The sequence below is a fragment of the Hypomesus nipponensis genome, chromosome 26, assembly GCF_054491055.1.
Source record: "Hypomesus nipponensis isolate SF chromosome 26, ASM5449105v1, whole genome shotgun sequence".
Lineage (NCBI taxonomy): Eukaryota > Metazoa > Chordata > Actinopteri > Osmeriformes > Osmeridae > Hypomesus > Hypomesus nipponensis.
This window is the reverse complement of record NC_140386.1, coordinates 2,845,993-2,971,335: the sequence shown is the minus strand read 5'-3', so window position 1 is coordinate 2,971,335 and position 125,343 is coordinate 2,845,993. Positions and strand designations below refer to the sequence as shown.

General features: G+C 41.3%; 3 protein-coding genes, 3 long non-coding RNA genes and 1 pseudogene across 8 annotated transcripts; 2 read left to right on the top strand and 5 right to left on the bottom strand.

Moving 5' to 3' along the window:
* Positions 1 to 362: 362 nt before the first annotated feature.
* On the bottom strand, positions 363 to 1,748 carry LOC146221014 (uncharacterized). Its single transcript, XR_014750800.1, has 5 exons — positions 1,440 to 1,748; positions 1,258 to 1,328; positions 832 to 1,020; positions 643 to 745; positions 363 to 459 (listed from the first exon to the last, which is right to left on the bottom strand). It is a non-coding gene; the product is annotated as an uncharacterized LOC146221014 (long non-coding RNA).
* A 9,256-nt stretch (positions 1,749 to 11,004) lies between these two features.
* On the bottom strand, positions 11,005 to 18,326 carry smim12 (small integral membrane protein 12). Of its 2 annotated transcripts, XR_014750727.1 has the most exons (3): positions 17,917 to 18,326; positions 16,936 to 17,321; positions 11,005 to 11,130 (listed from the first exon to the last, which is right to left on the bottom strand). XR_014750727.1 is itself a non-coding variant. In XM_084692266.1 (2 exons), the coding sequence occupies exon 2, from the start codon at positions 17,300 to 17,302 to the stop codon at positions 17,024 to 17,026; it is 279 nt and encodes a 92-aa protein (XP_084548392.1). In that variant the 5' UTR covers positions 17,303 to 17,321; positions 17,917 to 18,321; the 3' UTR covers positions 16,303 to 17,023. The 2 variants fall into 2 exon arrangements, 1 of the variants encoding a protein (XP_084548392.1); XM_084692266.1 differs by lacking the exon at positions 11,005 to 11,130 and having other exon boundaries at positions 16,303 to 17,321; positions 17,917 to 18,321.
* A 4,051-nt stretch (positions 18,327 to 22,377) lies between these two features.
* LOC146221012 (uncharacterized) lies at positions 22,378 to 24,779 on the top strand. Its single transcript, XR_014750772.1, has 2 exons — positions 22,378 to 23,651; positions 23,765 to 24,779. It is a non-coding gene; the product is annotated as an uncharacterized LOC146221012 (long non-coding RNA).
* A 12,093-nt stretch (positions 24,780 to 36,872) lies between these two features.
* pigx (phosphatidylinositol glycan anchor biosynthesis, class X) lies at positions 36,873 to 68,283 on the bottom strand. Of its 2 annotated transcripts, none has more exons than XM_084692889.1 (6): positions 68,140 to 68,283; positions 57,405 to 57,486; positions 39,860 to 39,998; positions 39,545 to 39,749; positions 39,293 to 39,393; positions 36,873 to 38,961 (listed from the first exon to the last, which is right to left on the bottom strand). In XM_084692889.1, the coding sequence occupies exons 1-6, from the start codon at positions 68,198 to 68,200 to the stop codon at positions 38,824 to 38,826; spliced, it is 726 nt and encodes a 241-aa protein (XP_084549015.1). In that variant the 5' UTR covers positions 68,201 to 68,283; the 3' UTR covers positions 36,873 to 38,823. The 2 variants fall into 2 exon arrangements, with proteins under 2 accessions (XP_084549015.1, XP_084549016.1); XM_084692890.1 differs by lacking the exon at positions 68,140 to 68,283 and adding an exon at positions 44,602 to 44,701 and having other exon boundaries at positions 57,405 to 57,489.
* Positions 68,284 to 86,445: 18,162 nt separating this feature from the next.
* LOC146221010 (uncharacterized) lies at positions 86,446 to 92,147 on the top strand. The gene is made up of 4 exons (XR_014750728.1): positions 86,446 to 90,542; positions 90,751 to 90,904; positions 91,001 to 91,119; positions 91,358 to 92,147. It is a non-coding gene; the product is annotated as an uncharacterized LOC146221010 (long non-coding RNA).
* Positions 92,148 to 92,203: 56 nt separating this feature from the next.
* LOC146221009 (uncharacterized) lies at positions 92,204 to 94,566 on the bottom strand. Its single transcript, XM_084692268.1, has 2 exons — positions 93,513 to 94,566; positions 92,204 to 93,284 (listed from the first exon to the last, which is right to left on the bottom strand). The coding sequence occupies exons 1-2, from the start codon at positions 93,635 to 93,637 to the stop codon at positions 92,456 to 92,458; spliced, it is 954 nt and encodes a 317-aa protein (XP_084548394.1). The 5' UTR covers positions 93,638 to 94,566; the 3' UTR covers positions 92,204 to 92,455.
* A 23,984-nt stretch (positions 94,567 to 118,550) lies between these two features.
* Positions 118,551 to 125,343, bottom strand: part of LOC146221008 (uncharacterized) — a 7,743-nt pseudogene continuing 950 nt past the window's right edge.

Below are 125,343 nucleotides of genomic sequence, written 5' to 3'. Positions count from 1 at the left end.
GAACGCACGTTGGAGAGAAATATCCCCGGTAACGCTGTACGTGCCCCACGCCGACATAGTCGCACCAGTGCACCGGCTCGTTTGCCTCTTCTACGGCGCTTCGCTGCTAGGACAAAGCCGAGGGTGGCTTTGACTATAATTCCCACTAATTCTGCCACTGGAAGCAGAAAAGTGGGAAATAAATCCACAGGAGTTGTAGTCCTGATGTTTAGAAGTTCTTCTCTTGTTAGAGAACCCCGGAAATCTTGGCAGAACACTGAATTACACTGAGTTCTTGTATAATAGGCTACATAGCCAACTTCAGGAGGACTATGTTTGTGTGGTGTGTAGCCTAACTGAAGCAAATCATAAACAAGGCAGGATTTCCATGTAACATTCAGTCATTTTATTTCAAACAAAGTGCCAAACAGTGAATGAACATCTTCTGCCAGTCCCCGCTACAGGTCCTGTCTGTTGGCCCTGACAATGAAGCACAAAATAAGTTAGTGTCCTATCAACATAATTGCACGTATGAAAGGGGCTATACAAGTCATAATCATCATCTAGAATAATATACATCATCAAAAAATATTATAGGATTCTAGTTTTTGGTCACATAGCCATGTGAAAGGTTGGATTGGGAAGCTGCAACCATTCATTCACCTGGCTTGTTTTGAATGGGCTGCCGGGGCGTGTTTGAGTGTCTACGCTGTGAGGAGCTCCACAGCCTTTTCTCCTAGTCCTGTCTTCCACTTCATCACAGCATCTGCAATTAGAAGTCATGAACTTATTGTTAGCACCAATTTGAACGCTGCGTGTAAGCCATAGTTCACAGCATCTCAAAACACTTACCACACTTTCGGAACTCCAGCACCTTAAGGCGCTCCTCAAGGTCTTGGAGTTCAGCCTGTGTTTGGGCCACCTGTAGGTCCATCACTGGCACCTCTTTAGCGTGTTTGCCCTGTCGTCGCCTGAATAGGAGAGTCTCAAGCTGGTTCTACTCCAATGTCTCCATCTTCTGGACCATAACCTGTAATGTGTCTGTCAGTAAAGACAAGTAAAACAAGTTTACAAGAGTTAACATGATTGGCATACACTGTGGTTCTTCTAGATTAGCTGTAACATTGATGTAAATAACACATGTTACCTTGAATGGTTGTATACAAAGCATTAGTAAGACAACATTTGTTGTTTCGACAAATATGTATCCCGCTGCCACGATCAGAACAACTTAAGTATGCCTTTGCTTAGCTTTGAGTGTCTTATATTTGCACTTGCCTGGCTGCCAGCTGTTTTCCTGGACCACATATGGGTTCTCCTCCACCAGACCAGAGTTGACACCTAGGGGTCTGGTGATGCAAAAGTTTTCAGTCATGCTTTTGCTTCAAAACGTAGCCTTTAGGGTTGCCATGGTTCATACAATTATTGTCACTGTTAAAAATGGTCATTCATTACTTTACCATAATTTCCCAGGGACACAGTGCTAGGCCGTGTGATGGTGGTAGGATACTCTGTACAGAAATGAAAGTGGAATGTAGTTTAAGTACATAGTATTAGCATTTTTTTTTTAATATAAAAGGATCAGCATCGCACGTGTGATCGTTCGAAAGCAGGGCCCCACAGCGTAGCGTCGCACATGTGTGATTCTGAACATTACAACCAACTATTTTCCGATAGACAAACAATGTGACAAACGCTATAGTATGGCTTCAAAATGTACAATTAGTAGGCTAACAAGTAACACTAGCAGGTAGCAGAGCATTGCTACGAGTATTATGCTAGGTTGCTAGGTAACGGAAGCTAATTAAAGCTACCTAGCTGCCGTTTAGGAAAAGACTCACTGTGGAAGCGTCGAAAATATTTAGAACTCACGCATCTTAAGCTTAAAACGAATAAACTTATCCAAAAACAGATGTCATGTACAAATTGGAAGAATTAGTGACATGATACTTTTATAGACGCCATTGCTGTGCATTGCCATGACCGACTGATCAAAACGTGACCAGCCACGCGCTAGCTCCACAGCCTTTGAAAATCTAGGGCTGAATAAACTATTTTCAGACAAGGTTTTTTCTAACAGTTCTGAACGTTTATTTTCTAGCCTAGAAAACTAGGCTAATAAGAGAAGACTAACTTTGTATGCCAACGAACAACTACAATTAATTTGAAGACTATAAACCAGCAGACTTATGGTTATAATACATGTGCTCTCTAGCTAGCTACAGTAAAAATGTTGCTTACGTTAAACACTAGACATAGGCCTACAGTCTAACTAACTGCATTTAGAATCTAACAAGCTATAGACTATTATTAGTTTGTAAACATTTGTAATGCGGAAAAGTGGAAAAGATGGCCTTCATAACGGGCCAGAGGATTACACGGATTATACAAACAGTTTAATTTAAAAATACCAAAAAGGTTGTGGAGCACAGCCTCTGAGAAAGCAATTCCCCATTGATCTGTCACATCAGAATTTTGATTAGACTGCATTGTTGGGCGGCAGCCATGTCTTCACTTCATGTCACAAAGTTAATCATTTTACAGTTTTACAGTCAATTCTACATCTAAAAAGTCGAGCAGGGCAGCTTTCAAGAGATATGGGAATTCTGCTTTTAACCAGCTGATCCGATTATTTTTGTGATTTGTGTAAACTGGAAATTTGAGTGAGACTGCGACCCTGTTACACTGTTTTGACTTAAGCCTCAGTCAGACTCGGGTCGCACACTGGCAGTGTGCACAATGTTGTATTTCACTCCATTCTACACCAGAAACGTCATGCTTTTTGTAGATACGAGCCTGCTGAAGATAGCCAGCATCTCTGATTTCTTTAACCAAGAAATTCATCATTTGCCTGAAAAAAGTAACCTCTGTTAGCCAGGCTAGTTTTGCCCATTTCACTTGTCAGGCTATTTAAAGGTCTGGGTGGACAGGTGACTTATGTGAAACGTAAATGTATTTGTCCAAATGACAAGTGCCTCAAAAAGTTAATGTCAAGCCCTGCAATCCAGTGTCCAGAGATATATAATTACCTGATCGAGGTAATTACAATATACCCGGGAGAAGTTCGTCTTTTGCCACTGACATGCGCAGTTGAGCCTGCTTCACGTTGTGTGACGTAGGGTGATAATTGGTCTATGTCTTACGATAAACTTTGAACTAAAGCTGGCTGTATAAAATACTACAATTAACAATTGATAAGAGGTCCACTAATGGTTGAAATATGAAAAAAAAACTGTAATTTGATCAATTTACCAGCTAACTTGTTTCGGAAACACTTATTAATGGAGTTGAACGTTGGAAAATACAACGTTTGAAAATACAATGTTTGGAACTAAAGGTGGCATGTGACATGCTTTACATCCGCATTCTTCGCAAACAACAGAAGTCTATGGAAGTGTCGCAACTCTTTTTTTATAGGGCTCTGTCCCCCACTTGTCCTGATGCATGTTGGGTCCCCATGTAAGTCTATGGTTGGGTCAAGCGGTCACATGGAGTTGAAACAAAGTTATGTCCAACATATTTTTTGAAAAGAAGAATGGATTTAAAAACACAGTTCTTACAGTTGGTGATTCAAATGCCTACAATGAGGATTAATAACAGGCGGCTCATACAGCGGCTTCAGAAGAAGAAGAAAAGACTGCTAGCTAGGAGAATGAGATTTGTGATCGTGACATGAAGATGACAAGACGATGGGACAGAACCGATGGCTTTGAATGGTGAGTCGTGGCACATTTAGACGTGGCAGCCATCTGACCCAGGGTTCTTCAATCCTGGTCCTTGAGGAACGCTGTCCTGCATGTTTTAGATGGTTCCAGGGCCGGATCCAGGGGGGGGCTGGGGTGGGCTGCGCCCCCCCCCAGATTTCGGTCGCGCCCCCCCCCCCCAAGCTCCTTCTGACTTCATCCAAAATGGTTACATGTTGAAGCTATGAAAAAGTCTGTTAGTGCTTTCAGTAATATGCTTCTTATTTTTTACCAGTGATTGTCTGGTTGATAATGGGCAACGTAGGTTAGAGCTCCGCATCCACGTTTACCGATAATAGTGAAATCAACCTCGAATCTCTTGCCACTCGTTATTGAAGTTATTGTATATCGGTCTTTTGTGGAGGGCTTTTGATGAATAATAAAGTGTAGCATTGGTGTTTAATGTGAGACCCTGGAATTTTATACTTCTGTTTCAGCTGTAATCTTTATTTGAGATACACGGGTTAAAGACGTAAACAGTGGTCGCTTCTTTTAGCTTCGTTAGCCATCGATTGTTGCGTGCGTGTTTGTACCTACAAAGAAAAACCTTTTATCATGCATTGATTTCTGATCCCCAAACCATCTACTACTGCCCCTGCGACAAGGGATATTAAACTCATACTCCAGAGCAGGCAGAGCGTGCTGGTCCTAGTGGAATCACTTCCCTGTCTTTCGGTACCAACGTTACCACTGCTGGGTGAAGGCGAGCATGGTTTGAGTCCAATGCAGCCTGTTCTGCAAACATACCCCATGCGCATTTCGCTCTCAAACTTGGTAAGAATACTCAGTCAAGCTACATGCATGTTTCTGCTTCCCCTGTCGACAACTTGGAGCCAGAAATGATAAAGACATCACCTTCATAGACAAAGTTTTTACCAATTGGAAAACGGCAGCGGTTTGTTTTACATAGAGCTCAAAAAACAATTTTGCGCTCAAATGAGTGCCCAAAAATTTCGCTCGCGCGCACTGTGAAGGATCCTGTCCAGAATCTGATCGAACCAAGGATATGTCGTGGGTTTGGGTTAAGCCCCGAATGTGTATAACATCTGGCTCCGTGCCTGATTAACACTCGGATCGTTAAGCAGACTCAAAAATAAAAAAATAATGGTTATATTATAAGAATTATACGACCCCCTTCCATAATCATAATGTCCCCCCAGAAATGTTCACTGCCCCCGCAGTCAAAGCAGGCTGCATCCAGCCCTGGATGGTTCCCTGCTCAAGCACACCTGTTTCAAATGAATGGGTTGTTATCAAGCTCTGTGGAAACCGGGTGTTGACCCTTTATTTGAATCAGGTGTGCTGGAGCAGGGAAACATCTAAAACATGCGTGACAACAGCCCTCGAGGACCAGAATTGGAGAACCCTGCTGTAGGCCTATATGAACACCATTATTTTTGTCTGGCCTATACATTACAGAGTGACCTAAATCTTATTTAGTCGCGATTTAGTCTAAGTTATTGTCATGAAATAGACTCAATTCACTATTATGGAACCATCCCCAGTCAAAAAATCACATTGGGAATGTGAACAAGGCTGAATGAGGCACAGGTTTGAAACTAAGCCAAGTGAAAAGTTACATTAACTAAGCTTGGTTAAGTGAAACTATTAATTCCAGTGTTTCCCACAGATTAGAAAGCAATTTGTGGTGGTGGGTCGCCCCGTTTCTGCTGGGGGGGGGGGGGGGGGGGTATTCATTAATAATTTGTTACACAGAACTTTATTATATTAAATATGATTAATCAAAAATGATTTACCCGCCCAACCCAAAATTCAAACATTTAACACCCTATACAAAATTCACACCCCATTTAAGTCCTATCTGCCAGAAACGGAAGAATAGAAATGAGTTCCCTTATCCTGAGACCTCCTTTCTTACCTGCCTGTTTCTACATCTGTTTGTCAACCTCACCTGTTGCTTCAGCTGGCTCTCTCACAGCGGCATGTTGGATGCTGTCCTCCTCTCCTATTCATCCTTCAATGCCTAACAAATCTATCTCCTTCTCTCCATGACCATTTCTTTCTGCTTGAGGAGCACTGGTTGAAGCCGGGGCTAAGAGTTGCCAGCTATAGGTATATGCAGGTAGCAACTAGGGTGACCAGACGCCCGGATTTCGGCCGGACAGCCCGGTTTTCCAGCCTTTTGTCCGGACCGCTTTCGCGTGTCCGTCTTTTCGGCCTTTTGTCCTCCTTTTTGACCCTTCCTGCCCACCATCGCAATTTAGCAGTCGCGCGGGCTCCAGAAAGTGCCAATTATTCAGTAGGCTTTCAGATGCCGAAGAGAAAGACCTCCTTTCAACCATACGTGGAGTTCAGAACTCCCCTTTGTCAGTAACAGCAGCAAGGACCAATTCCATGCCTTCTGTAAACTCTGTCATATTGACATAGACGTGAGTAGTAAGGGGAAAGGGGCTGTAGAGCGGCATGCCGCTACAGGGCCGTTGCTAGGAATTCTGGGCCCCCTGAAAGAATATTGGTGTGGCTCCCCCACCCCGATAGCCGCAGGAACATATTTTATCGGGGGGGCAGGGATGGACTGGGAGTAAAAATAGGCCCTGGACTTTGATCCAGACCAGCCCACCAGAACCGGCCGTACATGCCACCACAGCTGCCCTGCTAATGCATGCAAAAAAAATGTTATGTGATGCTCGTTCGGGAGTTAGATCCTTAATGCGCGCTGTGCGCAAGCCACATTTTTGGGCCTTAATTTGAGCACAAAATAGTTGAGCTTTATCAAAAATAAACGATAAACTTTTCAGTTGGCAAAACCTTGTCTCGTGAAGATGATATATTTTTTTCTCAATTTTTCAACACAACTTTTTTTATTAGACTATATGTATTATAATTTTTTCTTTATTTTTCTTTTCTCTATGTTCTTGACAGTGCCTGACGCACTTTTGTAATGTCAGCTTTGTCAGGCAATTATTTTACACTGCTGACCACACGTAACGTTAAACGTTAGTGTCATTCGGTTAATGCAAAAATGTTAGTAGCTGGCTGAGCGCTTGCTCCTAACATTAGTCACTCCAACATCGTAACGTTGGACGAGGCAAGCTATTCGATTTCTCTTGAACTACAGACTGTGCAGCTAGCTAAACACTCTCACATTTCTTCAAAAACAAATCGCTAATGTTCTGGGCCCTTGATGTGCTTCTGGCCTCTTTTCTTCCTCTCCACTCTTTTTTTGGCGTCCCGATTTATGTTTCTGTTTTGGCATTGTCAGTTCTCTGTTGATAACCAGCCGGCTGCTGCTGCAGTTCGTGAGCTATAACGTTACGCGCACATTTTCAAAAGAGGAGCAAACCATGGACCGAACATTTTTTTTTAAAGAAGGGTGTTATTGCTCGGAAAATATAAACTTTTTTTTCATGTTTTGCTTGATTTTGTGGCTTTGTTTAAACTCTGATGCATTAGTATGAGTCATAGTTAGCCATACTCATAATAATTTAGCTATAGAAAGGGAAGCCTAGATAATAGGCTACTGTTTCCTAAAAAGATCACCTTTCCCCCCTAAACGACGGCCTTGCCCTTAACCTCAGGGTTGGGGAGTAATGGATTACAAGTAATCGGATTACAAAATAATTGTAACTGTAATCCGTTACGTTACTGGGAATCTTTTTTTAATCAGATTACAGACACTTTTGAAAAATATTGATGATTACTTCGAGCTACTTTTATATTTGGGGAAGTCGATTTTCTTTTGACTGTGACGTTTCTTGTTAAAACTTTGATCAACAAAAACGCAATCGCAATGTTGTAGCAACAAACTGCATTTTTCACCTTGCGTTTCAACAACCAATTTGTTTTCACGGAAGAAAAAGGCAAAAAAATGATAGTACAATGCAAGTTATGTTTGCCTAGGGTGAAGTTACTGTCGCACTTCCAACTTGAAGAAGCATTTAGGTAAGCTTATGGCTAAATTGGCAGCAGGTATACACGTGTACCAGTTACCTAAAAGTTGTTGTCCTTCACAATTAGCAAACACATGTTAAATAGGGTTAGCTAGATGGCTAGTCAGCTGCTAGCCCCTTATTAAACCAATTAGTTAGCTAACTAATTAACTTCTTAAACATTGTTAAGTACAAAAAATATTAATTGCGGTGAAAGCACACGGCAGACGTGTCTGCTCTTATCCAGAGCAGGCGCTCTTATGCAGAGCGTCTCCTATTCTAGTTGAATGACTAAATGAAAGGTATGCTGTATCTTGGCAGAGACTATGTTAGCTGTTCAGCTATCCAATTTAGATTCATTATTTGCTTGGCACGTTTCAGTCCTAGCAACAACCACACATTAGCTAACTACTAGTATGATCACTGCTCTTTTGCTTTCATCATAAATTGACCGTTTTTAATAAATGCCTAGTAGAAAACAATCAAATACGGAGTTTGTGATAAGACTTGCTGTGAAGTATGTGTGCTGTACATTTTCATTAGAAAAGGAGTCACTACCATATAGCTACCAGTTAAGATAGCTAAGATGGCATCAGTCTTCAAACTGATGCCATTTTCCAATATCTTCATAAGTAAAAATGTTGAATTTGGTCAGGGTGGTTGATAGAATTAGCTTGTTAGGGACTGTAGTTTTGTGTAAGGATAATATCTAGCTCCTTTATTGACACAAATTGGTGACCGTTCTATTTATTTTGTAGTGCTACTGTATGTCCTACTGCAACAGTTTCTGGGGTGCAACATCATTTGTTCTTTGATTTAGGCATATTCCAGGTTATGTAAACAAACTTCAACTGGTTATAAACTAGGTTTTGAAAATAATCCAAAAGTAATGGAATGTAATCAGATCACGTTACTGAGTCTGGGTAATCCAAAAGTTACGTTACTGATTACAATTGTGAATGGGTAACTAGTAACTGTAACGGATTACATTTAAAAAGTAACCTACCCAACCCTGCTTAACCTTAACCTAGCTACTACTCCTGGCCTTAAACTAATCCTAACCTCAACCGTCGTTGTGATGCCTAAACTCAACCGGGCCTTCCAGGCTGCAGCCTTAAGGTGCCAGTATGGTACTCAGACTCCGTTACGGATGGGCGGGCCGCCGGATAGGACGGATTAATTAGAATTTCTGTTGCCTTTATGGTTCTCCGAAGGCTGGGGGTGCTGAAAACAACTCACCGCCAGAACAGTCGGTGGAGAAGCGTTTTTTTGTCGAAAACACATTGCTTTGTTGCGTCTTTGTAAGTTAGAAATCGTCGTTGTTTACCTCCCACCTCTCATCACACGTGTGACCCTCCTACCAGCTGTCACTAGTCAGACGATACGATATAGACAAGGCTCTGGTTTTGTGAATTCATTTCTGTGTATAATCCAATGTGAAAAATGATCAAAACAAAAAGACTGATATTATTGGAAACAAAAAGATCCATACAAACTGTATGTACAGTCAAAACTACAATGTACTACTCTAGGTCACTAAACTGTGACAGTCAGTGCACAGACAACAAACTCACGTTTCTGAATTCGCTAGAGTAGAGCATAAACTAGCTCACAATAAACTTTCTCTCCAAGCAGTTCTCATCACAGACGTCTTTCAAGAGGACGACCTTAGAGAAAACGCCTTTCTGTCGAAGTCGTCAGCGTCGTCGTCGAGTGTTTATGTACCTTCTCCCTTTCCTCACACACAGTGAACGATGGCAGCTAACAGACAAAGACTGTTGATGAAAATGATGTAGTAGCGGACCAATCACGGCCAAGGGGTATCCGTCGCTGTACAGCACGGCATGACGGATCGACAGGAATTTCAACGGTGCATGGAAGAGCTCTCCGAGGGCCCCGCAGACGACGGAGAGGGCGTTCCAGGGCGTTCCATCTATGTGTAGGCCCTTCCCATGTGTCCGTAATCGTGAAGTACGGAGTACCATATAACGGTCTTTAGAATGGATTTTTAGTTTGTAGTCTAGCAAAAAAAAAAAAGTACACCAAAGTAGGAAGGAGAAATTGCGGCCCAGACAAGCTTTTATTTTGAAAAGTAGAAGCATGAAACGGGAGGGCATGAGGCGGGAGGCTGCAGCCATATACTCCAGTATATGTCTGTGGTCAGAAATACAACTCTTTTGGCAGTTTCAAAAACGGTGCGTGTCTGTTTGGGTGCCACGGTGATGGCGCAGCTGTGATCGCTAATGAGCTGGGCAGAGAGAATAACAAACATTTACCTAGCATCCACACCTCAAACAAGTTAACCTAGACGCAAAACTTTATGTCCAATCAAAAAAATGAGGATACTTTCTGAGACCCAAGACTCTGCCGAAACCAGAGATGTCTTTTATATATCTGTGCGGTCAGAAATAGACTCTACAGGCAGTTGAAAAAACGTCTACTTTCGAATTTCTTTGACAAATTTTACCCATCTCTCCATTGACGTTAATGAGAGAATTTGAAAGGCTGCTCTCGCTTCAAGGTTCATAGCCAGGGCCGGCCCAAGCACATTTGGCACTCTAGACGAGCTTCACTCTTGGCGCCCCCGCCAGAGTCAGAGTAAGAGTCTTAGGTCTTAAGTCTTAAGAGTCTTAGGACGCATTAACACTGACCAAGATTATACTTACATTTAGAGACAATTAGTTATGCCAACTTCTCCTTTTTTTGGTAAAATGTTCGCTCCATTTCCTGTTTCCTATCTGTGATCCAGGGGGCGTGACGGATTTGGACATCCCAATCTGCCGGTATCAGGATCACTCTGATCCAATCCGGCAAAATTTTGAAATACCGTGATGGATCAGGTTGATCCGTGGTTGACGACAGGGGGATTTGGTTATCCGGATCATTTAGATCTGGATTACAAGTTTTGAAATACTGGCCCCAGGGGCCGGTATTTCAAAATGATCCCACAGGATTAATCCTCCTGGATTGGATTAAATCCTGATCAGATCCTAAAAACCGGTATTTCAAAGCAAATCTGATCCTGAAGATTCAGATTCAGATTCGGGAATCCAATCCTGCCTTTGATCCGGATAAAAGACTGCTGTTAAGTATTTCAAATTTTTTGTGGGAAATCTGGATCAGTTTGATCCTAAAAATCAGGATTACCCTGATCCCACCTCAGAGGTGGATTTGAGGGAGATTACATGTAACGGTTTGAACAGCCTGAGTGTAACTTCTCCCAAAAGTTCTTTGTTTGATACAGATATAGCTCAGTTTCACTGCTGTTTGATCAATATTTATTTTCTTTGCACATTCCTTTCTTTTTCAGCAAACACCGTGAAAATGAATGCCTTATTTAATTTAACAGTTTTTTGTTAAGTTATACCCACTGATAAAGGCCTCCACTGAAAATCAGTCAAATGTATTTATTAACATGCATTCAGTACACACACTTAATTTTCATAGCCAAAGCTCAAAAGGTTATGCCACTTGGAGCAGGTCTGTGTTAACTGGCTGTCTTCTCTTTCCACAAACATCTGTAAAGAAAAACAAATATCAAGGTTTTAGGGCTGTCCCTTTTGTTGACAACTGTTTCCTAAAAAGATATGTACAACACATTTAAAAATCTACAACAAGTTTTGTTGGTGGCCATGATGTTGTGGCCCTCCTCCCCACGGAGTTCGGGAACAGTTTGATTTTCCAGCTACGGCAGCTAGCTCTGTTACAGTAGTGGTGAAGGAATTGGCTAAGGCGAACGCTAGCGATTGGTTATGGTAGATCAGAGTGGCTCTTGGCAGATCCAATAGTTTTAAAGTACCCGCCTACAAGGAAGTCAACATTTGTCAATGGAGCTAGGCCAGACTCTCTGTACAAATGAAATGTACGAGAGTCTGGTACGGACCAGGCAAGGAGTTCATGGCCTTATGGCCAGATCTATATACATATTTAGTATCCAATGGCATTGCGAGGCAATACAATAAGACCCAATGGCCATGTCAATGTGGTCTTTCAAATTTGTTTTGCAAATGTGTTTTTTGGAGAGCTAAAGGGGACGTTGCAATATTACAACTAGGGGTCTTACAGGGTTATGGGTCTAGTGGATGCAGGAGTCCTGATAGAAGTAGAAAGCTCCTGTAATACACCCATCTTTCCAATAAAGAAGCCACACCCTAATGTTTATCAGTTGGTACATGATCTGCGGGCTATTAACTCCACTGGAGACTTTCCAAACGCGATTGTTCTTGATCCACACATATTACTTTACAACATTCCGCAAGGCACAAAATGGTAAACAGTTGTTGACCAGTGCTCTGCATTTTTTATGTTTCAGTACATCCAGACTCACAATACCTGTTTGCTTTCACCTTTAAAGGTAAACACAGTACTTAAACCCTATTACCCCAGGGATTCCTGGAATAAATCAAATCAGCACCTTTGTGAGCCCTTACTAGGGCTGCAGGGCAGACAAGTAATGCTGCTACATGGATACATGGATCGAAGAGGTGGAGGGAGCTTTTTTTGGCTCTCAAAAGTGACATGCCCCCGCCCTTGGCAATCCCAATTACTCAAAACCATTTAATCTATATGTTGCAGAACAATCTGGATATACTACTGCTGTATTGTTACAGGACACGCCCATGGGGAAACAACCGTAGCCTATTACAGTACATAACTAGATAACTTAGAGGCAGGACTTCCACCCTGCTATCAGGGACTGCCAACTGCTGTTTTTGCTTTCAAAAAAGCATCATCACTGACAATGGGACATCCAGTAACTTTCTGCCCATCCCATCAACGATATGCCTTAATCACAAACCCACATTTTGGCTGATGGTAAGTTAAACTGGGTACAGACCTCACCACCGACACTAATGGTAATGCGCCCAAGTTCCAACCGCCTGAGTACTAAACTGAAGACGGTTACACCTGGAGATTGGGTCTACTTAAAGGTGACAATCCCAACCGGCTGAATGACCAACAACCCAGACTGCTGGCAGAGACCCATCTCCACCAGCCCCACTGGTCAAAGCCCGGTGTGGCCACCCCCTTTCAGTTCACCAGGACCATCACACCAGATCCAGCGGCTCGATGACCCAGGAACCACCAGGCTATGATCCAATGACCAACCATCACCTCCAGGAGTCCATACCATGGAAGTTGAAGCAGAGGATTCAATGGGAGGAGAATCACAGATGGAGTCTTCCCTGTCTTCCCAAGGAGCCAAACATTCGACAGGCATGGCTGCTGTTCCCTTACAAAAAATAAGTATATTAAAGTATACTGTAAGTATACCAAAATATGGATAGTACACTTCACTTTTGATATACTTTTAAGAAGTATGCTCAGAAAATAGGTAACTTTTAATATACTTTTAAGAAGTATGCTTAGAAACAGATAATGGTATACATGTCTTCTGGAGTAGGATGTATGTTTTCTATTATTATAAAGCAAAAGCAGTCAAAATCATTTTAAAGTACATTACAGGTTACATTTTTTAGATCCATCTCATTCCAATTATTCATGTCTATGAAAATCTATTATGCATTGCACATTGAATCTTTTTTTGTTACTGAAGCTGTAACCTTAATTACTGCCCAAACATTCTGAAGCCCTATACTCTTATACTAATAATTATCATTTGGAGTATTAATGAAAAAAAAAAAGAAAAAGCTACTTGAGAATTTGAAGGTTATACTGTCAAACTGACTGAAGAACAAATAACAATGTGAAATAATGAAGATAGTGTGGCTCATTGGCTAGTCAATTCCCATGATGCAAGGCGGTAAATAGTGTAAAAAATTGCTGACAAGTTTGCCGTTTGTTCAAAATACAAATGTATCTTCATGAATTTCGTTTTTTAAATGTGTCTGCTTAGAATGTAGTGTTTTTTTGCGTTGTAATTGCCATTGTTGTGCTGGTTTACCATTGTAACCATGAGTTAAATGACTGATTACGTTTCATGACAAGAGCTGGATTCATCAATTGTTGATGTCTATGTAGTAAGTAGCATCCTCCAGAATCTACAGTGTGACTTTGTGAGGGCCCCCGTTCTCGCCATGTGACGCAAAATCTTATCTGAGGCGTCTGAGGGTCCCCTAAACATTTAAATTTATTAGTAAGTCATGGTGAAATTAAATTTATTACGTTTACTTCTTGAGGTACTTACATTAATTGAAAATGCACTGGAAAGTATTGCAAAATATACTTTGAGGCTCTTTAAGAAGTATACTTCATGAACTGAAAGTGCGCTACACAAGTTACTTTAGAGTATTCCAAGGTATACTTTTAAGTACATTAGGAAGTATACTTTATGAACTGAAAGTGCACTACACAGGTTACTTCAGAATATTCCAAAGTATACTTTGAAGTACTTTAGGAAGTATACTTGATGAACTGAAAGTGTACTACACAGGCTACTTTACAGTATTCAAAAGTAAACCTTGAAATACACTATAAGTGTACTTTAAAGTGTACTAAATGACCTAAAAAGTGGGCCAATTCAGTTGTAGAAAAAACATCACACTGTTGTTATTATGAAGATGGAAAATGATTATGGATTATATGATTGAAAATGAACCTCTTGATCACCTTTTTTACTTTTATATGCTATATTACTGAAAACGAAATGCAAAGTTGTTGACTGATTAGTATTGCCATTAATATGTAAAAGATATCAAGCCCCAAGTGCAAATCTAGATAATTAGGGGCTGGGTGTGAGAGAAGGCTGTGTGTATAGGCTTCTTCCATAAAAAAACTACAAGGCCCGCTATCATGAGGCAAATGTACAGCCCTATGCCAAGGAACCCAGTGCACCTGGCCTTCAAGGTCGGAGCAGGCCTACAAAAAATAGCAACTGTAATCTGAAGCCCCTAGAGTAAGAGACCAATGGTGTGGGAAATGCATAATGCATCTGTGACAAACAATATTGTACCAATAGCAAAATTACTGAAGTGATAAGGTTTTGATATATAAGAGGAATGTCCAGAGAAATATTTCAGTCTGCTCCTGGGAAGACACATGTTGGATACTCTGTCCAATAAACCTTTGCATCAAACTCTAAGTTCCAGTGTGCCTGTTTGGATTTAGGATCTAGCCCTACATGACACTGAGAATCATTCTTCAATTTGATACTTGATCAAAAAACTTACGTAGTACATATTCTTCCACTTCAAAGTGGAATGGAACTAGTCAGTAATATCCTGTTTACTTCAGTGCCACACATGACATGACAGTGCTTATATTTCAGCCAAAAACAGGTCAAACTGACTTAAATCAACTGTACTTCATCCTATCCACATACTACTGACCAGATTTTGGCATCACAATCCGTTTTGGAGACTTTCAGTTTTTTGTTGCCATAAAGTGCTTTTCACCTCCTGAATAGCATTTTCAATGCACTTGTATTGTTTTGTTTGAAACTTCTGGGTGAATGGTTTCCCATCGACTATGACTATTCTGACAAGTTAATCTTGGTGGTTTATACATGGAAAAAGGGTTTTGGCATTGAAAATGTGCGTTACTAGTCAGTAATATCATGTTTACTTCAGTGCCACACATGACATGATAGCGCTTATAAACTCCCCCAAAAAAGTTTGGAAACATTATTTAGGTCGATTATTACTCCGCTTCAATAATACCAATTGGTATTGTATTTAATATTGTTGGAAAGCCTGATTAGTCACCTTTACAACGAGGTACAACTTGTAAGGATTGTACATTCATGGAATGAGCAACACAGCTAACAGTGTGGGTAGTGACCCAAAAAATTTGCCAAAATCTCCTGCAATATTCTTCTGTTGGTATTCACTCTCGTTTAGAGTTGGTTGGTGGATTGGATGATTGCTCTCTCCCACAGTAATAAGGAAAAAACACATATTGGCCATTTTTACACTTTCCATACGCAGCCACAACAAATTGGCAACTCCTCCTTATGCTGGTCACCAACTTGGTCACACACCGCTGTGGGATGACATCCCATTCCTCAACCAGGATTTGTCGCAAGTCAGCCAACATGTTTGTGTTGGTCACTCTGGCATGTACAGCACGCCCAAGCTGATCCCACTTGAAGCTCAAAACGAGAGTGAAAACCAACAGAAGAATATTGCAGGGGAGTTTGGCAAAAAAATTGGGCCGCTACCCACACAGTTAGCTGTGTTGCTCATTCCATGAATGCACGATCCTTACAAGTTGTACCTCGTAAAGGTGACTAATCAGGCTTTCCAACACTATAAAATACAATACCAATTGGTATCATTGAAGGGGAGGAATAATCGACCGAAATAAAATTTCCTAACTTTTTTTGAGGAGTTTAAATCAGCCTAAAACAACTCAAATCAACCGTACTTCATCCTATCCACATACTACTGACAAGAATTTGGCTTCAGTTTTGGAGACTTTCAGTTTTTTATTCACCTTAGCCTATGTAAGTAATTGTGATGTCATAAACAAAGTAGGCTTTTTTGCCCTGGCTAATTGTTAAGCACATTGGTTATTGGTTGTTTTCAAATTTGCTATAGAAATCTATTTGACTTGACTAAATTCAAGGAATAATTAGTCCAAGCATTTGTTAAATTCATGTGATAAGATAAATATTACCACTGCACAGTATTTAATATACAGACAGGTGTTGGTGTTAGGTGGAGAAATTAAACCTGTTCAACTGACAGTTGATATTATTGGGCTGAAACAAATGACAGCCTGGAGAAATGTCTCTATAACATGTTTATTAGAGTATGATTTATTGTAGGGTAAAATACAAATATTTGACAATGTGTGCAATTTCCAAACAAAAGTATCAGATGAGGCATCTTCATCCAGGCCTACCACGGTAGCCTGGTACCTGTCACAGCATGACTTTCTAAAATGAAAGCATACTAAGTAAATACATACACCAATATGACTGAAAGCAAAGACAAGTTAGTTTGTGTACCTCACGGAAGCACAGAAACTCACGTTTTGATCCCAGCCACCAAAAAAGAAAAATGCAACAACAACAAAAAAAGACGAGAGCATCCTTTCTCTATTATGTGCACTGATTGGAACACATTCTAACTCAGGGTCTCCCTCATTCTTTCTTTATTATCTGCCAATAACCTCAGGAATTGTGTCTCCAAAGAAATCAACCACCATTCACTTTTCTATAAAATGCTGATCTTCTTGAAATATACTTTATTTCTGTCACTCTATGAAACAACCACACGAGAAAGATGACTTTATATTTGCAATCTTATGTGCGTATTGAAAGTTCAGACCAGGCAAACTGATCAAAACCGACTAGTCACAAGTTTGAGTGCCCAAGGACTTCAGCTGAGTCAGAAAGAAAGTCTTCCATATTGTCACACCTAATCAAAAACGCAGAATTCCTTCCCCACTGAACCAGAGCTACATGGTTGGGGTTGGGGGAGATTCAGGTCCTCTGCCCAGGAACGGTTAGCTCTTCTCGGGTCGGTTTCTCTCAAGTGCTGCCCTGGGGGTGAACTCCAGTTTCTCCTTCAGGCTGAGGACCTGGGTACTATCGTGACCAGCCTGCTCCTCCAGCTTCCTTTCCTCCCTCAGCTCCACAATGCTCTTCTCCTCCCCGGGTCTGGGAGTGGGGGTCCCTCTGATGAACCACTCCAGATGGTAGCCCACAGCCCCCACCACAAAGGCTACAGGAAAAGTTATGTAAGGAGCATATGTCCGCATGGCTGTCCATACTACTGGCCACATGACTGCAGTGCTGGAAGGGCTGCAGGCCACGAGAGAAACAACAATAATACAATGTTTTAGTGTTTTTGTTTTGTGAGTAGCATAATGTAAAATGTGTTATCTTATTAGAAAAACACAAAAAACTGGCTTTGATCATACATTTCAGACTTCAAATAGTTCATATATGACTGGGTAGAGTAGGACACCTGACATTCAGCCATAAGCTAGCAGCTAACATGAACTGGCTAATAATATGAGACTTGCACTCAACCTAGAAAATACTCGCAAAAGTTGGCGTTTAGACAAAAGCCAGACAGTTCTACAGTATACTGGTTACCTGAGAGCAATAAGCGCAACCCATTCGCCTGCAACATTAACAAGCTAGACGTTGAAAATACCCATTCCCTGACAGTACCAGCAAGGGTAATTAAGACTATTGGGGGACGAGTTGTCGTTAGCTTAGCCAATAGCTAGCATGCTATCATCAGCCAGGTAGTAATGCCGTTTTTTTAAACTAATAATTCAAGTTCCAAGTTATTTGCTGCAATGGCATCTATTGAAAAGTACTGTTAACGTAATGTAATGTCATTGGTATTGATAACGAATACTGATGGATACAATTACAGCGTACTCACCTTTAAAAACATGCAGTGGTGGCTTGGTACCAAAGAGTATAGAAGACAAGAGGCGAAGCTAAACAGAACGTCCGATTGCAACATCTGCGCCCAGCAGCGGTCATACAAATCCGCCATTTTGGACTGTGAATCCTACGGTGGCCCACGGTTGCACAACACAACATGTGTATTCGACATGGACTGCGGCTGCATGAAACGACCGGCGAGGGTAGCCGCTTGCAGTCGGGGAGGAGTTGAAAACGGCTCTGTGAAGTCGGACATTTCAGTTTCTCGTGGTTTGCTGCGTTGACGTCAGTCACGGCCGATTAAGCTGTTTGCTTACTTTACTTTATTTATAATTAGGCTAGTAGTCTTTCTGTTAGGGTGCTTTCACACCTATTAGTCCGTTTGCTTGGTCCGAATCAGTGGATGAGTTGCTACTTTGTTGCATTTTTCATTACGTCCGGTTAGTGTTCACACGGTCCTGTTTTAAGCGAACCAACGTTTGAAAAAAACTATGACACGCGGTCATACAGGTTGTTAATCTATTGGACAGAAAATGTGTGAGGGAAAATCACTTCCTTGTCACAAACAACAATGGAGCAACAGCAGCGTATTGCGATCGATTTAATTGTTATTTGGTGTTGCACGACCACGTTTTTTGGGTTGCTCGTTGGTCTTTTACTCAGGATTATATCCAGGTTATCAAACCATGGGAATGATATGTTTTCGTCTGACGAGCTACCACTTTTCCATAGAACATCACGCACTTTTAGCTGTCTAAGTTTGTAACTTTCAACCAACATTGGTCCACTGTGCAATAATGGTGCTTTATTTTAGTACCTAGGCCTATATCACTAAATAATTTAAATACCTCGCTACTCTGTCTCCACAAGAATCTCTGCAATATGATCATCAGACCATATTTGCCGTTCCTTCACTTCATCATTGCCCCACGCTTTCCCTCAACTAATTTCGCTGCTAATGAACGGCTGTCTCCGCCAAGTGTAAATTCCTTTTTCAACCCACAATGCACTACATTTAGGTTTGCTTCCTGGAATAGGTCAATATTAAGTCCAATTACGTTCACACCTAAACCGAACCGAACCATGGTTCACTTGGAACCGGACCGAGTCCCATCTTTTTAGGGGGACCATGGTTCGGTTGTTTGGTCCGCACTAGAGTTCGAATGCGTGTTCTCACCTCTCCAAACAAACCGTACTTTCAGAGAAAACGGACCATGGTCCGATTGAAACGGACCAAACATGTCAGGTGTGAAAGCACCCTGAGGCGGAGTAAAACCTTTCTTCAATAATTTTTAAATTCAATTAAACAGTTTGGTCCGGATTTTAGCATTGGCGACACTGAAGGTGTCACAATAATTACAAAACGCGTCAAAGTTGTGGTGTGAGTCTGGCCAATCATGAAATAGCTTTGTCACTCGAACCCGTGCAGTTGCTCTTGAGAAAATGCGCTCGGCGACACAGCAGGTAGTTCTGGAATTGATCTCACGGTACTTTGATGGTGACATCACAGTGACCTATCTTCGGCGCGGTCTCAAGTCGGACAAAAAGTCTAACCAGAATTCACTGTTTCAAGTCAGCCTTCTGAAGTCGGCTGCAGCTGCATGAAGTCAGTCAATGTCGAACGCAAGAGAAGCAAACACAAGTTGAAAACACATTAACACACAACACAACAACATTAACATAAATGAAACATTTATAAAAACTCTGCATTTCAAAAAACAATAAACTACTTACAACACTACAACATTAAGTGACAACACAACAGCATTGGTTCACACCACCAACATCAGCCGAGAACACAACTGCATTAGCCGAGAACACAGCAGCATTAGCCGAGAACACTGCAGCATTAGCCGAGAACACAGCAGCATTAGCTGAGAACACCGCAGCATTAGCCTAAAACACAACAACATTTGCAGAAACGGCTAAGGCCGTGTTCACACGACTTATTTTTTAAAGAAGTGCTGCCTTCAGCGCCTTTTGAGCGCCTTTTGCCTTTTCAGAAAAGAGCCAGGTGACGTCAAGTGGCTTTCTGGTGAGAATTCTGTAACCTGAACGGGAAACATACATTCTAGCAATACATTATTATCCGTTATTTTCCGTTGGTTACTTATTGACAGCTAGCTACCATGGCGAATAAAATGCAATTACTTGCTTTAGCTTTTGAGGAACCATAGCTTCGTAACTAAGGTATAAGGTTATTAGGGAAGGTACACTTATACATACTCTCCTCATCCTGATTGGTCAGCTGTCAGAAAGGCGCTTGACGTCACCCAACGCTTTTCTAAAAAGTTGAGAAAATTTAACTCAAACAGGCGTCGGGTGCTGTGCTTTTTTGACGTTTTTAAAAGGCGGCCGCTTTTTAAAAAGGCTTTTAAATTTAAAAAAATCAAATCGATAATCTGATAGCTTTGCAGCAAATATTTAGGTATGAGGTACGTGTTTTGGGTGTGACTTGTCCGCTGTGTAGTTTGAAATGGATTTGTTGCATGGATTTCCCTACATATTGTTTTAACTGCTGATTTTGGATAGGGAGAAGTTCAACTGAAAACGTTCTATTCCTGTTTCCACAGGTCCCTGTTTCCATTCTGTATAGCGTTGCTTGAAACATGGAGAAGTGTAGCCCCAGCTAGAAATTGTACATTCCAAGAACATTCCCAGAACGTTCCCGTTGGTGTAAAGGACGTCGCCTCATAACGTTCCCAGAACATCCCATATTGGTCTCAATGTGAAGTTCTTAAAGGGTAGGAGGATGTTATTTCGGGACCTTTCAGGACGTTCTGGGAACGTTTAGGGAACCATTATAGGACCTTTCCTCTGTATCAATGCTAACCTTTGCAGAACCTATTAGTGACATATCAAACCTTCAGGGGACCAACCTATAATGTATTTTCGGTCCTTATCCCGTTACCTGAACCACTATTGGAAAAATATTGCTTCATCTTTATAGAAAATAAACACGTATAGGCTACATCAACTTTGATAGAAATATAAGGAGACCACCATGGGCCATTAACAGTACTGTAGCTACTTGATTCAACCTGGATTTTCGTGTGTGGGTATTAAAATCAAGAGACACAAATCAAGTTAATGATCTTTTATTATCTGACTGGATGTTGATGCCATCAAGCTCTTAAAAGAACTCCAACACAGAAAAGAGAGAACAATGGAACAGAGAAACAGAGAAAGTTTTGCCTACAGTTCCGCGTCTTCATTGGTCTTGGCCGCCCTCCGACTGCCAAAATTAGAAGAAAAAAATTCAGACATCACTGTTAAACAGAGTCTATTAGCCTATCTGTATGTATGCCTAGTTGGGTGTGCTTTGCCTTCGGCAAGGGCACAACCATTGTTATCTCAAATATATGTTATTGGGGTGTGCTTGCCTTCGACGAGCACAAATTATTGTTATCGCACATATATATTTATTTATTATTAGTGTTAGTCTAGATGGAAACAGGGGTCCACGCGCACCCCCCGGCTTTTTTTATGCCACCTGATTTTAAAAAATCCTTAGTGTTTATTTTCAGAATCTGCCAGGTACCAAGCTGAAAATGTCGCAAAGGCTTCATTTGTAACCCTTTGCTGCATCCGACCGGAACCCGAAAAACCAAAAAGTGATGTAGAAAGTGGCATAACATTTGAAGTAAATAACATATAGAGACAAATTAACAAATTTCTCATAAAATTCTGACCCCAGGAATTTAATGGAATGGTTATTTTTGACATTTGACAACATATTGACCCTATTTCCGGACAAAAATAGCAAAAAATTGCCAAAGATGTGTAAAAGATCAACTATGTTTTTGTTTTCTCAAGCGCATAGGGTGATTTTGTTTTCACAACTTGTTATTTCTTTATCATTCAAGTGGCTATTTTAAATTGGGTATCAAGCTGAAATAATGTCCAAAATGCTTTATTTTTAACCCTTTGCACCAAACCGGAAAAATCAAAATATGATACAAAGTGTCATACCTTTTGATGCTAACAACTTACAGAGACAAATTGACAAATTTTTCTATACAATTCTGACCCAGGGAAATTGTTATTTGTTATATTTTACAATATCTTGACCATCTAGGGTCAAAAACAACTAAAAAAGCTCATTTGACAATGTTTTTATTATACTAATAGCAGCCTGAAATGGGGTTTATTTGAACATTTTACTGCACCTATCCTGAACCTGAAAATTAAAATAGCTGTACTTTTGAAGTAAACAAAACAGAGCAAATTGACTTTAAAAAAACAACTACAAAAAAACTGAAAGAAGGAATTCCAAAAAGGTCCAAAAATTGACTGAGCATCAACTGCCAGTTTTGGAATGTTGGGGCTTTGCAGTTGGCAGTTGGTACCTGAAGATCACCATGTCCCACTGCTCTCTCTTTTGGAACTATTTCAGTAAGTATTTGAAACTATAATAACATACCTTTGTAGTCATAACTTAGACATTTTTCAACAGTTTTACAATAATAACAGGCTTTTGGAAATAAAATGTGTATCCTTTACTAGCGGTGTTGGTAGCTAGCTAAAGTTTGGTTTTTATTTTCAGGCTCAATACTTCATACATACTTACCATGGGGAAAACCAAATATTTTAACACAGCTGAAGTGCCTCCAAAGAGGATACGTTCCCTAACATGTATTTTACATGTCTCAACTCTTTCTGAGTATGGTAATTTGACACATGCAAGGGGGGGCCAAGCGAGAAGCTATCATATCTACACAGTATCCGAGATATGAGACTCTGCAAAGCAGCCAGTTCAACATATCGCATGATGGATATTTGTGAACCGATTCCATTAACATTAGAGGACCTGCCTTTGGATATAATTGGCTATCACCAAAACTGCTATTAAAGCTTTACAGGGAAAATAGATCGTTTACAAGTGTCAAAGGCTTGTAAATCTGATTTTTTGAACCTAGGGCACAGGAATTAAAGAAAGAGGCTCTTTATCGCAAGGTGCAGGGCAAGGACCTTTTTGCAATGGAAGCTAAGTATCATCTATCATGCAGAAACAACTTCGACACAGTACCAAACCCATGAGCATGGAAGGGAGAGGGCAGAAAAGGCAGAAGACAACATTGACAGCCTGCAGGCCCAGAAGATAGCAGCACATAACAAGTCGTATTGTGTGGTAAAGGATTACATTCTTAGGAATGTGATTGAAGGCAAAGACATTGTCCAGCTAAGATCCATGTGCAACTTGTACATAAAGACATTTGAAATTCAAGGCTTTCCTAATCCTGAATACCGCAGTGAGAAATTGGCAAGACGGTTACAAGGAGACAAAGACATATCTCATGAACTCTCATTCTCCAAGGTGCAACATCGTGGGTGTATTGAGTCAAACCTCATAAACAACTTTAGCATTACTGTAGATGAAGCAGTTGGATGTGCGTACAAACTTGGAACAGCTAACCAACTTCAAGAAGCAGAACTCACCCTCCATTCTCACATTATGAAGGCATTCAAAGAGTCGAAGGAGCTACCATGGCCCCCGACAGCACAGGAGCTAGATGCTGTGAAGATGGACGTGCTTCTTCCAGAGCATCTTGTACAATTTCTGAGTTCAGTGGTGACTGGGACACTTGATGACAAAAAGTGCGAGAAGACACGAGGCTGGTGTATTCGATTACACAAGATGTGTGTCGAGCAGCAACTAACAGCAAGTGGAAACTCCCAAAGCACATCCTCCTATGTGCCACACTTCGACTCCTCTATTGAAGCAAACAGGTGAGTTCTAAGTTAATTTACTGCTTATGAAGTCCTATATTGTCAATGCTGAACTCTTTTTGTTACAGGTATTTGATTTTGATATTTACTAAAGCATTTTTCTGTCTTTGTAGCTCACAACCATCCTTTCACGACTAGGACACTCAGAAACATATGACTTCAGTATGGAACTTGAGACAGCAATGGCCAAGGCTTTTGATGACATTTCCACCCAGCTGACCCCTCAAATCATCACCGGCGAAGGAAACACTGTTTTTCACAGCGAGTGGGACAACCTGAACAGAATCACAACCAATGTTCATGGCTCAAATGTTGTAAACAGCGCCGGGGGATCATGATTCAAGAGGTGAAGGAGAGCCATATGAGCACCAAGAAGAGGACCCTTCCTCTCTATGACGGGTCATCCAAGATGAGAAGCCTTAAGATAACGCCTCCCGAAACGCTCCCAGAGCTGGCATTCAAAAGAGCTGGCCCCAAATTTCCCAACAATGCCAACTTTACCCCTCCTGCTGACAACCAAGTCATATGATGCCTCAATTTTTCAGTACAATACCCATCTCCTCTGCAGATGGTTAAGCAGCCAGGGCAAGCAGCAGGTGCCTGGATTTGGTGGTTTCATTGCAAGCACAGGAAAAGTGCCTCCTAGAAATCTACTAATGACTTTTACATCACCATTAACCAGCCCATTACAGACAATGCAGTAGTGTATGAGATACTCAAGAGGTCTGAGGCAGCAATGGAGGAGGTTGGACAGCCATACACAATCAACACGTTTGACCTGGGCATGAAGGAATGTCCTACAGCAGCGGTCCCCAACCCCCGGGCCGCGGACCAGTACCGGTCCGTGGGTCATTTGGTACCGGTCCGCAGAGAAAGAATAAATAATTACATGATTTCAGTTTTATAAAAAATAAAAATAAATGTATTTTTCATGCACCTTAAATATTTGTTTTTGTGTTGCGTCTTATTTTGAAGGCATGTTTAAATATTACCATAGCGACCAGAGAGTGTTTGGGGCAGAGCGGGGCAGAGCCGCAGAGACATGGACATAATAAGGGCAGAGAGGATTCATGTTATGTTGTTGGCACGATGTTACGAGGCCGCTGCTAATAAAGTTGCATAAGAGTACACAGTGGATTCACGTTTATTATTGTATTTAGAAAATGCCACCGTTTGTATGCCGGTCGTATCATTTTATTTTATGTATTTATGCGCCACGCCTTAAAGGCCGGTCCGTGAAAATATTGCAACATTAAACCGGTCCGTGGCGCAAAAAAGGTTGGGGACCGCTGTCCTACAGTATGGAAGTAAGGGCCATCTGGGCAAAACAGGCATGTTCTGGCTCTCCATGATGGATCATGCAAGGCTGGTCTTCATGATGGATTTTGCAGTGAAAACCAACAACTTTGAGCTCTTCCACCACTGCAATGGTGCTATGGCAGATCTCTTCTTTGCATACAATAGCCACAACTACTCCAGGTAATCTCTGCAATCATTCCCTTAATATAAAAATATTCCCTATATATTCCCTTAATATAAAAATAAGTAAGTGGGAGCTCATCTGAAGTATAAACTTTATTTATTATTCATTTCCTACAGGTACCTGACCTGGTTTGAGGCCTGTCTAACAAACATTGACCTCTCTCATCCTGGTGCTCTTGATAACATCAAGCATGGAGCCAGTATCAGTTGCAAGATCTCTGATCCCAGGGGCTCTCGCAGCAGTGGACAAGACCATGGAGGAGACATTCATGAAGTTTGCAAAGTCTTCAGGTATGTCAATGTGTGAACACAAACATAATCACCTATATGCTAGGGCTGGGCGATATGGGTAAAAAAAAATCGATATAGATATTTATATTTACATTCGATAACGATAATTAAATGATAGACCACAGATCTGTAGTAGCTAAATAAGTCTCCTCCTCAACTTTTTCCCTACACTCAGCATAAGGTTTAGGCAGAGCAGTGTGAGAGAAATGTTTGCGGCCAGGGAGCACGTACCTGGGGTCAAGTAACTTAAGCTTTTTAAAACCTTGCTTTTTATCAATACCTTGGCGCAAACTTGGCTTTACTGAGAAGTATATCATTGATGGTCCAAATACCCGGAAGCCCTATGACTTTAAGTCATTCCTTGGTAATGAACTTAACAAGAAGCAGCTATGTGACCTGCTCCTCAAGGTCTGGGGAAGCAATGAGGCAGCATCCCGGATTGAGAAGAGTATGAAAGCAGTGGTGTGTGTTAACGGGAAATCCTATGACCTAACATCAACAAATGGAAAGGTAAGTTGACAGAAGTCTTGAGCAATCACCCTATACACAATCCTTTGAAATAAATATTTAGGTTCTACAATGATATGTAAACCAAATGGCTCTGGAATTATGAATTCTAGATAAAATTCTACATAAAATAAAAACGATCTAGCTAGATTATGTACACTTTAAGGTCAATGTACATACCTTGTTTGGCCAATTTGGTCGATACTGTAGATAAGAAAAAGTCTAACCGTTTTATGGAGAGCCATATCGCGCTAGCTCGATTATAAGAGAAAGACAAACATTTACCTAGCATCCACACCTCAAACAAGTTAACCTAGACGCAAAACTGTACGTCCAATCCAAAAAATAAGGATATTTTCCGAGACCCAACCCAGATAGCATTTGCACTTGTGCCGCATCCGTTTGAAAGCTGCCTGATCCGGTTGTAATGCACATATGGTTTAGGCTGACAATCCAGATCTTAACCGGATGATGCTACAACCATTGGGTCTTACCGGTTTTGGGCCATACACGTATGACGGGCCTAAGCCGAACGCGCCAAAACCCTGAGGAATACCTACAATGGCTGGTTTGGCCCTGACCTGGCCCTGACATGTATTGCGGTCGACATCCTTCGAGCCCGCCAAAATCTTAGTTGGAATGGTACAAATTAAAATATGGGGTCGGAAATGTTTTAAAATATTAACAGTAATGATTCGAGTATACATTTTCAACACTTGCCAGCATATGTGACTTTAATACACCGCTAGAATTAATGAAAAAGGAATAGTGTGTCGTGCTAAAATATCTACAAATTTCTTTGTAAATTGGTCCAGTCCATTGTACATAAAACGCAAGCGTGTGCCTCGTTTGTCCTCAACGGATTGCAAGCTATATTCTGCGTGTGGTAAGTGTTTTTTGTAGGTTAGTTAGCTACTTGAATAAGGTCAGTGTTGACTGCAAAGCTAGCTACAGTTGATATAACCAGATATTTCGGCTATAACTTATTATCTTATTAAATACCATCGTTATTTTGTGTGTTGGTGATGCTAGCAAGCTAGCTAATATGTAGGCTGTAACTAGCTAGCTAGCTAACGTTACAGTAGTTCACTTTCCAGCTAAAGCTATTGCTTCAGTTTTGCGCTCAAAACCAGCATAGTTTATTTTAGGAAGACGACACCCATTAATCTCTGTCTATCCATAGTTTTAGCAGGATGTTATCAAGTAGTTACAGTTCCTAAAAAAATTAAGTAAGATTGGATTATTACCATGCCAGTCTTTAAATTGGAAAGGTAAGATAGCTCTAACATTGTAGGCATTCTGTGTGGCTTTAGTCGCACAGTAACTAACTAGCTAGCGTCACTGTGTCCAATCCCGACCGCTGTAAACTACTATTGTCCAAACCCGAACGGGGTTTGGACACCCAGTTTCCGGTCTTTTTGCCACCATTTTTGCTGAGTTATGCTCTCACGTGCCTTTTGCGGCTTTGCCGCCGCCTTTGATCAGTTCTAAACCGTTTTGAAAATGGAAAATCCATGCAACACCTTTGTGAAGCGTTGTCTGAAGATCATCTGTGCCAAATTTAGTAAACATTGGACAAAATTTGGGGCCTGCAAAAGGTTTTTACACTTTTCCATGAAATCCAAAATGGCGGCTGCGTCAATTCAGTTATTATGAAATATTATCAATGGTCAAGCTTGATATCTCACAAGACATCAAGAGACAAATAAATTACTTCATTAAGGTAAAAACTTCAACAGTTATTAGCCAAAACACGTTTATGCTTCCGGCCATGCCCCCTTTTAGTCACATGACACCATTTTTGGAGGAAATCCTCAGAATTAAGTTTTGAGTAGGCGTACCAACTTTGGTGTCACTGCCTCAAAGAATTGCTGAGATAAGACTTCACTTCACGCTTCACTGAGGGATATTACTGTGGAAACCCTGTTGATGACACAGACATCCTCTCTTGCACATCCAAGCAATGCTAACAAAAGCGCTTCCACATGTCATGTATGAAGCTGAGCAGGGTGCCAAAGAGTTGGAAGTGTGTAGAATGCAAAAAGCAAACAAACAAGAAATGAAGTTGGTATCCAGATGCTTATAAATTAATTAAGTGATGTATTGAGTTGATATTACAGTTGTGTGTAGAATGCAAAAAGCAAACAAACAAGAAATTAAGTTGGTATCCAGATACTTATAAATGAATGAATTGATGTATTGATATTACAGTTGTAAGTGTGTAGAATGCTAAAAGCAAACAAACAAACAAGAAATAAAGTACATTTTTATGAGTTATTACATTCTTTTTTTTCCTTTTCTTTGTCATTGTATGTTGTATTGTCTGTAAATGTGTTTTTAGTCATGTGACATACATTTGATCCATACATCCACAAATGGAAAATAAACAAATAATGATTAACAATTGCAATAGTAGTTGGTCATTGAAGTTCAGAGTTCACACAAATACAAAAGAGGCAATATGTACATTAAAATTGACAAGGAAAGCAATTGTACCACCTCTCTACTCTGTAGGGCAACAGATGGGCAAATGTTACAAAGAGCACAGCAGACTGTTACCATTTTGTCAATGGAGACCTGTCCTTGTGCGTTGGCTTGGCAGAGGGACAGAGGGATGGTGGTCTGAAGAATAGTGTACTTATTCCTCACCAGGCCAATGACTCGCTTGACATGGATCCTGACGGCTGCGAGTCCCCTAGTTGCCTCTAGCTCCAATGGATGCATTTGTTGCTTGCCTTTGGCCACTCGTATTTTCAACTGAGCACAATACAGACCCACTGTCTCTTTCACATTGAAGCCTCTATCAGCTCCTGGTGACAATTTATCAAGAAAGCCACAATTTTCCATTATGTGCTTGTCACTTGTGCAACCACCCCATCCTTTTGACACATGAGATATACACCTTGTGGTGTTATTGAGATCAGGTATTTTGCAGTGTTGTGGGTGCTTATACTGTGAGTATGTCTGTGCACGGAATCTGAGTTTACTTGGCTTTTCTATAAATATTTCGAAACAGTCAATGATGGAGGTGCAGTTCTTACAGTTATTAATGAAACACATTGGGAGACTATTTAGAATTTATTCTTTTGGTGGCCATAAGATTAGATCTGATAATCTGAAAAACATTACATCTAATGTGCTATTGAACACTCTGGTGACAATTGACTTGGATATTTTTTTAAAGTAAGCAAAAAAGTAAAGCGGCACATTAAGCCTCAGTCTCATTAATGTTAGGATCAAACATTGGAATGGGGAGATTGATTGTCCAACTTTAAGATATTCTGATAGAAAATTAAACACAACCATTAATTTGGCGAAGGATGGAAGACCTTTGAGTTCCAGCACCATGGTGTCATTATCCCTGAATGCCTCTGACCGGGCCCTTATATCACGGACCTCGGCTCGGAGCCGAGCACACTCACTTTCCAGTGCTGACATCGTAGCCTGGCAGGATGGATTCACGCATGGTTCTACGATGCCAGGGCCTGTGTCTGAGTTTGAGTCGTTGTGGTCAGTGTGATGGTAGGTGGAAGTAGTGACCTCAAGTAAATATCTCCCTTTTAGAACCTATGTAGGTTGCAATAAGGGACAGATAAGGAAAAGGGGAGGTTTTAAATGACTGGGTTTAGTCCAATAATGAGTTCCTTTTAACTGCTTGGATAGCACTAAGCAAATGATGGCTGATAAATCTGTTCATGAAGTACACAGGTTAAACAAAGGGACTTGCATAAGTAGACTGTCTCAGCGTAAAATGTCTAAGCTAACTAATTTCAGGATTTGTCGTCGTCGTTGTCGTCATCTGCCGCTTGTCCGGGGATCGGGTCGCGGGGGCAACGACCTAAGCAGGGAGGCCCAGGCTTCCCTCTCCCCGGCCACTTCCACCACCTCTTCCTGGGGGACCCCGAGGCGTTCCCAGGCCAGCCGAGTAACATAGTCCCTCCAGCGTGTCCTGGGTCTTCCGCGGGGCCTCTTCCCAGTGGGACGTGCCCGGAACACCTCACCAGGGAGGCGTCCAGGAGGCATCCTAATCAGATGCCCGAGCCACCTCAGCTGGCTCCTCTCGACGCGGAGGAGCAGCGGTTCTACTCTGAGCCTCTCCCGGATGACCGAGCTTCTCACCCTATCTCTAAGGGAGAGCCCGGACACCCTGCGGAGAAAGCTCATTTCGGCCGCTTGTATTCGCGATCTCGTTCTTTCAGTCACTACCCATAGTTCGTGACCATATTTGAGGGTAGGAACGTAGATTGACTGGTAAATAGAGAGCTTTGCCTTTCGACTCAGCTCCTTCACCACGACGGACCGATGCAGAGCCCGCATCACTGCGGACGCCGCACCGATCCGCCTGTCGACCTCGCGCTCCATTCTTCCCTCACTCGTGAACAAGACCCCGAGATACTTGAACTCCTCCACTTGGTTCAGGATCTCCTCCCCGACCCGGAGATGGCACTCCACCCTTTTCCGATCGATAACCATGGCCTCAGATTTGGAGGTGCTGATTCGCATCCCAGCCGCTTCACATTCGGATGCGAACCGCTCCAGTGAGAACTGAAGGTCACGGCCCGATGAAGCCAACAGGACCACATCATCTGCGAAAAGCAGCGACCCGATCCTGAGGTCACCAAACCAGACCCCCTCTACACCCTGGCTGCGCCTAAAAATCCTGTCCATATAGGTAATGAACAGAATCGGTGACATAGGGCAGCCCTGGCGGAGTCCAACCCTCACCGGAAACAAGTTCGACTTACTACCGGCAATGCGGACCAAACTCTGGCACCGGTCGCACAGGGACCGGACAGCCCCGATCAGGGAATCCGGTACCCCGTACTCTCGGAGCACCCCCCACATGAGCCCCCGAGGGACACGGTCGAACGCCTTTTCCAAATCCACAAAACATGTGTAGACTGGTTGGGCGAACTCCCATGTACCGTCCAGGACTACGCGGAGGGTATAGAGCTGGTCCACTGTTCCACGGCCAGGACGAAAACCACATTGCTCCTCCTGAATCCGAGGTTCGACAATCCGGCGGACCCTCCTCTCCAGGACCCCTGAATAGACTTTCCCAGGGAGGCTGAGGAGTGTGATCCCCCTAAAGTTGGAGCACACCCTCCGGTCCCCCTTTTTAAAGAGGGGAACCACCACCCCGGTCTGCCAGTCCAGAGGCACTGTCCCCGATGTCCACGCGATGTTGCAGAGTCGTGTCAACCAAGACAGCCCTACAACATCCAGAGCCTTAAGGAACTCCGAGCGGACCTCGTCCACCCCAGGGGCCCTGCCACCGCGGAGCTTTTCAACCACCTCGGCGACCTCGGCCCCAGAGATAGAAGGGCCCCCCCCGATGTCCCCAGACTCTGCCTCCACGTCGGAAAGCGTGTTGGTGGAATTAAGGAGGTCTTCAAAGTATTCCTTCCACCGATCCAGGACGTCCCCCGTCGAAGTCAGCAGCGCACCGTCCCCACCGTATACAGTGTTGACAGAGCACTGCTTCCCCCTCCTGAGTCGCCGGATGGTGGTCCAGAACCTTTTTGAAGCTGTTCGGAAGTCATTCTCCATGGCCTCGCCGAACTCCTCCCATGCCCGGGTTTTTGCCTCCGCGACCGCCAAAGCCGTGTTCCGCTTGGCCTGCCGGTACACATCAGCTGCCTCAGGAGTCCTACCAGCCAATAAAGCCCGATAGGCCTCCTTCTTCAGCTTGACGGCATCCCTCACCTCCGGAGTCCACCACCGGGTCCGAGGGTTACCGCCGCGACATGCACCGACCGCCTTGCGGCCGCAGCTCCGGTCAGCCGCTTCAACGATGGAGGCCCAGAACATGGCCCATTCGGACTCAATGTCCCCGCCCCCCCCCCGAGACATGATCGAAGCTCTCCCGGAGGTGGGAGTTGAAGCTCCTTCTGACAGAGGGTTCCGCCAGCCGTTCCCAGCAGACCCTCACATTACGTTTGGGCCTGCCAGGCCTGACCGGCGTCCTCCCCCACCATCGGAGCCAACTCACCACCAGGTGGTGATCAGTTGACAGCTCCGCCCCTCTCCTCACCCGAGTGTCCAAGACATGCGGCCTCAAGTCCGACGACACGACTACGAAGTCGATCATCGAACTGAGACCTCGGGTGTCCTGGTGCCAGGTGCACATATGGACACCCTTATGCTTGAACATAGTGTTCGTTATGTACAAGCCGTGTTTAGCACAGAAGTCCAACAACAGAACACCACTCGGGTTCAGATCGGGGGGGCCGTTCCTCCCAATCACGCCCCTCCAGGTCTCACTGTCATTGCCCACATGAGCATTGAAGTCCCCCAGGAGGACGAGGGAATCCCCGGGAGGAGCGCTTTCCAGCACCCCCTCCAGAGACTCCAAAAAGGGTGGGTACTCTGAGCTGCCGTTTGGTGCATAAGCACAAACGACAGTGAGGACCCGTCCCCCCACCCGAAGGCGGAGGGAGGCTACCCTCTCATCCACCGGGGTGAACCCCAATGTACAGGCACCTAACCGAGGGGAAACAAGTATTCCCACCCCAGCTCGACGCCTCTCACCAAGGGCAACTCCAGAGTGGAAGAGAGTCCAGCCCCTCTCAAGGAGACTGGTTCCGGAGCCTGTGCTGTGCGTCGAGGCGAGGCCGACTATATCTAGCCGGAAACTCTCTACCTCGCGCACCAGCTCAGGCTCCTGTCCCGCCAGCGAGGTGACGTTCCACGTCCCTAAAGCTAGCTTCTACAGCCGAGGATCGGACCGCCAAGGCCCCCGCCTTTGGCCGCCGCCCGTCTCACACTGCACCCGACCCCCATGACCCCTCCTGCGGATGGTGAGCCCACTGGAAGAGGGTCCCACGTTCGGCTGTGCCGAATCAGGATTCAGGATTTGTGTTTATGTGAAATATAGGTTTAAAGGAGAACCGAACACATTTTTCGTAAATCTTGATCGCTAGCTATAAATATGCGAATACTGTACATAAGGCAGCTACAGTTAGTAGCCAATACAGCTAGTAGCCAATACAGCTAGCAGCTAATACAACGTGATGTTTACAAAACGGGTGAAACTGTTGATATATTGATATAGTCAATCAAGTTCTGTAAGTGTTCTCTTGGTTCTCCAAACGTACTGTAATGTTAAAACGCTAGCTCTTGTTGTTAGCCGTTGAGGCAAAGGCTTACCTGACACAAAGTGTTCATTGCATAGTAAGGTGTTAGAATGGGCATAGTGGGTGTCCAATGATCTCTTCGAATGGCAGCTAACCACTTCTTTCTTCTTTCCTTTTCTTTTGGTATTACATAAAATAGCAGTCCGGGGTTTCTCTTTCGGCTGTCGTTGCGGCCAACTGCACAACATATTGCAGGCATTTCTAACGGCTGAGTTGTTACAAAAGATGGCGGCGCAAAGCTACAGTGACGTCATGTGAATCAAATGAATGGAGTTATGGCGGCCCACTTGTTTTAGCGCGTAAACTTGCTTATATATTTTAGGTTTACGGCTCAGAACAAGATGGAATAGAATCAGAGTGTAAGTAGCTAATGTGAATCGCGTATGGTTACATATAAAACAATTCTGGTGTCTTGAATTGGACAGCGTTAGCTAGCTAACTTCAACTTTGCAGTCAAAACCATTTCAAGACACTGGAGTGGTTTTCAACGTCAAACAAACTACTTGATTAGCTAGAGCTAACATTCAGTAGTTATGGCACAAGTTAGCTAGCTCTACATACATAGCTTCCTTAAAAACAAACTGTAAATTGTTACTCAGTTTTTTTGTTTAATGAAACAGTAGCATGACGTAGCTTATGTAAATCAAGTATTGTTTAACATATTTAAGTTAGCTAAACGATCAAAACAATTCTGGTTCAATTATCTGTTCACTTATGATAATTTGATTAAATACGAACTTTTAGACTATTTGTTTTGTTTTATTGAAATCATAGTGCAATTTTGTCAAGCCCAACTACTGTAGGTGTCTTATGATAAAGCCAGCACATTAATAAAACTTCAAAAAAATGTTAGGTTAAAAGCAAGTGGATTCGATCTGTCAGCTAAACGAAATCTGCAGCCTACTGTCTTAAAAATTAACCATATAATTTGTGTAGGCCATATAGGCTACGGCCTGAGTATGCTGAGGAATCTGTCCCTGCAGGATGCAGAAAAGGTCTTCATCTCTGTAATGTACACAATGCCATACAACTTTATAATCTACTATTAATACCTTTATTATCAACCACTTAATTAACGCTAATTAATGTACACTATTTTGTTAGGGTAACTGATATTTATGCTTACCCAGAAGTAATATGGTCTGTACTATTTCAGTGAAGTGGAGGAGTTGGATAGGGGGATATCTAAACAATTGCGCACTGAATTCACTGCGCACTGACCATTCAACTAGTAAGTAGTGCTGTCACCGACTTCAAAATATGGGGTTTGAATATTAAAAGGTCAGGAAGAGTCAAATATCCATAATGTTTTTTTATATTTGTTTTTCTTGCTTCTATCTCTCATTGAAGGATGAAGTTGTATGGAGGTCTAGATGGAGTGATATGGAGGGGATGGAGTGATATGGAGGGGTGATTGTTTATTTTGAATAATTGTCAAACAATGATAATGTATATCTTGAATCTGCCCTGAGAGTCAACCTTGTGTCTTGCCTCTCTAACATTACACATTTGTGGTTGAGATTGAGTGACTGCAAAAGCCAAAGCGAATAGAATAGAACTTCACTTTTCCAGAACTTTGTGGTGTCAGACACATCCAAAATGTAGCATGCACTCAGGCATGTGCAGTATTTACAGGAATATGAAAGATGATCTGATCCACTGATGTGATCAATGTTTTGAGTCATGTCCAATACAAAACATCATCAAGCATGCCCATCCACATAGAAGGAAGCATCCTCATGCAGCCCATCCACCATAGAGGTTTACCAGCAGCAGCAGAGAAGGGAGCGGTGGATCATCCGCAGCACCACTATCCCACATTACTCAAAGAAAATGTTCTTTGTGTGATAATGACATTAAATAAATTAAAGTATAACAGATTAGAGTTAAACTTGTATTTCTTCAGATAACTTTGATATTTATGTATAATAGAGCATAAAATAATTAAACAAATCATAGAATACGTACATTACAAGTTTTTTCACAGAACCCTGTGTGTGTGTGGAATTTAACTATCTTCAGTATGAATCAAGGATTTACTTATTTAGTAGTTGTATTCCCAACAGATGTGGTTACATTCTGTTAAAGGCACTACAGATATTCCACAAACACAAGCCTAGCATGTGGAGGACAAGATCAGGACTCTGGGCTGGCCATTTAATAATTTAAATAACTTATTTTAAATTAACTGCTTTACCCGTTTGCAGTGTGACAAAGGGCATTGTCTTGCATAATATTGCGGTCTGATTGGGAGATCCTTGCAGGTAAGGAACCACATATTGTTGAAAGATGTTCTGATAAACATTTGCATTCACCCTGCCATGTAGCTGTATAAGAAGAACTAGGGCTGCAACTAACGATTATTTTAATAATCGATTAATCTGTCAATTCTTTTTCGATTAATCGATGAATCGGATAAAATAACAAAACCTAAAAAGCATAAATTTCCAACCTTTTATTCAAAACCAAAACCGACAGTGCAAATCCACAGTGCAAAAAATGTTCAGAATATGCAAAAAAGAGGCACACAATTTTGAAAACGTTATTAATATTAGCGTGGATTTAATCCTATTTTCCAAGATGATCAATTTATTTGAGTTTGGTTTAAAACTTTATTGAAAATTGAAAGGTTGTGGGAGTATGCCAGACTTATTAGAATAATCTGGTGTATATTTAAGATTTTTTGACACCATTTTGAAAAAGGTTAAGATTTGTGAGGGAGGATTAAGTTATTTTCAAAGATTAATGATTTTCTACCATTTTATTTGAAACGTAATTGAAAAAGTAAAGGCTGTGGAAGTATACCAGACATTGTTAAGATACTCTGGTGTCTGTTTGAGGTTTTATATTCCTAAAAATATGATAAAAGTCTACATTTTTCAAAATGGTATGGGTTGTTTTCACCCGGTCCCTAACGCGGTGCTGCAAAGTAGCGTCTTCCAAAGGTGAGACGAATGTCGAATATGAAACTAACTTCACCTCGGTCAATTAACACACTGTTTCAATGTATTGAGTGTGAAATGCTCCCACACCTTGGATGACTTGGGTTGTACTGATTTATCTGCCTCCGCCATGTGTTTCAGAACCACGTTACTCAACAACGTCTCTCCGATGGCCTTTCCTCTACCTCCGCTCCGCGCTCAACTAAAAAAATAAAAATAAAATGCATCTCTGCGACATACTGAGTGGCGTAATAATCGCGCGACACAACAAATCAATAATTCAAGTCGTTGCCGACGCTTTTAATGATCGATTTTAATCGATTTGTTGTTGCAGCCCTAAGAGGAACTGAACTCCTGCTGCAGAAAACATACCCCAATCCACAATGACACTTTCTCCTCCTCTCACTGACTTCTTTACACAGTCTTTCCCCAGTCTAATGCCAAACATAATGTTTCCCATCTGACCCAAATACATTAAACTTGCTCCCATCACTAAAGTGAACTTTGGACCGGTTCTCTTCTTTCCACACAACATGCTCCTCAGCAAAAGCTAGTCTAGCCCTTTGATTCATTCTGCTGATGGTTGGACACTGCGGTGTGGGCTTTCAGTCCGAATTCTCTAAAACGACAAGACACTATATGCCGAGACAGATCCTTATCTTGAACTGGAGTTGACCTGGCATTGAACTAGTAAGCAATTCCAGATGCAGTGTTGAACCAATTCCCCATTGACACTCTCCACATTATTCTGTCCTCTTGTGCATTTGTCTTGCATGGACGACCAGCCTTTTTGTGGAACTTGAATGAATTAGTGTCATTATAAAGCTGCAATATTCAAAAAATTGTGTTGATTACAAAACTGGTCAATTTGGGATGGTTCAAAGATTTTATTATAAAAAAATAAAAACTCTACAGGGCTTACACTTTCGCATGGCACTGATGTTGCTGGCATATGTAGGTAGATTTCAAATAGATTTGGGTACATTTTTGTCTCATGATCCAATAGCCTCACTCTCTCTCTGTCAATATCTCTCACACTAAGTCAATCTATCCATTTGTCTACTATTTATATCTAGCTCTGTCAATCTATCTGTGTCTCTGGCTCTGTCAATGAATATATTCTCAATGTCTGTAAATATGTCTCCTCTATAACACACAAAAATTCTGATGCATTTGAAATAAATGCCTGTTTGTCTCAGAACCTATTAGACTGTAGGATGCTGTAAATGCATTCAAAATTAAGGAATACAATCATGCCAAATCAAATGGATCAATACAATTTGGACAGTATGTTACAGAACAAGAAAATTACAAACAACTCTAAGAAGTGTAGTTCAAAGTTCTACAAAACAAAATATTATACACGTACAGTTTTGCTATTTCCCAATATCCCATGGCTTCATGGAGTTTTATTGGGTGTGCTTGCACAACCATTGTTCTCTCACATATATATTATTATTTTTTATTTTTATTTTTTTTGCCCACCTAAGGATCAGTCAATATTTGGACTACATAGACAACATTGGTGTCAAAAGTTTTGTCTTGGTAAAGATTGAATTGCCTGTATTTTATATACGTTCAGTGTCACGGTTTAAGTTGAAATTACGTTTTTATTACGAAAAATGCCTTTTGTTGCCAAAGGGAATCAGTGCAAGCCTAACGTCACAATGTCAGCACACGTTAGCAACGACGCATAAATACAACGTGCATCAATGTAGTACAACGGGACTTAGGAATGGTTTGCTGGTCCCAATGTTAGTTTCCTCAAGGATCACAATGACTCTTGCTTAGAGACTTGTTGCTCTTGTTGGTTAGTGGTAACTGATTTAAATTGTTGAACTCGCTGTGAAATATTTTTTGAACAGCTCTCTGTTGCTTGCTTTTCTACAGGTACACTTGCACTTATAGCGATTCATGTTGTTTAATTGTAACTTGTTTAACTACATGCTCTTATGGTTCTTCCCTTTGGCACTTATTTTGGTTGTTCACAATATGTGCTTCATGTCTTGGCTACCTGCAACGTTTTTGGGGGTGGCCAAAAACAACAATCTTGTTGTTATTATCAGTGACCTATGCACTTTGTAAAGCTCTCTCTTGGAAGTAGCTTTGGATAAAAACATCTGCTAAATGAATACATGTAAATGTAATGTAAATGTAGTAAGACTGTTGCGCACAGTACTGGCAACATCAAATGTTCGTATTTGACATTGTTACTGACAATGTTACAAACTGTTTTTTGGGGGCATATTTTCAGTTAGCAGATGGTAGTGTTTCAATCGCGATTCCATCTACCTAATAATACTGCCTGTGACAGAAGCTACTCTAAGTAACGTTGTTACTTAGAATAGCTTGTTTCAAGGGGGTTCAGCTTGTTTCAAAGGTGGTTCTTAATGAATAAATGCGATATGAGTGGGCTAAATGCTTGAAAATATCACTACTGTAGAAGGGAAAAACTTAAGGTGACGTTTAAGTCATATAGGTTAGGTTCATTCCACATTTACATTTAGTCATTTAGCAGACGCCTGTATCCAGAGCAACTTTCACTTACAGTAAGTACAGGGACATGGCCACACTTCACACTTTGTATTTTGAATTGTACATGAGCAGCAACTAATGTAGGCTATGATTTTAAATCTATGCAATCTTCATAAATAATAAGTAGGCATTTTAATATAAAATATACAGAAATATCCCTTGTAAAAATAGCAGTTAATAAAAGGACCCATCTGCAACCGATGCAAGCAAGCACACCATACAATTTCCCTAGAAATTGTAACTTCTCTAGTTTTATTTTCTAATAGACATTAACAATTACTAACATTGACCATCCTTCAAAATTCTTCTTGAAAGAACTACACAACATAGCAGTGTGACAAGCAGAGTTCCTGCACACACAGGGTTCACCACAGACTCATCCCCAAGTGGCATCTCCAGAGTTACATGTCTGTGCTCCTAGAGCAGAGAAACATTTGGTGGTGAGTGAGAGCGGCACAGCATATGGGATCTAAACATGTATTCAATGCCTTAGTCTATTTAGAGTTAGGGTTAGTGGCCTAATCTACTGTACTGAAGGTACAGGTGAATACTTCCCCCACTGATAATTTAAAAAAGCAGTAATTTCATAAGAAGGGGAAAAGACACCAATACACTTGCTAAAACATTAACTAAATCTCTTTTCTGGCAGTTTGTGAAAGAAGCCAAACTCAACTTTGAACAATATAATGTAATGAACTTATAAGGCTGACTGATAATTATACATTCTGATTCAACTTGATTCTGATACCTGCAAATTCTGAATGTTGAGCCACTGGCACATGCTTATATTGACAGATGTGCATGGTGCATCCACAATGTTGTGAGGTGGAAGAAGATGGACTGGTATACCTTAGAGAGAGAAAAAAATAGTTCTATATGTTTATAATATAAGTAAACACACTGCTTTGGACGTGATGCAGTCCAACGCAGTTTACACAAAATAATATATTCTTCATTCAAGATTGGTAAATTTAAGAAAACTGAATACAAGACAACGCACAATTGTCAGCTTTGAACATCAGCTTTGGAAATTCAATTTGGACCAACTGAAAATTCTCCTCAGTAAGAGAGGGCTTGTGATAGCGCCCATGGATCAGGATGGGGAATTTGAGCTTCTTGCCAACCAGAGACATATACACAAGTGCAGTGAATCCTGAAGACATGTGAGCAGGAGTTTCTACATCAATTGCTGAATCCAGCAGCACCTATCAAAACAGAGTAGTAAAATATTAATTTGGTAATGTGCCTTGCAATTACCACAACACTTAACACAAAGCTCTGCATTTGTGTTAAGTACAATATGCTATCAAATTACCTGTAAATTTAGGTCTTCTTTCTGAGGTGCAAGTTGGTATGGATCAATGTAGAGTCCACTAGGAAATCTGTAGGACAGCAATATTCTGAGATTCTGATTTGGTGCCTCAGGACTAAACTCAACAGTGGTAACCAGCTCCCTGAAACAAACCAAGGACAGTCATGTTAAATCTCCATTTTGATTGTCACAGCAGTTGTCTGTATGAACATGGTCGTGGCCAGCTATAAGGTCACCGAGGTCTGGAATAGGTTTGAATGGAAAACAAAATTGGTGCTAGATAACGGTATAATCATGCAGAAAAGTGCCAGACAATATTCCTTGCGTTCTCAGGACTTCTTTATGCTCGCTGTCCAAAATGCCAGAACGGAAATGGGAAAAAGGGCTTTTATGTATTGTGCACCCTAATCATGGAATATGTTGCAGAATTATGGAAACGAAGCCACCGCTTCTTGTTTTATTTGAAGACAAATCAGGAGGTTTAATATACATTGTTGTATATTATTTTGTATATTTAGGAGATTTATTATATTTTAGCTTATCATAGATGTAATCTTTGTTATGCCAGGTTGCTTTGCGTTGTCTTGTCCTAAGAATTTCAGTGCCCGCAATGATGTTGGTGACACAGGGATTTCTGGAATTATAGATAGTGCAGTGCCCATGATGCAACTGGTGATGACATTTCTTCTCAATGGTTTTGGTACCTATATTTCACAGATCACAATTCTCTGTCATCTCTGAAGTATTTGTTAAACCTCCACATCTATTCTAGTCAAGTTGCCAATGCTGTGGTAACCTACATTATTTGACAGTTGGTTAGCCTTGGCCAAAAATGATGCGTTCTATTGTCCACCCTACCTTAGGATCATAAAATGGACACCTGCAAAATATTAACTTTGAAGAGTGCCCGGTTCTCCAACTATATCAGTGCGTGTCCACTGCAGCGACGCGAATCAAATCAAATCAAATCAAATTTATTTGTATAGCCCTTTTTACACGCAAGCATGTCACAGAATCGCTTGCCATCGCTTGCCTTCCCACAGTTCACCACGCTCGGGGGCGTTTCAAACAGATTAATGTAGAATGTGCTTCTCTAAAGTCACTGTTGTAGTTGTCATGGCCAAGTGTGCAGACTTGGGTTTACGTAGTTGCAACATCGATCAAAATACAACTTGTTTACAAAATATAAAACTGTTTAATACTGTAGAAATACACGTTGACATGTGTAAAAAAACGTTTTACTATATTCCTCAATTTCTGCTAATCTGCCGATATGATAGGGAGTTCCAGCCCGGCTAGCTAACTAGTTAGGACAGAACGAAGTTACGTAATGTGACTAAACTGAATTTGAAAGGACAAGCACCCACAACTTCGGCAAACCTTGCGCCATGCGTTGTTTTTTTGTATTAACATCTCTGTACGAATACAGATATGTATCGTACAGGACTGGGTAAGCAGCCACACAAACGATTAGTTTCTCCTCCAGCTTGAAACCTAGAAAGCTAGAAATGTTTACCATGGTTTCTACGTTACGAGAAACAAGAAAACACTCTGATTGGCCATCGCTAGCGAAAATCGCTCCTCATTGGCATAAAGTTGAGAAAATCTCAACTCGAATCGCTTGAATCGCGTCGCGTCGCTACCCACAATGCACCACGCAAGCGATTCGCCTGGCTCCATAGAAAATGAATGGAAAACATGTTGTCGCTCGCATTGCGTCGCTGCAGTGGACACGCACTGTAAGACCAGACTTGCTGTGGACCAATCAGATTGATGGGGCTGTGACGCGGAGAGGAAGCCAAGCTGCAGCGATTTTCTTTCTTCATTATTTTTTATTATTTGATTCAGAAATACTTAACCAAACAACATCAATCCCAGCACTGCACTCCGTTGGGTTATTAAGAGACTTCGAGGTCATCCGTCATCATTCTGCTGGACCTTTCTGCAGCATTTTAGACGGTTAACCATCAAATCCTGCTCGCCAGACTCTGAGATGGGCATCACTGGCACAGCACTTCAGTGGATCTCATCCTACCTGTCAGGAAGATCCTACCAGGTCTCCTAGGGAGGCAAAGTGTCAGGCCCCTGCCAGCTCTCCGCTGGTGTCCCACAGGGCTCCGTCCTTGGACCCCTCCTCTTCTCCCTGTACACCACCTTGCTTGGACCAATATTCACCTCCAACGGCTTCTCCTACCACTGCTACACTGACGACACGCAGCTGTACATGTCATTCCCCCCGACTGATCCGGGGATCTCAGCTAGAATCGAGGCCTGCCTCACAGACATCTCCACCTGGATGACCAAGCACCACCTCCAGCTGAACCTCGCCAAAACGGAACTCCTCATCATCCCGGCCAAACCCTCCATCTCCCACGATCTCTCAATCACCCTGGGATCTGCGACAGTGACCCCTTCATCCTCTGCCAGGAACCTCGGGGTGACCATGGATGACGAGCTCTCCCTCACAGCCAACATTGCTGCGGTCTCCCGGTCGTGTAGATTCACCCTCTACAACATACGGAAGATCAGGAGATACCTGTCTGAGCATTCCACCCAGCTCCTAGTCCAAGCAATTGTCCTCTCAAAGTTGGACTACTGCCACTAGCTGCTTGCTAGTCTCCCAGCATGCGCAACCCGTCCTCTCCAGAGGATTCAGAACGCGGCAGCCCGCCTGTTCTTCAATCTACCCAGACGCTCCCATGTTACCCTGCTCCTCATCTCCCTCCACTGGCTTCCCATCACGGCCCGTATCAGATTCAAGACCCTGGTACTGACCTTCCAAGCTGTGAACAGGTCCCAACACAAGCTCTTCTCCTGTCTGGCCCCCCAATGGTGGAATCAACTCCCCACCTTCATCAGAGACACTGAGGAACTCATGTACTAGCGCTTTTGCACCCACTTCAGGCGTATTTGTTTCGCAATTTGCGCGTAAAAGCATGGTGAGGTATGTACAAACATGCCGCACTGAGGGAAAAGCGCAGACTGCCTGTCGCGGGAACTAAAAATAGCAAATTGCACTTTTCCGAGTCATGCATATGCATTCACGGGAGAGTCGAGGGGAAAGTGGGAGTTCCCATAAAGAGATGGGAAGAGATGCGTTAAGTGTGCCTAATTATGTATTATGCGGTATGTACAGAAAACGCCCGTGAAAGCGTGCTTCCATTTTGCAGTGAAAATTACCTGCCTTTTAAAAGTCTATGTTGACATAGACTTAGCTAACGTTAGCTACAGCTTGATGAATTGAGTAATTGAACACAGGAGGAGAGAAAGCAGCGTTAGCCAGCTAGCTAAAGCTCCGGTGGAAAATTCCAAATGAACTTATGCAGCCGTTAGTGCCGCTTACACACAACAGTGACACTGACTGATCGAAAGCTAATTAGAGACAATATAAAGATGGAAAACCAGGCTAAGAAACGTAAACCTAATTACCTTCACTAGACAATGTTTTACCAATTGGACAAACGGCTATGTTGGTTTGTTACAAGCTCCAAAAACCGATTATGGTGGGCCGGTCTGGATCAAAGTCCAGGGCCTATTTTTACTCCCAGTCCGTCCCTGCCGTTCTATCAATAAGTAGACCTTCCAACCTGTATGCAATTTGTGTCGCGGATACGCCTTTTGACTTCAAAGTATGCTGGTACTTGTATTGGCTGTCAATCATGATGGAAGAGTATAGACAAGTTAAGTTAAAGCATGTCCACCATCTCTTGTGGGGGTTATGCATTAAGCCATTTGTGGTGCCCTTACCACATTGTGCCTCGTATACTGTAAATGTTAGACCCAGTGACAGGCTGGCATGAAATGGCTTGCATAATACTTAGTAAGGAGGCCATAATAATTTTTGACTCATGGCTTAAGTTCTTATGGGGGCATGCACCCGGACCCCCTTAGAGGGGTCATATCCTTCTCACCTTTTTCACCCCTGACCCGTTTTCATGCGTGCAAGGTTCATGTTGTTTAATTGTATCTTGTTTAACTACATGCTCTTATGGTTCTTCCCTTTGGGACTTGTTTCGTTTTCACAATGTATGCTCATGTTTTGGTTACCCGCAATGTTTGGGGCTATCTCGTTGTTATGATCAGTGACCTATGCACTTTTGTTACGCTCTCTTTTGGAAGTTGCTTTGGATAAAAGCGTCTGCTAAATGCATAAATGTAAATGTAAGAGGACGTATGCAGAATATTAACTTTGCAGAGAGTCCGGTTCTTTAATTGAGCTTGGGAAACTAAACCCATTCTAATTTACATTACATTTATGCATAAATACCAGAAAAATACCAGACGCTTTCATCCAAAGCGACTTCCAAGATAATTTTACACACACATGTGTGTACACACAATTTGTACAGACACACACAATGTATGTCATTATTAGAGAGATATACAGATACATACAAGACAGATACAACACTTATCATCCCTTTGTGAGGTAATAGCCGATATGTGTCTGTTTGTCAATTCCACCACTCGCCCTGAACCTGCGCAGCGTGACAACTACACCATTTACCCCTAAACTCCCATTTTAATTGGCCTTCCTCATGTGCCATATCTGGAAGTTAGCGGATAACACGGCAAAACAAACAGAACATCAACAGCTCACTCAACACAAAACACTACAACAGTACAGACATTACATCAATAAAGTTCACCAAGTGTAACCTTACTGTGCGTATGAGTGTGTGTACTTGTAAATGGCTGCACTGCAAGAATGGAAATGTAGGTGGCGTGTATGTTAGCGTATTCACCTTATCCGCCCCGCCCACTTTATCATCTTTTTGTACTTCCGTTGTAATGGCACCGGGCATATCATTCAATTCAAAGGAGAACTGCCGAGAAGTCCCGCTGCTAAAATATTAAATAATTAGGTGGATTTGTGCCAGATGTGCTATGTTCGTGTGCTACAACAAGTCAACAAAACACCCTTTCACTGGATGGCTTCAAAACGACTTTTAAGTGTTTATATAATTCGTTTGCCGGTCAGAAGGTTGCCCTGCGCTCTGCTGTGCTGCGATAAGGCGTTACATTAGCCACAGACATAAGATGTTCTAACAATTTCACTGCCGGGCATATGCATTTGCTATACCTTGTTTGGAAGCTACGGTCCTCTAGAATTCAGTCATGTGATTAATTTTACAGTCAGTACATGTATTTGAGATTCCCCCGCAAAACCGACCAGCTAACATTGATAGCAGTAGAACTTTAGCTTCTTGTTTATCTACTTGAGGCCCTAGTTTTTACATCAGGTCTCTGCTATTAGCCATAAACTGCAAATGTATTAGTGACAAATTACACAAATTGTGCTGTAATAATATATAGTAACAACTTTTTCATTGAGGGTCTTTGGTACAAGCTTTATACAACGTGTTAAAACTTACATGAAGTAGGGTGTGCACTAGTCATCTTCCCTCCTATCTAATGGCAATTAGAATGACGCATCTATCAAATAATTTGATAGCTGTGTTGTTTCAAAAGCTTTACATTACTTTTAGATGCACTGCACTAGTTGTTTAGCTCACAGCCCTGCCCATACATCTGGCTATAATTGTGTATCTACTAATATCATAAATTGAGAACACTAAAACATACTAAAATATAGCTAGTTTTCCTCTTATTACACACTTTATGTTGCCAAGGCCGGATTAAGACAATGGGCTTGAGGGGCTATAGCCCTGGGCCTCGCCACCAGGGGGCCTCAGTTTGCCCGATGTCGAGTGAGTTAACGGCACCGCGCATAACATTAGAAAAATTGAGAGTGAAAACAAAAATAATGCGCGAATATGTCCGGTCAACGAAAGCATAACAGTGGGGCCAAAAAAGACAATTCCAAGCTCTTAAACATGAGTGTGTCAGAATTACTGAAGAGGACTCCAAAATTGACAAATATATGGAGTGCTGCAACAAATTCGCCGGCTAGTCAGCCTGCTGCTGCTGCTACCTCTCCCAAAACTGACCCACCAACTGCCATGACTAGCCAGTCTGCTACCAGTACAATCTCTGCTGACACAACTGATGTTGATGGAGAAGAGCCAGGTACTAGTTCACAATCACAAAGTGTGCAGAGATGAACCAGAGGACCTAGGTATCGCTGATTCCGAGGCAGTGGCAGAAATATCTAGAGATGTTGCATGTTGGGGAAAAGTGAGGAGGTTCGGTCCTACTGGGTTGGGAAAGGAGTTATGGCACCCACACTGTGTCAGAATAAAGATGCAGATTTTTCTGCTTCGGAAAGGATGTACAAAAATCTGAAACGATGTCTAAGCAAAACATTGTTCACCCGCACAATGTGAAATGGAGAAAACGTTCCAAGAGAATGGCTCGTGTACTCCCCGTCCACTGGGAATGTGTATAGTTTTTTTTGTAAACTATTTGGCGATGGATCATCCGCTTTCACTCATTCTGGTTATTCAGACTGGAAGCATTCTGTTGACCGGGTGGAGATGCATGAAGCAGGCCAGTTGCACCAAAATGCCACGCTCACTTGGCTAGCGCGCACACAGGTGCGTGGGATAGATGCAGAGCTGCTGGATCAATTCAGGGATGAAGCTAGTTACTGGCGAGAAGTACTGAGGAGAATTGTGGCAGTAATAACGTTTTTGTCAGAACGTGGCCTTGCATTCCGTGGAGACAATTAAATATTAGGCTCTGTCCACAATGGCAATTACTTGGGAGTCTTGGAATTATTGAGCAAGTTTGACCCTTTTCTTGATGAACACTAAAAAAAATATGTGAATAAAGGCAGAGGGACAACCTCATATCCGTCTTCCACTATCTACGAAGAATTCATAAGTCTAATGGGTCAGTGGGTTCAAGCAGAAATAATTGTTCAGCTGCAGAAAGCCAAGTACTTTTCTTTGATTGTCGACTCCACACCCGATTTAAATCACATAGACCAGCTAACATTTGTGGTACGTTATGTTTCACAGGAGGGCAAAGTCTTAGAGCGATTTTTAATATTTCTGCCAATATTTAGCCATACAGGCGAGTCCCTTTTTGACTCAGTTACAAATGTGCTACAGGACATGCATGTCGACATCAAAAGTTGCAGGGGACAGTGCTTTGACAATGCGTCTAATATGTCAGGTGCTTACAAGGGATTGAGGGCTCATATTCAGGAAAGAAGCCCCCTTGCTGATTGGATTACATGTGCGGCCCACTTCCTGAACTTTGTTGGGGTGTGTAGTGTGGATTCTTGCAATGACGCCACAATTTTTTTTAGGCTAATTCAATCAATTTTCAACTTTTTCTCAGCCTCGCCTGGCCGCTGGGAAATATTAACGAATGGGCTTGAGTCCAACGAGAATAAACGCATTGAGACAGTGAAGGGACTTTCATACACGAGATGGTCGGCACATGCACGGGCTACAAAAGCTCTTTGTTTAAATTACAGAAATATTCACGGTACTTTAATGCAGATAGCTGGAGATTCCAGTCAGAAATATGGTGCGCACGACGAGGCGAGATCCCTGGCCCAAAAAATTGATCAATGTGAGACAGCATTCCTAACCATCATATGGGATACTATACTGCAAAGATTTCAAACCACAAGCATGGCCCTGCAGACAGTGGATTTGGACCGAGTTACTGCTGTGGAATTGCTTCACTTGCTAATAGACTTTGTGTCCAATTTGCGCTCCCAGTCCAAACACCTGGAATCCAAAGCCAGATCACTGTCATTATCGCAAGAGTACAGAACGATTTGACCTGTTAAGCGCACCACCCGAGCCGATGACTCCAACGAACCTGACCATGTCAATGCGCGCGAGGACAAATTTTGTGTGGAGACATTCTTTGTGATAATAGACAAACTTATAAATGCATTACAACAGAGGCATGCAGTCTATAAAGAAACCTGCAAATACTTTGGATTTCTTACTTGACTTGAAAAACTCCCCCTCAGTGAAATTCGTGAACAAAGTGTCAGATTGCAGACCAAATACAACGCAGATCTAGCGGATGACTTTCCCGATGAACTAGCACAATTTGTGAATTTCTCCCGAGTTGCTCTTACTGACCCAACAACACCAAGAAACCTACTTACATTAATACGGGAGAGGCATCTCCAAAGTGTTTTACCAAATGTGGACATAGCGCTGAGGATTTACCTTACATTGCCCGTTAGTAATGCCAGTGGGGAGAGGTCATTCTCCAAATTAGGAATTATTAAGCATAGACTGAGGACATCAATGTGTGAGGAAAGACTGAACAATTTGACTTTAATGTCAATAGAGCATGACGTACTGCGCCAACTAGACTTTGAAGAGCTCATTGACGAGTTTTCAATAAGAGCAGAAAACGGGCCTTTTAATATCACTGATGTGATAATGGTGATGGTGTGAAGCAGGTGATAGCATGTTTGTATGTAAGCTAATTCAAATGCTTTCCACCCTAGAGATGTTGCACTGTATCTGACTGTCTGCCTTCTTGTTTCTGGGTTTTGAGTAACATAATGGTCATTCCCTGGCTATTTAGCCATGTTTTTGCTTTTGAATAAATGGAAATATGTATACATTTACATTATTGGTTTATTATTGTCTACAGTCTTGCCTACTACACACATACATTTTGTCCTTGGCTTTAAACTGATCATATTTATAGAGTGGCTCTGTGGACTTTAAAGCACTGATGTCAGTGCACCTGGCGTTGGTGGGTTTGTGTCATGAAGTGCGTCGGGGCGATATAGGGGCTTCTTCCTTGTAATTAGCCTCAGGCCTCAAAATGTCTTAATCCGGCCCTGGGTGCAGCTATGATTGCTAACGTTATGAGGGCAGAGGATAACAGAATTTTAGCTAGAATCCACACCTCAAACAAGTTAACCTAGACGCAAAACTATACGTCCAATCCAAAAATAAGGATATTTTCCGACACCCAAGACTCTACCAAAACTAGAAATGTCCTTTATATGTCTGTGCGGTCAGAAATACGACTCTACCGGCAGTTTTTGCCTTTTCTGATGAATTTGTCACCAGATTTGCATTGGACTCTATGGGGCGAGAGTTGGACTTTGTCTCGCTTTTTTGGGGCTCTGAACAAATGTGTAAGTCTTTTGGATTCCACAGACAACTGTCTACGACCAGCACAAAATTAGCTATCTATTGATCCAAAAAACGAAGCATGAAGAGCGAAAATTGTGGCAATGCTGGCAAACTAGAAATATGTTTTCAACAACATCTGAAGCTCCCCTCTAAGCAATTCAGTCTGCACTCTAGGCTTACTCGTACACACCCATGTAAATCTCAGAAACGGTTTGAAAAAGTCATGAAACATTATCAGTGATATTGAAAAAAGTTGAATAGATATCAAAAAGCTGAATTATTTAAAATAGTTTATGGTTTTGTCAACATTTTAAAGTTTAAATTGTGGCTCTAGCTGAAAGATTGAGGAAGAAGAAGGATTTGGAAGTTGAAGAAGTTTTAAGCAGTTAGAGAGGATTTGAAAGAAAACTGCATTGGAAATTCTGAAGCAGCATTCCAACAATAACACTACATGAAAAATTGGTTGTATGTCCGTGTACTATGGCTGCTTGCTGCCCTCTGCTGACGAGCATTAGACGTTTGTGCAACGTTTCCAATTGGAAGGTTGGGATTTTGGGTGGGTTGGTATGATGCCCTATGTCTTTTTTGTTGTAGTTTTTTTTTGTTGCTCCCTTCTTTCCCTCCCCACTACACCATGGTCCAATACTTATGGCAGGGCTGGGCACCGTTCTCATTGACAGATTCCTAGGGTATTACAAATGACAAATGCTAATATACACAATGATAATATACACCAGGCGGTTTAAATGGCCATCTTCTTAAAGTAGTTACCTGGAACGTGCGCATAGGAGGGCAAATTAAATGCTCCAAAGTTGTCTTTCCGCAGGAGACACATCTACGGATAGATGATCATATGAAACTTTGAAATCCTTGGGTTAGATTAATTAATTCAAATTTTAATAGCAAATCCAGAGGCACTGCCATTTTAATACATAAGCGAATCACATCATTCACCACAACACTTGAGATGTGGCTGCAGCGAGTGAAAGATGGAAATGTGGACTAATTTGAGAACCTGAAATTATTCATTGAAGAGAACAAACTGCAGAACACAGTGATCTCATGCATGGAAGCACACATCTCTGCCCTTCAGAAACATTTCCAGAAATATTTCCTGATGCAGGATCACAAAGAATATGACAGAATCCGTGACGCCTTCAGTGCAACACCACCTGCCGACTTCAGCACATCGGAGGAGGAACAGTTAATTGATGTCACCTCTGATTCAACAATCACTGCGTTTACATGGATTCGAATTACTGGCTTATTTGGACTGAAATAGAATGATCCGTTTCTTGTTAACACCTTTTTCGAATAATTGCTGTCCGACTACAATCCGATTGACACCCCGAGATAACTCGATCCGAGTCGGTTGATAATTTGGACATTGCATGCTTGTAAACGGTGAATTGGACTATGAACTGGACTTTGCCTCTTTGCGTATGCTTGAGATCCCGCCGCCCTCCCTCCCAGGTCGTGACCTGGAAGTCGAAAAAGACGATAAGTTGTCACTGCCGGGAGCCGGCCCGGCAGAAACAAACAAACAACGCGAGCAAATAGTGCCAATAGCGCCGTTTGCATTCCAGTACTGCTTTTGTCATCATGCATGAAATGTAGAGGGACATAGCTTCACCTTGCTCTCCATTCGCAGTCTTTCTCGAAATGTTGATGTTGTTGTTGTTGGTAGTGGTGAAGAGGTCAAGCGGAAAGGGCTGTATCCCCACTAGTTGTAATGAAAACAGCGCCACGTATCGTACTGGGATATGACAATGATTCGGTTTATTGATTTGGTTTATTGATCCGGTTTATTCACTGCCATATATATTCGGATAATAGCAGTTGCCCCAAAAATTTGCATTTTCTGAATAAAGCTAGAATCAAATTGATACCATCATGTAAACGCAGTGAATGAGGCTTCAGTTTCAGTCAAAGATACTGGCTGCATTTTGAATTGGAGTGGAGAAAGTTTACCCACTGCTAGGTAAGAGAGTCCTGGCCATACTTCTTCCTTTTGCCACATCCTACCGATGAGAGATAGTTTTTTTTGCTGTGGCCTCAATCAAGACAAAATACAGATCAAAGCTGGACATTGAAAATTAACTCAGAGTGGCAATCTCAAACCTGCAACCCAGATTTGAGAAGATCTGCAGCATGAAGCAGGCCCACACCAGTCACTGTAAATATGTGAGGATTAAAGGTGTCAATTTTGCACAACAAACCTTTAGGTTTTCGTTTTTTTATTTTTTTCAGGGAGTTGGTCATGTTTTAAAACCCATTTTTGCAGACAGACATTTTTTTTAAATTAATTGATAGCAATGTTGAGCACTGTTACACTGAACATAATTACACAGTTAAGATGCTTAAAAACAGTTACAGGTTTGTATGAATTACAATGAGTGAAATAAACTGCAAAGGAGTCTGAAAACAAAATATGTGTATGTGTGTCCTGTTGTGTCCCATGTGCGAAAATGTTCTTATGTACCAAAGAGGGGCCCAGCAGAGAAAGTCTGGGAACCACTGGGCTAAAGGAACTCTTGAGTGACTCGGAGATTAACTTGCGATGGTAGGTGTGTTTTTTTTGCTAGTCAGGCCCGTGACAGAGCCCTTTGTCACAGACATATACGGATTGTGGCGGGGTTGCGATGCAAGCGGCTGGTCAGTTTCAAGACAATTATAGACATTGCATGCGCAGTCTTGGACGATGCAGTCTTGGACATGGCCTTGAGAAAGACAGCAAATTATGAAGTAACGTCATAACTGGAGTTGGGTGATAGATCTGAGCAAACATTCTTGGATTTGACTTTCTTTCCTATATAGCCTACCTAATGCAAAGCATCTTAATAAGTAATTGCAGGGCCAGTCTGATACATTTTTTGTCAAGGGCTTTTGGGTCGATGAATGAATGTATCCATTAAGAGAAGCACAGTAATGCTAGCTAGCTATCTAAATAGCTAACAACATTAACATTTTTTGGCACTGGACCCACCGGGCCAGTGGGTTTTAAACTTACTGGCCCCAAGACAATTTTTACTGGCCCACCCTCAAAATTGTAATTTATATTTATTATTCTGTTAACATGTTTAACCATTTATTAAACACATCCTGGATATAAAAAGAACAAAAATGAAATCACATTTCTAGTGATAATAAAAAGATAATAGTCTGCAAAACAATTGACTTTTAACCTCAAACGTGTCGTGCTCTCTCTTCCCTGCTGACAGCCATCTCTCTGCACAATTGAAACCTCTGGTCCGTCAAGGCTAATATATAAAAGCTTCCATAGCATTTCATCAGTATGATACTAAGTACCCAAGTCGACACCATTCTTCCGCTGCAGTTCAATAGCCTGGGGGAATGAGGCGAACGGCTGGCCCGTCTTAATTACGTGATATGCCGTTATTATAAGTCGTGCAATAACACGATGGGCATCTACATTGAAATTCCTGACCAGCCTCGTCAACGGACTGGAAGATGGATTGTCAACCATCTGCTTGGCTGTCATGCAAACCAGGTGCTGTCATCTACTGCTAGCATGGCTGGTCAGGTATTGTTTTCGAAAATTGTCGGTGCCTCTGTAAAATGTAAAAATATCCACTTTTGCTCTAGACCGGAACATACGACAAACGACAGTGCATCTTCGTTCCATAAAAAAAGTTGCTTCCGTTTGAGCTCGTAGCTGTACTTTGCTGCCATCTTCACGTTATAGTCTTGTGCCTTGTTAAAAAATGTATCGAGATTAGAGAATTACAATTTGACAACCACTCGTCACTCCTCAACTCTTGATTTGCCAACTGCGCCCCACGAGCTGCAAAGTTATTTATGCATTTAGCAGATAGCATATGAAGGATGTTAACTTTTACAATGCACATTTTTTTTTCAATCAATAATTTGCAGTGGCCTGATCGGGCCAGTGAGTTGCTAGTTTAACTGTCCTGACGTTACTTTTTACTGGCCCCGGGCCATCGAGCCATCGATATTGTTGAGCCCTGTTTACTGAAGTCGGGTGCATGTATGATAAGGATGCACCGAAGTGAAAATGATTGTCCCAAGCTGAACAAAATGAAACACTTGGCCAAAGACCAAATACCGAATGCGGTTTTTGTATATGTTTTGCCATTGCATGAGTAGCCAAAATGTGTTTTTTCTTTTTGTCTTGCTTTTCAAAGAAGAAAAAAAATTCAAAACAAAAATGTCTAAATATGTAGTTAAAATATTTACATTCCAGCAGACACCAGTGTTTCCACTATGTTGATTTTTCCGTGGCGGCCCGCCACGGCTACATTTTTGCCGTCACGGTATCAAAAATAGGGCTGTACAACATTTTAGGCCGTCTATCAGCAGTGATTGTTAGAAAGCGTATCGGAGGATAGCACGGAGATTGCGTGTGTGCGTCCTTGAGAACTGTAGAGCTAAGTCGCATAACTTATGTTGTTAATTAAATGCTGTTATTGTATTAGTCTATAGTTCTTGCTAATTTAAATTAAGTTAACTGGTGATTTGTTGTTTGTAGGCTATTCTTCCCCTGCTAGCGAAATTGCACATGTCGATTCGATAGTGATTGCTGCCCTTGCTCACATTTGTATTCTCGGTGCATTATTATGCTGAAGTGGTTTTAATTAATAAATAGTGGGTATATTGTTATTATTTGCTACAGAATGCTTAGCCTATGAAGATCAAATGAAGCAGTGTACATGCTTCTGAGTGGCCTACCTTAATCTATAGGCTAGGTTACTGACCATTTACAATAAGTTGTTACGTAAATTATTAATGGGCAGCATTTATGCCATTTAGAACATACTTTATGACTGTAAGGTGTAGTTAAGTAGCCTAACTTCCTTTAGGGGAAATAGGACAAAAAATAAGTGCAATATTACATTAACTATTAAACTATTACATTAACCTGCTCCGAAATATAGGGTTTGGGCTAGCATTTTGTTTCGGCCGGGGGGGGGGGCTGGTCGGACAGACCTGAAACACTGAGACACTATACCAACAAAGCGCAATATAACTTAAAATAAATACATTTGTAAAACAAAATACTCTTATGTGGCAATTTTTGAGTCCCCTTCCTTGAAAATATCCTATATTAGGCCTATGACTGCTGAAAGAATGTAACATACTCTGTATGCACAGAAAAGCCTACTTCTTGCAAATGTTCTCAAAAAACATTTGCATTGGCTAGGCGGCTGGTTGTAAATAAAACAGCCGCCATGCATGCAGTGCTAAAGCCTGAGTGAACGTGTAGTAAAGTCAACAAGACAAGAGGACACTGCCTGTCCAAAACGTAAAACTAACTTGACCATAGGGGTGGGCGATATAGCCAAAATCTTCTATCACAGTATGAGTAATTTTATATCACGGTTAGGGGTGAAAGTAGTTTTTATTTATTGGTGGTACTATGATACAGGTTTAATGCACGCGCCGAAAATTTCACTTAGCCTTTTTATTTATTATTTATTTATTTATTTACTGTATTATAGTCTACTTATCAAGCATTTACTAGGACTTCTTATCACTCTAGTATCACTGTTTAACCCACCTGTATTTGTTTTTGATGAGGGTCAGGCAGTCAGGTACAGCACATGCGAGTGCCCAATCGGCAGAGACAAGTGTCATCATATGGCAGCTTTGTTGATTTGGGCAGAAAAAAATGTGTCCCGCAGCCCGCTCCCGCTAGAATGACAGTTGAATGTCACTTGTTTTTTTAAACTCCGATCTATTTAAACAACATGGGACACAGCACTGCGGCATGTTTAGACGAAGTCTCTGTCTAACGGACTAACAAACATATTTCTGCTAGCCTGCCTGCTGCAAAATTACACCAAGACAAGTAGAGCTATTTTATCCAGTGTAATTTATCACTTCGCGCCATCTTGTTTTTTATTATCCTCCTCTTCCTTCATCTTCTTCCTTTTTTGGCTTCCTGAAGCACAATTCCGTTTCATGATGACTGCCGACCGACGAGGTTTTGTATTTTGCCAGCAGCACAGATCATGAGAGGGGCCCCTTGAGGGGGATCCCGATAACAGTGTCATTGCGCTTTACTGCATTGATTATCAAAGGGGCGCTCACAGTTTGTCGTTGCATTTTATTCATAACCAGTCGTTGTCTTGGGGCCCCAAGCCAGCTCGGCGCTTGTTTTGCTTGCCTTGTCGCAACGGGCCTGTGCGTTTGTCGTAATTTCTTCCCGGTACGGCGTATCGGCTAGTACCGGCTTACTTTCACCACTGCGGTTAAGGTATATAACTGATTAGTAATTGTTCTGTACATTAAATTAAGAAATTGTACAAAATAACCATACCGTACTTCATCATCGCACTCGATTATTTATTACAAACAAAAACAACTGCCTCACATGAGACAACACTTGAGTTAAAAACAAGACTCAAAAAGTTACGAGTACGAGCGTTAAGATTGGCTGATACGCAGTCATGCCATCCGCGTGGTGACCTACTCACAGCTCAATGCGGATCCGTAATGCCCTCCGACGCAAATTTCGAAATGAGCGAAAGCAATCAGTCTGAGTTTTACTATCCATATAACTTGGGTTTCGGCGTATCAACCTCGTTAAAGCTCGGTCCATACGTTAAAGCCTCAATTTGATATTTCCCGGCATGACCTCACTCTCAGTTAGTAAGTAGTTAGCCTTCACTAGTCATCCTCGATCAAGAATGCTAGCAACGCCACCAGTGTAATTTTACAACAATAATTTTACAGCACGAGACATAACTTGAACAAATCGAATTTGTTACCTGCAGAATGGGCCCTGAAATATATAATTAATTAGCATCGGCATGAATGTGGTCCGCTTAGACAAAATACACTCCACATCGAAAATTCCGTCAGACCAACTCAAATGTGCTTCAAGGTCAAACGAAAATAGCAAATCAAATAAAAGTTCAACTACAATTCTAAATATCGCAAGAATGCGATTTATATGATGGCTTGTATACAATACAACAACCAGACATTTAATTGACACATGTAATACAAAAATATAGTATAAGAGTATACCGCTGTTGAAACGGTATAGCCAAATCTCTCCCGGTAGACACATTTCTACAGTCGCGCGGTATATACCGCCCAGCCCTACTTGACCACCCAGCTAACACATGAATTGCGGCAACGTTGCCAGTAGGTGCTCAGTTGGTAACCCGCAACGTTACCTTCTGGCAACGTTGTGGCAACGTTATTAAGGGAATGTTGCCAGTTGGTCCCATGGACAACGTTGCTACGACGTCGTACTTTGGTCGGCTGGTTACGTTATGTTGAGACCTGTGGGCAACGTTGCCGCGACGTCGTCCCTTGGTCGGCTGGTAACGTCATTTTTAGGTCCGTGGGCAACGTTGCCGCGACGTCGTCCCTTGGTCGGCTGGTAACGTCATTTTTAGGTCCGTGGGCAACATGTGTTGATAGGACACTAACTTATTTTGTGCTTCATTGTCAGGGCCAACAGACAGGACCTGTAGCGGGGACTGGCAGAAGATGTTCATTCACTGTTTCATTCACTGTATTCACTGGCACTTTGTTTGAAATGAAATGACTGAATGTTACATGGAAATGCTGCCTTGTTTATGATTAGCTTGAGTTAGGCAACACACCACACAAACATAGTCCTCCTGAAGTTGGCTATGTAGCCTATTATACAAGAACAAGTAGCATTTGGGGCAAATGAGGTCTGCATATGAACCGCCCTAATATACGCAAAAGAATTGAGAAATATAGGTTAGTAATTAACGTCGCAGTTACGGACTGGCAACGTCGGAAAATTACGTTGCTAGGAGGTTGCGGTTACGGACTGGCAACGTCGGAAAATAACGTTGCTAGGAGGTCGCGGTTACGGACTGGCAACGTCACAAAACAACGTTGCAAGGAGGTCGCGGTTACCGACTGGCAACGTCGGATAATAACGTTGCGACGACGTCGCGGTTACGGACTGGCAACGTCGGAAAGTTACGTTGCTAGGAGGTTGCGGTTACGGACTGGCAACGTCACAAGATGACGTTGCGGCAACCTACTGGCGCCCCACAGATGCACGGTCCCGCAACGTCGCCAAAGACGTTGCGGCAACGTCGCCAAAGACGTTGCGGCAACGTCGCCAAAGACGTTGCGGCAACGTCGCCAAAGACGTTGCGGCAACGTATGTTTGGTCAACGAGTGACGTTGCGGCAACGTAAGGGCAACGTAACTGTGTTAGCTGGGCACGTTAATTTTTCCATCTTTCACAGACACTTTGAAATGCTTCCTCACTGTTGACATATTTGCTGCATTTATAAAGCATGTGCGCCTCACTGGTTGCTATTTGATTGATATTTTGGAACTCACACATTTTACCCTGTGTGAGTTAATTGGTCTAACATGTAAGACCAATTAAGAGAATGGTCTTACTCTAACATGTAAGACCATTCTCTTAATTGTCTTTTTTTTTCTTGCTGAAACAAACCATGGAGAAATCAAGATAGATTATTCAAAACTACCACAAATAGATACTGTTCAAGCTATCAAGCTATATTTACCTGTGAAATCCACTTTTCTTGATATTCATTGAAACAAATGCATGCTTCAGCACTTGACTGGACAAACCACAATTGTTCTCGTCTGCAAAAAAGAGAAATATTGTAAAGCAAAAAAGGTGTGATGTTACAGTGAAAGTGATTACTGGTTGTTGAATAACATAAAAACAAGAAAATGTATGTTTATGCAGGGTTTGGCTTACAAATGTAGTTTATTTTGGTCATTTAACTGCAGTTCTTTTTTTCTTTTTTTTCCCCGTCTTAATCACAAGGGTATTATGATTGTAGAGTTAATCAGGGATGCCGTCACTTACACCGGAGATCAAGTTTTTGACAAGATGCTACTTGGCCACAGGGAAAGTGCCTCTATGTAGCTCAGACAAACTAGGTACAGTGGTGTACCAGTATGTGAACCCCTTGGAATTAACTGATTTTCTACAGTAATTTGCCATACAAATGTGATCTGATCCTCATCACACACAACAATAAACAAACACAATGTGCCTAAGCTGATAACATACAAACAATACGCATTTCCCATGTCTTTACTAAACACACCCATTCAACATTCACAGTGCTGGACGAAAAAGTAGGTGAACCTGAAGACTTATTACTTCAATAAAAGATCATTGGAGTCAGTAGCTTGCACACTTGGAGGATATTTATTTTAAAAAGTAGAATGACTTCCACTCAGGCTTTGGCCATGCTTTTGAGTCTTGATGAGGCCGAGTCTGATGGAGGAGCAGGTTCACAGAGTGACGTCTCCTGGTCTCTTGAAAGTTCATCTGATACTGGCTCTGAGAGTGATTCAGAGATAATTCCCCGTAGTAAAAAAGTATGCACCTGCTCTTTCCTTCTGCTTATGTTCAAAGTACGTTAGGCTGATAAGTTTCTTGGCTATAAATAGGTTTATATTACCCGAATAAGATTGATATTTCATTAAATAAAACAATTTTAAACTAATACACAGTCGGGTAGAAACAGAGGAAGAAGACAAAGTCAAAATACCATGAGAAAAGCTCCTAGCTCCATACAGCACGCCAAGCGCAACACTGAAGTTGCTCTTACTGCTTTTCTGTGTTTGGTTGATGATATGTTGAAGCACATTAGGGACTGCACCGCTGCTGAGGCTCACAGTCAAGGAGAACAGCTCATGGGATATGGCAGTTGATGAGCTACAGGCCTTCATTGCTGTAGTTTACATTTGTGGTGCGCGAGGTGGAAAAAGCATGGACTTGGTAAGCTTTTGGACGGCTGTGTGTGGCTGTGCATTTTTCAAGAACAATGTCCCAAAACAGGGTTCTTGCAGGTTTCACCAAGTCAAATTTAAGACCTTTTTAAGACATTTTAAGACCATAAAGATTGAAATTTAAGACCTACACAACGCATTACCCCAATAATATTTAAATCAAAAGACATTCTGAAAAAAACATGTAATTTCTATGAATGGAATTCATTAAAAAAAAGCATAAGTTTAATTTACAGATAAAGCAATCACAGTAACTGAATTGAATATTTTTGGGGCAAAGTTTGCAGCGAGCCTCGTACCTGGAGCTAGGTAGGCTACTGCTTGTAACCAACCGTGGAAATTGCTGTGATCTAGCCATAGGTGCGTTCGACTTTATGCAGCGCCGGCGTCGTCTGCAGTAGGGATGGGCGTGGTTAATCGAATATCCGGATATCCTAAAGTAGGTTAGTATTCGAATGCTTTTTTCGAATACTTATGAGCTTAGTTTAATATTTTTTTTAAACGCTGCGTTGTGTTGAGAATTCTAATAGTTGTGACGTTAGAAAGAATGAAAAGCATCAAAAAGGGTAGGCTACATGACCCTGCGTTCTGCTGCGAGTGTCCTTTCATTTCATTTGGCGCTACAAGAAGCATAGTGTACTGGCTAAGCAGTAGCCTACCTTGCAGCAACCTCAGTTCCTGCAGTCTATTCTACGCCGGCCTAAATCGACTCCGTACTCGCCTCTCCCCTGAGCATGTTTATATGCTCATTTTACTGAATAAAAATGCATATGGATAATGTTTTTGTGGCTTTTTTATTAACCAGCAGCCACGTAGAGCTAGCATAATCGGCTATGTTTGCATTGTGTGGTGGCGCACCGAGGATTCCGGTTCCAAGTTTATATCCAAGTTAATATGCAATATTTCTCCATGTGTCTTTCGTTTTTATCGAGAATAGCCTACCCAATGTGTTAAATGTCTTCCAAAGTATTTCACGTTTTAATTTCACATAGTAATAAACTCAGCGCTATTCCGCCAATTTAAGAGCCTATACGTCTGGTGATGCAGCGTTTTTTCAAGTTCATTGTCTTTTCGTCATGTTGATGAAATGATCTTTCATTTGTTTTCTTTATTCAACCCTTATTTAATATAATATCTTAATAGTCCAAATTATTGCCGGAATGTGTTGTGGTTCATGTGTTGACAGTATGCTTTGCGCCATGTCAGGCTAATGACATAACGGAACCGCATTAATAAAAATTGATTATCCGGTTATTCGAAAATAATTTCGGATACTATTCGAATAGTGAAATCAGTTCAAATCTCCATCCCTAGTCTGCAGCCGGCTGCGGCGCTGCATGAAGTCGGTGCATGTCGAACGCAACTCATGTCTCGTTGAAAGTAAACTTTCCCATTTTCCATACGTAGCCAAATTTGAACAAACTCTGAGGAAGCGCAGACGTATTTTGCATGCAGGTATTGCAGTTATCACGGGATTTGTAGTTTTATCACCGCGTGCGTACCAACACCAATAGGCTATCCTCCAGAAAGAAATACAATGGGCAGCGTTCTGCTGGTTTTGTTTGTAGCAAAGACTCGCTTTGTAGGCTACGACTCAATACTATTTTTCTACCTTGTAACAACTTTCTGCAGCCTGCGTTTCTGGAAATTAACAAGGGTAAAACCTTTTTAAGACCTGACTAAATGAAATTTAAGACCTCGGATGAAAATATTGACGTTTTTAAGACTTTTTAAGGCCTTAAATTTAAAGTTCAGAATTTAAGACTTTTTAAGACCCCGCGGGAACCCTGATTCCAGGCAATCATGCGATTCAACAAAAAGGAGACCAGACAGATATAAAGATGACCGACGCTTCTCCACCTCCTCTCACTGTACAAAATATCCCAGATACGGGTGCTGCCACGGGACACTGCGCAGTAGTGATTGGGTGGTGGAGTCGCGGTATCAAGGTCCCACACATACACTCGCCCGACCCAATAACTTTTTACATAGCCTGGCTACGCAAATGTTAGAGCTAATTGTCTTTCCCACTGGTTGTACTGGGACTGAAGACTGTTGTTAAAATAAGGTAAATACAACAAGAAAGTAACACATCTTAATTTCAACTGTCAATCATGACATCTCACCCCCTTTTTATATCATCAAACTAATTAAAAACTAGAGAGGGTACAATTTCTGGGGAAATTGTAAGGCGTGCTTGCTTGCGTCGGTTGAAGGTGGGTCCGTCCCCTTAAAGGTGTCATTGATTGCAGAACCAAATGTACCTTGTCACAGTTGAATAATGACACTTCAGTGGGTAAAATGGACATACAGTGAACCTCAAAGTCCATTGACACCTCTTTACTATGTAAATCTCACAATTAAAAAATTTAGCTGTAAAACAGTCGGTTTTGAAAACCTCCACCTCTTTTGGCTCTGGTCTGTACCTTTATCACAACCCAAAATGTGCTGCTCTGTGTACTTCCACAGAATTACAAAGAAGAATGTTTTTCTAGCATATTGAAAATGGACTACGGTGGTAAATGCATTGTTCCAGACTGTACAGGGAATGCTGACACTTTTCAGTCTTCCTAAGGAACCAAACACTCGACAGGCTGTGATGTTTGTCTATGAGAAGATCCCTGTGCAGTTCGACCCTCAATTACACATTTGCTCGAATCATTTCACCGAGGACAGTTTTTAATTAAATGAAAAGAGGTGCTGTTCCAACCGTATGCTCATCACAAACGCAAGCTGTAAGTATGATTTTGTCGCTAACAGTTAGCCTATTTGCAATGCTAACGTCTCCTGTATCTAGCATAGGTAGAATGCTAAATACTAGGGATGGGCATAATTAATCGACGATCGATTATCGATCATTAAGAATTTTGTTGATGACATTATTTGTTCATCGATAAAACTAATGCGTGTTCTGATGCGTAGGGTGAGTCTTGAAGGAATGCAATGGATTTCGCTATGTGGCAGCAATTAAACATTTTACCAAACAAAGCCAATGTTTGGAAAAAAACATCACAGGCCTACTCAGTTACCGGTGAGTTTCCATGTACTTCAAAAGTATTTCATGTATTTCAATGAGGTCACGGCAAAGTGTAACGTGAGACAATTTTTACTTAAAAATTACTTTGTTCACTGCCAACACTGCAAAGCTGAGTATAAATACAACTCCTCCACGACTCAAATGATGTACCACTTGAAGAACGTACATCCGACCCTGGTTAATGGTGGTGCATCCTGCTCTCGGTGTTAGCACGGAGGAGCTGCGATGCACAACGAGCAGAGAAAATTATCCAACGGATCTGCAAGTCCATCGAGATGGATATGCTACCCTTAAGTATCGTTGAGGGCAAAGGTTTTTATGAAGCTTTGTTAATTAGTCGGAAAAAAATGAGGGTCTTTGAGCACCGGCTTCTAGCTGTCGGCTCCGCTTCTAGGAGTTACAGAAATATTTGTTATTCTTGTAATAGCTACAGATCTCAATGCGGAAACACACTGTGTTTTTTCTATTTTCACTGCATTTTAATATAGCCTGTAAATAGTGAATTTTAATATAACGATTTTAATGATTAATCGGAAATCGATCGTTAATTCTCATTACGATCGATTAAGACAATTTAATCGAATGCCCATCCCTACTAAATACGTTTCTAAACACATTGCTCAACATACCTTACTTAGCAAATTACTCTAGCTAGACTAGCTGTAGTCAGCATTAGAAGGGAAGCTTACGAAAAAATAGCCAGAAAACAAATAGCAGATTAGCTATTTTATTTGAAAGAACAGGAGAAAGGCAGGTGCTAGATACAGGATACGTTAGCATTGCTAATAACTGTTACTGACAAAATCATACTACAGCTTGCGGTTGTGATGAACATAAGATCGGAACACACCTCTTTTCAGCTACAGCTTCATAGCAAATCCTGCTTTACATTGTCCAAGGTTTTCAAAACCGTCCTTGGTGAAATGGTTCATGCAAATGTGTCAAGGGTCGAACTACACGGGGATCTTCTCCGATACAGTATAGACAAACATCATGCCCGTCCAGTGAATGTTAGCTTGACTCTAGCTCATCTGCTTTTTATTAACGCTGATTTGCAAGGAATGCAAGAACAGCTAGATAGCAAAAACACCTAGACTGTAGGCATGTAAACTAGTTTAGCTTGTTAACGCAAGAGCATAGGTAGAATGTGTGATGATTTAGCCAAGTTTATTGGCAATGGGGCTAACGTTATTTCATGTTTCTGACTGTGTTTCATTCAAATAAATAACCTGTGTTGTCGAGTAAATCTACAATTCAAGATGCATGTTTGTCCAGATCTATTTTTCAGCAAGATAGCTAGAGCTAACTGAAGTTGAGTTGAATCACAATACTTTGTTTGCTAAGCTGTAGTGCTAACGTTACCCACCTAAGGCGATCCCGTTTGCTTCAACAACAGAAGTGGAAACAACTAACGTAAGCATTTCAAATGATATCTAGTCAATCTGTTGAAAACAGTGTTGTGTAGACACAATAGATTTTTGTGTACATTTTTAAGTCTCCACCTTCATTGTTTCAGTGAGTGCTGTTGGCTGTGTTGCGTCTTTGCGCCGCAGCTTCACTCGTTGTAAACCAACCAATCGCACAGCTCATCTACATATTCATGAGCATACCATAAAAGGAGAAAACATTGCGTATTTTCCCGGGACAATTTCACAGGAAGCATCAGGGGCATAGAACAACACCCGGGCTATTTTCAGCCCAACCAATGTTACACACCCTATACGGAGACCTTAAGGAACAGTGTGAAATAACCCCAAAACCCAGTCAATGACCCCTTTAAAAATATGGTGAAAGTGCTTACCGTATTTTTCAGAAAATAGGCCGCATTTTCTATAGGCTGCACCCCACCAGAATGGGAGCTTTGTGTTTGTAAATCGGAGTACAGGCCGCACTGGAATATAGGCCGCACTTTAAACGGGAACAACGATACCGTAGCGCCGGCTAGCGTTGAGCGGTACAATGCTCATGACTGTTTATTTACCCAGAAACACTTTCCCATTGGACAGCTTGGATAGCCATCTAACTAGACAACATTCAGAATCAGGGTGAACACTAATTATCTACACTACAGACCATAGCATTACACATATCAAACACTTTGGTTTTTGGATAGTATGTCCAGAAATAAAGACAAGTCACTCATTTAGTGGCAAAATCCACATGTCCACAACATTATTTCAGATATAGTATAAGTTTAGTTAGCTTGCAAATCCTAAACAGTGTTTCCCCTAGGATTTTTTTTTGCAGTGGGGGCAGGTCTGTCCGACCCCCCCCCCCTCCCCCTCGGTCGAAATAAAGTTCTAACCCTATATTTTGAAATAGGTTAATGTAATAGTCTAATAACAAATGTAATATTGCATATATTTTTGTCCTATTTTCCGTAAAGCAATACAGTTAGGCTACTTAAAGTATGTTGTAAATTGAAAAAATATGCTGCCAATTAATAATTGACGTAACAACTTATTGTAAATGGTCAGTAGCCTAGCCAATCGATCAAGGTACTCGAAAGCATGTACACTGTTGGCTTCATTTGATCTTGATAGGCTAAGCATTCTGTAGCAAATAATAACAACACACTATTAATTAAAACTACTTCAGCATAATAATGCACCTAAAATACAAACGTGAGCAAGGGCAGCAATTGCTATCGAATCAACAGGCATGCAATTATGCTAGCAGGGGAAGAATACAAACAACGAAAATCACCAGTTAACTTACATTTGCAATAACTGTAGACTAATACAATAACAGGCTTTAATGAACTGAAAACATAAGTTATACGACTAACAGTTTTCAAGGACGCACACACGCAATCTCAACTGCGCTGTGAAGCGCGTGTCCTTGCTAACAATCACTGCTGATAGACGGCCTAAAATCTTGTACAGCCCTATTTCTGATACCGTGGCGGCAGAAATGTAGCTGTGGCGGGCCGCCACGACAAAATCAACATAGGGGAAACACTGCTGAGTGTTACCAGCCTTGTAGGTTACTTTTGTATGTGACATGGGTTTGTTTGACGGTTGTCTTAGCAACCTTGGCCCAGGGAATGTATGCGAGTTCGCTAATGAGCAAGTAGACACAGTTTTTGCCCTGTCGATGTATGACTTTACTATTTAGGTTACTGTACACAGTACGTTGTCCGAGTTACCATTTAGTAACTTACGGTTACAAGTAATAAAAGCCGGTTTGCATTAAAAGGCTACTTTGGAGTAGGGCTGGGCAAAAAAAAATTAAGTAATGACTTCCCTCAATAAAAATATTGTAACATTAATTAATTTTCAATAATATCGATAATGTTGATAGAGAATAATTAGGAACAGCAGCCCATTTAATTTCTGTGATGCAGCAGGAAGTTGCGGAGAAATGGTAGCCTACGCTCATAAAAATATACTGATCACCTCGAGTTGAGTAGCTAATGTTAACCGCGGAAAATAAGTCTCATTGCCGAAAACAGTGTCAGCGATAGTCATGGCGAGGGAGCAACTTTCAATGAAGAAATTATTGATAAAAAGGGTTTGTCTTCTACAGTTATTTGGAAGTGGTTTGGCTTTTTGAAATCCGACAAAGAGCAGAGCAATGTTCGGTGCAAATTGTGTAGTGAACATACAGGTGGCATTTCTGGTAATACGGCAAACTGCAAATTAGGACTTCTCTACAGGTCTACAAACGCCTTTGTAAGCAGAGATTTGTTAAAACGTTTGTTAACCGAGACCGTCCATATTTGGTTTCTTATTCACTTTATTCCACCCTGCCCACTTTTTTAATCTTTTTGCACTTCAGTAGTATTGGCACTTCCGGTTTACTGGGGATATCATTCAATTCAATGGAGAACTGCCAAGAAGTCCTGCTGCTAAAATATTAAATAATTAGGTGGATTTGTGCCAGATGTGCAACAAGTCAACAAAACACCCTTTCACTGGATGGCTTGAAAACAACTTTTAAGTGTTTATATAATTTGTTTGCCGGTCAGATTGCTGCCCTGCAATAAGGCGTTACATTAGCCACAAACATAAGATGTTTTAACTATTTCACTGCAGGGCATATGCATTTGCTATACCTTGTTTGAAAGCTTAGGTCCTCTAGAATTCGTGCTATTAATTTTACAGTCAGTACATGTATTTGAGATTCCCCGCAAAACCGACCAGCTAACATTGTCACCAGTAGAACGTTAGCTTCTTGTTTATCTACTTGAGGCTTTTACATCAGGTCTCTGCTATTAGCCATGAACTGCAAATGTATGAGATACACACTTTATGTTGCAAGTTATACGAGCAGACAAAAGGAAACTTCTGTGTTTTTTTTTATTCAGCGCCTTAAGCCAGGGACGCAGATCCTCAACTTTGGTTGGAGATCGGTGCAAAGTAAATGTCGGCCCACAACACTCGGACCTCTCCTTTCCACAATGTTTCCCACACATAGACTAATTTGTGGCAGTACGCCACAGAATCAAAACCGGCCGCCACATATTGCGTTTCGTAACAATATTCAGGTTAAAACACACAGCGTATTTGTTCAGCTGCATTTCCTTTCCCTGGTCTCCCTCCATCTCTCTGTCACTCACGCGTCTTTCTCACATACGCACACAGTCACAACGTTAGCAACGATCCATACCTACGCCGTTCTAGTAAGACTGACTACTACATCAGCGAGCATTCAGCATTAGTGCCATAGCTAAAGGTCTAGGAAAGTTGAGGCAACTTTTTGCTAGGTACCTACGAACATGTCTTAGTCGAAGGTTCCCCTTCGTTCTTTTGGTGAGAAGTCTCAGGAGCTAGCTACTTACCCGGCGTCATGGAGCCGACCAGTTAAATAGTTATTTAGCAGTAGCGTTGCTACCTGCATATGCAGAAATAATAATTTTAGTTTGTTGTTGTTGATTTTGTAAAGGTATGAATAATTTTGGATTCATATTTAATATAATAAAGTTCTGTGTAACAAATTAATAACAAAGGAATTATTTTGATCCCCCCCTCGGTCTGACATGCAACCGTAACACCACCACCCCCCCCCCCCCTGTCCCCGCCAGAAAAAACGTTATAATCTGTGGGAAACACGGTTCCATGGTCAAAACAATAATAATATAATACAGGGTCTGATTCTGTTTTATCCAGCTGTTATGGCAGCCACGAACTGTTATGCTGTAAGTGTTTGGTTCCTTATGAAGACTCTGAAAAGTGTCAGCATTCCCTGTACAGCCTGGAACACTGCATTTACAACCGTAGTCCATTTTCAATATCCTTGAAAAACGTTCTTTGTAATTCCGTGCCCAACTGACGTCAGTTCGGTGGCTTTTTAAAAACCTACTGTTTTACAGCTACATTTTTTAATTGTGAGATTTGCATTGGAAACAGGTGACAATGACTTTGAGGTTCACTGTATGTCCATTTTACCCACTGAACTGTCGTTATTCAACTGTGACAAGGTAAATTCGGTTTCGCAGTCAATGACCCCTTTAGAAGATCAAGTATTTTTTTCCGCAGGGTCAGGCCTCAGAAACAACAGGAGCAGACTCAGGGGCATCTCCTTCACAAGTCGGCCATGAAGGAGCTTTTAGAGGAGACCTTTGCCGCCGAGGACACAGGCAAGACATTTACCATCGAAAAGGAGGTGGCATCCGACAATGCAGCAAGCGGTATTCCAGTGGATGGTGATCCAATGGCATGGTGGAAAAGCAATTGTAATTGTAATTTCTTCACATTGGCATAATAGCAAGACACTACTTGGATTTTTTGGAAGAACATTTAATAAGCTCAGGTCTGCTCTGCGTTTCTTTTTCATATGACAGACACAACTGAGTATGTTATCTTTGATTTAAACATTGTATTTAAATACCGAAAGGGTCCTTGTGTTAAATGTTAATAAATAAATTATGTGGACACTAACAACTGAGTATTTAAGATTTTATTTTAAGATTTTATTTTAACATTGAAAAGTTTCTTGTGATAAGTGATAATAAATCAATGCAAACAAAAGTTAAGTGCCTTTTTTCTGATTAAAACAATTATTTTGATCCGTCAAACGTGACTCAGAAACTGTGATCCAATCCGAACCGTGAGTTTTGTGATCCGTTGCACCACGACCTACGAATCATGAGAAATGGCAAGTACGTTCTTAGCGTTCTTCTAAACAGACTTTTTTCTATGGTTGTCACATAACTCACTACGTTGCTACATCTAAACTTTTGTTGGCCGTTTACGACTACGTCGTGGCAACGTAATATGGTTAGTGCTAACTGGGTTTGCACAATTTTGGTATCAGAATCATGAACTACTAATATTATTCATCGCAGTCCTCCAATGGCGGATTTTGTAGATTGTAGATTTTTAGGAGTCAATTGTTAGAGCAAGTTAGGCTAGGTATCAAAAGGGGCTAGTTATAGTTACAGTAGGCTAGTATGTTTCGATTGCATGCTGCAATATCCTTTACGTTTCATAGCTATAGCTATACTTTACCTGATTTTGTTGATCCATAAAAAAACAATAAATAAACACAGATAAGCAGCACGGGATACATCTGAACAATCCTTCTCTCAGGAATACACAGGAGAGTACTGTGAAGCTAGCACCAAACATGATTTTAGGATTTTCAAAATAAAGGTCCCATCTAATCGTCATCTCTTCACTGCCAGGAATCTGTTTCTACAAATTAGAATGGGTTTAGTTTCCCCACGATCAACTCAAGATAAAAAAAAAAAACTATTTAATCCAGACGCTACATGGTTATTGGTTACAAATTATGAATTACTAACTCAAATGTCAATTTTTGATTCGATTTTTTGTAATGATTGTGGACAATTAAGTTGGCCCACATTTACATTTAGTCATTTAGCTACACTCTACTCCAGAGTGATTTACAGTAAGTACAGGGACATTCCCCCATATGGAGGATTATAGGGGCCAAAACTAAATAAATAAATATTATAACACAAAGCTTAAATAAATGACTAATTATATAATGTAATGCCTAATTGACAGACAAAATATATAAATTACAAATTAAATGAGACACTAAATATATAAATGTTACATGTATTTGTGTGTGTATATATAGATTTACGTTTTAATGTGTTCACATTTATTTATTTATACTTACATTTATTTATTTATACTTACATTTATCCATGGTGTAACTTTGTGCAGCAAAATAAATCCGTCGTCCCCCGTCACCAAGTCAGGGGGCGTGTTAAAGCCTCTGATTGGTGAATGAACAGTATTACACACCAGGCAGACTCCACCAGTTGATCAAGCTCTCTTCAATCTAGAGGGATCTTCTATCGCCTCACTCTACAGCTGCTAGGGGTGTGCGACACTGCACGATGTGGTATAGATCCGATACCAAGGAGTAAATACAGGGCCAGTATTGCCAATACCAATACCTTTGGCTTAGAAAAGCAGTTTATCTACTTTCGTGTCGGGGAAAGCAATGCCTCATAATTGATTAAGTGAATGCATCATCAATATGAATATTTGAATGAACATTTAAAATGTTTCCTTTAATTAATTGTTCATGATTATGATCATAATAAAACACCGGACAACGAGTTTTGTCAAAAATACTGTTAATGTGTGCCGCTGAGTCGTGTTATGCACTACACGGCAACAACTCAGCCTAGCAGGGGAGGGGCAAAGTGAGTTTGAGCGAAGTTAGACGGTGTTTGCACAACCACTATGATGTAAAGGGAGTTGTGTACTCAGTGTGGAATGAAACTTAAGTATCGATCTTATCACTCTATCAATCAGGCTATTGATACCAACGTTGGTATCGATAGTTGCCGGGTTTCCCAACCCGGCCACTGTCGGTCTTGAGATCGACTTGCCCACCCTTATGCTGTATCATCTCGCTGAGGATCGTGAACACATTTTCATTGATGTCTGTGTCAGTTAGGGCCAATATCATTCCTATAATTTCAGCAAAGCTCTCAATATGATGTAAAAAATAAGTGAATTGGCAGGTGCCTCCATCTCTTCAGCTACCGCCAACATTTCGACCACTGTAGCATTCAATATTTCATTCATTGAATGCGCACAAGGTGCTGCCATCTTGGAATAGTCAAAAGCAGTCGATTCAAGTTGAACCACCAATCAGAGGCTTGAACCCGCCCCCTGACTTGGTGACGTTGGACGACGGATTTATTTTGCTGCAGCAAGTTACACCGTGGATAAATGTAAGGATAAATAAATAAATGTAAGGATAAATAAATAAATGTAAGGATAAATAAATAAATGTAAGGATAAATAAATAAATGTGAACACATTAAAACGTAAATATATTTATATACACACAAATACATGTAACATTTATATATTTAGTGTCTCATTTAATTTGTAATTTATATTTTTTGTCTGTCAATTAGGCATTACATTATATAATTGGTCATTTATTTAAGCTTTGTGTTATAATATTTATTTATTTAGTTTTGGCCCCTATAATCCTCCATACCCCCGAGGCAAGTAGGGTGAAGTGCCTTGCCCAAGGACACAACGTCATTTTGCACGGCCGAGAATCGAACCAACAACTTTCTGATTAATAGTCCGACTCAGCCATCTGAGCAGTAAAAAGCTCATTTTATGCTACAGCATTTTGCAGTTGGGAAGAGTAATTAAAACTAGAAAAGGTATATTCCCTGAAGAAAATTTGTGTGTTTGCTGAAAGCAGTTGAAAAGATGAATAGTGAACTTTTTAAACGTTTTAAAAAGAGATATGTGCAATAAACAATGTGAGAGTATGTTGTGAAAGTATGTAGGTGAGAAAAAGCATTTAATAACGTCACGATAGAAAAATATCTATGCATTGCAATATTTTCTTACTGTTGAAAAAGGAGTGATGAAAAGAGTATCTTATTTACTTTCATAATTCTAAAAGCATTAAAAGTATTAAAGATTAAAAGATTAAGAAACAGAAAAAAATTAGAAGTGTTTCTAGTTGTAGTTTGAAAAATGTAAAATATAGTGATGTTAAAAGTATAAAGCAGACGGTGACCTCATCAAAAACAGGTTTTATTTGTTTACATTTAGAAAACAATTTTGTGAATCGTCAATTTTGAAATAATTAACACAGTTCAGTCTAAAGTTTAGAGTATTTCAAGGTATACTTTTAAGTACTTTAGGAAGTATATAGGGATGGGCGTGGTTAATCGAATATCCGGATATCCTAAAGTAAGTTAGTATTCGAATACTTATGAGCGTAGTTTGATTTAAAAAAAATGTTTTATTGAAAAACCGTCGCGTCGTGTTGTGAATTCTAATAGTTGTGACGTTAGAAAATGATGAAAACCATCAAAAAAGGTAGGCTACGCCTGTGTTCTGCTGCGAGACTCCTTTCATTTCATTTGGTGCTACAAGAAGCATAGTGTCCTGGCTAAGCAGTACCTCGCAGCAACCTCAGTTCCTGCAGTCTTTTCTACGCCGGCCTGCTCGTAAATCGACTCCGTACTCGCCTCTCCCCTGAGCATGTTTACATGTTAATTCTCCTGAATAAAAATGCGTATGGCTAATGCAGTTGTGGCTTATTTATTTTCTTACCAGTAGCCATGTAGAGCTAGCGTAATCGGCTGTTTATGTTTGCATTGTGTGGTGGCGCACCGTATCCTATAGGATTCCGTTTCCAAGTTAATATCCAAGTTAATATGCAATATTTCTCCGTGTGTCTTTCGTTTTTATGGTGGATAGCCTACCCAATGTGTTTAATTTAGTCCAATGTAGCCTACTTTTTATTTCACATAATAATAGGCTAATCGCTTTTCCACCAAATTAAGAGCCTAAGTCTGAAGACGCAGCGTTTTTTCAAGTTCATTGTCTTTTCGTCTAGTAATAAATTGATCTTTCATTTGTTTTCTTTATTCAACCCTTATTTAATCTAATAGTTTAACAGTCCCAATTATTGCCAGAATGTGTGGTGGTTCATGTGTTTACTGTATGCTTTGCGTCACGTCAGGCTAATTACATAACGGAACCACATTAACAAAATAGATTATCCGGATATTCGAAAATAATTTCGGATACTATTTGAATAGTGAAATCAGTTCAAATCTCCATCCCTAGAAGTATACTTGATGAACTGAAAGTGTACTATACAGGCTAATTTACAGTATTCGAAAGTAAACCTTGAAATACACTATAAGTGTACTTTAAAGTGTACTAAATGACCTAAAAAGTGGGCCAATTCAGTTTACTTAGTACAAAAATAGCATATAAAATATAGCTGCAAGCAGCAATGCAGGTTCCTCCGCAAAATGGCAAAATATTATAAACATGTACACTGCAGAAGATCGAGACTTGGACAACAAGAGAGCACAACGACTTCATGTTTGACCAAATACAATTCCAGACTCTCAGTCAATGCACAACTAACTAAAGTCATGTGGGCAACTGGGCAAGGGCAGCGTTCATATTCAGCTCCTTGCAATAATAGCCTGTAGCAGTTTAACAGCCGACTCTCTGGTCCCATTAAACTACACAACATACACAATCAGGGTGACCAACAAGATTACATTAACTAACCAACAATAACATTACAAACATATAATTGAACGAACACAACAAATGAAATCCCTCGCAAGGCTGTTGTAACCAAACTATTTTCCACAAGTCTTTGCGTTTTTGGACATGCCGCACTGCATGCTGGGTACCCAAGGGATCTGACGCTGATTATCTAGCAGTGCTCCGACTGCGTGATATGAGTATTAGTTTTTTGTCAGCTTTGGGACAAATGTTAAGAAACGGTTGACATTTCAAGGTTAAATTGCATGAAATTGTGCATGGTATTTCAGAATGATGTCTGCCTGTTTAACTAAACAAGTGATCAAAATTATTCCAGGCCAAAAGACTGTGCTTGGATTCAAACCTGTGACCTTATGCTTTGCAGTACAATGTTTCAACCCATTGAGCTACCTGCAAGGCTAAGAAATGATGGTCAGTTTCTGTATCAAAAAATGAAGCCGTTTCTCCTGCAGCATGGATTGTTCGATTCGGCCCAAGTTTAAACAGCTGTAATTCAATGATCTTTTGACATATCAAGGTGAAATTGCGCATGATACTTCAGAACGATGTCATCCTGTTTAACTAAACAGGTATTCAAATTCAAGACGGGCTAAACAAGACTGTGGCAGGATTCAATCCTACGACCTTATGCTTTGCAGGTTGCCGTCCTAGCCCAGTGAGCTAATCTCAGTGTTGAGCATTGTCAAGTTCAGTTACTGTCTAAAAAAGTAAGCTGTTTCTCCTGGGGTAAGCGAAAGTTGAAACAGCTCTAATTCAATCATATTTTGACATACCAAGGTAAAATTGTGTACGGTACGTCAGAGTGATGTCACCTTAAAGCCTATTAGGTTTGAAAAACCATAATTGAAAATGACATTTGATTTAGTAACACAAACATATTGAGTTAATGTGGAAATTTACATAAATACACCCCTTTCAGCCATTTTGTACTTGATTTAATTGCCTTAAGTAACATTTTTCAATACGTCAATGATACATATATGTACCAAATTCCAAGTCAATTAGACCTTTGGTTCAAGTGAAGAGGAATTTTGAATGTTTTCCCAAATTATCACTGTACAGGAAAATCCATCATGAAGGACCTTATGGGTCCTTGAGGCTGTTTTGTTCCTCATGAAAAGTGAGGCATGCACACCAAGTTTCAGAAGAATTGGAGCAATGGGGTGGAAATGCAACCACTCTGAAGATTGGACATTTGGGCGTCGCCTGTGGCGCCCCCTATGGTCTGGTGTGGGCCAGTCTGTGTTTGGGCCGTAGTTGTGGCATGTTGTATCAATATGCCAAATTTCTAAACTTTTTACCAATGTGTTCATGAGATAAATTACAAGAATAATAATAAATATAACTGCAAGCAGCGATGCGGGTTCCTCCTCAAAATGGCAAAATATACAAATTTACAATGTAGAAGCAAAACAATTTCATGTTTAGCCAACAACAATAGGCTGGATGGGGATTTGAACTCATGAGCGTAAAGTTACAAGTCAGTCTCTCTATCCTCTCTGCTACACACCAACTGTTGGGAACCATGAGTGATGTCTGAGAAGTCTTGTGCAGTTGTCCCATGTTGGCAACAAATCAAACTAAACCTACTATATTCAACTATGTTGGTTAAACAGTACTAACTAGTTTATTTACTGTGTTAATTAAATGCACTCCACGGCTACAAGCTAGCTAACGCTATACAAAAGTCATTAACTTAATCATGCAAGCCCAGGTAACGAAACAATTGAGACCCAGTCCCTTTCGACTACAATACCTCTGCTGTTAAGACCGTTTAAGAAATATTGCAACAGGCTACAGTCTGAATCACGGATATAACTCTATGACATAAGTTACAATCAGGGGGTTAATTGGGGTTTGATATATCGGGGGGCTCTGTGGTTTCTGGGTTTCGATGGCACATGTGTATGCAAAGCGTACTAAACAGGTATCCTACTCAGTTTAATGACTAACGCAGACTACCTAACTCACTACCCTTCGAATAAATTTGTATAGCACTACTATGTGCCTTTTTCAATTATATCTTTAACATATGAAACGTTGAGATTGTATCATCTTGCGGAAAAAACATGAAAAACTGAACCTAACAACAGCTAGGCTAGGCTAGCTCATAACGTTCAGTTCTCGTTCTCGCCAAACAACGGTTAGGGTCTACTGAAATTACCAAACTTAACTTTACGCTAGTAGCCTAACAAACTCATTCACTGTTGACTATATATATATATAATATATTTAAGTTGTATGAATAATTTGTGATAACTTACTTTGATTTAGTAGTTGCTTCTCTTAGATGCTTGTTTGCCTTCGTACCTCGTGGCAGAAAATAACCGGAAATGACCAGGCTTCACACCTGTTTTTTTCACTTAATGATTTAATCATAGACATTATTTATTATGTCTATGGATTTAATGGCCAGACATAGTAAAACAACAAAACTTTATTATTCATCAAATGCATACATTACATTTTTATTTGGCATGTGGCAGCATAGTAAGAAAAAAGGCAGTAAACACATAACTGACAGCAGACAAGCCTATATTACCAAGGGTTATACTACTACTACTACTACTACTACTACTACTACTACTACTACTACTACCACTACCACTACCACTACCACTACCACTACCACTACCTCTTCTTCTTCTTCTTCTTCTTCTTCTTCTTCTTCTTCTTCTTCTTCTTCTTCTACTACTACTACTACTACATAGTAAATGGCAAACCAAAAGGGTAGACAAGCAACAAGTGAAATCAACGATCAATTGTGAAATCATGACTTTTATAGTTGTTAATTATGAAAGGCAATTCACCTTTGTATTAACTATAAAATAAACAATTAAACTAAACATTCAAGTAAATTGCATACCTTTGAAAAGACTGACTTATTGTCTGTTCTAAACAAGAAATGTTAATCTTTCCATCAATCAAGCTGTTGTAGTGAATATATATAATTTAGTGACTTTCTAGAAAGTTTCTGAGAAAACGGTAGCCTTGTGTTTTGATATTTGTGCTAATAATATGAACAAGACACTGATGTGTGCAGGTGGCTACAGCTGTATCTCCATGTATAAAAAGCCTGTCTCTGGAGAATGTTTCATCAGATGCCGACAGACTACCCAATGTACGCTGTGTGTGTCAGGTCCTTTCTGCAAAAAGCTATATTCAATAAATACTTACTACATTCTATCAGCTTTGGGTGTATTCATTCTCAACGGTCCACCGCAATTGTCAATACCCCTGAGCCATAGCAACCACCATGTAAAAGGAAAACTTGCCAGTTAAATGAAAAAAGAGCCAGATTTAGCTATTGTGTAGGAATCCCCTCAGAATGAAACATTACCGTTACTGTTTTGACTATACAGCTAGTCATACCGTGGTGTACCTGGACACCTGTTTAACTAAATACATAATCAGTATCACAAATATTTGAGGCAATGTGGACATTTACATAAATACACCCCTTTCAGCCATTTTGTATTGTACTGTCCGTCTCTGGAGGCCTGGCAGGCAGTGGCAAGCAGAGTCTGCAGGCAGGCAGAGGCAAACAGAGCCTGCAGGCAGGCAGAGCAGGCCAGCTGGATGAAGCCATCCTGGGGTTAGGGCTGAAGAGAAGCTGTCCAGCTAGAGAGAGGTCGTCCAGCAAGGGGTCTGTGTTGCTCACAGCATCCTCTGTTGCATCTTGATAGATAGATATTTATTTGTCATTGTGACAGGAAATTAAAGTGCTTCCAGTCAGTGCAACATTCATTGGCCTAAAAATGTATAAAAGGATAAAATTACTAAAGTACAAAAATTACTAAAATAAACAACAATAACTAATAAATCAGAATAAATATACCTGAGACAGTACCATAAACAATACACCCATGTCATACATCCACAGTCATCACACAAAACATGACATTGTGCACATTATTTTTTGGCAGCATTGACAGTGGTTATTGCAGTTGGATAAAAACTGTTTGAGTCTGTTTGTCCTTACCTTGATTGATCTGTACCGTCTGCCTGACGGCAACACTTCAAGCAGGGAGTGCCCAGGATGTGAAGTGTCTTTTATGATGTTCTGGGCTCTTTTGAGACAACGGGATCTGTGTAGGTCTCCCAGTGCGGGGAGAGGGCAGCCAACAATCTTTTGAGCGGTGTTGATGACCCTCTGGAGCATTTTCCTCTGAGCCACTGTACAGCTGGTATACCAAATGCCTATGCAGTATGTGAGTATACTTTCAATGGAGGCTCGGTAAAAGAACACCAGCAGTCTTTGTGTGATGTTACTCCTCAATTCCTGAGTATTCTCAGGAAGGACAGTCTCTGCTGGGCCTTTTTCAGCAGCTCAGAGGTGTCAACACTCCAGGATAGGCTGTCCTGTATGTGGACCCCCAGGAAGCGAAAGTCTGCCACCCTCTCCACACTGATCCGGCTGATGGTCAATGGTGTGATCTCCTCTAGTCGATCTCCTGTAGTCTATGAGTTATTTTGTCTTTGCAGTGTTCAGGAGAAGGTGGTTGGCCGTGCTCCAATTCGACAGCCGCTCCACTTCTTCTCTGTAGGCGGGCTCATCCCCCCCAGAGATAAACCCCGCCACTGTGGTGTAATCTGCAAACTTTACAATGGTGTTACTGTGATGGACAGATGTGCAGTCGTGTGTTTAAAGGAAGTAGAGCAGGGGACTGAGCACACAGCCCCGGGGGGAGCCAGTGCTACGGCTAAGGGCTGTGGATGTGTGATGGCCCACTCTGACTGTCTGCGGCCAGAGAGGAAGCCCCTAACCCTAACCACCTGCATGTGGTATAAGGGAGCCCGAGGTCCCCCAGCTTAATCACTAGCTTGTGTGGGAGGATGGTGTTGAATGCAGAGCTGTAATCCACAAAGAGCATTCGCACATAGCTCCCCTGCTGCTCCAGGTGTGACAGAGCGGCATGGAGTGCTGCCGCCACTGCGTCTCCTGCCGCCACTGCGTCTCCTGTGGATCTGTTCGCTCTGTAGGCAAACTGGTGGGGGTGAAGGCTGCGGGGCATCCTCTGTTACACTCCGTATTTTTTGTTGAGCAGGCCTCTGCATGACCCTCCAGACCTGTAAAAGTGTAGAAAAGATCCATGTCAGTTGTGAAAAATGTAGCTTTTTACATCTACACTTGACATAAACTACAGTTTTGACTGTGAAATGCAATGGCATTATTTGAACTTAAATCCAAATATGTTGAACTGATGGAGACCCGGCTATGCAAAGTCACTCCAAACATTTGGCTCGATTCCAGGCTCTGGCAAGAGTATTTAGCTCTAAACTGGTCAATATACACATCTGACCAAAGACCAACTCGCCCTTTGCCTGTAAACAGTGATTCTGACTGTCAGAGACCTTAAAATACGCTGACCGAGTGAACAAGCCTGGCTAACGTAGGTCGCTTTCTCAGGAAAATGACAAATGAAATAGCCAGTATATAGGATCTTTCAAAACAAGCCTATCTTCAGCAGACTCTTGTCTACAAAAATAAGCCCTCCCTGACGTTTTAGGACTAGAATTGAGTGAACTACAATATCATTTACACACTGCCAGTGAGGGAGCGAGCTGAGTCTGTCACTGAGGCTAAGTCAAAACAATGTACACCCGGGGACGCAGTCTCACTCCACTTGCAAGTTTTCCACAAATCACAAAAATAATCGGAGCATCTGGCTACAAGCACAATTCTTACATCTCCTAAAGACTTCCCTCCTCGAGGTTTGGTAACAAACACATTTTTGGTGTCGACCAAACTGTAAAATGGTGAACTTATGAACATGACGCGACCAAAACATGGCTGCCGCCTAAGCCTTTGCGGTCTCCCTGGCGCATAGGCTTATTACAAAGACTTTCTCGACCCAAATCAAAATTCTGAGCCGACAGGTCTGTGGGGAATTGCTTGTTCTCCTGTAAGCTGCCCTCCTCTACTGTTTTGATGAATTTGCCGAGATGCTACATGTTTCAGTAATAACTCAGAGGGATAAAGCTAGCTACTTTTCGAGTTCGGTTTTCTGTCACTTCAAACTCACGATCTAAAGGTCTCAAGTGCTCAAACCTTCAACATAATTCAAGAGTAGTGTACTTTCACGAACCCAATCATTGATTCTAGCTTAAAATGTGTAAAAATAGGACTTACCGAACGTGGCTGCCTCCAACAAGGCTTTCAGGTGATTCCAGTTGATAACAACAATGGCCGCCAAAAAATAATTTATATTCGTAACGGCGAGCTGCAATTGGAAGCGAAATGAGGGTGAGGGTGGGGCTTGGTCAGCACACCATTTCCAGAAAGGATGTGTGTGCGTCTCGCCAAGCTCGTGCACGTGTCAGTAGGTTGACCACCTGTTCCTCTTTGCGCTGTATAGCACAGCATTTTCAATATGCGACGTGCGGAACAAGCGGTGAAAATGCTGTGCAACACAACGCAAAGTAGTCACCCTAGTGTCAAGGGTCAGGATGAGTCTGTGAGAATTTGGAGCGCGCGCACTGTGGAGCAATTCAATTGAATTCAATCATATATTGACATAACAAAGTGAAATTGTTTATGGTACTAGAGATTGATGACGTCTTGAACCCTATTAGGTTTGAAAAACAATTAGTCAAAATTATATTTGATTTATTAACAAAAAAAATATTGAGGCAATTTGGACATTTACATAAATACACTTCTTTCAGCCATTTTGTATTGCATGTCTTATTCAATCTGTTACAAATTTCAAGTTGATTGGATCTATGGTTCAGGAGGAGAAGGGTTTTGAAGGTTGTACCAAATTTGGACAGTACAGCAAAATCTATCATGGCGGGTCTTATGGGTTCTTGAGGCTTTTTTGTTCCCCATGAGAAATAAGGCATGTATACCAATTTTTAGGCATTTTGGAATAATGGGGCGCTGGGGAAATCACGTAGACTTTGGGCGTGTTTTATAGCGCCACCTATGGGAGCACATGGGCCACTAGCCGTGTGTGAGTAGTGAGGGACCTGTTGTATCATTGGGCCAAATTGTAAAAAATCGGGTACAGGACTTTTTGAGCTGTTGGGCCATTTAGCAGAGAAATATAATAATAATAGGAATACTAACAAAAACAATAGGTTTCCTCCTTCCGGAGGAACCCTAATAATAATAACACCAACAATTACAATAGGGTCCTCCTGACGGAGGAACCCTAATAAGTACACTGCTAGTATACTTTAAGTAACATTATAATAGTATCCTTTTTATACTAAGTGTACTTACAAAATAAACTTGAAGTATACTTCTTTTTTGTAAGGGTAAAGCTTGTACCAAAGACCCTTGATGAAAACGTTGTTACTATTTATTATTACAGTACAATTTGTCACTCATACATTTGCAGTTTTTGGCTAATAGCAGAGACCTGATGTAAAAACTAGAGCCTCAAGTAGATAAACAAGAAGCTACGTTCTACTGCTGACAATGCTAGCTGGTCGGTTTTGCGGCGGAATCTCAAATACATGTACTGACTGAAAAATTAATCACACGACTGAATTCTAGAGGACCTATGCTTTCAAACAAAGTATAGCAAATGCATCTGCCCTGCAGTGAAATTGTTAGAACATCTTATGTTTGTGGCTAATGTAATGCCTGCCCAGTTTATCAAACGCCAACTGTGCCAAAACGTCTAAATTGTCGTTTGTGTACAGACGTTACATTTTAACCTAAAAAGTTGACGTTTGTACATGGCCGTTTTTAACGTCTGTTCACGTTTGGACCATCTATGCTTCCATGCTATTGTGTCTGCACTAGGCTGTACGTAGTCCTACTGTGATCATGTGGGCTCTTACGTAGTTATCATTTACAGGGCTCTCAAGTGTCACGCATTGAGCGTGACAGTCACTCATTTCGGTCTTTTGTCATACCCTCCCGCCACACATTGTATTTCTCACGCAGAAAAAAAATATTTATAATTGATTTTATATGCCGCAGCACCCAAACAAAATTCCTCTGGCAGGAATCAAGCCCGTCTCTTCTGGAGTTCGAGTCGAGCCTGCCACTTATCAGACAATAAAAATAAATAAAGGGTCTATACAATAGCCAAACGGAAAATAGCACCATTGTATCTGGGTAAGATTTAATGCAACAACCAATGGAAAAAAAGCATTTTCGTGATTCTGCTACAACGTCTTCCGAAAGTTTTGTTCACATACAAAGCAAACCACTGGAGCTCGAGCATCACTTTCAGCACAGTCCTGATCTCCTGTTTTAATGTTACAACAAATTCTCTACTTGTTTGACACAAATGATGACAACTTGACTGCTGTTAGAAAATGTTTCCCAGATATTTATCATCAGTTTTTCATGAGAGTCTTAACCAACAGTTTTACAGCCTGTTCACTGACGACACCTGCTCAGAACAAGTAGTTCATAGATGTCGCCGGTGTGTATCGGTGAAACTCACTCCTCAGGTATGTAACAGGCCACCCGCATCGACAGATTACTAACTTTTCGTTGGCATAGTTGGTAGTGGTGGCGCTTGGGATGTCAGAGGTGGCAGGTCCGAACACAGTGCGGGACAAACATGGGCCCAATACCTCTGACGAAGCTTGCAATACTTCGTCTGTTACATGTAATAGGCCTAATCATAATTAAGGCCTAGTCATAATAAGAAATCGTGTGCCGCCCCCCGACAGTGCCCTCAAAACGAGCACCGCTACTACCTGGCTGCGACAAACTAAAACAAAACTGCTGCACAGCAAGCAGGGGTGCCTGCAGTTGCCTGAAGGGGGCGCCAATATGCCAATTCCCCACAAACTGAAATGATCGATAAGAGAAAACCGTGCAGAGATTTTTTTTTTTTATGCTCGTGCGCCCCCCACGTGACATGAAAAAATGCCGCCACGGGCGGCTGCCCGGTCTGCCCGTGCCTAAAACCGCCGCTGTTATTAAGTTATTGAGAGACACCAAGAAATCGTGTGGAGCTAAGCCTCCATGCGGCTGCATCCATGCTAGCATCCTAGCTCAATGCTTGCAGAAGAATAGATGGTGAGCCTTCCCAGCGAGTAACCACACTGAACAGAATCCTTTTACATCGAAGGAAAGCTTTTCTGACACAAGCATAAATCATTTTGTCCAACGAACGGTAGGACTGACAGAAACCTTCATTACTTCAAATCAGAAGTTCGTATGAACGTTTTGTGGTTGTATATACATATACAAAACTGTCAAGGCGGACTTTATACGATGATGGACAGATGACCAACAGTAACGTAATCAACCACGTCACCAAAGAGCACTTGGGTTGAATTTGTTTTCAACAAACAACATATTACATTGCTCTGATTGGTTGTAGGTATATCCCAGAGGTCGGCAACCTGCGGCTCTAGAGCCGCATGCGGCTCTTTAGCGCCGCCCTACGCGCTAAAGCTCCCTGGAGCTTTTTAAAAATATGAAAATTCTAAAAGATGGTGTTAACATTTTTATTTATTTTTTTACCTCTTAACCCGTTAATTAGTAGCGTCACGTATATGTGATCGTTCGAAAGCGGGCCCCACAGAGTACCGTCACACATATGTGATTCTGAACATTCCAACCGACTATTTTCCGATAGACAAAAACTATATGACAAACGCTATAGTATGGCTCCAAAATTTACAATTAGGAGGCTAACAAGTAACACTAGCAGGTAGTAGCATTGCTACGAGTATTATGCTAGGTTGCTAGGTAACGGAAGCTAACTAAAGCTAGCTAGCTTTCGTTTTGAAAAAATAACTCACTCTGCTGGCAGCGTCTGTAATATTTAGAACTCACTCCTCTAAAGGTTAAGGAGTAGCGTCACAGATATGTGATCGTTCGAAAGCGGGCCCCACAGAGTACAGTCACACGTGTGATTCTGAACATTCCAACCTACCATTTTCCGATAGACAAAAACTATAGGACATTTCAGCCTGACGTCACAACAACAAATGTCTTACTTCCGGGTGGATAACGTTGATCTCGGCTAGCGATAGTTAACCTGCTTAACAAGCCATTGAACCCAACAGGATTTTCCATGTCATTTAATCACAAACACATAATGATTATTATGATTTTAACGTTTCATGATTATGCTTGTGAACTGAAAAACGAGACGTTCCAGATGTGAATAACGGTAATATTGTAGCTAACGTGTATCAAACTCGTAGTGACTGAGATCGCTAGCTACTGCTGTCGCTACAATATCCAACTTATCGATTAAAGATTTTCTGGACTGCGTGAGCTTTCTAGCTATCTGTCTGGACAAAATAATTTTCCTTCGGGGGTTAATAAAGTACCTATCTATCTTATTGACTATGGAAACTATCATATTGCTTCAAATTTTACAATGAGGAGGCTAACAAGTAACACGAGCAGGAAGTAGCATTGCTACGAGTGTTATGCTAGGTAACGGAAGCTAGCTAGCTTTTTTTATGATGCTCATTATGTATTTGTAGCCCACTTACAGGGCTGCCAACTCTCACGCATTGGCCGTGAGACACATGCATTTCAACCATTTCACATGCCCTCACGCCACACCTTGTATATCCAGGGTTTTTCCTGGGTCAAAATGGGTCTTCGGTGCTCAAAAAAATTTATACATATATGTATATATATATATTCTTTGTTTTCTTTTTTTCTAATCAATGTATTTATTCCCAGATGTTTTATATCCCCCCCCCCCACACACACACATATGTTTGTTCTATTTCCCCTAAATCAATAAAGTTAAGCTACTTAAAGATACCTTACACTCATAAAGTATGTTCTAAATGGCATTGTAATTGTCACAATTACATTATATAAATGTATCATTTGTTTTGAACGTTTGTCATTATTTAGAATTTCATCTTTTGCGTTCAGTATTATTTAGTGACTATTTAGAATGAGTAAAGTGCTTTTATTTTGAAGTCTCCGCACAAGGCCTTGTGGGAAGCTTGTGCGTGGGAGAATCAACAGCAAAGAGATGTTAGCTAGAAAAACTTATATTCCCTTTTTCAGGCATACAGCGAGGTATGTTTCTAGTTTGAGTGTATTTACTTGGTATACGTTACTTACATGTCATTGTATGTTCATGTAATGTTACATCTAATGTGTCTTTATTTTCATGTACTCTGTGCTTAGTTTTCACGGTGGATTCGGTGAATAAACCTGTAGCAAGGAAACCGCTTGTGTGAATGCTTGAGGGAATAATAGGCATAAATGCTGCCAATTAATAATTGACATAATAACTTATTGTAAAAGGTCAGTAGCCTAGCCCATTGATTAAGGTAGGCCACTCTGAAGCATTTACACTGCTTGCTTCATTTGATCTTGATAGGCTAAGCATTCAGTAGCAAATATGAACAATAAACCCACTTTTCATTAATGAAAACTACTTCAGCATAATAATGCACCTAAAATACAAACCTGAGCAAGGGCAGCAATCGCTATGAATCAACAGACATGTGCAATTTAACAAACAACAATAATCACCAGTTAACTTGATTTAAATTTGCAAGAACTATAGACGTATACAATAACAGGCTTAAATGAACTTACAACATAAGTTATACGACTTACAGTTCTCAAGGACGCACACATGCAATCTCAACTGCGGTGTGAAGCGCGCGTCCGTGCAATTCTCCGACATGCACTCTAACAATCACTGCTGATAGACGGCTTAACATTTTGTACAGCCTGATTTCTGATACCGTGGCGGCAGAAATTTTGCCATAGAAGAAACACTGCACTATATATGATCATTCTAGGTTAAGAATACCAATGGAGGCTGCATTGGAAATCGTAAATCAAACTTTTGTCAGCATTTTGAGTGGATATTTCATTAGAATTTGTACAGTTGTATTCGTGCACATCGGGCTGTACCTCGCAGCGGAACGACAGTTTAGTGGCCACTGTCCATTCGCGCACCTCACAGTTGCGTATTGATCAGACAAGAAGACACGCTTAACTCGATTACTATTGATCAAAACAGAACGAGGGTTTGGCTGTAGCCTACTTGAAACATACTATTGAGAACATATTCGGTGACATGCATTGCACGCATGATTTCTAAAACTTTGTACAGCCTGGTTTCTGATACCGTGGCGACAGAAATTTTTGGCATAGAGGAAACACTGCACTATATATTGGCCGCGTTTCGCAGATTCGATCGTTCTTAAGGATTTAAGAAGGCTCTTTAGAAGGGTTCGGCAAAAAGGAGCGCTAAGATAGGGCTGTTTCCCAGACGCGTTCTTAACTGCCTTCTTAAAATCCCGCCAAAGAAGCTTCTTAAGAAGCTCTTAGTGGGAGCTGTCCACCACCGTGGTGTTGAAACTAAATCAATCGATGCCAGGAAAATCGATCACCCACCACTTTATCAGCGCATGAATCACGCACAACACTGATATATTGATATAAAAATATAAATGTGCTACACTATGACAGGTAACCACGCACGCTGTCCGAAATTATCACAAAAAATGTAATTCGTTCCCCCCAATGTTGACTCCATGGCTACGGCCTTGAGCCCTATACATGATAGTTGATATGGGTTGTGTGATGGTAGTAGTAGTGGGTTTATTGTTGGGAGTAGGGTGGTGCTGATATCAGTGCTTGGTGACTGGTGGTGACGGGGTAGGGGCTGATAGACATCAAAAGAGATTGACAAGCTCCTCTCTGGTCTGGACACCAGCCTGGTGGAGCGCTGCTCGGGATTCGCGGGGGGCGAGGTCGGGGGCTTCATCTTCCGATGATTCCCCATCTTCATCCTCAGGAGGCCGCTCGTCTGCTCCAACGCGCACTGCTTTGTTGTGCAGCATGGCTGTGACAACAATCAAGCGGCAACATTTTACAGGTGACAAGCGCAGCCCCCCCGACGAACGATGGATACATCGGAAACGACACTTCCACCGGCCGAACACCCGTTCAATGTGGGTCCTGGTGTGTGTGGGCCTCATTGAACCTCTCCTCCTGTGGTGTTGCTTGGTTGATCATCGGTGTCACAAGGTAACTCCAGAGAGGGTAGCCACTGTCCCCGAGGAAGATGCTCCTGCCGAACTCTCCTCTGCCAGCCTTCTGCCCTACAGCTGAGTTGGCCCACACAAAGCTGTCGTGTGTGCCTCCTGGCCACGATGTCCGTGATGAGGCCATCGTGGTCCACTGCCACCTGGGTGTTGATGGCAGCGTAATGTTTCCTCCCAATCCAGCATCCGGGTTGCCCTCCGGATGTGTGGTGACACTAGCGCGACGAGGCGTTGGATCTCCATACGGGGAAGCCGGTACTTGGACTGGACAGCCCGGTCCAACAGCACATTCAGTGGGGAGGAGTGCTGACGCACATAGGCATTTATATAAACTATCTGGCTTCACGCACGGCGACGCTGTTGATTAGCAGTGAGAATATGCTATATTGCAGCCATGGTGTCTCACTCACGTGGACATCAGCAACTTCTTTATATATAGACTGGCAGGTGGAGCCTCTCTTGATGAGGTTCCAGCCGAGTTCAATTACACCTGTCATTTTCCCTGATATCTGTGAAATACCACAGGGTTGTTGATGTTTTTATATCTAATGTAAACTCATGCAGATGCCGAATGTTTGTGAAAACGTAATGAGTGATAGTAATGAGGATTCATTTTATTTATGTAGCTACAGGAACACATGGGTAATTATTTTTATATCGTAATTTTTCTTCTTATGCTATAATTTTTTCTTGCGGCAGTGTTCTGCAGCTGTGGGCACACAATTATCATCACGCATGGTTTTAGTATTCCTTTGTGTCAGATATAACTTTCTCTGACGCGGCTGCAGTGAGCGTTTGTTCGCTAAGAAGGCTGTTAAGAGTGGGTCAGGCTGATCTTACATTTCCTTCTTAGTGAAAGATCTTCTTAAGCTAAGAACGACTCTGGGAAACACGTCCTTCTTTCACAGCGCTCTTAAGAGCGCTCCAAAGAAGCTCTTAGCGCTTAAGAGCTTCTTAACGAATCTGGGAAACGCGGCCATTATCATTCCAGGTTAAGAACACCAATGGAGGCAGCATTTGAAATTGTAAATCAAACTTTTGCCAGGATTTTGATTGGAAATTGTGAGAATGCTGTTAAGCATTCTCACTATTGCTTTTCAACTTCTCAGTTCTTCTGCCGTTTTTTGGCCTTTAACTAGTCCTGCATACTTTCACCGATTCCTACAATTTTTGTATCAAAACGTTCAGCTCCTTCAGGAGATGATGGCTATGACTTCTGGTATTTCTCATTTTTATACTTTTTAAAGAATTAAGGTTTTTGTGCAAATTTAAAATTTAGCTCCTTCTTGATTTTTATGATTGAGCAGCCAGCAGAGTGGCACACTCTGCTAGCTGCTCTTTTTCTGGTATTCAACTAAATTGTCAAACAAATTCCTCTGACGTTCATATAGTTTAACTTACAGAAACAAGTTATACCTAAAATGTAGGAAAACTTGTCCTCTTTCACCCAATGTAACTACTAAAGAGCTGACATTTACAGATTTTCAGCTTTGAGCCTTGAAGAGAGAGCAGCCTTTCAAATTCTCTCACTAACTTCAATGGATAGGTGGGTAAAATTGGTCAGAGAATTTCGAAAGTAGACTGTTTTTAAACTGCCGGTAGAGTCGTATTTCTGACCGCACAGACATATAAAGGACATGTCTGGTTTCGGGAGAGTCTTGGGTCTCGGAAAATATCCTTTGCGTCTAGGTTAACTTGTTTGAGGTGTGGATGCTAGCTAAATGTGTCATTCTCTGCCCAGCTCGTTAGCGAGTACAGCTGCTCCATTGCCGTGGCAACCAAACAGACACGCACCATGAAAGCAGAATTGGGTGACGTTATGGAAACGGCCAAAAGAGTTGTATTTCTGACCGCACAGACTCATAAAGGATATCAATGGTTTCGGCAGAGTCTTGGGTCTCAGAATATATCCTTATTTTTTTGTATAGGACGTACAGTTTTGCGTCTAGGTTAACTTGTTTGAGGTGTGGATGCTAGGTAAATGTTTGTTTTTCTTTTATAATCGAGCTAGCGCGATATGGCTCTCCATTCGACTTTTTGTTCAACTACAGTATCGACCAAATTGGCCAAACAAGGTATGTACATGGAGCTTAAAGAGTACTGATCTAGCTAGATCGTTTTTATTTTAGCAAGTTTCACAGAAATCTGCAAAAATCGAGGCTCAAGACAGTCATAGCTAACCGTCACGAACAGCCAAACCAGTGGCACACTCTGCTGGCTGCTCTTTTTCTGGTATTCAACTAAATTGTCAAACAAATTCCTCTGACGTTCATATAGTTTAACTTACAGAAACAAGTTATACCTTAAAATGTAGGAAAACTTGTCCTCTTTCAGCCAATGTAACTATTAAAGAGCTCACGTTTACTAATTTTCAGCTTTGAGCCTTGAAGCCAGAGCAGCCTTTCAAATTCTCTCTCTAACTTCAATGGAGAGGTGGGTAAAATTCGTCAGAGAATTCCGAAAGTAGACATGTTTTTAAACTGCCGGTAGAGTCGTATTTCTGACCGCACAGACATATAAAGGACATGTCTGGTTTCGGGAGAGTCTTGGGTCTCGGAAAATATCCGTATTTTCTGGATTGGACGTGTAGTTTTGCGTCTAGGTTAACTTGTTTGAGGTATGGATGCTAGGCAAATTTCTGTTATTCTCGACGAACCAATAAAGTTCATCATTCATCAAACCCGATTACTAGCAATTGTCGGTTTATGCCAATAATACAATTACTCCGTTTACATGTGTAATTAGTTATGATTACTCAATAAACACGTCTACATTATTCTTTTTTTTATTAATCGTTATATGCTTCACGGACGAAACTTGCACCATCATCCTTCTGCAACAAAGTGTCTCCGTGTCTTCTTGTATCGGCCCTACTGCTGTATGTTTGAATCCTACTAAGAAAGCCGAGTAAATGCACTCAATGGTAGGCTACATCTGCTACTGCTATTACTATCCCAACTATAATTTCAGCTGTTAAAACGATAATATTCTTGTTATGAATAGCTAGCCTACTTCTTCTCCTGTTTAACAGTTCAGCTTTTAGCTTCTCCCGCATTGTAGGCTATTTTTGTTAGATCATGCAGTTCAGCTTCCACACTGCCTCTTTTGTGTGGCTCACACATTTTTGAAATTCATTTCAGCTTGTGGGTATTTTCTAATTTCTGTATTTTCATCAATAAAAAAATAAATATATATAAAAAAACGTTCAGCTCCTTCAGATGTGTGCTATGTGTTTTGGTATTTCTCCCTTTTATACTTAATTTTTTTTAAAGGTTTTTGTGCATATTATTCTCCCTTTAAAAGTAATGGTAAGTCCTTTCAAATCATTAAAAAAGCTTCCTCCTCTTTCAAACTTAACTACTTCAATCCTCCTCTTTCAAACTTAACTACTTCAGCATACTTTCAGATAGACACCATTCAACCTTTAAAATGTTCACAAGACATTGAGCTTATAACTTTCTACTGGACCTCGGAGCGGAACACCAACATTTTCTCTATGCAGGAAAAACCCTGATATCTCATGCTGAAAAGGCAACGCCAACCAAGTAGTCTTGTTAACGTTGTAATCAGGGCCGGGGTGGGTAATCGGGAGAGTCCCCGGTGGGCCGCTTCACTTCTGGGCCCGTCGAGGATTTTTTGTTGTTGACATTTGTCGCGTTAGTATTATCTTCTCTTAAAGTAGGTTACACACGATAGGCTACGGATTGCTGGGCCGGGGGGCCTTACCGTAACGATATGCGTCAGCGAGGATGGATGGGAGCAGGGCCGGAGTGTATGGAAAGCCAAAAGGGTCATATGTACGCGTAATTTTAACGCGTATTTTTGATTGGACACCCGTTTAGGAAGCGCCTGCAGCTGTTTCATAAGCGGCTGCAGCCGTAAATGTGCCGGCGAAAGTTACACATGAATGTACGCGTTAGTTAAGGCTTGCAGGCCTTAAATAAACGCCTGTATATTTACACGTGCATTTGCAGGCGTTAAATAAACGCCTGTATATTTACACGTGCATTTGCAGGCCTCAAATAAACGTGTGTATATTTACACGTGAAATTGCAGGCGTTAAATAAACGTGTGTATATTTACACGTGAAATTGCAGGCGTTAAATAAACGCGTGTATATTTACACGTGCATTTGCAGGCGTTAAATAAACGCGTGTATATTTACACGTGCAATTGCAGGCGTTCAATAAACGCGTGCATATTTACACGTGCAAATGCAGGCGTTAAATAAACGCCTGAACGCCACATGCAAATCACTGCCCGCAATTTCCCTAGCTCCTCCTGTAGTTAGCTGGGCTTGTGTGATTGGATTCCTCCCTGTATTTTCAAGTACCATGGATCCTCCCCACTGTAGAAGCGGCCGATTCAAAACAAGTTTAACCCAGCACAGTCAGAAGGAAGAGAAGTTTGCAAGAAGGAACTTGTGTAAGCAGACTAAATGACTGCACTCAGCTTTTGCTGTCGAATAACCCTGGACACGAAGACCTTCAGTCCACGTTGACAAGGTAACGTTTTTTTTCCATTATTCCATTATCGTAATCTTCACCGGCTAGCTAGGCTAACAGGGGTTTAACTTGGTCACTGGCTGTGCGGATAGCTTTTGTATGTTTGTTTTTAGCAATGGATTGCTACTGTGATACTTCTTCCTTGCTAGCTAAGCTAGCCAGTAACTGACTAGTCTAGACTGTTGGATAAAGACTATTTGCGTTTCGTTTTTATCCGTGAAAGCTGCCATGTTGAGGCTGGACAGTCCATATCCAACTATCTGTCGGCTAGTTATGAATCTAGCAAAACGAGTTAGCCTTAACCCCCAACCATCTGCTATCCCCAGTACAGTAGGCTCCGGTGCTGCAAACTCTTTTGAGATTCGTCTTTTATTGTTGAAAGTCGATTAGTCAATCTAGTTTGTATTTTGAGGCAAACTCGCTGCTGAAGGCAAACAAGCTTAACCTTCAACCTGGCTGGCGTTAGCTTTTTCTTTTATCTTAAAACGAAACTTATCCTATTTCATTCAAGCCTGTGTTGTTACCGGACCACCACAGGGTACAATGCTACCACAACTTATAGCATCTAATAGTACTGGTATTTCTCCCTTTAGGCTATTGGTATTTCTCCCTTTAGGCTATTTTTAGTTGTTAGGCGATTTATTCGGGAGACTATTTGTTCACGTTCTTATTTCAGATACATATGGTCGATACATTATTACTGGTGTAGATACAACAACAAACAATCAAGCCTAACACCATTGTCTTCTTTCAGGATGGAAACAATGCAGCAAAGCCTAGAACTCTAGGGTACGCTCTTAAATGTTGCTTCAGCAGACAGCCTGATGGCTGAAGTATCCGAGTTCATTCAGGAGATTCGCACCCATGGCCGGCATGCACAACAAGGTGAGAACCATTTCAGTGGGGTTGGGTGCTCACAGCTTAGCTAGTCCTTTGAGTTGTTTCGCACATTGTTCTCTGGCAGTTGCCATTGTTAAGTATTTTTGTGTCCATTGGTGTTAAATTCCAGTGGTATTTAACAGTGCATGCCTGGAGCGTGTGCAAGTTACAGTCTCTTAAATGTTCTAAGCACATCATTGTATTATTGTTGTAGCCAGTTCCGGTTACCATGGTTACCAGGCTCCATTGACCTGGAGGGGAGCTAGAGGTGCTCCTCGTTATGCCACCACCCGAGAGCAGCTGAGGGGTCTGATGATAGATGGAAGATATTCTCCACGTGTTCCACTACACTCAAAACCACTTCTAAGGTCAGTTGTGCTTGGGGTTTCCACAATTTTGGCATGAATGGATTGTCAAGAATCAATTACTCTAGTGATGCATTGTCACTCTTTGTGTCTTGTCAGATACTTTTCATTAACCTGAAGGCAGCTGCCTCCCATCAATGTCGCAGAGGCTGCACAGAAGGTACAGTGTTGCTGCTCTGAATTCTTGATGACACATCGGTGGAAACTACAGACTGAAGGTAGATGCTTGCTCACTCACTCATTTTCTTGGTATAACTTGGTTATTGAAACTGCAGGTTGTAACATCTCAAACGCTAACAGGTAGCTCACTTGTTTATCAACTAGAGCAAGAACTGACATGGATATGTGGATAAGAATAGTTTAATGATGTTGCTGCTACTTCGGTTATTGATACAGTAGTAGCACCTTGAAATATAGATGCTTAAAAGTCCAATGTTATGTTTGTTGTGATTTCAGATGGAGGATAGTCATCCATAGTGGCATTGATGGTTACAGCTACCTTGTGTTTCTCCACGCTTCCAGCAACAAGTGCAGCATTACTGAATGCTGAGGCCAGACAGTCCGTCCAGGCTTAGAACAGGATCTGGTAGAAGCTAGATTTCTGTGATTGCCACCTTTTGAATTGGAAAACCATGGACCAGAACAAGATAATCAATATTTTCCTGCAGTAGTGAATGTATGTTACTGCTCGACATTAAATTATACAACGAGAAGAAGAAGAAGTGAATGTAGCTTGTTTCATAACAAGATGGGTTGATGGAGTGATATGGAGGGGTGATTGTCATTGTTTGTATATCTTGTATATCTTGTATATCTTGAATCTGCCCTGAGAGCTGTCCTTGTGTCTTGCCTCTCTAACATTACACATTTGTGGTTGAGGTTGAGTGACTGCAAAAGCCATAGCAAATAGAATATAACTTCACTTTTCCAGAACTTTACGGTGTCAGACACATACAAAATGTCGTATGCACACAGGCATGTGCAGTATTTACAGGTATAAGAAAGATATTCTGATCCACTGACATACGGTCAATGTTTTGAGTCATGTCCAATACAAAACAGTTCGTCCTAGCATGCCCATCCACATCAAAGGAAGCATCCTCATGCAGCCCATCCATCCACCATAGAAGTTCACCACCAGCAGCAGAAGAGAAGGAAGTGGTGGATCCCCCAAAGCCCCATCCATCACACAAACGAAGGATAACAGATTAGAGTTCAATTTATATTTCCTCAGATAACTTTGATATGTATGTATAATAGAGCATAGAATAAAATAATGAAATGAATCAGAATACGTACATTGCATAAGTATTTTGACCGGGGAGAAGACAGAACCCTGTGTGTGTTAGGAATTTAATTATCTGCAGTATGAATCAAGGATTTACTCATGTTTAGTAGTTGTATTCACAGCAGATGTGGTTACATTCTGTTAAAGGCACTATAGATATTCCACAAACACAAGCCTTTTAGTTTTTCCAGATGGGAATGTAGCAGAGCAACTGACAGTGCAAATATAATTCTCATTGCGTATTCCTTGTCTGAAAGTCCAAAATCTTATTGGTCATTTGAGGACTCCAGGAAAGAAATGACCTCTTGCAGGATGTCCATTCCAAGGGCTGTTCTGAGGCCTCCGAGTGGATTGATTTGTGCGGCAAGTACTTGCATGAGAGCATTTCCCAAAGTAAACTGGTTTGGAGGTATGGTCACTCTCTCTGGCCAGTGAACAACAGGTGTCCCTGCCGCCCCGCCCTGAGTCGCCCTGCGCTGAGCCACCCCGCCCTGAGCCGCCCCGTCCATACCTCTGGGTACAGTGCTGTCTGCCCTTTCACCTCCTGTGGGTGTGGCAGCAAAGAGGTCCTGCATTGCAGTAGTAGGTAGCCTCTGTTGTGCAAGGCAGGTTCTAACGAAGATCTGCAGAGGGGACTGGTGCCTCTCAGTCCTCAAACCATGGTGGTTCCACTGGTTGCAGAAGTCTGCCATGTCTCTATTTATTCTAGGGAGATACACATAATGCAGAGCCCAGACATGCATTTCATTGTCGATGTCCACAATCCCCTCACTCTCAAGGAAATTGAACAGATGGTAGTAGACATTGGTCAAACCACGCCACAGGTCACCCCACAGTCTCTCAATCCTCTGATTGTGTGTGCTCCTTCCCCTCAAAGCACTACCTCTACCAGACCCTCGGAAAATGTTCATGAATAAACAGACAGCGTTGTTTTCTCCTCCGTGGTCTGTTCTGACCCTGGATGGAACACCATATCTGGTCACTGCATTCATGAAGCAGTCCATTACAGTACTGCTGCGATTGTTGCTGGAAGCACGGAGAAACACAACAAGGCGACTGTAGCCATCAATGCCACCGTGGATGACTATCCTCCACCTGAAAACAGAAAATACATAACATAGGACTTAAAAGCTGTCAATAAAAGCTGTGCTTGACAAAGTGCAGCTGCACTACCAATAACAGCAGAAACATCTTAAAACAATTATTATCCACATGTCCATGTCAGTTCTTGCTTTGGTTGATAAACAAGTGAGCTACCTGATAGTGTTTGAGATGTTACAACCAATAGTTTAAAGAACAAATACAGTCAGTGAGTAACCTTACCTTATCAGTTTGTGGTTTCCATCCAGGTGCCATAAAGAATTTGGACCAGCGACACGGTAGGACCTTCTGTGCAGCCTCTGCGACATGGCTCTGAGGGCAACCGCCCTCGGGTTAACGCGAACCATACTGTCCCTCACTCTGCGTCTCTGCACCCGGATTCCCTCTGCCCTCAGTTGTGCTCGGACGGACTCCGGTCCAACTCTGTCATTCCCAGCCACAAGGTCCTTAACCTTATCGTCCAGAGCAGTGTCTGACAAGTCTGAAAAACACCCTGCCTGTGAAAGATTCAAGCGTCTGACGAGACAGAAACTGTAACAATGCCCAGATGAGACAATGCATCACTATAGTACTTGATTTCTTGATTGTTGACAATCAACTCATGTCTTCAAACTGTGGAAATCATGCATTTAAAAGATTTGCTTTTCATAGCATTTAACCCCAAGCACAACTGACCGTAGGCGCCGTTTGACTGTGGAACGGGACACATGGAGGATCTCAGCCATCTGAGAGAGGCTGAAGGCACAGGACATGAGAAACCTCAGTTGCTCTCCGGTGATGTGATAATGAGGAGCCCCCATTGCTCCAGTCCAAGTCAATGGAGCCTGGTAACCAGAACTGGCTACAACAATAATACAATGATGTGCTTAGAACATTTAAGAGACTGTAACTTGCACATGCTCCAGGCATGCACTGTTAAACACCACTGGAATTTAACACCAATGGACACAAAAAATACTGAACAATGGCAACTGCAAGAGAACAATGTGCGAAACACCTCAAAGGACTAGCTGAGCTGTAAGCACCCAACCCCACTGAAAAGGCTCTCACCTTGTTGTGCGTGCCGACCATAGGTGCGAATCTCCTCGATGAACTCGGATACTTTAGCTATCAGGCCGTCTGCTGAAGCAACATTCAAGAGCGTACCCCTTGCCCACTCTAGGCTTCGCTGCATTGTTTCCATCCTGAAATAAGACTGGTGTTAAAGTAGACAAGGCTAGATTTGTTGTTGTTGTATCCAAACCAGTAATAATTTATCGACCATGTGTATCTGAAATAAGAACGTGAACAAATAGTCTCCATAATAAATCGTCTAACAACTGAAAATAACCTAAAGGGAGAAATACCAATAGCCTAAAGGGAGAAATACCAGTAATATTAGAAGCTAAAAGTCTTTGTCGTAAAAACAAACATACAAAAGCTATCCGCACAGCCAGTGAGCAAGTTAAACCCCACGTTAGCCTAGCTAGCCGGTGAAGATTACATTCATGTCACAAATAATGATTTTGAAAAAAACTGTACCTTGTCAACGTGGACTGAAAGTCGTCGTGTCCAGCGTTATCGGATAACAAAAGCCGAGTGCAGTCATTTAGGGTCTGCTTGCAGTTTCGTAGGAAGTTCCTTCTTGCCATCTTAAACTTCTGACTCTGCTGGGCTAAACTTGTTTTGAATCGGCCGCTTCTACAGTGGGGAGGATCCATGGTACTTGAAAATACAGGGAGGAATCCAATCACACAAGCCCAGCTAACTACAGGAGGAGCTAGGGAAATTGCGGGCAGTGATTTGCATGTGGCGTTCAGGCGTTTATTTAACGCCTGCATTTGCACGTGTAAATATGCACGCGTTTATTGAACGCCTGCAATTGCACGTGTAAATATACACGCGTTTATTTAACGCCTGCAATTGCACGTGTAAATATACACGCGTTTATTTAACGCCTGCAAATGCACGTGTAAATATACACGCGTTTATTTAACGCCTGCAATTTCACGTGTAAATATACACACGTTTATTTAACGCCTGCAATTTCACGTGTAAATATACACACGTTTATTTGAGGCCTGCAAATGCACGTGTAAATATACAGGCGTTTATTTAACGCCTGCAAATGCACGTGTAAATATACAGGCGTTTATTTAAGGCCTGCAAGCCTTAACTAACGCGTACATTCATGTGTAACTTTCGCCGGCACATTTACGGCTGCAGCCGCTTATGAAACAGCTGCAGGCGCTTCCTAAACGGGTGTCCAATCAAAAATACGCGTTAAAATTACGCGTACATATGACCCTTTTGGCTTTCCATAGGAGTGATGGTATCACTGTTTATCTTACATAAAGCTCAATGAAACTATTTTGCGCTCAAATAATGGCCCAAAAAATCCGCTTGCGCGCTACACGCGCTCGCATTACGTGTGGAAGTACCTATCTTGCATCACATCAAACCCATACGTCCTTGGTTTGGGCTAAGCCCATAATTTTTACAAAGTCTGGCTCTGTGCCTGATTAACACTCGGACGGTTAGATTCAAAAAATGTATCAACATAAAAAATAATACTATCCCTCTCTGTAATCATGATACCCCCCAGAAAAGTTCACTGGAGAGGGGGGGGGGGGGGGGGGGCAGGGGACCAAATACCAAATCTCACTCCAAGGTTTTTGCAAAGGTTGGCAGCCCTGTACTTATCATTTTGATAGTAGGCTAATATAGCTAATATAGACACTTAGAGCATGTGTTGCCTTCATTATAAGGCTTATATAAGGCTTTTAATTTTTTGCGGCTCCAGACAGAATTGTTTTTTTGATCCAATATGGCTCTTTCAACATTTTGGGTTGCCGACCCCTAGACTATCCAATTGAGCGAAGAAGCATTTGTTTTACGAGTTCGGTTGAAACACGCCCCATACTCACAACCCAACGGAGAGTTATCAGACTCTGAGTATGAATGAGTATGACAACGTCAGGCTAATTCACAGTATGTTTATAATGTTTTCTTTTGATATTTGAATGTTATACTTGAAATTTGATTTTGATTGTATGCATATTATTTTCCCTATGTATGTTGGTGAAGCATATGTTGGGGTATGCTAATGCTATTATAATAACTCACTGGTTTAGCCGAGGTGTAACGTAGGAAAGTAAACTAGATGTTTAAATAGGCTCAATTCAATATAAATTTAGAACGTATTCATAAATAAAGTTAACTCAAATAGAAGGTAAATAATTATTCCTAGTTACTGTTTAAAAACTAAATTAAACAGAAGTAAAATTAGGAATTTGATAAAATAAAAATAGTAAATCATTTTGGTGTCTAAAAGAAAAAGATTGAATTTAATTCATTTGAAGATGTGTATGTAACGTGTGTTATGTTAATTATATTGTAAATGTGTCATATGGTACAAATTCTTTATTCTATCCAAACAACTCATTTCTTTACTATTCTTATATAAAGAAGCCTGTGTCACACTCATGTCCAGTAGGTGGCGATGATGCACCTATACCTTGTTTGCTAACTGCCATTAAAAGAACCAAAGAATGTAACTTGCCTGTCTTCAAAACTTGCATTCATAGAGTTAATATAACTAGAATAAGCTACTTTTGTCTTCCAACATGGCGTCCCCATTCATTTCTATGAAAAGTGCTCAGTGGCGCAGTGAGGCAAGCGACAGCGCGAGACTGGACGCGGTTATCTTTCCACTTCCTTGTCTTCCGGTCTAGCTTTAAACAGTGGCTCTTTTTTTCCCTAGCTCTGAGACCTCGTGCACGCTTGCAACTAGCTGTACACGTCATACTTTGCGACAACCAGTCGCGAGCATAGATTTATATGGTTACGAGCGTGTGAGCTAAGGCATTGCAGTTGCAGAATCTATGGGCTGAGTGGGGTACAAGTCCGATAAGAATCAGACACATGATGCAAACTTAACGGAAATGTATTCTGTCACTGTATAGTTCCTTGCACTTGTTTTTTTAGAAATAGGCTATAGGGCTAAATATAGGGCTATTCTAGATGGAACTCATCACATATGTTGCTTTTTTTCTTCGTGACATGAGTATGATTTCCAACGCATTGTATTGGATGAAATAAACTGTCAACATGAACAGCTCCGTCGTTTTTCTCACCAGGCAAAGAAAGCTTACTAGTTATTTTGGTAACCAAAATCTTCCATAATGCAGACTTACCATAGCTTACTGTCAACTATATATTCAAACGAAATACCACGAAATTCACACTGCCTTCAATTTCACATCAGTGTCAAAATGTTATATGTGTTCATGTGTTCATTACATTTAGCAGACGCTCTTATCCAGAGCGACTTACAGTAAGTACAGGGACATTCCCCCAAGGCAAGTAGGGTGAAGTGCCTTGCCCAAGGACACAACGTCATTTAGTGTGGCCGGGAATCGAACTGGCGACCTTCAGATTACTAGCCCGATTCCCTAACCGCTCAGCCACCTGACTCCCTCTATCTATATCCCTATATATGTTCAACCTAGAAAACCAAACGTCTATTAATGTATATAACGTGATCTAACAAGACGTGTTAATAATGTAATACATAAAAGCTCGAGAAGTGTGTCTAAAATATACTTGATTTATTGAACACGAGTGTACCTTCCCTAGTAACCTACCTTAGTTACCAGGCTATGGCTAGGGCTATGGCTCCTCAAACGCCAAAGCTAAAGCAAGTAATGGCATTTTATTGGCCCTAGTAGCTAGCTGTCGATAAGTAACCAACGGAAAATAACGGATAATAATGTAGCGCTAGACTTTATGATTTCGTTCAGGTTAAAAATTCTCGTTAGAAAAAGGCGCTTGACGTCACCAAGCGCTTTTCTGAAAAGGCGTTCAAAAGGCGCTCAAAAGGCGCTGAAGGCAGCGCTTTTTTCAGAAAAAATAAGTCAAGTGTGAACGTATGGCGAGCGGAAAGGAACATTCCTAGGCTTACCAGGAGAAGGAGCAGCCTAAACATACGTCGCCGCCTGACCGTGTGGATTTTTTGAATGGAAGTGAATGAGACTGCAAACGAGAGACTGGCGGAGACGTGGCGGCGACGGCATGTAAGGAACGTCTACCGGCGGCGACGCATGTTCGAAAGTATACAAAATACTTACGCCTATTAAGTACGTCTGAGATAAGTACGTCGTCACTAAGCCGTCGTCGCCAAACAACACACCTACTAAGTAGCTACATCACCGCCGTCACTGACTTATTTTTTCAAACCTTATTGAGTGAAATAAAGTCGCAAGGCTACATGTTTAATATGTTAACATTTCTTTGAGAGCTATAGTGTAAGAGTAGCCAACTGTGCACAGTCTGTGGCATAGAGGATTTTATAACAGGGGCAGGGGGTGCTTTTACACTGTTGGGATGAAAAAAATACATTTTCAAACTAATGCACACAAACGATTAAAGGTTTTTAGAACATGTTAAAGTGATGTCAGAGTTGTATGTTCTATCATGTAAGTTTGTTGTACTCTAATGATTAATTATACATTTTAAGATCCAGTATTCATTTTGAGCATGTTTTAAAACCTAGAATCGTCTCTAGCCTATTCACATTTTGAACATTTTGACATTTAATAATTATACATTGATATGTGGATATAATCATTCAAACCTTTCCAAGTGCCAATACACACATCTGTATAAGCCCAGCATGAGGTGTGTAGCCAACCAGTGCTTGTTTAAAGCTGTCATAACCGGGTTCATGAAGGAAGAATAGACCAATTATCACCCTACGTCACACAACTGTCAAACAGGCTCAACTGTATGGAGGACCAAACCTGCCATATTTAAAAATGAATGAATGAATGAATAAATAAATGTCCACATCCATGCATTTAGACATAAATAAATGAATACATATACTAATTAATGCACAATTGTCAATCAATATTACCTTATAATTTAAATGTATTTATGTATTTATTTGTGTATTCATTTATTTATTCATTTATTTATTCATTCATGTATTCATTCATTTATTCATTCATGTGTTCATTCATTTATTCATTCATTCATTCATTTATTCATTCATTCATTCCTGTATTTCTTCTTCTCAATATGTTAATGAGATGTGTCAATCAAAATAGGTAGGCGGTATTTGACACACCATTGGCTAATCGTTTTCCACGCTTTGTATTCGATTATGTAGCCTTACATCCATCCTTGCTGTCATGGACAACATAGCCTACATGGACAGGCTGGCCGACCTTGTCGAAAACAAATATTTAATTCACCATATATGATATTTGGATAAACAAACATGTTATAAAGATTTTACTACGTTAGTTGTGGGCTATCACTTAACACCCAACTTCACTACGCTGACCGGCCAACCATGTGTTTACCCCGATAAAAACGTAAACATTTTAAAATAAAAAATCCTGATTGTTGATTGTCAAACCAACATATTTGTCCTGTGTGTAAGAGCGAGGTAGACAATCTGGCATATAGCCCCCAATCAAGCAGAAGAGAAATTTGTGAAGATTGACGACACAAAGTTAATCATCGAAGATGAAAAGTAGCTTAGTCCTAAATGGAGTTGTATACCCCATCATATTTTACAAAGACTACGGCAACAAAAGCCAAACGTTGCCACGTTATGTTGGGAATGGGATGCCGTTGCGACGGTTATTGTTGGAGCAACAAGTTGCCTAAATAGCCTGTAGCCTATGCCATGTTTATGTACATGTCAGCTTTACATGTTGAAAAGAAAATCTCAGAGAAGGTGAAAGGCTTGGTGACCGGCGTGGAGAAATGCGCGTCTAGTGTGAACAGCATCGCGCCATTCGTAGTATATTGTGGCGCTCCAGGGCGCTTCGCAGCCAGTGTGTCCCAGGCGTTAGCTAGATTGAATCTATGGCTCTGGATTGATTGCAATGTCTGAACATCAGTTTCCACGCCTACTGGCCTCCTCTCATTATCATATTGGGAACAATGAATGAATGAATGAATGAATGAATAAATGAATAAATAAATGAATAAATAAATGAATAAATAAATGAATATATAAATGAATGAAGGAATAAATCAATCAATCAATAAATCAATACATAAATGAATAAAAAATAAATAAATACATAAATGTAAAATATATGTAACTATTGATTGACAATTGTGCATTAATTAATATATATATTCATTTATTTCTGTCTAAATGCATGGATGTGGACATTTATTTATTCATTCATTCATTTGTAAATATGGCAGGTTTGGTCCTCCATACAACTGCGCATGTCGATTGCAAAAGACGAACTTCTACCCGGTCTATTACACTTGGGAGTGTCGATCAGGTCATCATATATCTCTGGCCACTGGATTGCAGGGCTTGATATTAACTTTGAGGCTCCATGCCTTTGGACGAATACATTTACGTTCACTTGTCTATGCACAAAAGTCACTTGACCCCGATACCCTTAAATAGCCTGACCAAGTGATCGGGCAAAACTAGCCTGGCTAACGGAGGTCGCTTTATCAGGAAAATTACGAATGAAACAGGCTCGGTTAAAGAAATCCGAGATTCTGGCTATCTTCATCAGGCTCGTATCTATATTAGGCAATCCTCCCTGACGACGTTTCTGGTGTAGAATGGAGTGAAATACAACATTGTGCACACTGCCAGTGAGCGAGTCTGACTGAGGCTAGCGTCAAAACAGTAACTGGGATGCAGTCTCACTCAGATTGCCAGTTTAAACAAATCAGAAAAATAATCGGACCAGCTGGCTAAAAGCAGAATTCCCATATCTCTTGACAGCTGCCCTGCTCAACTTTTTAGATCTAGAATTGACTGTAAAACTGTAAAATTATGAACTTTGTGACATGACGTGAAGACATGGTTGCCGCTCGACTCTGCGATATGTACCAGGCGACATTCTCACTCAAATGTCAAGACTTTCGTAACCCAAATCAAAATTCTGATGCGACAGATCAATGGGTAATCGCTTTCTCTTTTAAAGGCTGTCCTCCTCGACCTTTTTGGTATTTTTTAATATAACTATTTGTATTATCCATGCGGTCCTTTTGCCATTTAAAATGCTATCCTTTCCCCGCTTTTCTGCAGCCACATTGCGCGCATCCCGAATGTTTACAAACAAATAATAGGTCTATCCACCTTATTCTCAGGGGGTCTACTGTAGAAATGATTATGGGTGCAACTTCCGGTGAGTAGCGGAAGTTGCGGTTTGCCATACGTTAGTCCCAGCCAGCCGTCAACAGTGATTCTTTCTAAAGTAATTGTGAGAATGCTGTTAAGCATTCTCACTATTGTTTTTCTGTTTCTCTTTATTGTGAGAATGCTTAGCATTCTCACTATTGCTTTTCAACTTCTCAGTTCTTCCGCCGTTTTTTGGCCTTTAACTAGTCCTGCATACTTGGCACCGTGGCACACTCTGCTGGCTGCTCTTTTTCTGATATTCAACTAAATTGACAAACAAATTCCTCTGACGTTCATATAGTTTTAACTTACAGAAACAAGTTATACCTTAACATGTAGGAAAACATGTCCTCTTTCAGCCAATGTAACTACTAAAGAGCTCACATTGACAGATTTTCAGCTTTGAGCCTTGAAGCGAGAGCGGCCTTTCAAATTCTCTCACTAACTTCAATGTAGAGGTGGATAAAATTCGTCAGAGAATTTCGAAAGTAGACATGTTTTTAAACTGCCGGTAGAGTCGAATTTCTGACCGCACAGACATATAAAGGACATGTCTGGTTTCGGGAGAGTCTTGGGTCTCGGAAAATATCCTAATTTTTTGGATTGGACGTATAGTTTTGCGTCTAGGTTAACTTGTTTGAGGTGTAGATGCTAGGTAAATGTTGGTTATTCTCTGCCCTCAGCGTGTTAGCAATCATAGCTGCACCATCACCGTGGCAACCAAACAAACAAGCACCAATTGGGTAACGTTTTGGAAACTGCAGGTAGAGACCTGCGTGAAGTTGGCCCCCCTTCCAACGCAAAACATCGTCAAAATAGTCTCAATCGTTTGTGCTCCGTTTGTGCTGGTTTGTGCCGTTAACATTTTCGTTTGTGCTGCTATCATTTTTTAGATATTAAAGAATGTTTTATAGGTCATCCTGAGGTCACTCAGCCCCCCCACATATTCCGAATGAACCCAAAATAGTCTCAAACGTTTGTGCTTCGTTTGTGCTGGTTTGTGCCGTAAACATTTTCGTTTGTGCTGCAGCGGTATTTTTTATATTAGACATTTAATTATGGCCGATGACGTCACCAGCCCCCCCACTTGCTCCAAACTGATTGTAAATAGTCGCAATCGTTTGTGCTACGTTTGTGCTGGTTTGTGCTGTCAAAATAAATATTTGTGCTACTATGGTTTTAAAGATATTACCGTTTCATTTTTCACACATGACGTCACTCAGCCCCCCGTCAACGTCCAAATCTCATAAAAATAGTCTCAATCGTTTGTGCTACGTTTGTGCTGGTTTGTGCCGTTAACATTTTCGTTTGTGCTGCTATCATTTTTTAGATATTGAAGAATGTTTTATAGGTCATCCTGAGGTCACTCAGCCCCCCCACATATTCCGAATGAACCCAAAATAGTCTCAAACGTTTGTGCTTCGTTTGTGCTGGTTTGTGCCGTAAACATTTTCGTTTGTGCTGCAGCGGTATTTTTTATATTAGACATTTAATTATGGCCGATGACGTCACCAGCCCCCCCACTTGCTCCAAACTGATTGTAAATAGTCGCAATCGTTTGTGCTACGTTTGTGCTGGTTTGTGCTGTCAAAATAAATATTTGTGCTACTATGGTTTTAAAGATATTACCGTTTCATTTTTCACACATGACGTCACTCAGCCCCCCGTCAACGTCCAAATCTCATAAAAATAGTCTCAATCGTTTGTGCTACGTTTGTGCTGGTTTGTGCTGTCAAAATAAATATTTGTGCTACTATGGTTTATAAGTTGTTACAAATTAGTAAATGTTTGCAAAAAAAAAAGTAGCCCATTGACATAACCTATTGTGAAGTTATAAAATAGGGGCATATGTGAATGAATGAATCACAAAAGCATCTGTATGAAGGTTGAGTGAATAGGTGCCAATCGCCACCGATTGTCCGGTAAGAACAGATGATGTCAAAGTCCCAATGACAAAGTAAGAACGGCATTTATTTCCACACACACTCAAGATATGAATGGCAGGATGAACATGATTTGACTGATGAACCGTGGTGTAAAATTGTCCTGATGGACTGCTGCTGGTAGGCTACAGTAAAATAGGCTACCTTATTTTACCCCCGGCCTGTATTCGGGGCCCGGCATTTATTTGTCCGTATCGACCACGCCCCCGGCTACTATCTGAAGCCCGGCCACAATTTGAGGATTTACGGTATTACAGCAATCTGTACTCTCTGGTGACTTGTTCTTAAAAATGAACCAACTTCAACGAACTGCAACAAACTTCATCTGTCAGAGGTAAGATAAAGCACCCAGTATTACACGTTTCTTTGGTAAAACGCAAGATTTGACCAGAAATGAATCAAATTGAACAATGTATTGAATTTGTGTTTATTTCAGATTAAATTTGGGCTCAATATAGCTCAATATATAACCATATACAGTACACAGAGCTGGAATGCATAGTCTGAGTAGGTGATTGTACGAATGTACCAGATCAAAATGGAATTGATCAGAGATATACATTTGTTTTAGGAAAGAAATGTAATGCATATGATAAAACAAGCGATTAGCATTAGCAAACTGACAGCTCATCGTGGGAAAAAAGCTCAATGTATCAATTTTGAGCTGACATGAGTGGTGGGGGATGGGCATGGCTACTGTACAACAGGTTTCGCCGCCAAAAACTCCTTAGTGCTGCTTAATGCTAGGAGTGCGAGGGCACATTGTATCTCATTCTCAAATACAGTAAAGAAAAATCCATAACATCGGCAAATGCATTGCCCAAATGCAAAGGTGTTGATAGCATATGATAGGCTGATTAGATATTTGAACAGCTGTAACCACTTTTTTACTGTATATGGTTATATGTAGTATAATATATCTATGACAAACCTATGGAGAATGTGGGCATCTCATGTTGAATTTGATATCAGGTTACACATTGTTTTACCATATACAATACTTTAAGACCTCAGATTTGTAAGAGACTTTGTTAAACCATTCTGCAGATCTAGAGAGTTTTATTGCATGTCAATGAAATCCAGATTTAACTGAACAGTCATCACATTTATTTTAAAGAACACAAACTTACAACATAACAAGCAAGCATCGTACATAAAAAACACATGAAATTACACAACATTACTGACTGAAGACATTAATTACATATGTATTGGTTCTGTAACTTTCCCTTAGATGCCGAGGATCCCATCTTGTGGCCACGATGAGGTCACTCAAATTATATTGGCAGCCAAGGACCACATATTGCACGGCCAGGACATTGTGCCACCCTCACATGCAATCTGGACCAATATAAGTCAGAAGCTTGGAGGCAGAATGACCCCAAAAGCCGTGTATACCTTCATAAAAATGAATAGGCATGACATTTGGGAAAAGCTGGGGAAGATACAGATGGAGGAACATCCTGAGGAGTCTCCCAGTTCAGATGACTGCCACTCTGACACAATTGTGTTTGAACTGCAGATTCCTTTTCAGGAATGGAAGGAGCAGTTTTTGGAGGAAGCACTGTACCAGTGCAGTGAAACCCAAACCAATAAAAGGCGCTATTCAATCTTAAAGCCCTCTTGGACTCAACTTCTAAGTGAAAAAATTTGGAAAGCTAAAATTTCTGAATGTACCCTTAGCTTTAAAAGGGCAAAAGTGCACCCCAACAGTGCCTCAAAGTGCATAATTATAGTTGGTCACTGCACAGAATGCAAAGGAACACTGCAGATAACCTCAGACACACTGCCAAAGGAGCATGAACCCGTGATCCTGGACTGCTCACTGGAGCAGGTGAATGAAAGTCTCCACAGCGGCAAAGGGAAACGACATTTGGCCGGTGAAGAGAGGGTGAAAGTGTCGGAGGAGCTCTGGCGGGGGAAAGAACTTCCTCATGTGTGGAGAGCAGCAAAGGCCAAAAAGCTGATGTCTATGGGCGACCCTGAGCCAAGCCACCTACCCAGCCTATCTACTCTGAGAAAGGCGAAGTCAGAGAGGGGAAGTAAGGAGTTGCAGCACAAAGATCCAGTCTTGTCACTGCAGCTTCTGAAGTACAGTGCCAGTTTGAGTGGGGGCATTTTCGACATTGGGCTGGACAAGTTCTTTTGCCACTACTGGACCCCTTCGCAGATGGAGGTGTACAAGTCCCTTTCAAAGCTCCATGGGTCCAGTGTTAGCTTTGATGCCACTGGTTCTGTGGTAAGACGACTGAGCAGACCAACAGATAAATCTGGCCACATATTCTTGTATCAAGGAGTCCTGTCTGCTCACACTGGTGTACACACACCTGTAGTACAGATGCTGTCTGAAAAGCACAACATTGACAGCATTGCAAACTGGCTAAGTGAGTGGCATAGAGCAGGGGCACCAATTCCAAAAGAGGCTGTGTCGGATTTCTCACTGGCATTGCTAGGGGCTCTTGTCAAGGCCTTCACACCTCAGCCCGACCTAAGGTCCTACATAAATACCTGCTTTGGTGTACTACTGGGTCATGCAGACTGTCAGTTACCTCCGTGCTTCATCCGAGTAGATGTTGCCCATTGCATCAAACTGATCACTCGATGGGAATGTCTACAAAAAAAGGGACGCCGAGTAAAGGACTTCTATGTGAGGGCATTTGCACAGCTTTTGCAATGTCACTCAATTGAAGACGCAAGACACCTCATCCAATCCATTGCAGTTGTAGCCCTTAGCGAGTCAGAGGGAAATGATGAAGCTGGCACACCAGTCATGTCTGAAATTTGTAAAACAAGTCTCAAAACACGAATTGCAGAGGGCTACAACCCTGAAATATGCCTGGATGATGATATGGGCCAAAGTGGAGTGACTGAAACATCCAGCCATTCAGTGACTGAATGCAACACAGATGCAAAATCTTGGGTTGCCGAAATATGTGCTGAGAGCAGAAGACTTGCATCACATGGGGGTGACCGGGATAATCTGCATTTCCTTCCTGAGCTGCTTCCTCACTTAATCAGGATGTGCTCATACCTGCCAATATGGACTGGTGTGATGGTCAAATATTTTGCAGGCAGCACGGCCACCGGCAGTTCTGCTCATGTAGAGGCAGAATTCAAAAACTTGAAACGTGGTTTATTTAAACACGAAAACCTACCCATACGCCTGGATCGTTTCATCAGCAGACACCTCTGTTACATCGAAGGACAGATGCGGCTTTCCTCTGCAGCGCTCTCAGTCAAAACAGAAGACACAGAGCCAAATAAAATGGACACACCTCCAGTTTACTGTGATCAAGGGGAGGCAGAAGACAACCACATCGAAAACTGGAGAGGCCTTGCTGTACCACCAAAAAAAAGAAAAAGCTATCTAACCCCATGCCCTGAGTGGCTTCATGTTGACACGGCTGCTAAAAAGCAAAAAATGCACATTGGCCTTCTACCAAACGGCAATCTGACAAAACCTATTAAGGTAGACAAGGCACAGGTCAGTCTTAGCAACACATGCGCATTTGACTCGTTCTGTCAGTGTCTCTGCTGTGCATTCTGTGACAGTGAAAATTTCAGAACATACATCCAGAGTCACCAGGAGAAGACTGAAATATTCAACATAGTGACAAGCATTGTGACAAAGGGAATCAACCATGATGCCTACAGACAGAGGGCAAAAATTCTCCTCAACATTTTCAGCTACAAAGTACTGAGGTCAGGGGCAAAGCTGGTCGATTCAGAGTGTAACATTGCTTACATTATCACAAAGTTGATGAGCCATGCTCCTAGTCTGGTGATAGAGATCCAGTGCTCAAATTCAGACTGCAGTAGGGGTTTGTCATTCAGGAGGCCAGTTCCCCTAGCACCTGTTGATGGGGGCATTTTAGAAAGAGAGGGTATCCAAGGTCTCCAGGCAGCACTTGTGGAGGGAGTCCAACTGCAACCCTCAATGTGCCTAAGACCTCTACAAAAAACAAAAGCAACTGAGCCATCAATAGCAGTGGACCCTTCCATGCCGGAGTCGTCGTGCATTGGTGAAGTCAACCATAGTTACTCCACAGGAGCAGCACTGTTTGTCGAAATCGCTGCAGAGCGCACCTACAGACTCCAAGATTTTCCCATGCACATCACCATTGGAAATGAGCAGTTCCTCCTAAGGGGCATTGTTGCTTTTATTCCAGGGCCTTACAGGGAAGCTATGGGACATTATGTGGCATACTGCAGGAGGACGTTCTCGGCATGGGAGCGGTATGATGACCTGTCCAAGGGGGTTTCCACAGCACCGGAAAAACAGAACGTGCAACCTCATGTTGTGTTCTACACCAAAGAGTTGTAAAAACATTCCATGTTCCGTTTCATGTTCAACAAGGGATGCTATTTTCTACATTTAAAGAATCTGATTTTATGCTATTTTTGCACATTGCTGGTTGATTAATAAATGGCACACACAGTTGTGTTGTCAACGTGAGAAATTGCCTTTTCACTTCTCTTATCACATTTCCCAATACATATAATCCTTTGGTTTTCATGCCCAGCCCAGGGTCATGTTGGAAATGATTAAGGCCCCTAACTGAAAAGCACTGCAGGGGCAGCTGACTTCACACAGATGCATAGGCAGGTAGCATTGGCTATCTTAACAAGTAGGCCTAGAACAATCAATTATTTGAACAGCGCAAACCAGCACAAACGTAGCTCAAACGATTGAGACTGTTTTTATGAGATTTGGACGTTGACGGGGGGCTGAGTGACGTCACGTGTGAAAAATAAAACGGTAATATCTTTAAAACCATAGTAGCACAAATATTTATTTTGACAGCACAAACCAGCACAAACGTAGCACAAACGATTGAGACTATTTTTATGAGATTTGGACGTTGACGGGGGGCTGAGTGACGTCATGTGTGAAAAATGAAACGGTAATATCTTTAAAACCATAGTAGCACAAATATTTATTTTGACAGCACAAACCAGCACAAACGTAGCACAAACGATTGCGACTATTTACAATCAGTTTGGAGCAAGTGGGGGGGCTGGTGACGTCATCGGCCATAATTAAATGTCTAATATAAAAAATACCGCTGCAGCACAAACGAAAATGTTTACGGCACAAACCAGCACAAACGAAGCACAAACGTTTGAGACTATTTTGGGTTCATTCGGAATATGTGGGGGGGCTGAGTGACCTCAGGATGACCTATAAAACATTCTTCAATATCTAAAAAATGATAGCAGCACAAACGAAAATGTTAACGGCACAAACCAGCACAAACGTAGCACAAACGATTGAGACTATTTTTATGAGATTTGGACGTTGACGGGGGGCTGAGTGACGTCATGTGTGAAAAATGAAACGGTAATACCTTTAAAACCATAGTAGCACAAATATTTATTTTGACAGCACAAACCAGCACAAACGTAGCACAAACGATTGCGACTATTTACAATCAGTTTGGAGCAAGTGGGGGGGCTGGTGACGTCATCGGCCATAATTAAATGTCTAATATAAAAAATACCGCTGCAGCACAAACGAAAATGTTTACGGCACAAACCAGCACAAACGAAGCACAAACGTTTGAGACTATTTTGGGTTCATTCGGAATATGTGGGGGGGCTGAGTGACCTCAGGATGACCTATAAAACATTCTTTAATATCTAAAAAATGATAGCAGCACAAACGAAAATGTTAACGGCACAAACCAGCACAAACGGAGCACAAACGATTGAGACTATTTTGACGATGTTTTGCGTTGGAAGGGGGGCCAACTTCACGCAGGTCAGGTAGAGTCGTATTTCTGACCGCACAGACATGTAAAGGACATCTCTGGTTTCGGCAGAGTCATATCCTCATTTGGATTTATGGCGAAGCGTGTTGAAGAGGACGCTACGTCTGACCCCCAGCCCGGCAACAGCAATGAGTGTGAAACTCAGCCACCAGGGTAGGCAAATAATTACTTATTACACGGCTGTTCTTAATTCTGTAGAATGCCCCATTCACTTGAATGTTCACGTTCTGCGGTCAATTATTTTTGGATAACAGACCCTTGCTATGAATAACTGACCGCTGTCAAGGGAAGTGGACTTTTTGCCTCAGATTCACGTCTTTCGTAGCACTCCACAAGTAGTCCGGTAACTTTTCAACCCCAGCGTTCTCCGTTGCTTAGCGACGTCAGCTGATTTGAAGCCTATAGAATGTTCAACGTCTATGAAGTTCAACGTCTTTGGCGAACTATTTCTCTGCTGATCAACACTACGAATGGTAACAAACTGTAAAAAGACACACTGTGTTAAGTTATTTTTGTTGGCAAGTAGCCGTGTAATAAGTGGGATAATGTATATAATGTAAGGGATAACCTGGCTGAATTAAGACCATTCAGGGCGAAACAAACCCCTCCGCTTCGCGTCGGGGTGCTGTTCGCCCTGTCGGGGCTTATTTTCCCGATAATGACCGGCGTTCTATACATTATCCCTTACATAACGTTTACTGTCTGGTGTATGCAGTTGAAATGGCTATTAAACGTAATAAAAATGCACATATGGCCTAGGCTATACCAGGCAGCAGCCAGGTTAGATATTGTAAACTATGTGCAGGATGTAGTCGGAAAATAGCTAAAGCTAGATAGACTAAATGTAAACTAGCATATCTAACGAACATAAAATCAAATATTCACCTTTGAAGTTACGTTTTTTTTAGACTAGTACCCAGATAGCACACATGACAGTCGGATAAGCATCGGCAAATGATCAGATTTCTTCTCATCTCTGTGCTCTATTTCAAACGTCGCCGATTCGTCGGCTCATCACTGACTGTTCCATTATGCTCATTCCGTGTTGTAGGCCTATAAGCATATCTAGAGCCAGAGACTCGCGAGTCAGAGGCGTTCACTTTTTAAACCGTCATTTATCTTCACATAGAAGGAGCAGTAGTTGTTAGGTAAGTAAATGAAAGTAGAAAAATATCAAAAGGTTTTGCGATAAGTAGCCTATGCCTACAACAATGTGTAAAGTTATTGTAATGAGCTAGCTTCATTGGTGTTTTCATTAAAACATATTGTAGCAACCCTTAATTGTACATCATAAGTAGCCAAAATTTCCCTGCGCATCGCTAAGCTCAACACTCAATAATTTCGCCTGACGATAGGTCGGTAAGGGGCCCCGTTGGTGAGATTTGCACTCGGGCGCCAAGTCATTGTTACGCCGCTGCCTCAAGTGCAAGAGCGTAGGCCTACCAGAAAAAGGCAAGAAGCAACATGTCACAGCCAACACGACAGTGTAACCTCACGTGTCCATTGAGTTAGATCACGTTGTCTAAAACTGGTGGTTCCCATCCTTGATTGTGATTGGCTATATCGCGGTCCAAGCCATGAACCTGCTTTGCTTGTTTTGCAGTTTATACTGTGTTCTCCCATCCTCCTCATGTTCTCTTCCCCATGCCGTAGCAGGACACTGGTTTGTAGCACCACTGTTGGGGTAACAAACTGCTTTCACTGTAGACAGTGCAGGGTTGTCCATGTCAGACACTAAGACTGAATTCATTTTGGATGTAGTAACTCTTCCAGCGCGAAAGTGACTCCAAGCTGAGCATTTGTACTGCTTTGTGGTCTGTCTTTCAATTAACCGAGCCTGCTCAGGTGTAATATTGACCTTACTTGCCAAGGTTTTGCAGTACTGGCGCAAGACAGATAGTTCACTGCCATCCAATTTTTTGTCACGTAGACTGCGCAGTGAACCTGGTGCTGAGAACGTCTTTACTGGGTCTGCAAAAGCATCACAATAACCAGGCAAAGTTGAGAGAATCACAGATTTTGGAGATACTTTCTGCAGTTGTGCAAGGTACGATTCCCACTGCTCTTGTATAGCGACACTGAACTTGGAGGTACTCAATGATGTCCTTAAAGCAGGTATGCTCGATACATCACCATCCATAAGACTATTAAGCTTTTGGAGAGGTGAAGTCGATTCTGTGTCCTGCCTTGGCACTCACTTTCGTGATGTTACTTGGTATCGTCCAGTATGCAGGTTGACCAGTCACTGTTGTTGTCTCTGACTGCTTCCAACTTAAAAAGCAAAGCTGCAACATGTGTGCATGTTTCAACAATTCCTGCCATACATGTGCAGTGTCCAGAAGATATGGCCCCTGATGAGCTGATGATGGCCCAGGGCTCGAGTGGGGTGTCATTTAGGCATTGTGAGTGCAAGACCTGTAGACAACACAGAGGCAGATGGAGGACAATAATTAACAACTTGCTAACTAAACAAACCATCCTTAATCAGACACTGATGATACACAGTTAACATGACATCATCATCATTACTGCAAGTCTTACCTTAGCCGTTACTACTGTGTTGTCACTGTCCTTTGGTCGGAATGTGTGTAAATCCTGTACCCAGCCATTGCTGAAATGTCCGTGTGCTTCAAGGGATTTATAGTTTTTAAATTGTTCACTGGTATACGCGCTTATACCATAAAATACATAGTTCACTATATCCAGGTATGAGGATGTAGGTAGCAATGCGGGGTCAGCATTCCAACTTACTGCAGTCAGCTTGTATGGATCTGTGTCTTGAATCGATGCAAATTTTTTGACATATCGGTCCCTGGCATTTTTGTTGAGTTTGTGTCGCAGAATGGGCTTTTCTCCGTTTTTTGTGCTTCTCCATTTTTGCGATTTATTGGCATATAATCGGAGTAAATTCTCATCCGTTCTCATCGACTGCAAGTTGGCGGTACCTGGAAAATGGCGGCGCGGTGACGTCACACACAACAAAACCACGTGTCTGACAAAGACCGATAGCACCTGAACCTTCATGCAGACCGCGATGAAACGTCTCATTCGAATCGCTTTGTCCTCAACTAACACTGGAACGAAATGGGCTACGATGACGTGAGCTTGATTCTTCCCGCTTGCTTCTCCATGCAGTCTCTCGAAAGGCGTCGAGTTTTCACTGTAGCTCCCCAGTAATACGTGCAGACACACTAATCTTTGTAAAGAACAGGGTGATCTTTATTTCATCGTTGTAGATCATCAATCCCGTGAAAACTGCAGATAAAAATATACTTACAACAGCTGCTTGCAGAAACTTCATTGTATTAGCACAAGCTACTGTCTTAACACAGCAAGCGATCCGGCTAAGCTAGCTAAAACAGGCAACATATCAACATACCTTGTTGGCAACAATTACTAAAAGGAGCTAAATAACGGATCTTGTTTCTTCAACAAACATGTTTCTTACAGCTTCAATAGGACATTAGCTTAACAGCTGCTTTATACATTTTTGCTAATGGAATGCGCTTATAGCTGCATAGCAGAGGCCTGTTCCATAAAGCGAGTTAACCGAATAAGCCAGATTTATGTCAGTTAGTCGGACTCATTTCTAGTTCATCGAACTTGGTTACTATGGCTGCGAAACTAGTCTGGTCAGACTAACTGTCAGGCTTAGCGTGACTTGGTGATAACCAGACGTTCCTGTAACACGGCAAAACGATAATTTACCACATATATTCTAATTTTCTTATTCTCATCCATTCAATCTGTTCAACATTGATAGAAAATCAACTTAAATAGCCTACAACATTTAGCCTAATGCATTAAACAATGATGAACAATGCTTTGATAGGCTACACACCATAGCCGTCAATGTATGGATGTTAGTTTGTGATTTCAAATGTTTAGGCATCAGGCATAGGCCTATATCTCAATTTAAATTATCAGAGTATAATTATCATAGCAATATAATTGTTAACAGTAGCCTACAATTGCAAAACAAACCTAAATCCGCCCTCAATTTCCCAGACACAAAAACCATGTAAAAAAGTTAGGCTACTGGATGTATTGATTAATAGTAGGCTTTTTATTTTAAACAATGTCAAAAAAGCCAATTTAGATGAGTTTAGAGGGTTTCTTTTAATCAACGAAGTAAAGGTCTAAAAAGTTCCTCGACCTACGTAGCCTGTCGTTCACAACGTCAATCATGGCGTGTCATTTCATTTTGATTGAAGCGGTGGATGAGGGAGCTGTCATAGTACACGATTTAAAGGGAACGTTCTTTCTGGAAGAAGTCACGGGGCCGTGTGCATTGCTTTTGCCGGGGTGGATTATATGATCCATGTTTTACCTCTCGGGCTGTTTAAGAATAGGATGCACGCGCAATTAGCTTGACTACTTCAATCTGACTTAAATTAGTAGGATTGCGTGAGCTGAAATTGGCCTTTATGGAACCGCTTTAGCTCCGCTTGACTAATTAAACTAATTAAAGTCTGGTTTGGGACTTTAAGTCCAGCTTTTTTGAGCGGCCTTTATGGAACAGGCCACTGGTATTGTATAAAATTTTAAGATGACATTGAAATTGTCTTCTGAAATTGACATATTTTTCCAAACAATTAAAAATCTTGAAACAAAAACATGCTTAAACTTAAAAAAGATTACAAAAACAGTAGAAAATTACAAGGTTTCCACTGGTATACAACATGACTGAACAGTCACAGGTGCTTAAAAAACTGAATTGCTAGTGTTTTGGAGTCGTTTTCTCTGCCACAACTTAAATATTAAATATAGCTGCAAGCAGCAATGGAGGGGCCAAGCAGTCCAGAGCAGGACAAGGCCTCCATAGCACTTGCGCTAAAATTAAGTCACAGCAACCTATTGCACTCATGCAACACGCCAAGTTTGGTTGAAATATCTGTTTGCGTTTGCCGCCTTTGATCAGCTCTACCGAACAAACGGTTTTAAAAATGGAAAATCCATCCAACACCTTTGTAAAGCTTGGTCTGAAGATCATCTGTGCCAAATTTTGTAAATATTGGACAACATTTGGGGTGTACAAAAGGTTTTTACACTTTTCCATTAACGCCAGAATGGCGGCCGCGTTAATTCGGTTGTTATGAAATATTATCGATGGTCAAGCTTGATATCTTACATCAACAGACAAATAAATTACTTTATTGAGGTAAACACTTCAACAGTTATTAGCCAAAACACTTATATGCTTCCGGCCACGCCCCCTTTTAGTCACATGACACAAGTAAGGCACCCTTGAGACAACTGATGTATGGTTTCATGTGTCGACTGGACAAGTCTGAGAACTGAATAGTAGAGGCTCTGGTCAACCCTCTAAAGAGCTGCTATCGATTTACTTGAAACTTAAGACAACATTGGCACAAAAGTCTTCATACTTTTTAATGCACTGTCTTATCTATGTTTTATCTTTTTTTTCCCCTCTCTTTTTTATAGCTCTATGTCTGTTATTTTATATGGAACTTGGCGTCTGAAATAAAGATTGATATATATGTATATTAGTGCTGTCAAACGATTACAATATTTAATCGCGATTAATCGCATTAATGTCATAGTTAACTCGCGATTAATCACAATTAATGTCTAATATCCGTAAACGGGCTCTGCTACTACTCTTTAGCCAGCTCGCAAGCCAAATGAGTGTTTGGCGTGCCTGTTGTTTTGTTTCCGGTCTAGCTAGATCCGGTGTGGTGTTGTAGTTTTTCTAACGTCGGTAGTTGTTGCAACAGCATGTGAAAAAAACTACAAAGTTTGCTAGGCCAAAAAGAGCGTTAATCGCGCGATAAAATAATTGACGCCGTTAATTTGGGTTTGCGTTAACGCCGTTAATAACGCGTTAAACTGACAGCACTAATGTATATATATATTTACATACATTTATATACATTTACATTACATTTATGCATTTAGCAGACGCTTTTATCCATAGCGACTTCCAAGAGAGAGCTTAACAAAAGAGCATAGGTCGCTGATCATAACAACGAGGTAGTCCCAAACATTGCAAGCAGCCAAAACATGAAGCATTCATTGTGAAAAAACGAAACAAGTGCCGCAGTTATACAAGTTACAAATTAAAACAACAAGAACCACAAAAAGTGCAGGACTGTACCTGTAGAAGAACAATCAACAGTAAAATATTTCACAGCGAGTACAAGACTTAACTTTGTTATATCTAACCTACAAGAGCAACAAGTTACTCAATAAGAGTCATTGTGATCCTGGAGGAAGCTAACATCAAGTCCAGCCAAGCATTCCTAAGTGCCGTTGTACTCCCGGAACAAGTGCGTCTTGAGCCTTAGTCCAACTTGGAGAGGACAAGTGCTTGGACAAGCAGCTGGGTGGAGTGCTCAGACAGGTATCTCCTGATCTTCTGGATGTTGTAGAGGGTGAATCTACACGACCAGGAGACCGCAGCAATGTGGGGCGTGAGGTAGAGCTCGTCATCCATGGTAACCCCAAGGTTCCTGGCAGAGGATGAGGGGGTCACTGTCGCAGATCCCAGGGTGATTGAGAGGTCGTGGGAGATGGAGGGTTTGGCCGGGATGATGAGAAGTTCTGTTTTGGCGAGGTTCAGCTGGAGGTGTTGCTCGGTCATCCAGGTGGAGATGTCTGCGAGGCAGGCCTTAATCCTAGCTGAGATCCCCAGATTGGTCGGGGGGAACGACAGGTACAGCTGCGTGTCATCAGCGTAGCAGTTGTAGGAGAAGCCATGGGAGGTGATGATCGGTCCAAGTGAGGTGGTGTACAGAGAGAAGAGGAGGGGTCCAAGCTGGCGAGGGCCTGACAGTTTGCCTCCCCAGGACACCTGGTAGGATCTTCCCGACAGGTAGGATGAGATCCACTGGAGTGCAGTGCCAGTGATGCCCATCTCAGAAAGTCTGAAGAACAGGATCTTGTGGTTAACCGTGTCAAACGCTGCAGAAAGGTCCAGCAGAATGATGACGGATGACCTGGAAGCCGCTCTGGCAGACTGGAGGGCAGTGGTGACTGAAAGAAGGGCAGTGTCTGTGGAGTGTCTTGAAGTCTTGAAGCCCGATTGGTTGGGGTCAAGCAGGTTGTTCTGAGAGAGAAAGTAAGACAGTTGGTTAGATACAGCACGTTCAATCGTTTTTGAAAAGAAGGGTAGCAGTGATACCGGTCTGTAGTTCTGGAGGATGGCAGGGTTAAGGGAGGGTTTTTTGAGTAGAGGGGTAACTCTGGACTGTTTGAAGGCAGAGGGGAAGGTGCCAGAGGTTAGAGAGGAGTTTAGGACATGGAGAAGAAAAGTTATGATGGAGGGGGAGATGGTTTGAAAGAGAGGGGAGGGGATAGGATCAAGGGGAGAGGAGGTGGGGCGATGAGAGAGAATGAGGTCAGAGATCTCTGCCTCGGACAGGGGAGAAAAAGAGTTTAGACATTTAGTTGGGTCAGTCGTGGAGGGTGAGAGGGTAGGAAAGGTGGGTTTAGGGAACCGACTGCTAATGTCGGCGACTTATTTCTCAAAGAAGGAGGAGAAGTCATCTGCTGTCAGGGTGGAAGGAGGGGGTGGGGGAGGTGGGTTAAGAAGGGTGGAGAAGGTAGAAAAAAGCTTATGGGGGTTTGAAGCAGAGTTAATTTTGTTCAGAAAGTAGAGGGTTTTAGCACCAGTTATGTGAGAAGAGAAGGATTTAAGGAGGGAGTGATACTTACCAAGGTCCAGACCGTCTTTGGACTTTTGCCATCTCCTCTCAGCTGCCCGAAGGGTGGACCGTTCCTCACGAACAACATCCGTAAGCCACGGGCAGGAGGGAGAAGATCGCGCAGGCCTGGTTGACAGGGGACAGAGAGAGTCAAGTGATGCAGTTAATGTGGTCAACAAGGTGTCGGTGGCAGTGTTAGTGGGGTGGGACGAGAACTCGTCAATGGGAGGGAGGGAGGATGTTACAATAGAGGAGAAATGGGAGGGAGATGGGGAGCAGAGGTTGCGGCGGAAAGTTACAAGGGGAGGGGAGGTAGGTGGGGTTGGAGGGAGAGAGAATTGGATAAAGTAGTGATCAGAAGTGTGCAGTGGGGTTACAGAGGTTAAGTCAGTGATACAGTTACGTGTCAGGACGAGGTCTAGCTGTTTGCCTGCCTTGTGGGTCGCCGGTGTGCTCAGCAGCGTCAGGTCAAAGTAAGTCAGGAGAGACAAGAAGTCGACGGCCTGCGTTCCTTGGAGGTGGATGTTGGAGTCCCCCAGGACTATCAGGAGGGTTCCATCATCCGGGAGGACACTGACATTGATATATATATATATATATATATATATATATATATATATATATATATATATATATATATATATATATATATATATATATATATATATATATATATATATATATATATATATATATATATATATATATATATATATATATATATATATATATATATATATATATATATATATACACACACACACACACATCAATGTTTCAGGATTTGTATAACTTTTTACCATTGCATACAAAATTGGAAATACAATGCCAACAAGATCAGCTTTTGTTAGTGTTTCTTTGCCTTTACTAGCAATGTTTAAGGATTTGGAGACCTTTTTACCATGGCATACAAAATCAGAAATGCAATACCATCAAGATCCACAAGGCCTTTCCTAGAGACCAAGGAATGAGTGGGGGCTTGGTCAGCCCATACTCTCTTGAAATGTTGCGTGTGCGTCTTATCAAGCCTGCGCATGTGTCAAGGGAAGGCTGAGGGTGTGGGGATTTGGAGCACGCGCGGGCAGGAGGAGGGGAGAGAGGATTTATCAAAAAAGCTCTAGAAATTAGCCAAGCATGCATATTTAAAATATTCACTAAAAATCTACTTTTCATCTTACATTCAACTTTCTTTTTTTTTATTCTCAAGAGTCTTCATATGAACTAGTGATAGTATCAGAGTATCCGTTTTAGACCGGTGGATGTGTAAAGCATTTTTCATATGGTAACATGATGTAGTGTCTTCCACCGATATGCCAACTTTGGTTTTGATATCTCAAAGATTTGCTGAGATTTGATCCAATTTCCTGTTTGGCGGCTTTTCTGCAGAATTTGATTGGCTGTTCTGGACAAACGGTTTTGAAAATCAAATATCCTTCAATAACTTTTGTGAGGCTTGGTCTGAAGATCATATATGGTAATTTTGAAGAAGATTTGACAACATTTGTAGGAGGAGTAGGCTTTCAAAAACTAACAATTACAATAGGTGCCTCGCAGCTTCGTTGCTTGGCCCCTAAATATCAAGCCATCAGAACATAGACTGGCTGTTGATTTTCTTGCATTCTCCAAAAGTTACTCTTGATTATTATTCTGATGAGGCTGGTTCTGATTCTGAAGCACTTTTGTATATTTGTGAGTAGGAGATGGTGGACATGTGGTGATGTGCTTGTCTAGGTGTGTATGCAAGTAGAGGGGGGTGGCTGTGAGGGGGGCATCTGTACCGTGGGGGGTGGAGGATATATAAGTGGCATCTGGTTTTGGGTAGATGGCAATACATCAGGGTGATCACACTCCTGAGCATCATATAAAGCATTCATAATTGTTCCCTTAACTCCATTCTTGATCCGAGTATTTTGAATCAACCTTAACTCCCCTGTTACTTGTGCCCCAAAGGTGCTGTTACTGTCAGCAGCTGGCCTGCTGCTACCCACCTGAAAAGCAGTTAACATTTCCTGCAAAATCTTGAGTCTCTCCAATTCAATGAAATCAGTTTGGCTTTTTTTCCCGCTTTTGTGCAGGGTTGAGTGGTGTAGGAAAAGAAAATTCATCATCAGTCTGTAAAGTAGATGGCTGACACACAGTTGCTGGCAACTCCACAGTTATGTCCTCAGACATCCGAAATGCGTCATCACCTGGATCACTGGTGAAGTGGCGGATCTAAGGGGTGGCAAGGTGTGGCAGCTGCCACCCCAATAAAAAATACAGCCACCACAAAACATTTTTAAAATGCATTTAGCAGTCACTTTTATCCAAAGCGAGAGCTTTACAAAAGTGCATAAGTCACTGATCATAACAACGAGATAGCCCCAAACATTGCGGGTAGCCAAAACATGAAGCATACATTGTGAAAAACCAAATAAGTCCCAAAGGGAAGAACCATAAAAGCATAATTAAGCACAAGTTACAATTGAACAACATGAACCTCAATCTTCCCATTGAAAAATATTATTTGTACATTACAGACAATTTCAATAAATAATATTAATGTTACTGTTTAATTTAAACGACAATGTTATAACCTAATCATTTACCATAGGGAGTACTGTACGCCCCCTACTTTGGGTTTTTATTAGTCTCGAGGAGGCCACCCAACAATTTCCTTCTGCCACCCTGAATGAAAATCTCGAGATCCGCCCCTGCACTGGTGGGGTCATTCACTGCAGGAAGGGCATCTTTAATTGACTGAATAAGCAGTAAAAAGCGCATTAGGTGATGTATTACCTATAGGCTTATGTGATAAATGGATTTAAAAAATAAAGCTATAAAAATTGCAGGAAACAACAAAGCTACAGTAATAGCACTTACACTGCTTTGAGAGGCGCCTTGGATGACATGCAGTGTTGGGTAAGTTTCTTCAAAAAAGTAATTTATTACTAATTACTTCATCAATATTGTAATAAAATTACTTTTGTAATTACTGTCTGAAAAGTAATTTAATTACTCAATAAGTAATGTAATGCATTACTTCTTACAATCCCTAAAAACCTTGACTGGATAGACAACAGAAAGGAAAGTCTTTCAATAATAAGTCAAACTTGGAACAGTTTAGCCTTTTAGCTTTTTAAAACATAGCCTATTAATACTTAACATTTTAGTAGCACGTGTAACCTGTAACCAAATGTAACCTTCTTTCATCTTTAGTTACCAAACAATAGGTGCATAACACAAAAGCTTAACTTTAAGTTAAACATGACATCACAGGATTCTACAGTACGCAGCAGTAGCATCTCTTCCTGCGATCTAGTTTGCAATATTTTTTTTAAGCTCACTTTCAGACACTTTCTGCACTGGCGATGTAAAATCAAGTTTTGCCTGCTTAACAGGTGTTGCTGAGGTGTTATCTGTCGATGCCAGAGTAAATTCCTAGTCTGTGCAAACTTTCATGATGAACATGGATCACTCAAAACTGTTCGTTGATGGTGCCTTGTGAGGTGCTTCAGTAGGTTACTTGTGCTAGCCGCAGCCGCATATCGTTTTTTCTCCCCAGGACATAGCTTGCACTTTACATTAATGTTCTTGTACTTGGAATATTTCCATTTGGTAAAACAGCTAGAGCTACTTGCTGCAGCTGAGTCCGAAATCTTCCACTTCAAACAGCTAGAGCCCGCGCTTATGCAGCAAAAACTTGCGTCTCCCGTGCAACTGCACTACAGCTAACGATTTTAAAGAGGCAGCGACTTTTACCTTAAAACGATACATTTCGATTTTAATTCAATATTGATTTATACAGAACTGTTTGACTAATTTACAGTATGTAACGCAAGTACATTACAAGTAACTGTAATTAAATTACTACTAGTAATCCCTTATTTACTTTTTCAGTGGATAAGTAATTTAATTACAGTAACGCGTTACTTAGTAACCCAACACTGATGACATGTTTCCTCAAAAACATCAGTGACAGCAGCAGCCACTTTTGTTTGCTTGTGACTGGCTTTTCCCAACTCCCCCTGGGTTTGTCTTCCAGAAGCTTGGAGGATTGGGTTCTTAAAGGCCATATGGCAGGTTAACCACCCCAGTCGATTAATGGGCACTTAAAGCACTCAAGGTATGTATATTATTCTAGAAATCTCCAAATGGTGTCTCAAAATTGTGTTAAAGACCAGTTTTTGTCATTTTTTGTGTTAGCATTAGCATATTAGTGTAATTTGACCAACAAAGATGAGCTGTAATATCATACAAATGATAACAATTGAGGTGTTATAAAAACTGTATTTATTACATTAAGCATTTACACAATTTCTGCAGAATTAAACACTTTCTGTTATGTATTGTATTGCAGCTTTGTCCCAATATCTCTTCAGACTGTGCAGCTAATTTGATGCTCAACACTTGAATTTATTACTTACTGGATTATTTACTGCGTCTTTGTCAGTTACATCATCAGGGCTTGGACATACTGTGACTTGCTAAAGTAGGCAAATGGCTAGTAGTAGAACATAACATTTTATAAAAAATTCAGTCAATCAAACAGCTGCAAGACCCAGTAAAATGTTATATACAGCTAGCAAACTAACATTACCTAGCATCGCTAACGACATTAGCTAACTCAACTTTGGTAGGCTATCCTCAGTATTTGCAAGCTAGCTAGTGCAAGTAACATGCCATTTTATTTTGTTTGATTTAAACTTGTCCAGTGGGGCAAGTACATTCTCTTCCACTTGCCCTACAAATCTAGCCTAGCTGCCAGCCCAACTTCTCCCGCCCACAAAATAATTTGTTCGGGAAGTTGGATCTGGAGGGTCTCGTATTGGGGACAACTACAGAAAACCCAGAATCGGGACGGCCCAATTGCCAGGGCGGGCTTTATACGATGAAGGACAGATGATCAACAGTAACGTAATCAACAACGTCACGAAAGAGCCCTTGGGTTGAATTTGTTTTCAACAAACAACATAATACGTTGCTCTGATTGGTTGTAGGTCTATCCAATTGAGCATAGAGGCATTTGTTTTACGAGTTCGGTTGAAACACGCTCCGTACTCAAAGCCCAACGGAGAGTTTTCAGACTCATATTCTGACTAGAATTATGAGTATGACAACGTCAGGCTACTACAAATCCACTTGTCCCGGACAATCATGTCATTGTAGTTCAGATAAGTAGACTAGTACTACCGGTAAACGTAGCTCTATCTAGATCTAGATATCATGCTAGCTATGGGTAGGGTTGCCAACCGTCCCGATTTGTCCGGGACATCCCGATTTATGGGTGATTTTGATTTGTCTCGTCCGGGACAGCTCCAGTTGAATTTTCCAATCACAACCTTGCCGGCCGGTATTCATATTCAGTGAACTGCAAACAGGTCCGCGTGTCAAAAGGGATTTCTGGTATATCCAAGTTAAGTTACTCAGGAGCTCTGTTGACATAGACTTAGCTAACGTTAGCTACAGCTTGATGAATTGAGTCATTGAACACAGGAGGAGAGAACACAACGTTAGCCAGCTAGCTAAAGCTCCAGTGGAAAATTCCAAATTAACATATGCAGCCCTTAGTGCCGCTTACACACAAAAGTGACACTGTCAGATCAAAAGCTAATTTGAGACAATATAGATATAATATAACATAATATGAAGATGGAAAACCAGGCTAAGAAACGTAAACGTAATTACCTTCAATAGACAACGTTTTACCAATTGGACAAACGGCTATGTTTGTTTGTTTCAAGCTCCAAAAACTATTTTTCGCTGAAATCAGCCCAAAAAATTCGCTCGCTCACAACGCGTGCTCGCATTAACCATGGAAGTCCCTAATTAGCATCACATCAGGCACAGAATTTGCATACATTAGCAGGGGGCAACCCTAGCTATGGGCTAGCTATGGGCTAACTTGCCAGTCCCACCTGTAAAATCCCCCCAAGATCATCCCAAATTAAATATTTTCCCCTACGTTGTAAACATCTTTCCAATTAGATGTCCCACGTTTTGATGGTACGAGCAGAACCCATATTAGACATTCTCTGGTACGAGCCTAGTGTTTTTTCTAATTGATTTCAATGGTCTCAAAGCAGTCTTTGGTCTGTTGTCTCCCCAACGTGATGTCATGCAATGCATTGTGGGGGAAAGAAAAATCATTGCCAAAAGTAACTACTTTTTTCGTATTATATTGCGTTTTGTATCTTTACTACCAACAAGCAATTAGCACAAATTCGTTGGAAAAATGTACCTGCCATATGGACTTTAAAGATGTGGCCCTCATCTTTACTTCTTCCACTGCAATATTCACCAGAAAATGTTGTGAACTTCTCAGATAGGCTTAAGGTTGTGTGTTGCAACTTATAATGTAATAAAGACTCATAATGTAATAACGGCTCATAACGGCTCATAATGTAATAATTTCAATGTAATAAAAGTTCATAATGTAATAATCGTCTCATAATGTAATGAACTCACGGACGCGTAACGTAATAAGGGCTTTGCGCATAATGTAATACTGTAATAACTTATTACATTAAGAACCTTATTGATACCGCTCATAATGTTATAACAGCTCATAATGTAATAATAGCACATATAGTGAGAAAAGTGTTGCATTATCATAATGTTTACTTCTGCCATCCCTGCAGGAGTGGAAGGAAATGCTTTCACCTGTGTCTGTCTCTCAGCAAGATCACACATTTCTGCAAACATGCTGGAGCATTAGCCAACTTAGATGCCATATACTGAACCTCGCTCCCAATTAGTGGCAGGCCTCATAAAAAGGAAGAGAAGCCTTAATCTGTAACGCATCATCCTCCATGGGTCAAATCCATGGTATAAAGGCAACAACTGTATACTGACAACTAATGCACTTTTGGGCACAGGTTTGTTTTTGAGTTTGACTATGATTTGTACATTGGTTGCGCTACAGTAACCAACTCAAAAGCTGTCAGGAGAAGAGGTTGGATTAGTGAAGAAGGAGGGGGACTGTAGTTCATGTAGTTTAATGTTCTTTGCTACAATAACTAATAACTCCTGCGATAAACACATTTAAAATTGGACTTTTCAAAAAAGTAAGTGAACACTCTTTCTTTCCATACAACCTTATGAAGACCTTCCAATAAAAATTTAGCATTTTTTTTGTGTTGGTCTTTAATGCCAATTTAATAAAGGCTTTTAAACATTATTTTCCTACTACTTACGTGAAATACATGATACAAGCAGCATAACATGTTAATTCAAACTTCTTTTATTTTGGAACTTTTGAACAATAACAAAAAAGTCATCAAAAACTTGGATATCTGAACATCAAATTAGTCTCACAATATCTACCAGCTATACAGGTACAGGTCGAAAAATTAGAATATCGTGCAAAAGTTCATTTATTTCAGTAATTCAACTTTATAGGTGAAAATAATATCTTATACAGACTCATTACATGCAAAGTGAGATATGTGAAGCCTTTATTTGTTATAATTGTGATTATTATGGCTTACAGTTTATAAAAACCCCAAATTCAAAATCTCAGAAAATTAGAATATTACATAATATCAATAAAAAAAGGATTTTAAATACAGAAATGTCGGCCCTCTAGAAAGTATAATCATGCATATGTACTAAGTACTTGGTTTGGGCCCCTTTTGCATGAATTATTGCCTAAATGCAGCGTGGCATGGATGCTATCAGCCTGTGGCACTGCTGAGGTGTTATGGAAGCCCAGGTTCTTCTGGTAGATGGCTGTGGTGACTTTGGACTTGATAACACAGTGGACCAACAGCAGCAGATGACATGATACCTCAAATCATCACTGATCCAAATTAAATGTTGCGTTTCATTTGGAAATCAAGGTTCCACAGTCTAGAGGAAGAGTGGAGGGGCACAAAATCCAAGGGGCTTGAAGACCACTGTCAAGTTTCAACAGTCAGTGATGATTTGAGGCACCATGTCATCTGATGGTGTTGGTCCACTGTGTAATCAAGTCCAAAGTCACCACAGCTGTCTACCAGGATATTTTAGAGCACTTCATGCTTCTGTCTGTTGACAAGCTTTATGGAGATGCTGAATTACTTTTTCCAGCAAGACTTGACACCTGTCCACAGTGCCAAAACCACAAGTAACTGGTTGACTGACCATGGTATTACTGTGTTGATTGACCAGACAACTCTCCTGACCTGAACCCAATAGAGAAACTATGGACTATTGTCAAGAGGAAGATGATACACACCAGACCCAACAATACAGACGAGCTGAAGGCCACTATCAAAGCAACCTGGGCTTCCATAACACCTCAGCAGTGCCACAGACTGATGGCATCCATGCCACACCGCATTTAGGCAATAATTTGTGCAAAAGGGGTCCAAACCAAGTACTTAGTACATATGCATGATTATACTTTATAGAGGGCCGACATTTCTGTATTTAAAATCCTTTTTTTATTGATTTTATGTAATATTCTAATTTTCTGAGATTTTGAATTTGGGGTTTTCATAAGATGTAAGCCAAAATCATCACAATTATAACAAATAAAGGCTTGAAATATCTCACTTT

Excerpts from the sequence above, each read along its gene's own strand:
- smim12 (XM_084692266.1), bottom strand. The coding sequence starts at position 17,302 with ATGTGGCCAGTAGTATGGACAGCCATGCGGACATATGCTCCTTACATA.
- LOC146221009 (XM_084692268.1), bottom strand. The coding sequence starts at position 93,637 with ATGGTTCGCGTTAACCCGAGGGCGGTTGCCCTCAGAGCCATGTCGCAG. Across the intron at positions 93,285-93,512 it reads GGAAACCACAAACTGATAAG|GTGGAGGATAGTCATCCACG; the intron begins GTAAGGTTACTC and ends TTCTGTTTTCAG.
- pigx (XM_084692889.1), bottom strand. The coding sequence starts at position 68,200 with ATGTATCCCGTGCTGCTTATCTGTGTTTATTTATTGTTTTTTTATGGA. Across the intron at positions 39,750-39,859 it reads AAGAAGACCTAAATTTACAG|GTGCTGCTGGATTCAGCAAT; the intron begins GTAATTTGATAG and ends CTGTTTTGATAG. Across the intron at positions 38,962-39,292 it reads TCAACATTCAGAATTTGCAG|GAGCACAGACATGTAACTCT; the intron begins GTATCAGAATCA and ends TCTCTGCTCTAG.